The sequence below is a fragment of the Aotus nancymaae genome, unplaced genomic scaffold (assembly GCF_030222135.1).
Source record: "Aotus nancymaae isolate 86718 unplaced genomic scaffold, 86718_ANA_hifiasm-v0.15.2.pri h1tg000089l, whole genome shotgun sequence".
Taxonomy (NCBI): Eukaryota; Metazoa; Chordata; class Mammalia; order Primates; family Aotidae; genus Aotus; species Aotus nancymaae.
The window spans coordinates 12422565-12566743 of NW_026988504.1; positions in this window are offsets into that span (position 1 = coordinate 12422565).

The following is a 144179-nucleotide window of genomic DNA, read 5'->3' on the forward strand; positions in this document are numbered from 1 at the left end:
GAGCCCCTCTGATGGTAAGGCAGGGCAAGTGAGCCCCAGAATTGAGAATTTGCATGGAAGTGTTTCTGGCTTTGCCCTGGAAGGAATTGAGGGCAATTCAGTGGTATTAGACAGCAACTTTTTTTTTTTTTTGAGACGGAGTTTCGTTCTTGTTACCCAGGCTGGAGTGCAATGGCGCGATCTCGGCTCACCGCAACCTCCGCCTCCTGGGTTCAGGCAATTCTCCTGCCTCAGTCTCCTGAGTAGCTGGGATTACAGGCATGCGCCACCATGCCCAGCTAATTTTTTTGTATTTTTAGTAGAGACGGGGTTTCACCATGTTGACCGGGATGGTCTCGATCTCTTGACCTCGTGATTCACCCGCCTCAGCCTCCCAAAGTGCTGGGATTACAGGCGTGAACCACCACGCCCAGCCCTAGACAGCAACTTTTATCGAAGCAGCAGTGTACAGCAACAGCAGCGGTCCTGCTCCAGGCAGAGCGGGGCTATACCATAGCCAATGTACTCACGGAAGCAGCTCAAGGGCAGTTCTGCAGTCAAATTCATGCTCACTTTTAATTACATGCAAATTAAGGGGCAGGTTGTTCAGACTTTTCTAGAAAAAAGGTGGTATTTTTCAGGTCATTGCCATGGAAAGGGGTGGCAACCTCTGGGTGTTGCCATGACAATGGTAAACTGAGATGGCACTAGTGGATATGTCTCCTAGAGAGATGCTTTCACCTCTTCCTTGTTTCAGCTATTCTTCAATCTGGTCTGGAGTTGAGTCTCCGCCTCCTACCTCAACTGTGTGTTTTGTGCTAGTCTTGCTGATTGTGGATTACATCTTTCTGTATTTTCCTTCCTATCAAGTGTATCTGTTTCCGTGGGAAACTTTTCCCAAAAGGCAAATCCATTGAGGACAAAAAAAAAAAAAAAAAAATCTAAAAAAGCTCACCTATTTTCTTAATAATAAAAAGGAATGCATTTCAAATAGTGAGATTCAGATATCAAAAGTAGGCATTTCTCTTGCTTCCTATAACATAATTTTTTTGTACCTACCAGCCAAGGAATAGAGCAAGACCTTCAGTCTTGGAAAATATTTCCTCTTTCATTACAGTCCAGGGAAATTCAAAAGATTAGAAATCCATCGTGATTTCTCAAATATTCGCTATCACTTATTAAAGTACATGTTGCATACAGATATGAAAGGTCAACAAGAAGGATGGCTTTCCGGTCCTTAACTCTTTTAGAGTAGTTACCTTTTCATCTAGTTTCTGAAAGCAAGAAACCAGAGAGTAAAAACAGTGTGTGCTCCTGACAGCTGCAGTACTGAGATAACTGCAGTTCCACAGGAAGAGACACTCATAAGAACTGATACAGTGATTCAAATTAACTGAGATAATCTTGACACTGATCGTCCTGTTATCTTTCTAGAGTTATGGGTTGCTGAATTCCTTTTCTGTCTTATATTTTAAAATGTTAACTAATTTGTTTAATATTTCTTCCTTGCCAGAGCAAAATTAGAATTAAAGTTCTCTTTGACCTCTGGCACCTCTCTGTTATTCTTTTTGATAATATTTGTAGTTCTGTTGGTCTCCATTACAATAATACCCCCTTTTCTTGTGGTAAATGAAATAGAACAAATAATAATAATAGACTGACATCCATGTTGTCTCCAAGATAGGGAGAATTATGAATGAATTTATAAATGTTTTAAAAATTAGGCAACAATACTTAAGATTATTTTTCCAACAAAAGCATAGAGCTTATACCTTGATTTCCTAATATGAAGTAAGATTTTTTTTTTTAAGTTTCAACTGTCAAATAAAACTCTCAAATTTTCCTGGTGTGTTAGTTCAGAATAAAAGTGTACTTGTTTCATTGTCACAGGATTCTCTAACTATTCTCTCCATATTTATTTCACAAATATGATAAGCATTGACGTCAATACTCCTTCCTTACCTCCAACTCTATTCACTCCATGATGGTATCAAATCATTTCCTGAATGAGAGAAAAAATCATAAATATTTTACTGTGGTCGAATCATTGTGTCAAGTGCTTCCTGATTGTCTCTTTGCACTGTTTATTTTTTGCTTTCTAATGGGATGTGGTTTGGTAAGAGCATGTAGAATGAATGAGATTTTTGGATGTTGATATTACTCGTGCCATTTGGAATATTTCAAACATGAGTTTAATTTTACCTGGCCTAATTTTTTATTTTCTGCAGGTTGCAGTATATTACTTCTAATATATTGCAAATATTCATTTGTTTTATACTTATAAGTTTTATTTTCACTTTGTATACAACGTAATGTCTATTGAGGTAAAAATTAGTTGTTTTTATCCAATGGCCTGTACTAGCCGAAGAAGATGGCTAAAATACCATAGTCAAAAAGCCATGCACTTTTGACTATAATATTTTACTCTAAGAAATTTCAAGTTTACTTTTAGAAGAAACAAATCTTCCAATACCTTGATGGCTTCTGACAGAATTGCTCAGCATCATAATATTCTAGCTAATTCACCTGGTTTAGTCTTCCTTATTGCCACCACCATCTAAATTGGTCACTCAGCCACTCAGCACCATTCCTTCTCATCAGTGGTACAATAATAACAAAAATACCAGCAAAATAATACTAGCTTACTGCATGCCACAGTGAGTGGTTCATGCATACTAGACAGTCTGCTAGGTATTTTATCTGTATTATCTCAATTACATGCTCACAGGCATCCTAGGAAGCAGCTACAATTGTTATTGCCAATTTACAGATGAAGCAACTTAACTAATGTCTTGGCCAGTAAATTGTGAATCAGAATTTCAACCTGTGAACACTGACTCTAGAAATTGTACTTTGAACTGCTTGACTCTCATTCTTGTCTGTAACCAGCTTCCTAAATGCCTGAAGTGACTGGAGAAACAAGGATATTTTTACTTTAAAATCTAAGCATTCTCTTTATCTTAAAAAAAAAAAAGCAAGCATTCCTTTTATCTTAAAATTTTATACCTCTAGCTGGGCATGGTGGCTCACACTTGTGGTCTAAGCACTTTGGGAAGCCAAGGCGGGCGGACTACCAGGTCAGGAGTTTGAGATCAGCCTGACCAACATGGTGAAACCCTGTCTCTACTAAAAATACAAAATTTAGCTGGGTATGGTGGCACATGCTTGTAATCCCAGCTACTCAGAAGGCTGAGGCAGGAGAAGCACTTGAACCCAGGAGATGGAGGTTGCAGTGAGCCAAGATTGTGCCACTGCACTTCAGTCTGGGCAACAGAGCGAGATGCCATCTCAAAAAAAAAAATTCTATACCTCCATGATTAAAATATTACATCCAAAATACTAAAATTAAAGTAAGAAGCATCTCTACTATGAATAAGATGTGTTATTCACAAATAGTTGGTAACTTGGAAGCACAGAGTGACTGGCGTACAATCTGAAGATACATGCTATTGGACAGAGAAGATCTCATAAAAAGTACTATTTCTCACAAAAACAAGGATGGCAGCGACGAGACTCAGACTTGAGGAATGTAGCTAAAAGCTCCAAAGTTGTAGGGGAGTAGTGGAAAAAGGAAGGACAGACCGAAAGAGAATCCATCAATAGCAGCTCTTCAGGGTTTGATAGCTTGGGTCTGAGGATACACACCACCTGTTTTGCATGCTTGTCCAAGGCCTGGCTTTCTAATTTAAGCTTCCATTTTATTTTCCCCACTATTATCCACAACAGTGTTTGTCAGTTTAATGAAATACTGAAGGACTATATTCTTTAGAGTGATGGCACTGTGAGATTTGTATTATCATCATCAGGAATCACTTTTAGCCTAGGGGTTTTAGAAATATAACCAAAATAATCTACTACTTTGGGTTGGATTGGTATCCTCTTTTTAAAGGGTGCATTGCAATTCTCTACTTTAATGTAAGACTTTCCTTATTCATTTTATTCTTTCAATTTTGATTTTATTTTTTTTTTCCTTTCTCTGATACTTATTCTCTCGTCTTTAAGATTTTCTTTCCCTGAACGTCAGCTGACGTGCATTTCAGGAATCAGAGCTACCTGTCAGTTGAACTCTTCACTGATGACAACAATAATGACAAGAGCACCTGGAAGTCCTGTTCTCCAAGGTGAGTAATGCTATCCCTCATTGTGTTCCCAGCCTTTTATGTTCTCTCCTCTTATCAGGAAACAATGTTTCTCATTCAATTTTAAAAGTCAACAGATTAGAATGGAAGTCAGACAAAAGCAACCCTGTGCAACTGTCCGGTTCTTACTCAGCTTTTATGAGGCCTTTGTACCCTTTGGACAAGAGTGTATTTAGAGTTTGAATTTACAAATGTGCCTGTACTAATACGATTTCCATCTGATGTAAACAACTATCATTCCCTCAAACAGCACTTTTCTTTAAAATAAATAGTAGCATGATATATTTAAAGATTTTTTCCCTCCTTTGACTACTAGAACAAAAAACAAAGAGCTCCCTAGATAGTCAAAAAACAGTGGGACATCTGTTCTTGCCAGTTAAGGCATCTCTTTAATCACTTGGAAAGAAAAACACTGATGATAATTTTTAAGACACACTTTGTCAAAAGTGTTCAAATGAATAAAACCTTGGGAGTACCTAGTATTAAGGAAAATTGCATGAGAGTCTAAATCGGAATGAAGATTCAGAGAGAAGACATCATTTCTCCCATTATGTGTTAACCAAGTGTTTCCAAAAGGGCGTAGAGATGCCTATTTGATTAAAAGGTGTTTATTTTCATGGGTTTTAGAAAATATTTAAATAATCCACTGAATTTAGGGTGTCATTATACTGAGGTTGTATTATACAACTATGTAACGAAGAAACACATTTATATTACATTAACAGATGACAGTAGCATATAGCAAAGACATGATTGCATTTGGTTGACAGAAATTTAGGGACCATGTTCTATCCTAAGCATAAGATATACATTGCCACCTAATTTTAAGGGAAAACAAATCTGCTCTATTATAGGAGCACATATTAAGATACCGTCAAGTGAACATGTGTTAAAGCCTCAGTTGCATTGTCGTGCTTTTCATTGGTTCACAAATAGTAATTTGTACACAAAAAGTCATTCGTTTTATAAGAAAATTATTTTTTCTTTAAAAAATCAAAAACAGGAAATAAAAACATTTTATTAGAAACCACAGCAACAAAACATTTCCTTGATGGAATGCTATAATTCTGGTCTTGCCATCACATTGTAAAATCACTCTGCTTTTGTGGAAATGGTTTTTCCACAGTGCAAAGATCTGATCTGGTTAATTTCAAAGGATTAGGCTTGATTTTTGAACACCAATGTCTGTCTTTTTTCTGTCCACCAAAGCGTTGGAGTTCATTTTTTATTTGAACAAAATGAAAATGAAGGTGGAAGAAATGTGGAAAGAGATGAACTGTAAGTCATTCTTCACTTTTCTAAGAAATATATTCTTCCACAATGGTTGAGGGGCAAACAATTGGTAAAATTCCAGGATACCAAGTCACAAAGCAGAGGTACTGGGGATTTTAGATGTTGATATAATCCAGAGTGAAAAAAAAAAAAAAAAAAAAACAGTTGGCAGCAAAGAAAGAGGAAAGGAAAGAGAATCCTGTGACAAGTTACTGTTCCACATAATTCCAGTGGCCACCCTTTCCTCACCCACCCTCATGGGGAAAAATGCAGACCATTGGGCGCTCATCTAAGCTTCTTTGGGCTGAAAATCTTTGATGGAAATTTCATATACGAGTGTTATTTTATGAGATTATCTGTCTTTTATTTTTATTAAAGTGGCCAAACATTCTCCTAAATAGACCTGTCCCTGGAATCTTAGAGTTTGGATTCTCGTCCTGGAAGCAAAATGCATAGAGACTGATTAAAGTGGAAGAAACACAGACAGACAGACAGACACACACACACACACACACACAGACACACGTCCCTAAACAAACATTACTCAAACTTTGATTTTTTTTTAATTTTTCTGTCTTAACCAAGTAGTTCTACCTCATTCCTTTTCATTCAAATCCTGAAGAATTCTAAATATTTTATATTATAATTGGCACGAGAGGAGTCTATGTTGTGTATATTAGTTGACACTATACAGAATCCCAAGAAATAAAATGTATTTACATTTATTTCTAAAAGGTACTTACACTTCAAGGCTGGGCACAGTGGCTTACACCTGTAATCCCTTCACTTAGGGAGGTCAAGACAGGAGGATTGCTTGAGCCCAGGAGTCTAAGACCAGTTTGGGCAACATAGTGAGACCCCGCTCTACAAAAATATATTTAAAAAATAGCTTGGCACAATGGTGTATGCTTATGGTACTAGCTACCCAGGAAACTGAGGTAGAAGGATCACTTGAGCCCAGGAGGTCAAGGCTGCAATGAACCATGATCGCATCACTGCACTCCCACCTGGGCAACAGAGTGATATCCTGTCTCAAAAAAGAAAAAAAAAAAAAGTACACTTTCAGAATGACTTCCAAAATTGTATCAGGCTTCCTTTGTTTTAGACCTTTAAAAGACAGAATGATATTTATACATTTTAATTTGTGATCTGACTCCAAAGCATGGTAAAGACATCAGTAAGCCATGTCCTAGTTTCCATTAATATGTCTCTTTATTTCAACAATGATTGATTTTTCTAACTTTGAAATTCCTCAACACATTAATAAAATACACACTCTCTTGTCATGAGTCATGTTATCACTGTGATTCAGGAAGCTTATTACAAAACTAAGTAAAGACATATGACATACACAAGGAAATGATATGCTTGTTGAAACAATTGGGAGTTAGGAAAAATCATTTGTTTGTCATTGGTAAACAGTGGTCTCAAAACATAGATGATCAATCTTTGAAATACGTAATAATTCTGAGAACTCTGAAGATAGGAGAACAAATTTTCTTTCCATCCATCCTCTGGACAACCGTTTTTCGAGGCTCTTCAGAAAATAATATGTTGGATATTGAAAATGGATGTAGTTATATGGGAACCAATAAGGTTGGATTGCAAAATGACCCTAGACTTTTTTCACATTGGAAATTGAACTGTCCTGTAACTTCATAAAGAAGGATGTGTGAAATCCAGCTGCTGAAACATCATCTGATGGCAGGACTCCTCCTGCATTCCCCTGCTGTCTCTCTACCCAGTTCTTTAATGCACATGCCTCTCTGATCCTCTCATTTTTAAATCCCCTTCCACTTAAGGTATCTTTGCATCATGTCTCTATTACTTAATAGAGTTCATCTTGGAATATCTCAATCTTGAATCATATGTGTGTGTGAAAGAGAAAGAGAGAGACAGAGCGAGTGAGCGAGCGAGCAAGAGAGAGAGAGAGAGAGAGAATGACTCTTGCAATATAAACTTTCTAAGGTCCTTAATACGACACCAGTCTGGTTCAGGGCAATGAATAAAGAGGGCTCATACTAAATCCTGGAACAAAGCAGCAGAGTGTGGTTCTATGACCATGTGGCATGAAATTTCTGGCTTAGCACCCATCTTGAAAGGGTGGGAACATAATTGTTAGTATCTTTATAAATCAGGTATCTGAGTACTTGTGGAGTAATCCTTCCTCATGAAGTTTCTTGTGGAGCAGAGAGTGAGATATTCATTTGATTTTTATTCTATAAGCACATCAAATGATTATGCTAAAATCAAAAATCACTACCTGGGTTCTTTTTTTCTTCTTTTAAATTTTTAGTTTTGGGGTACATGTGCAGGATGTGCAGGTTTGTTACATAGGTAAATGTGTGCCATGGTGGTTTGCTGCACCTATCAACCCATCACCTAGGTTTTAAGTCCAGCATGCAGTAGCTATTTTTCCTAATGCTCTCCCTCCCCCCACCACACCCTTCAACAGGCCCCCATGTGAGTACCTGGGTTCTTCAGTGTTATAAGGGTTAGGTACATGACCTGCTAATTCCAACAATACTTTTCCATTTGTTTCCACTCTAATTTTTACTATTTTTTTTTTTTTTTTTTTTTTTTTTTTTTTTTTTTTTGCTGTCCTTTCAACCCCTATGCCCCACTGTCTAGGTTAGAAAACCTAAAATAACATACTGGAGGACATTATTAAAGAAGAATTAGACTACTGGGAAGTTTATATTCACATCGACTGTCAGGTTCTTTGGGAATTTAAACGCTGATAGACATCATTGGATGCTACTTCAGTTTCACGGATGCTCTGTAAGTTATTGCAATTTTTCACCAGTTACATAGAGCAGAGTCTGAGTGGATCACAGCATGGAAAGCCAAATAGTAAAAGTAATACCTTTTTCCAAGTAGTTTCATAAGACCATTTTTTTCCCACTAACTTCCCAGAAGCATCGATTTTTATCAATCTGGTCCTTCAATCTTTTCCTTTATCCCCACTTCCCCTGTCTGCAGCTTTTCCTTCCCAGTTTAGAATTCATCCCTGGGCTTACAGATCTCATGACAAATCAAGGCTTATAACTTTTTTTGCGTTCTTGAGGTGGAGTGCAGTGGCACGATCTGGGCTCATTGCAACTTCCACCTCCCAGGTTCAAGTGATTCTCCTGCCTCAGCCTCCCGAGTAGCTGGGACTACACGCGTGTGCCACCACACCCGCCTAATTTTTGTATTTTTAGTGGAGACACCAGTCAGGCTTGTCTCGAACTCCTGGCCTCAAATGATCTGCCTGCCTCGGCCTCCCACAGTGCTGGGATTACAGGTGTGAGCCATTGCGCCCAGCCCAAAGCTTATAACTTTTGCCGAATTCTTCAGTTTATCAACTGTATATCTACTTCAAGACTTTTTAATCCATAAATAATGAAGATATGTAATAAAAGAATAATGATCACCATCGTTATGTTAATATAAGACTAGCTATATGAGTTTTAGGAAACATATTTTGGCTCAACGGGTGGGACCACATGCTAATATATCCCTAATCACACTCTATTTTACAGGGAGTCTTTAATTCACAGTGCTTTCCCACTGTGTCCTGTTCATTTTAACGTGATTTCACTATTAGCTAGCTGCATGGCATGCATTATACATTATTCACCTGCTACACCACTTAAACCATTGCTTTTAATAAACATTAAAACTGGCAGAGGGCAGAATGCAAAATAGCATGTAGCCCAAATAGGCTGTGATAAATGTAAAAGCATTAAGGAAATATATAAAGCAGTGGCTTACAATGCAACTCTCTATACCACCTGTGTTCCGATCATATACTATTTAAATTGATAATTTGTTCAAAGGAACAACCCTGGGGGATTCAGATTTGTGAGATCCAGAAGGGAAAGTGTAGTTTAGACATCTGCATTTGGAAGCTTCCAAGTTTATTCTAATTACAATCATGTCAAGGAAACGCTGATCTCAAGTAAAGGACAATGTCGAGGCTGCATTAGAAAACACACTAGTAGCTTTTAGTGATCCATTGTTTAACATGAGAGGCCTGGATGCCTGGAGCGGTGTGCCACCCCAAAAAGTAGCACAAGCAAGAAAAGGTTAAATACTGACTAATTTTACCTAATTTGTACTTTCATAGTAGCCGAATTCATTATGTTATGTCAATTATTTTGGTTTACGTGGTTTCAAGGATGAAAGTGAACCTTAAGTTTAGCTACTTGAAATGGAAATACTATTCCATCTATCACACCGGTCTGGGCAAATTATTCATTTGATAAGACAAAGAACTCCCAAATGATCACATAAAATGGAGTATTCTGTAAAGCACATTTAGCATATTATGTCCCCGAATGTAATCCCAATAGAAAATGTAATCAGAGGACCATTTAATAATTAGAAGGCCAAACAACAGAAGCTTGTTTAATGGAACCAAAATAGGCACAAAACTGTTTGAATAAGACTCTGTCTCAAATGCACCATGCAAGGATGAACTCTGCACATGTATATTTCTAAGACTCAGTGTCTTCAGTGTTCTCGGGCTGAACATTTTTTTGTTGTTCTAACTGATGTATTTTTTATATAGATTGTAGTATTTTATTTTAAAATTTTTGTTTTTTTCCTTTTAAAAAAATGTCCCATTGTGTTTATGTGTAGATTGTAATATTTTATATTAGGCTAGTGGTACAGACCATAGAAACATTCCGACTTATAAATATCTCCACCCTGATTTATTTTGTATTTATCTGAAAGTATAAATCTTTTTGTCATGTTAATTTACCAATATTCCAAGGTGAATTTATCTTATGTACTTGTAAAGAGAACATTTAAGGATAAATCCCAGAGAAACTCCCCTCTTGGCTTGACATGGTCCCAAAACTACCAGGCAGGACTAGCTACATAACTTGCAGAGCCCGGAGAAAAATGCAAATGTAGGACCCCTAATCAAAAAGAAGAGAAAAAGTGCCTGGAGACACTAAAATGTAAAACTTTTTCTTAAAATACATAAGCTAACAAAATATAATAGGGATAATAGCAATATATGAGTATGTCATAACAATGTAAAATTGCAAATTACATAAAAGAGATTTTGAGGTCATAATTTTACATAATAAACTGAATAATAATACTTTGTAATGTGGCATCTTAATAAGAAAATGTTTTTGGTTCACTCTTCTGCAAATATTTTTGTTCCTCAAAATGTATATACTTTTAGCAGTTTCATTTTCAACTGGTAAGATTGAAAGCGCTATTATTTGCTCTTGGAAAATGCAAGTTTACAAATATTTTTTGAAAATTTTTAATTTTGAGAGAATCTCTCTGCTAGTATAACTATTGATGAAGCTGTTAGAAGTATTTTGTAGGCTGTGACAACTTTAGGATACATTTAAAATAAGTTATTTCAAAATATAAATTTTAGTGCATCTAGAGCTGATAAGTCCCATGGAACAGTCTTCTTCAAAAAAATTTAACTATTCATATAAATCATTTTTATGGGAATTTGAATTTAAATTGTGAATTTTATTGTGAATTTACACATAGCCTTGTTATATATTTCCTTTGATATCCTACAATTTGTTGAGTTTTACAGTAAGCTGAAAGTGGCTTCATGATTTGTGTATAATTCAAAATTCCTATTTATGCATTCTATCACTTTATCTTCATTAAAGGAAAATATTAATTTTAAGTTGTCCTTCTTGTTAGTAGTTGATCCATAGGAGCTTCAAACAAAAATAGTGCCCTTTTCGGTTGAATGCAGTAATCTTTCAATTTAATTTCTGTTATTGGCTGAATTGTATTCCTCCCAAATTTATATTTTGAAGTTGTAAACCCCAGTAATTTTTAACATGATTGTATTTGGAAACAGGGCCTTTAAAGCAGTAATTAAGGTAAAATGAGTTCATATGAGTCCTTAACTCAATACATTTTTTGTCTTTGTAAGAAGAGAACTGGACACAAGCACAGACAGAAGGAAGATCCCCTGAAGACACAGGGAGGAGAAAACGGCCATCTACAAGCTGAGGACAGGGGACATAGAAGAAACAACCCTAAGGACATCTCGCTCTCGGACCTCCAGTCTCCAGACTTGTGATGAAATACATTTTTGTTGTTTCAGGCACCGTTTGTGGTACTTTATTACAGCATCCCTAGCAAACTCATGAAATTTCTATTTCTAAACCTATGAATATTTGCTTTGAAATGTTGCAACAGTTTGCAAACCTAAAGATTTCATACCTTCTTTAAAGTAACAACCATATGTTGTGTATGTTCTTAGAATCTTGGATCTTAAAAATAATAGTGTAGTGTCAAAAGAATGTTTTACATGTTCATTTTCTCTGACACTAGAAAATGTAATTATTGTTAGCATACCATAAAATTTCACACACTGCTGATATTGATATTGAAATTGCACTGAATCTATAGAAGAAACTGGGTAGAATAAACATCATTAGAATATTGGTACTTCTTATCAGTGAGATTTTTCTCCCTTTACTTAAGTCTATTTTAATGTTTGCATATTAGTTTTACAAATTTCCCTATAAAGGGCTTTTGTAGGATCTATGCATAGGTATCTGTTGATTCTCTGAATTATATCTTCAGTTATTTTTTTTGTCTGTCTCAGGTGTATACAATTGCATTTGATTTCTCTCTCTGATTATATATCCAATAAAATTGCTTAAGTCTCTTTTCATAATTTTCCTAGGCTTTTTCTCCTACACTTTTATACAGCCAATTATAGCCTGTGTTAATATAGAAGATGTCATTCCTTTTCATTTTATGACATTTACATTGTTTCTTCTGTTTTCTTTTCTTTTCTATTTTATTCTTTTTGAGATGGAGTCCTGCTCTGTCAACCCAGGCTGGGGTGCAGTGGTGAGACCTCGACTCACTGCAAACTCCACCTCCTGGGTTCAAACTATTCTCCTGCCTCAGCCTCCCAAGTAGCTGGGATTACAGGTATGCACCACCACACTGGCTAACTTTTGTAATTTTAGTAGACATGGGGTTTTGCCATGTTGGCCAGACTGGTCTTGAACTCCTGACCTCAGGTGACCTACCCACCTCTGCCTCCCAAAGTGCTGGGATTATAGGCATAGGCCACTGCACCTGGCCATTTTTATTTTCTTAAGTACCTTAGTTAGAACCCCAACTGTAATGTCAAATAAAAATGATAATGATAAACATCTTTGTTTTAATACCTATTAAAAAGAAAATATTTTGAATGTTTCATTAGTAAGCTTTTTACTTAAGATACAGATTATATTCTGTAGCATGTTCAAGATTTTAATTTCTTTTCCTAGTTTGAAATCAGAATTTTTTCCATGATTTTTAAAAAATGCTTAATTAACATATAACTGTATATATTTATGGTATACGCAGTCATGTTTCCATACATACAAGGTGTAGTGATCATATCAGGGTAATTTTTAATAGTATAACCATCATCTCAAATATTTATCATTTCTTTGTGCTGAAAACATATAGTATCTTCTAGCTATTTAAAAATGTCTATTACTATCAACTATAGTCATCCTAGGATACAATAAAACACTAGAACTTGTGCCTTCATGACCTTTTGTTCTTATAGTAGAACTGAGAGGGACATGAGCTTTAAAGAGGTTCCAGGATTTGCCTGAGTTGAAAGCATAACTTCAAAAGGATATTTTCAAATGCAAGTCAGCCATTCATTCTTGTGATAAACTTCAATTGGTCTTCTTGTCTTACCTTTTTCACTTAATGTTGCATTACACTAGCTATTTGGTAAAACTTTATGAACTTATGTTTATATATACAATTCGCCTATCTACCATATAGATGTAATTTTCTCTTTTCATTTTGTATATTATATTCTTCAATGCAATAATACTTTATATTTTATGATTCAAAGTCTACCAATGTACTCCTTTTTAAAATCCATTTGGATATAATGCTTATAAAAGCCCTCTCAAGCCCAGAATTATAAATCTACTTTTTTTTTTCAAGTACTTTAGTGGTTTTTATTTCTTCTCACCATTTTTATCTATATCGGTCTGTAATTTAGTTTTTGGTAAAATATAATTAATGGATAACCTCTTTATTTCACCAAAGTGCAATCCATATGATTATTAATCTTTATATATAGTCATATACTACATAATGACATTTTGATGAACAACAGACTGCATATACTACAGTGGTCCCATAAGACTGTCATACCATATGTTTACTGTACCTTTTCTGTGTTTAGATACACAGATACTTACCATTGTGTTACAACTGCTTATGGTATTCAGTACAGTAACATGCTATACAGGTTTGTAGCCTGGGGGCAATTGGCTATACCACATAGTCTTGGTGTGCAGTAGACTATATCATCTAGGTTTGTGTAAGTACACTCTATGATCTTCACATGACACAACTGTCTACCAACATTTTTCAGAATGTACTCCTGTTATTAAGTAATGCATGACTGTGTACACCTGGGTATATTAGTTATCTGTTATTTCATATAGCAAGTGATGCAGAAGAAAGCAGGACAAAAGCCACAATGTCTTTCATGGCCTCACCAGAAGCAACATGGTCATTTCAACACTATCCTATTTTTCACACAGTCGACAGTATTCCAAGTTGGAGGAGAAGACACTAGAATATGAACAAATAGCAGGAGACAAGGAGCATGTGGCGAACATCTTGAAGGCTGGCTGCCATGTTGTATCTATTAATGACTATCCATTCTCTTCCATTAAACTGAATACCCATACCCATTGTGAGTCCAAACATACAGTATTTTATTACTTAATAATTTCTCTCAAATTATGTCTTTGTTGCATTTTTCATTTACTTAGTCTTTTAGATAAAGTTTAGAATCATTTTTTCAGTTGTAAAAACTTGGGAAAAATTTGTTACATATAAAATAATTTACATATAACATTCACATATTTTAAGTGGGTGAGGACATTTATTGGCACTGCTGTGACGTATATTAAAATATTAAGAACATCTTGAGAATATTATGGCTTCCAACCCACAATTTGAATATCTTTCCCTTAATTTTTCTATCTGATTTTTCAGTACATCTTATTTTCCTTAGTTAAATGAATTTTATTACATTTATTCCTAAGGTATTTTATATTTGCTTCCATTGTGAAGGAGACTTTTTTCCATTATTTTTGTAATCTTTAATATTGTTCTGCACAAAAACAAAATCTACTGCTTTTTCAATTGCTTTAGTGTTTGGAATGACTTCACATATAAGCCTTTTGAATTTTCACAATAACTCTATTAGCTACAAATCACTGCCACTTTATTTTTCAACCTCTGATTTAATATTAAGTTCCAGTAAATTGAATAGCACTTTAGGAACAAAATTAAATGTGTTTACCATCTGCATCTTCCTCTTTTCTGTAATTAAGAGGTGATGATTTCAATGGCAAACACTTATGTAGCACATATTTTCCACGAGGCACTTCTTTAACTACTTTATGTTAGTTAACACTGTATTCCTATCCATAACTTTATGAGGGACACACTCCCAATTTTACAATGAGAAAATGGAGGCACTGAGAAGTAGGGTAATTAATTAAAGTCACATACCTATTAAGTAGCTAAGACAAGATTCCAGTCTTAGTAATCTGGTTTCTTACTTGGTTCCCTTAAACATTTAGCTACATCACCTCTCAAGGAACCATCTCCACGGCATCTGAAATCTTAAGAAAGGCACCCAAAGGACATAGAACTGGGTAGATGTGATGTAAAGAAGGTAAGAACTTAACCCCTGCTCTGTTAGGGAGTTCATTCCTATCTTCAAGATGTCTTAGATCAGAAACTGAAACTGAAAGGAACCCTAGAGATCAACTAGCCCTACCAGGTAGATTACTGACTAGGTCTACCAGATATGGGAGAATAAGAAATCCACAGGGAAACCATTTTTCCTGAAGTCGGGCAGGTACGTAATGGAAGCAACTGGGCTACTGAAGACGACTGAGTAAAATAAGGTGGAATTATATAACCCATGCATCTCTACTAATGTGGAATTCAATGCTCTTCTCCTATTCAGGGTGATAAGTAATCAACAGAAATGATGGGACATGGAAACCTAATGGAAAACAATGGAAAGATTTGGATTTGTGTTCCTGGAGAGATTAAACCCTAATCCATGGGTCCTTAAACATGGGCAGCACAAACACTCTTAGGAGACTTTAAATTATAGCAGTCTCTATTTGTCCAGAAGTACCAGTTGTCTTCAAAATATGTGAATGTTCCTTTTATTTTAAGCAGCAGATACAAAACAAAAATAAAATACAGATTAACACAAAACCTTTAAGTTATTTTAAAAAAATCTGGGCTTATTTAAATTTTCAGACAGAGCTAAGCCTGATATTCTAGCTTTCAATAAGGTTAACGGTGTTGGTTGTAATTCTCATTTTTTTTTTAACCTTTTAATCACTATTTTGATCACTGTTGTTTTTTTGTTCATAGTGTTTGGTGAGGAAAGGGGGTTTTACCAGTCCTACTGGAAAGAACATGTTATTCTTTCACAAACACATGGAAATTCTCATTTTTCACTAACTTGCTTTTTCTTTCCATGGAAGACTCTTTGGAAACATAGCATCTCATTTGGAATGGCAACTAGTGGTGGAAATCCGCTTTTAGCCTTTAGCCCATCATTTCTGCATGGCCAATATTCACCTCTGGAAAGATGGCATGAACCAATTCCTCAAAAAGCAGTCCATGTTCCTTAAAATAGTTCTAGGTTACCAATCTCTTGTTACCATTTATTCTTCCAAGAAGGAAAGGGTTAATTATTTGACTATTTTCTCTTTGAGTCTTTCAATTATCCAGATGTACAAAATTGGCCCTTAATAAACAAAGAACTGCAGTGATTACTGGTCTTCCATAACCTATTTTCTCCCTTTACTCTAATTTGGATTATAAATTCAGTAATAAATAGGTAATCTCACTAGAAACAAGTGGAAAATGGTCAAATGAAGTACAGCTTTGAGTTCCTCGGTGCATAAATTAGATAAAGTGCATGAATTGATTGGAATATTCTGAACGTTGCCCCTTTAAAAAGTATATTAGGAGAAAACAGATTTGGATAAAATCCTATGCTTGAAATATTCTGCATTAACAATTTAGACAACTTCTTTGGTAAAGAGAATGGAAAGTTGGCATGGATGTACAAAATGTATACTGCAAACCATGGCAAAATATCCAGTCTATTTTACACATCGTCCACATAAGGACATGCAGTATTTTATAAAGAGAGTTTTATGAAATTCCCAACATTAAAGGCAATGTATATTTTTATAAGTGACAAGTAATACGTCATTCTTTCATATATTTTAAAAAAGAACATTAGAAACTGCATATTGTTGTGTTTTTTTTAACTCTGATCTGTATAGAACTGCAATAAATAGTTCATTTTTCAGGTCATAAGCCATTCCAAAATGAATAAAGTAAACCACAAAATTTAAAAATTCACTGGAAAATTTAAATTTTGTAGGCAATTGATCTTTCCCTTTGTAAAAAATCTCTTCGTTCACATTGTTTAAACTTTTTCAATCATTTGTAGATTGTGTGTGTATGTGTGTGCATGTATGTACATGTGCATGCTTTAATTGGCATCAGAATATTTTCAACAGATAAAGAGACTTGTATTTGTTTTGGAGAAATGTCTGTCAATCAACAAATATAATTAGACTAAATATTCTTTTTTTTTTTGTGACAGAGTGTTGCTCTGTCACCCAGGCTGGAGTGCAGTGGTGTGATCTTGGCTCACTGCAACCTCTGCCTCCCAAGTTCAAGTGATTCTTCTAGCTCAGCCTCCTGAGAAGCTGTGACTACAGGCATGTGCCACCACACCCAGCTACTTTTTAAATTTTTAGTAGAGACGGGGTTTCACCATATTGGCCAGGCTGGTTTCAAACTCCTGACCTCGTGATCGGCCCACCTCAGCCTTCCAAAGTGCTAGGATTACAGGCATGAGCCACTGCACCCAGCCTAGACTAAATATTCTCTTAGATCCATTAGTTATATGTGTATATGTATGCATTTAATCTGTTTGAATATCAATTTGTTGGTATGTCACATCCTTAGCAGAAATCACTTTGCTTTAATCATAGTCCACTTGTTGAGTCAGACACATTTAGTGTAATGTTCAGTTTATAATGTGATATGAAGAATGTGGTGAACAATCTCTTTTCATAGATCAATGGTAGGCTAGCACAACATTGTATATATATACACACACACACATGTACATAAATATACATATGTATATGTATCTATACATATGTATATACATCTGCCTAAGTTATAGGAAGTATTGTTATATAAACATTTATAATTTTTATTAAACATGTAAACATGGAGAATTTACAATGTTTTTCAGAATGTCCAGAGATTTGTTTGCATTTTACACTCATTAATATTCCTCACACACAGAAATGTAGCTATTATTCCTAGCCTACAAACCAGTAGTCTGTTATACAGGCTTGGTGAAATACAAAGTATAAAATGTAAAGGGATGAAAAATAAGACACAATGGAAATACCCTCATTTTTCTATGCTTTGGAAGATGTGAAACAAAGAAACAAACAAACAAAATAACAACACTGTAAGAGTCCCTACTTCTATAAACATTACTAACAAGGCAAATATGTTATCGTCGAGAGTGCCATCAAGTTTATACAGAATTGGAATGGACGTATAGATTGATTTTTTAATTGTATTATCTATAAACAGAAACTCTTTTAACTTCCCAACATAGTATCACTAAATTAGAAAAATCAAATAAATTAAATAGTAAATTTCATTTTCTATCTATATAATATTTCCTTTTATTTTCCAAGGTACTTTTATGTGACTCAGTTATTTTGTATCGGCTTTCTTAGATAACTAACATAGATATTATCAACATTCTGGATTCTAGATATTTTAAGTGGATTAAAGCATCTTTATAAAGTAAAGCAATGTAACTATGATTGCTGAACTTTCTATGATTTGTGACAAGGAGTGAGAAGGTATTCTCTCGTCTTTAGAGAAGAAAACTGAGGTTTTGACAGGAATAGGTTGCATGGTTGGGTGTGGGCAAGCTAGGACTAGAAATGTAGTCATCTAACCTCCAGTCTAATTTCCATTCTCCCAGAGTTTACCCAAATTGCATTCCTTATTCTCCAAAAGTGTGTAACTTATGTTAGCCAAAGATAAACTGGCTTCTTCGTAAGAATCCTTTAGGCCCTCAACGTGCATAAGAATCTAAGAGAGGGAATGAGCATGAAATGGGGTCTTAAAAACTGTTTTCTCTTCTTCTCATTGACTTCCTGTTAAAATCTTGTGGAATTGGTGTTTAGTTAAAATGATCTGAGTGAGAAAGCACTCTACCTTTAGAAGTAAAAATAGAAGAAAAGAAAAATTCCTTTAAAGTGTTTTGTTAAAGTTTTGGAAACGTAGTGCCCGACATGCTGAAAGCAAAGATTGAAGCCTCAGGGCATTGTTTCCACTCTTTCTGGAGCAGTTGTTTTCTGAGAAATCCTGAGAGTTCTTGGAGTTACTTCCAGACTCCTAGACCTGGCTCTGGAGTCCAGAGAAGCTCCTCTTTTATACAATTTATTCTTATTATTACCTTTTTTCAGCAGCTGTATTTGTTTCCTAGGGCTGCCATAGCAAATTATAACAAAGTGAGTGGCTTAAAATAACAGAAATGTATTCACTCATAGTCTTGGCGTGTAGAATCCGAAATCAAGGTGTTGGTGGGCCCACGCTCCCTCTGAAGGCTGTGGGGAAGAATTCTTCCCTGCCTCTTAACTTCTGGTCTATCCTGGCAATCTTTGGCTTTCTTTGGCTCCCAGTTGTACCTTTCCAATCTTTGTCACTTTTTTTTTTGCATGGTCTTTTCCCCTGTGTGTCCTCTACTCTTCTTATAAGAAGAGTCTTTATACTCTTTATATATTTATAAGAAGAGTAGAGGACACACAAAGAAAGCCATGCAAAACAAGTGACACCAGTCTTCTTATAAAGACACCAGGATTATATAAAATCAATGTGTACATATAATTTTAAAAATAAGTGTGGGGCCAGGCAAGGTGGCTCACGCCTGTGATCCCAACACTTTGGGCAGCCGAGGAGGATGGATTACGAGGTCAGGAGTTGAAGACCAGCCTGGCCAACATAGTGAAACCCCGTCTCTACTAAAACTTACCCAGTGTGAACTCATTTTAATTGGCAAAAGCTGTTTCCAAATAAGGGCACATTCTAAAGCTCCAAGAAGACGTGAATTTTAGGGGAACACTGTTCAACCCACTATAGCTTCCAAAAATGTATAATTAAAAGAAAAGTTGCAGCAACCAAAAATAAAGTTTAAAAATGATAGTTTTAGAAAGAGAAAGCAGAAGCAACTTCCTAAATTATCATGCAGCAAAACAATAACAAGGAGAATTCATTTAGCTACATAAATAAATGGAACGTTGCTGGATATAATTCTGTTCATGTTTTGCTTAAAAGAGAAATTAGGTTCATACTAAGATCTACATTGTCTTTGCCTAAAACTTTTCACTGATACCTTTGAATGGCAAGTAACCTGTTTTTGCAGTCATTTTCACATTGCTTAAAAACTGAAGATTTTCAATAGACGTTATTGCATCAGTTATCAAGTTATTGGCCATGTCAATAAAAATGATTTACAAATCCAAAATGCATACTAGAAGAGCATAATTTAAGCCTCTCTTTCTCTGTAGATAGATGATTGATTGGTTGGTTGATAGATAGACAGATAGATAATAGATAGATAGATAATGGAAGAGGTTGTTGTGATACAGTTGTTTCAGATACAGAAACGCCATCTGCGTAAGCATTACAGAAACCCCAGCACTGGGAGTTATTTGCATAGAAATATAAACCACAAATAAATTATTGGGGAATTTTATTGGATAGAAACTGTTATTTCCTATTATTTCTCGATTTAATTTCTCATAGAAAAACATAAGGGAGTATAAATACACTATGTTTCTTGTTCTTAATTGGTGGTTTTCAAACTTGAGCCTGCATCAGATTCATACAGAGAGTTTGCTCATGCCAAGATTGCTGGGCCCTACTCCCAAAGATTAAGATTCCGTAGATCTGGAGTGGAGCTCAACAATTATTTGTCCTTTAACAAGTTCTTCAGGTGACGCTGATATCACTAGATTGGGACTGCACTTTGAGAACCACTGGTTTAGATGAATCAGTTAAACATCAAATGAAATGGAATAAAATAGTCATGAAATACCAACTTAACTTTAACCCTTCTGAGGATTTCCTAAAATTGTCTTTTTTTCATCTAGATGATAAAAACTCTAAATTGCAAATGTCAGTACTCCGTATCAATGCAACTCAAGAGTTGGACAGAGACATTTGAAAAAGGTACAAGGAGGAAAAAAAAGGAAAGGAAGCTCATAGAATTTCCACATTTTTGGTGAGATCTTTTTGTTTCTTTAAAAGTTCCATATATAAATTTTTTTTCCAGACAGAGTCTTGCTCTGTTGCCCAGGCTGGAGTGCAGTTGCTCAATCTTGGCTCACTGCAACCTCTGCCTCCTGGGTTCAAGCAATTCTCCTGCCTCAGCCTCCCAAGTAGCTGGGATTACAGGCGCATGCCACCATGCCAGGCTAATTTTTTTTGTTTGTATTTTTAGTAGAGACAGGGTTTAATCATGTTGGCCAGGCTGGTCACAAACTCCTGATCTCAGGTGATCTACCTGCCTCAGCCCTTAAAGTGCTGGGATTACAATGTAATATTTTTTCATTGTATGAATTGTAAATTAACTCATTACTGAGTGAATCATTAGCAAGTGCATGAATACATGCAAATTACTAAGAAGGGGGCCTGGTAAATAATGAAAACTTTGTAAGTGTGAGTTCTCATTATTGAAATATTCATACCATATAGACTATTAAATAAGTCCTTCAATTTTTCCTCTGCTTCTGCCAATCCTGCTTTTTATATTTAAAGAGTGTTGGAAGTCTGGCATGTATGCCTCTAGATTTTATCACACACACACACACACACACACACACACACACTCTTTTGTTTTTCTATAGTTGGGTTTTTAAAAATATGTATATTATTTTTACACCTTATATTTCTCATGCAAATATCATGACACCCTTACTATGATAGTAAATTGTTCTTACTTTTATAGAAGTACTGTCATCATTATTTTTATGTAGTTATTATGCTAATTTTATTAGTATTATATAAAATCAATGTGTACATATAATTTTAAAAATAAGTGTGGGGCCAGGCGCGGTGACTCACGCCTGTAATCCCAACACTTTGGGAGGCAAGGAGGACAGATTACCGGGTCAGGAGTTGAAGATCAGACTGGCCAACATAGTGAAACCCCATCTCTACTAAAGATGCAAAAAAAAAAAAAAAATTAGCTGGGCATGGTGGCAGGCACCTGTATTCCCAGCTACTTGGGAGGCTGAGGCAGGAAAATTGCTTGAACCATGAGGCAAATGTTGCAGTGAGCCGAGATCAAGACACTGCTCTCCAGTCTAGGTGACACAGTGAGACTCTGTCTCAAAATAATAATAATAATAATTAAAAAAATAAGTGTGAAGGCTTATATAAAATGCAGTAAGTCTCTTTTTTCTTCCACTTCCTCCCCAACCATGGAAGCACCCTTTTATACAGAAGCAAGCTCAGTTTTACATTAGTTTTCTTTCCTTTTCTTTTCCATAAGAGTAATTAGCACACTGATAGTTTTCTTTTTTTAAAAAATGTCTTGGTGATATACCCTAATTTTCTGACTTTGTGGAATTTAATCAGCCAATATTGAACTAGTGTAATAATCTTTTTTTGGATGGCCATATAACTTTAGAAACGTAACCCCACTGGAGAAAAGCTGCCAATTCCAAACAAAATAAGTTCTCCGTCGCCATTTCAAATAGGACAAAATTCTTTTTGAAAGATACTTTCTCAGTGTAGAGAGGAAAAAAAAAAATCAACCTTATTCTTAACCACCCAAGCAGTTAAAAGTAAGCATAAACTTTGAATTATACATTAATGTTGTTTATAAACCTTCTAGATGGGCTTATGTGTGACGTTCGTGTGAATGAAGAAAAATAGAATCAAGCTTTAAAAAAAAGAAACAACACATGATATAGATTCTGTTTGGCTTCCAGAAAGTGAATAACAATTACACTGTGGCAGAACATAAGTGCTATAAATCTCAACTCTATTTCAAGTTTAGACTTTCAACCAAACATGGCAAAGTATAAACATAATTGCTCTTCAGGCCTTAAACCTTGTTGGTTGAAATGAAAAAGAGGAAAAAAACAAGCCTTTAATTTTGTTTTATAAACACGTGGAGAAAAATGGACACCTTTTATCTGAAATCATGACATTTTTACAGTATTTAAAGTGGGGCTTCTCAAATGCATGATTGAAGTTCATTCCAGCAAATTAAGGGTTTACACATGTTAAAATGTCTATGAGAATAGGATATTCTCTTAGACACTCAGATTTATCTTGTAATGTGCAGGTAAATTTAAGTAGCAGAGTTCCTTGAAATTTCTAGATCTTTCTTTTTCATCTCGACCTCAGTGGAATCCTTTCACAACCACTCCAACTTCTTTATCTGGACCTGCATGATAGAAAACCTTGATGTTTTGACAATGTCTCCTCTGGGTAGACACAGAAAAGAGAGATTTAGAAATAAAATAAGAACTGGATGCTACGTGGGAGAAGGGAGGGAGTCTTAGATCTAAAAAAAACAGCTCAATATTGTAGAGCACAATGATTTAAGACCAACATCTTAAACTTCTTTTGTTATACCTTTTTTTCCTGATAATATATGTGCTGGTCTATAGCTACAATCTTCATGGTAGTTTAGTTTCTTCCTATCCTTTCTTTCTGTAATTTAAGCTAATGGTTAAGAGTCTTATGATGTCAGAAAAATTTTCCAGGTCTTGGAAAGAGGTGGGCATGAGAGACTACTCGGGTGCCCTTTCAATGGAGATCTGGGCATTGTCTTGAGGCCCCTCCCTAGGGATTGTCTGATTATACAAAGGTGTGCATATGAGATTGATTTGCCTTTATTAGTTATTTGACTAACAGTTAAGTTGTGGGAAATTAGAAGCAATGCAACGTTTCCTGTTCACTCAATGCAAATGGACTTTGTCTGTTAGAGAACAGGCATTCCAGGAATCACATTCTCATTTGAACCAGCTTTACCCTCTTACTAGTTTCATCATTAATTAATGCGTTGAATGAAATACATGTATTTACTGTATATGTAATATTTTGCCTTTTTAACAACACACAGTTTAACAGTTGTCAGTCATTGGAGGCTCTATATTTCTTGAAGGTTAGAAATTATTTACAAAGCAGCTAGTTACAGGACACCTAAATCATAAAAGCTGAACTCATTCTCTGGACTCAGCATTTCTTGTCTTTCGGGCATATAATTGTCTAACACATATTTGGAAGCAATTCAAATCTTAATTTCAAGTTTCTTTAGAAAATGCAAAAAAAAAAAAAAAGGAGTCTAATACATTCTTAATGCACAGCTACACTTTTTTTTTGAGATGGAGTTTCACTCTTGTTGCTGAGGATGGAGTGCAATGGCACGTTCTTGACTCACTGTAACTTCTGCCTCCCAGGTTCAAGTGATTCTCCTGGTTCAGCCTCCCGAGTAGCTGGGATTACAGGGGTGCGCCACCACATTTGGCTAATTTTGTATTTTTAGTAGAGATGGGATTTCATCGTGTTGGTCAAGCTGGTATCAAACTCCTGACCTCAAGTGATTCACCCATCTGGGCCTCCCAAAGTGCTGGGATTACAGATGTGAGCCACCATGCCCAGCCATGCACAGCTAAACTTCTAAATATTATCTTTCTTCTATCTCTGCCACAAAGGTGAGATCTCTGCCTTTTTGCTCCTCCTTGCCTCCTTTCTGCTTTCAGGTCTGAGCAATTGTAGCAAAACAACTTAGAACTCAAGCACTAGCTCTAGTATCCCCACATTACAGGTCTGGCTCTCAAAATTAGTATTAGGTTGGTGCAAAAGTAACTGTGGTTTTTGCCATTAGCAATGGCAAAATAAAATGCCGAAGTAAAGGCAAAGTAATTACTAATGGCAAAAACCGCAATTACTTTTGCACCAATCTAATAGCTGTAAAGTCTTTAAGAAAACTGCTTAACTATTCCCTGGCCCAGTTCTCTTTCTCATTTATATAAACGGGATGATGATGATAAAAATAAAAGTCACAATAATTCTGTTGCCAAAAAAAATTAATCAGCTAATAAACCTAAGTTCACTCTGAGAAGTAGTTGCTGCATTGAACCTCGATGAATGAGAACTGTGGCTTAGGTCTCTTCTGCTGGTGAGAGCAGACTAGAATATATTTTCTGTAAAGGATCTTCTAATGTTGTATCTCTGAATATATGACACTAATCTTAAAGAGGTATCTTTCGAGTTTAGCAATACTTTGACCAGTCCTGGATCAAGACTGTAATTTCTTGAAGTTAAATTTCTTTAACCAAAATAAGCCAAAGAGCTACAGATTCTAAACTAATGCCCAAACCCTAATAGGTAACTTCCTTATGAAGCAGCACTCCTATATTTTAGTGCCTTGTCAGTGCAAAGCTCTTTAAAGTTAATAGTAAGAAAATTTTCAACACTTAAAAAAAATTACTGCCTCAAAAATAAAACCAAGATTTTCTCATTATCTTTGATTCCACATAAGTTCTGCAATGTGCTTTGGTTCTTTAATTTATATGTTTAAAATAAACATAGTTTCAGGCACGTTGTTCCTCTTGCTTCAAATATTCAACATTTAATCCTCTGCAAGAAATTTTCTATTTTTTTCTCTATGCTCTCAGAAACCTTCATACTTCATATTAGCATATTCTAGCATATAACAGTTTTTCTTCTTTGGATTCTCAGTAAGTTTTGTTGCTGATTCCCTAGGTGAGAACTTCACTTTCTGATCTGTACATAATAGGCATCCAATAAATATTTGTAGATTGAATACATAGAGGAGAAGGTGGATACACAAACTATGAAACTAACATGATTTCCTTTCTCTATGCAAATCTCATCCTCCCTTTGATGCATTTTTGGAATTTCAACTAATAAATGAAGACCTCCTTGTTTATCTCAGACCTCAGGAATATTTTTTTCCTAAAAATTGCTCCAGAATTAGAATCCATATTTATTTTTCTCCTTCTCCTTCTCTTCCTTCTTTGTATTATTATTATGATGCACTCCTGAATTAAATAAGTCTTCCTTCTACCCAACCCCTGTGAAAGTTTATAAGACTGTAAGATTTAGGTGTGTAAGGACAATGAGATATAACTTGGTACCACCTTCAACTACTCATGCAGTATTACATTCAGTGTAGACATTCAATAAGTTCAGGTTTAGTGAAGGTTGTCACTTTTCCCATCAGTTCAGCAGGGAGCAAAGAGCCTCTTTGAAAGTAAGAAGTCAGGACTCAGGACTCTCCAAGGAATATGTGATTTAATTAACTTTTTCAGAGTGATTAGTTGCTGATCAGCAGTATTACGATTTTGCGTTTCCAAATTATAAGCAACATTAACTATAAACAGCTAAATTCTTAGAAAAAAAATAGAGGAGGAAGAACAGGAAAAGAATGTAGAAATAAGGAAAGCAGGAACATAGAGGCGTTCAGCGCAAATGAAAACACAGACAGAAGGCTCAGAGTACATTTGAAACCAACATTGAGAAAGTGATGGCTGATAAGCAGATGTGCACAAAGCCTTACTCAATAAAAAGAGAAAGTTATGTTTTGACTGTAGGAACATTTGTTCTACAGGACTGCTGCACTTTTGAAAGTCTTGGATTATTATTTACAAATATGCTTACATAGTATAAAAACAGAATGACATATAAGAATAAAGGCTAAGAAGTAGTCTGGCTCCAGAGCCCAGGTCTAAGTTCTGATTCCTAAGCTCCCTTTTGTTCTTGGGTTTAGATTGTTTTTCTTTCAGCCAACGGATGAAAAAGAGTAACAGACAGGAAAGGTTCCAATTTTCCCCACAAAATGTGGGATATCCCACTACCATTAACTACAGTATACTTTCTATATTTCTTTTTCAAGAGAAGTGTTGCATTAAGAAATGTACAGGCTCATCAAACAAAGACAGAATTCTGGCTACCATTTGGACCTCACAAGATATTTTTGGAAAGAAATCCTGGAACTGTGAGTGGAAAAAGGACAATCTAAGAGCAAGACCCGTCAATGAAAAGCAAATCCACAAGCACGTTTGATTCTGAAATCCCATCTCGGATCTATAAAGTTTGAAAAAAAAAGTTGTTTTTGTTTGTTTGTTTGTTTTTCTTGTAGTATGTCAATCACTTGTTAGACATCAGAAAACAATTATCCTTGTTATTTTCAAAATTTCTGAAATTATAAAGAGAAAACTGAGTAAAACAACAACAGGCCTGTTATCTGGCAGAGGATAAAACATGACTTCAAAAAATAGTAAGACCTCTAAAAAATGTGAAAATGAAAACAATGCCTAGACTAGGACTGAGACACAATCTTTCACAGATAAACAATTTCATAGGTTTGACTGCCCTAACATTCATCATTTTCTTAGGTTGGGCCTCAAATGTCATGGTAAATATAAAACTATGTCAGCCTTGCAGCAAAATGCAATTCTTTAGAATTAAGTTAAAAGTAAAGCTATTCAAATTTTGACACTTTATTTGGCATAAATGACAGCATGCAAGTCTTTTGAGTTTTACCTTTTATTTCACATGTTCTAGTTTACTTATCACTGAGCACCCATTGCTTCTATTATTACTTATTTGAAGAAAACTTTTAGACAAGTGTGTCATGAAACCATTACAGTACTTCTTATGCATCAGTGCCAATTTCAAAATCTTTAATTGCCTGCATTTGGATAGAAATACAGTTTCAGCATCATCACCATCATGATTATAACCACTGTGTTTAAAAAGGGTAAAGATACCAATGTAAAAAAGAACATTCATAAAATAACTGAGAAAGTAGAAGCCATTCCTTTAGATCCCACTTAAGATGTTTCTGCTTTTGAGATGCTGACTCTAAAGGTGTATTATCTGGTTGTGTTATTAATCTGTTTACCCTTCCACAGATAACTGAATGTACAGCAAGCCAAAGATCTAGTGACCTGTTCATCCACCCTTAAAATAGCTTCCTTATATTGCCTTTAGAATGAAAAGCAGTAAGAATAATGTAATGGGATGAGGATGTGCCATGGGGTCAGACAGACCTGGAAGCAAAGCCCAGCTCTTTTAACAATTATATGATCTCTCAACCTTAGTTTGTTCATCCATGAAACTGGGACATAAAGACTGACCCTGCTGCAAAGTTTCAAGGGTTTGAAATAATGTAGGTAGTGTTCAGTAGATAGTAAGCTAGCTTTAAGATAGCATTTCAATGTGCTTGATCACAACAATTGATTGATTAGGTAGGAACTTTTGTTCTACATTATTCTATTGTGCTTACGTCCTGTCTATGGGTTTCCAGACAAGATAATATATGAAATCATCAAACATCCCTTCCTTATAGATGAGTTTCCTCTGGAGATGTATGGGAATACTCCCCTGAACACTGGTACCTTCAATTGCTGGAAAACAAAGGTCAGACTCATTTTATCAAAATAATGAAAATAATGTAATCTAGAAAGAATTTCTGTTTTCCCCAATGCCTCACTCCCCAGAAAAGACAAAATCTACTGCCAAACTGTAGTATTGCTAATAAGCTATGGGAAAGAGAGGAAAACCCAACATCTTCCAGAAGACATTTTACAAAGAGTGGAATCACTTTAATTATTTTCCAAACAAAACAAAAGGTCTGCAATATTCCCAGGAAGGTTTTAGGTGAAAATATTTAACCCACTTATTGAATGGATAGTTTGGACCTTTGCATCATCTTAGTGAAAAATTAGGTGTACTCAAATTTCCAAGTAGAAAACGTGGCATAGGAATTCTATCTGAACTTGTGATGCATGTGAACAAACTTTTCCAAAGAGCTAAATATATCTAAAGAAATATAATTTACTGCATAACAGATATTACATATTTCTTGAAAATGAAAATATTTAAATTTGCTCAGCACCTATGAACACCTCCAGGATTATTGCAAAGACCTATCAGTTTCTTTGTTTCTCAGTTTAATAATATGAAGGTAATTAGCATCAAATGTCACTCTCATCAAACATAATTGATTTGCTTTCCAGTGCTTCAGATAAGAATGAACTGGTGTACCCACTTACCTCTTTAATTCATATTGACCTGAAATTTTCAGAGTCATGTGTATTGCTGTTTCAGAGCAATTAATTTATATCTAAGATAATTCCTAAGAGTTATTGAGAATTCTCAGAATTGATGTAGCCTATCAACCATACCCCACCATAAAACAAAAACAAATTGGAAAATATTAGAAGCAGCCTAATTGTACGAAGATGATCTGTAATCCTTTAAGTGAGTTGTGTTTCCCTCATAAACAAAAGAGGTTAATTACTATATTTCAGTGGGTAAATGAAAGCTTTCTATGAAAACTGTGTTGCTATATAAACAAAAACGGGTTTATCTAGTTATTTGGCTTAACATATATATTTTTATCTTTTGTTTTTTTCAGTGTTATTAAGGTATAATTGACAAATAAATTGTAGACTAAATATTCAGAGTGTACAGGTGATACTTTGGTGTATATGTATTTTTTAATGATAAACATATAAAGCTGATTAACATATACATCACCTTACAGTTAACTTTTCTTTGGGTGAGAATATTTAAAATATAATCTCCTAGCAAATTTCAATTATACAATAATTATTAACTATAGTCACTATGTTGTAAGTTAAGTTCCCAGAACTTACTCATCTTGTAAGTGCAAGTTGATACCCTTGATCCAACATGTCTCCTTTTCCCCCACCCTGCAGCCTCTGCCACCCCCCATTCTGCTCTCTGTCTTCTACGAGTCAAACTACTTTAGCTTCCACATGTAAGTGAGATCCTACAGTATTTGTCTTCCTGTACCTGGCTTATTTCACTTAATGTAAGGGCTTCCAGCTTCATTCATGTTGTCACAAATGTCAGAATTTGTCTTTTTTTACTGCATTTTCGGTTTTGGGGTACATGTGAAGAACATGCAAGATTGTTGCATAGGTACACACATGGCAGTGTGATTTGCTGCCTTCCTCCCCATCACCTATATCTGGCATTTCTCCCCATGCTCTCTCCCCCCAACTCCCCATCCCCCGCTGTCCCTCCCCTATTTCCCCCCAACAGACCCCAGTGTGTGATGCTCCCCTCCCTTGTCTTTTTTTTTTAATGCTGAATACTGGTATAGCCATTATGAAAAACAGTATAAAGATTTCTCAAAAAATTAAAAATTGGACTGCCATACAATCCAGCAATTGTGCTGCTTGGTGTGTGTCCTAAAGAAATAAGATCACTATCTTGAGGAGATATCTACACTTCCATGTTCATCGTAGCATTATCCACAATAGCCAAGATACGGAATAAACCTGAGTGTTCTTCAATAACTGAATGGATAAAGACAATGTGTGTGTGTCTGTGTGTGTGTGTGTGTGTGTGTGTGTGTGTTGGGGGGGTACGTATGTGCATGTATCGGAATATTACTCAACTTTAAAATATACTTTAAATGAAGTATAATTTGAAAACCTGAAGCAGACGTTCTATTTAACTATGTTTCAAATGTGGTCCAGAAAAAGAGAAACGGAAGGTCAACTGCATGATGGATAAATGAAAAACATGTATACAGTAAGGGGACAGAAGGAGAAGAGTAAGTTCACTGCAGAAAGGCATTTTTTTGGACCATGTCTTTAGAGTTTATGGATTTAGGAATGTGTCAAAGGGGAAACATTACCATTTGAAAGGTCCATTCTGTTCTCAGCCTGTAGGTGCTGTTTCCTCAGAGAACCTCATGTAGATTTATGTCCTCCTCATTAGGTCACATGACGCCATGTTCTATTATGACTAACACCCTTACTGTGTGTACAAAATTTGTGAGACAAAAGTCCACGCCCCTACTTTGATTCTAATTATCTCTGTTGCCTAGGACTTAGCATTAAGACTCTTTGGCTTAACTTCACTACTTTAAAATGGAAATAATGATGTATCCATAAAACCTAGGGACCATTCTGAGGAAAAATTGTAAGTATTCTCTAGTTCCAGAGTCCGGTGACAATCCCGTTACAGTTTCAATAGGATTCTTTTATTCATTTTGTTTTCCTACCTAAGATTTTGTTCTCATTTTCCCCATGGATATTACCTTTTCATAGTGACATAAACATATTTTCCCTTTCTTTTAAAATTGTTTTAGGTTTTGTTTAGTTTTTGAGACAGGATCTCACTCTGTCACCCACACTGGAGAGCAGGGTGTGATTATGGCTCACTACAGCCTCAACCTTCAGGCTCAGGTGGTCTTCGTGTCTCAGCCTCCTGAGTAGCTGAGACTACAGGCATGCACCACCATGCTGGCTAGTTCATTTTATTTTATTTTTTTTGTAGAGACGTGTTTTGCCATGTTGCCCAGGCTGGTCTTATACTCTTGGGCTCAAGCGATGCTCTTACCTTGGCCTCCCAAAGTGTTGGGATTACAGGTACAAGCCGCTGCACCCAGCCCATTTTCAGGTTTCTTGAGATTGACAAATAAAAGTTGTATATATTTATGGGGTACAATGTGATGTTTTGTAACATGTATATATTGTGAAATGATGAAACGAAATTAATGTATTCATCACTTCACATACTTATATTTTGCAATAAGAACATTGAAGATCTCTCTCAGCAATTTTCAAGTATACAATACAGTATTACTAACTCTAGTGACCATACTGTACATAGATCTCCAGATCTTATTCATCCTGCATAAAGGAAACTTTGGCCCCTTTGACTAACATCTCCCCATGTCCCTCCAGCTTTCTGCTGCCTCTGGCACTCACCACTCTACTATCTTTTCATGAATTAGACTTTTTAAGATTCCATATACAAATGAGATCATGTAGTATGTGTCTTCTGTGTTGGCCTATTTCTTGCTTAATATAGTGTCCTCTAGGCTTATCCATGTTGTTAACAATGTCAGGATTTTCTTCTTTGTAAAGGATAAATAGTATTTCATTTCATACATGCACACACGCATGCACGCATGCATGCACACACACGCAAACACACACACGCTGCATTTTCTTTATTCTTCCTTTTATGAACATTTAGGTTCACTCTGTGTTGTGGCTTTTGTGAATAATGATGCAATGAACATGGAAGTGCAGGTATCTCTTTCAGATAGTAATTTTATTTCCTTTGGATGTATACCCAAAAGTGGAATTGCTGGATCATATGGCAGTTCTATTTTTAATTTTCTTTCTAAATTCTGTACTACTTCTCCATTTCTGTGGGATACAAATTACAATAGTTCTCTTGGCTGCTGAGGACATTTTCTTGGATTCATTTATAGATTTGACAACTCCCACCCTCTTCCCCAGATTCTTCATATATATTGCACACCATGATAAAGCATTTTGAGCAATTGAATGGAAGGACTCCTAGATATTGCAGAAGGCAAAAAGGAAACTCATCTTGGATGGAAAAGAAAATGAATCATCAGAGACAAGATAAGTGCTACAATAAATATAATATTGTACCCCAGGGGATGACAGAGGCATTGCACCTAATGGCCACAGAGTATAATAAAGCCATTAAAATGAAATAAAATGATTCACTATTCCCAGTGCATCGACCCACCCACAAGTTGCTATAAACCTAGCAGCACTACCAGAACAGATGATATTTCCATGATGCATGGACCACCAATGAGGCTCAGAGACATGATTTATTTATAGTTTTCTCGCTTATCTTTTAAAAACAGTTAGCATAGGAATGTGGCTGTGAATATAGAAAGTAATTTCAAAATCCTAGGAAAACTACATTGAGGTGTGATTAACTACACATGTTTAAAGTCTGCAATTTGATCAATTTTATCATATGTAGATACTCATAAATCAATGATCACAATCAAGACAATGAACATATGTATTAGCCCTAAACTTTTCTTCAGGCCCCGTTATAAAACTTCTCACCATCCCTTTTTCCCCATACCCTGCAGGTATCCAGTAATCTCTCTTCTGTCCTTATTTTAGTCTGGATTTTCTGTAACTAGAATCATACAGTTTATACTCCTTTGTCTTCTTTCTCTTGCCACAATTGTTCTGAGATACAACCATGTTGTTGTATTTATTAATAGTTCACTGTTTTTCATTGTTGATATTCGTGTGTGTGTGTGTGTCTGTGTGTGTGTGTGTGTGTATTATCCATTTACCTGTTAATGAATGGGATCCTTATAAATTTAGGTATATATGGGATCCTTATAAATTTAGGTATATATGGGATCCTTATAAATTTAGGTATATATGGACACATGTTTTCCCTTGGGTGAATACCAAGGAATGCAATGACCAGGTTATATTGTATACTAATTTTTTAAATATTTAGATTTACCATCAAACGGCTCTCCTATGTAACTGCATCTGTTAACATTCCCACAGCAGTGATTGAAGGTTACAGTTATTCCATATCTTTGCCAACAATTTGTATGATCAGTCTTTCGAATTTTAGCATACGATATGAAATATTTTATTGGTAGTGCTTTTTATTTCAAATGTAAATGTAGCCCTAATTATTCTGTTCTTTTAAATCTAGGTCTTAGTAGATAGATTCATTCTTTGCTTCCCCCACCGACTGTACACAGCCCTGTTCCAAGTGGATTACTCTTGCCAGTCCACCCTCCCAGACAGATTTCTAAGGTTTAAAATCTGAATCATTGTTCGACCTCCCTTTTAAAAAATCTCCGCTCTCCCACTAATCACACCATAGCTCTTACAGTGTGACAGTGTGTGGGATGATGAATACACTATTTGCTATTATATCCTCTAAAAATCATAAATGCATCTGTACATAGATCTTATTATTACAACCAAAATTTGTGGATGAAAACTAGAAAACAATTTATCATTTGGCTGTATAACGTTTAATATCTCAAAATAAGAATAAGAAAAATAACATACTAGTGAAAACATGGAGATGATATATTAGAAGAATAGGTAGAGTATTTTAATTGTTCTAAAACAATTGCATATTTTTATGGAAATATGACTAAAATGTATTTAGTTTCATTTATTGAGTGTATATTGACATTCACACATTTGCTCATAATTACTTTCTAAAACTACCTATAAAAAGTTAGCCACAGTATCAGATTATTGCAAGAGTTGGATATTGCAATTAGTAGAACAGTGAAATTATTAAATGCAAGGAAGCATATATATCTTTTTCTTTTATATCAAGAGAATAACAGGAGGCCGAGGCGGGTGGATCACGAGGTCAAGAGATCGAGACCATCCTGGTCAACATGGTGAAATCCCGTCTCTACTAAAAATACAAAATATTAGCTGGGCATGGTGGTGCGTGCCTGTAATCCCAGCTACTCAGGAGGCTGAGGCAGGAGAATTGCCTGAACCCAGGAGGCAGAGGTTGCAGTGAGCCGAGATCGCGCCATTGCACTCCAGCCTGGGTAACGAGCGAAACTCCGTCTCAAAAAAAAAAAAAAAAAAAAAAAAAAAGAGAGAATAATGAAGGTTCAGTTTTATTGTTGCTATAGAATTTCCAATTTTTTTGGCTTTTCATAAGAGTCTGGTTGATATAGTCTGGCATCCAAAAGAAGAGTATAAATCTTCATTTCAAAACTCACAGCAACAAATGTTATTATCCTACATATTTCAAAAGCTTAGGAAAAACAAGACAAAGTTAAATTTCTCATGATAGAAAAGAACACATGTGCCCTTCCAAACCTATAAAACTGAGATAAAGAGGCTAAGAGAAAGCAAAGTCTTCTTAAATTTAGAATATAAAAAATATTCACATTCACAATGCCAGACCATATTTTGCTGTATTATGTAAATTATTTTCCTAAATCATATAAATTTTACCATAGTTATTCCTTTTTAATATTTGTGATAAAATTGTTTACCTAATCATAACTATGAAAGGAGGGTTCAGTAATATAAGATATTGTGATGTCCAAAGAGATGCTAATGTTAAGTTTGTATATTTTTGCTTATTGTTGGTGAGTCAATTTAACCAGTAAACAAATCTCATTTTTCTACCCTTGATATCCCAGTTTGTGGGCTTAAGTTTTCTACACTTTATGTTATTTTAAAGCGGAAAACCAATATATAAATCTTGTCCAGGATTTACATATTTGTCCAGGATATCTTAAAAAGTAAAAGATACATTTAAATTATTATTTTTTTCTCATCTTATAAAGGACTATAACAAAATACAAATAATAGGTTTTTTCTCAACTTAAAAATTAGTAGGATTTTTTTCACTCCTGCCTTCATTAAAATTAGCAAGTTTAGAAAGAACTGTCTTATCAAACATCTGAAATAACCATAAACTTTTATATTATTTGTCACATTAACATGAAAATATTTAAAAAGTAAACTGACTAAGCTCTACTGTCTATTTCTCCAGAATAACTCTTTCAGACACTAGAAATGCAAACAAATATCTTTAAAATTTGAGTTACCTATACCACCTGCTTTGTGTACATTCTTTCAATAAATTTATTTCAGAACTAAAATAGTAGGAGAATCTGTCTCCCTGGAAAACAAAATAAAGCACAATTTTGCATTTGCAAGACATTTTTGGGAAATGCATGAGAAGAAAAAAATAAACTATGATAAAAAATTGACAATAAATTTAAGGTCTACTGAAGCAAATCTGAACAGACATGAAAAAGTGATATTTCACTGGATAAAGATGTATTTTGGTAAGCTACACTGAAATACTTCCATTAAGATAATTATATACCATTTAAAGGAGTATCATTATTAATTAATGTGAAGAACATAAACTTTTGGAAACAGAAGACCTAGATCTATAAACCAACTTTTATATATCAGTTGTACAGTCTTAACAATTTATTCTAAAAATTATGATTATATTAGTGCACATAAAGGAAAAAATCACACCTCGAATTGGTTTGAATAAAAAGACTGAAAAAAGCGTATCACCAACAACTTAGAAGTAAGAAAACCCTAGGGGGCAGTTGGATTAATTTTCAACAATATCATGTCAGATTTTTTCCAGCTCATATGACACACTTTCATTCTCAGAGTGTCAGCTTGTCTTTAGGAAGGTTTCCAACAAAGACAAATGATGACTACAGCAGTTCAGGGAATCATGTCTAGAGTTAACCATGTCCAAAGGAAGAAAAATGAACATTGGTCAATAAAAAGATGAATAATATATTTTTAAGTCAAAAATACTCTCTGTGAGCACTGAATTCGAATTAACTATAGTCCCAAGATTAAAACAAATGAGACAATTGTAGTTACAAACAGAAAGCAGATACGGATGCAACAGCACAGAAATAATGAAATGAAAGCCAAGTTGGGAGGGGTTGGGGGAAAAATTGGGGTTGAGAACATTTAGAATTTTTGTTTGTTTGTTTTATTTGTTAGGTTAGTCTGATATCATTCAAAAGTGATCAATAAAGCAAAACATGTATATTTTAAGGTATAAAATAGAACACTAAAATAATTTTAAAAATTGAGTGCTGAGTAAATTTCTAAGTGGAAACAGTGTTTATTTCTTCTGTTATTGCTAACAGAAGAAATCAGTATATATTGTGTAAAGATATAGAAAATAAACTGTATCATGCATAAAGTATTATATATAATTATACCTAACCATAAAAACAAAAACACTTTCCAAATTATCAGAAAAAGACACAAACAAAACAATGTAACCAAAATTTTTTTAATAAAACATAATATGTAAAGTAGCAATAAAAACAGAAAGCAAAGCATAAATCTGAGGACTGTCATAGGATCAACTGTGTCTGCTTTATCAATAAATATATTTTATTAAAATAATGATATGAGAAAAATAGATTAAGTCTCAAGGTGAATACTATATGCAATAAGCAGAGGATTTTTTTTTTTTTTAATTGTACTTTGGGCTCTGGGGTACTTGTGCACATCCCGCATCCTGCAGGATTGTTGCATAGGTACATACATGCCATGGTGGTTTGCTGTCTCCATCCCCTCAGTCGCCTACATCAGGCATTTCTCCCAGTGTTATCCCTCTCCATCCTCCCCACCCCCTGCATTCCCTCCCCTCCCTTCCTCTCCACCCCCCAACCTACCACAGTGAGTATTGTTCCCTTCCCTGTGCCCAAGTATTCTCATTGTTCATTACCTGCCTATGAGTGAAAACATGCAGTGTTTGGTTTTCTGTTCTTGTGTCAGTTTGCTGAGAATGATGGTTTCTAGATTTATCCATGTCTCTACTAAGGACACGAACTCGTCTTTTTTTATGGCTGCATAGTATTTCATGGTGATGTGCCACATTTTTTTTGTCCAGTCTATCATCAATGGGCATTTGGGTTGGTTTCAGGTCTTTGCTATTGTAAACAGTGCCACAATGAACATACGTGTGCATGTGTCTTTATAATAGAATGATTTATAATCTTTTGGGTATATATCCAGTAATAGGATTGCTGGGTCAAATGGCATTTCTATTTCTGGATCCTTGAGGAATTGACACACTGTCTTCCACAATGGTTGAACTAATTTACACTCCCACCAACAGTGTAAAAGTGTTCCTTTTTCTCCACATCCAGCAGAGGATTTTTTAAAAGGATTTTGACTTAGAAGGTTGTGAATAAGAGTTTGTGTGGAGGCCTAAGGATAAAGATATGTCAAAATGAGCAGCAAATGCTTAAATTCTCATTTAGCTCCCCATCTTAATCCACCAATTATTCTTAGCAATAACTGCATGATTTTAACCTAAACCGAAACATCTTATTATTACTTTTAAGTAGTTCAGTATTTTCATATTATCAAATAATATGCAATCTCACATAATACTTTTTCCAAAAGAACAAATGAAAGGAAAATAATGCCTCTTCATTGCCCAAATAAACTGTACTCACTGAACATGATTTAGGAGGTGGTACATTATTCTTGTTTTATGGTAGAATATATAACAGTTGCTTCTGTTGGCTTATGAATATTTTGCTTTTCTAGGATTCCTAAAAAATACCTCTATTAAATGAATGATGATTGCTAGGAAATTCTAATAAGAAATAACATTATAAATGGTATTATGATTGTAGTGATATGGATCTAAAATTCCTATTGTCCATTGATCTGTCAAAATTCTTTATATTGGCATTTTGATGACAGCTGCAGTCTCACATCTGTTGGAAAATAAAACAAAAATAGGAAAAAAAAAAAAAAAAAAAAACCTCCCCAAACATATCCACTTTCTCCATATTGAGAAGACATTAAAAAAGAGCACACTGAGGAGCTAAAATTTTAACATCTCTAAAAGCTGACCAATGGTGGAAATTCAACTATGGGGAATGCCTTGTAGACTCAGATCCCATGCTATTAAAACTTCTTTTTCTGATAACGCTCATATTATGTCCCTTGGTCTTATGAACATAAATCAAGCTGGACATAAAGAATTACTTTAGGACACTCCTGTATATATGTAGTTCTAGCCCACTAGGGACATTTCTGCCACTCATTGTTGTCCAATGACAAAAATAAATGCAATTACTTTCTTGGCTGCAGCTCACTGTTTGTATTTTTTTTCTAATTGTCAGAGTAAAATGCTTTTCTAAAAATGAGTTCATGCTCCAAATGGCAATTAGTGCTAGACCATTTCTTGGAGAACACAGGAAATGACATGCAATGTATCTATGTTGGGAACTCAGAAAATAATTTTGTGAAATGACAACATTAAGGTCCCAATTATAGCAGAAGTCTAAATCTATTGGGAGGTTATCATATTTTTGAAATATTAGATGTAACATCATTATTCAATGAGTGATTTTTTAAAAAGACTAAGGTGGAAAAGAGAGTCAATGAAAAAATAAAGTAAAATTCTACATCTAAGAAGAAAAACAAGAAAATATGGAGAACAAAAAGTGATGATCATTATATCCTATTACATTTACTTAGTGACATTATGTATTTATAATTAAAAAAAACCTATTATTTCTTCCAAATTTCGAGTGGCAAAAACTAAGGTATGGAGAAGTTATGTTCTCCCAAATTTGTAGTGGCAAAAATTGAGGCATGGAGAAGTTATGTGTCATATAGGTTTTATTGAATAGAAAGAGCCTGAAACACAGATTCTGGTGTATGTAATTTATGGAGGAGTGCTCTCAGAACAGGGATGAATAAATTAAGGAAGGAAAAAAAGAGACAAGCAAAAATGTGGTGTTGCTCAGAGATGAATTTTAACTTGATCCTGAGTGGCCTTCTGGGGCATAAATTACACCCCTAAGATGGTCATACTTTGAGGCACAAGCATTAGTTTATTATTATTATATTATTATACTTTAGGTTCTGGGATACATGTGCAGATCATGCAGGATTGTTGCATAGGTACACACATGGCAATGCGTTTGCTGCCTCCATCCCCCCATCACCTACATCTGGCATTTCTCCCAATTCCCTCCCTGACCTCCCCAACCCCCCCGCTGTCCCTCCCTTGTGCCCCCAACAGACCCCAGTGTGTGATGCTCCCCTCCAGGTGTTCCTGTGTTCTCATTGTTCATCACCTGCCTATGAGTGAGAACATGTGGTGTTTGATTTTCTGTTCTTGTGTCAGTTTGCTGAGAATGATGTTTCCAGATTCATCCATGTTTCTACAAAGGACACAAACTCATCATTTTTTATGGCTGCATTGTATTCCATGGTGTGCACGTGCCACATTTTCCTTGTCCAGTCTATTGTCGATGGTATTTGGGTTGGTTCCAGGTCTTTGCTATTGTAAACAGTGCTGCTATGAACATACGTGTGCATGTGTCTTTATAATAGAATGATTTATAATCTTTTGGGTATATGCCCAGTAATGGGATTGCTGGGTCAAATGGAATTTCTATTTCTAGGTCCTTGAGAAAGTGCCACACTGTCTTCCACAATGGTTGAACTAATTTACACTCCACCAACACTGTAATAGTATTCCTATTTCTCCGCATCCTCTCCAGCATCTGTTGTCTCCAGATTTTTTAATGATCGCCATTGTAACTGGAGTGAGGTGGTATCTCAATGTGGTTTTGATTTGCATTTCTCTAATCATCAGTGATGATGAGCATTTTTTCATACGTTTCTTGGCCTCATATATGTCTTCTTTTGAAAAGTGTCTGTTCATATCCTATGCCCACTTTTAGATAGGTTTGGTTTTTTCTTGTAAATCTGTTTTAGTTCTTTGCAGATTCTGGATATTAGCCCTTTGTCAGATAGGTAGATTGCAAACATTTTTTCCCATTCTGTTGGTTGCCAGTTCACTCTAATAATTGTTTCTTTTGCTGTACAGAACCTCTGGAGTTTAATTAGGTCCCATTTGCCTATTTTGGTTTTTGTTGCCAATGCTTTTGGTGTATTAGTCATGAAGTCCTTGCCTATGACTATGTCCTGAATGGTTTTGCCTACATTTTCTTTTAGGGTTTTTATGGTGTTAGGTCTTATGTTTAAATCTTTAATCCATCTGGAGTTAATTTTAGTGTAAGGTGTCAGGAAGTTGTCCAGTTTCTGCTTTCTGCGCATGGCTAGCCAGTTTTCCCAACACCATTTATTAAACAGGGAATCCTTTCCCCATTGCTTGTTTTTGTCAGGTTTGTCAAATATCAGATGGTTGTACATGTGTGGCGTTGCATCCAGGGACTCTGTTCTGTTCCATTGGTCTATATCTCTGTTTTGGTACCAGTACCATGCTGTATTGATTACTGTAGCCTTGTAGTATAGTTAGAAATCAGGTAGTGTGATGCCTCCAGCTTTGTTCTTTTTGCTTAGGATTGTCTTGGCTATGCGGGCTCTCTTTTGGTTCCATGTGAAGTTTAAGGTGGTTTTTTTCCAGTTCTGTGAAAAAGGTCATTGGTAGCTTAATGGGGATAGCATTGACTCTATAACTTACTTTGGGCAGTATAGCCATTTTCATGATATTGATTTTTCCTAACCATGAGCATGGAATGTTTCTCCATCTGGTTGTGTCCTCTTATTTTTTTGAGCAGTGGTTTGTAGTTCTCCTTAAAGAAGTCCTTTACATCCTTTGTTACTTGTATTCCTAGGTATTTTATTCTCTTTGTAGCAATTGTGAATGGGAGTTTGCTCATGATTTGGCTCTCTGTTAGTCTGTTTTTGGTGTATAGGAATGTTTCTGATTTCTGCACATTGATTTTGTATCCTGAGACTGCTGAAGTTGCTTATCAGTTTAAGGAGATTTTGGGCTGAGATGATAGGGTCTTCTAAATATACAATCATGTCATTTGCAGATAGAGACAATTTGACTTCCTCTTTTCCTAATTGAATACCTTTATTTTTTTTCTTGGCTAATTGCTCTGGCTAGAACTTCCAATACTATATTATATTCCACCATCTCAGCCATCAGGTGAGATGACTGTCACTCAACTGAAAGCAGTTACCCAGAGAAGGGGCAGCTTTTGTGGCATTAGTGGTTAATGCTCACAGTAGCTGGGGACACTGGCTCAGAAAAGGAGATCCTGCTGGTGGCACAGATAAAATTCACTACAGGAGATGATGTTCTCAATGTCACCAGCTAGTTAGCAGTGGAGTTAATATATTAGTGAAGCATTCTGATTTCAGATCTTGAGCTCTTAGCTACCAACATAAATACAAAAAGTCCTTAATAGGACTTAATTTTCATCAGCATATAATTTAGTAATTTTAAGAAATGATTTTCTAATAGCCAGATGCTCATCACCAATGATACAGAAGAAATTTCCATGAAGCTAAATGTTTATGTGTATTTACATGAAAGCAGGAATAATTTCTATCAGAATTTATCTAATTATTATTTAGTGAGTATTTTATATGCATCTTTAATATATTATGCACTGTTCTGGATACTGGAGATTCCATGGTGAATCGACTGACAAGGTTTCTCCTTTTCTAGAATTTATATTCTATTGAGAAAACAATAATAAGTACAAAAAATACATATATGTAATATGATATAAATAAAATATTTTGAATCAAAACAAAACAGTATAAGGGGTAAGAGAAATGTTGTGGATTTTTAAATTTTACTAGTGAGAAAAATATACTAGGAAATGTTATCGTTGTTTACTTTCCAACAACTCTGGGCCCAATGGAAATATATTTCCTCCCTAGAGTAATGCCTAGGAAATTATTTTATCTCAATATACCAAGTGCTCAATTCCCCATCACCAGCACAATAAAGGTTATGGATTCTCGGAAACAGTCAAATGCAATGTTTCACTATGGAACGAATTTTTATTGGGAGATTTCCACCAACTGTTGACAGTATTTCATCAATGCATTCAGAGTATTTGAGAGAAATATGAAACTCTTCTTTCAATCAATTAAAAATAAAAATCAAATTTCAATTTCTGTTTAGGAAAAAATAAAATAGATTACCAAATCCAGTAATCTACCTTGGAACAAATGCTGTTTCAGTCAGGTTTCAGGCTATTTATGATGATCCAAGATGTCAGTGATGATATTATCAAATTGTCTTTGAAAACATATCATGACTAGCTATTTAATTTGATAGTGTCAGTAGCAATATTTTTTGTTTCAAATAGTTAATCTATAAAGTAGTGAGGTCAAAACTGAAGACAGTGTGCAAGGAACAAGAAGAGCAGGAAATGAGGCTATCATCTGGACCTAAATTTTTTTAACTACATTAAGCTAAATATTTATTATATTCTCCTTAGTTTGAGAATCACATGATGTTATGTAACAGAAAACCATAAGCTTTTAGCCCCTTAATTTACCTTTCCTGAGAGATCATCAAACAGAAGCCAGAATGAATAAACACATACACAAATGTACACACACATGCTTAAGAAAACAGGTTATAGCATAGGCACTTTAAAGGGCTAAAGCCCTGAGCTGTATCCTGCTCATTATGGTTAAAAACTAGACATGTTTGCAAACCATTCTCCTTGAAAACACTAAGCAAACAAAATATAATGCATGTTGGAGTCATTTCCTATCCAATTAATATTTGTTCCATATCTTGTTACCATGAAAGCTTTACAGCTAGTTCACAAGATGTACCCTTGAGACATCTTGGTTTTAAAAGATTTTTGTTAGTTCCTGTGAAACATAACCTACTTTTTATGACTCCACTGATGGGACTCTATGACTTAGCTAGTACACAAATGATTTGAATTTACCTAGTCAAGAAACATCAAAGGGCTTTATCTTCCTTTCTCCATTCATGTTTGATTGCAATAAAAAGTATACTCTAATAGATCCCTTTTCTAACACAAATAATGAAAGATTTTCTCCAACAAAGTAACCTTTTAGACATTGTATTTGCTATATATTTGCATCTGTTGGTTTAAACATCTTATGCTAAGGGATGATACTCCATAAAAAACTATATTTAGAAATAACTATATAGAAAGAAAATGTTTCTTTCCAAACACAATGTCAATAAGGAAGAGTTAATCATAATCTACTCTGCTTAAAAAAGCCAGAAATAATAGTTACAAGAACTAGAGTTAGGATAAGAGGATCATTATTTAATGAGACCATGTTGTAGTGCCCTAACCAGAATCCCAGATTCAGAACCCAAACACATTCCTGGTCTTCACTGTAGGTGTTGGATGTGATTACTGCAGAACAACTCTGTTCTTTCCCTCGATGGTCCTTAGCTGAAGAGAGCTGCCTCACTCAAGTTTATACCTTCTCCCTGGGGAAGCCCATTCCAGGGATTTATCTATACAGCAGGTCTGTTCTCTTTGCCTTGACTTGAGGCATCTTTTCTTTCTTTTTATAAATTTATTCATATTTTTTAAATGGACAGATAAGATTGCATGTAATTACTGTGTACAACATGATGTTTTCAAGAATATACATACAAAATCAGATAACCAAAACTAGCAAATTGACATGTGCGTTACCTCACATAATTTTTATATTATTTTGAGGGTAGAACACTTAACATCCACTCTCTTAGCATTTTTTAAGACATAATATCCTGTGATTATAGCTACTGATGGCAGTGGTGGGCCATCTGGAATAGCCATTGCCATCACACTGGCAACAGCATGGCAGGGAGGCATGGCCAGGCCTCCTGCTGCACTGAGCAGGCAGGAGCCTTGCCCTCCTTGGGTGCCACTGCAGCTGCCCTAGTGGGCTCCAGACTTGGGTGTCTCTGTGCTTTTGGGGACCCAGGAAGGCCCCCCCTTCCCCCCCATAGCTTGAAAGTGCCTGCTCCCACTGCCTGGCTTCTCCCTGCTATCCGTGCCCAGTCTGATCTCAGAGGCATGGCCAGAGCTGCACACTCCACAGAGCCCATGGAAGCCAGAGACAAATGGGAGCCCTGCTCTTCAGAGTTGGCCAGACAGAAGAGGTGGGTACCTCTCCAGGTGTGGTGCAGCTGCAGCCTACCCAAGCCCAGCTGTGGATCCAGACATCTCTGTGTTCTTGGGGGCCCAGGAAGGCCTCCCTTACCCCCACAACAGGTTCATAAGTGCCTGCTCCCACAGTCTGGTTTCTCCCCACTCCAGGTGTCCAGTTCAATCATGGAGCAAGGATGGGGTCAGGCCCAGATGCTGTCGCAGCCTGGCTGGGTGGGCGCATACTCAAGATAGTGCTGACACATCAGCCCCCTGCCGCCTTGGTCCCCTCTGGACTTTAGGTGACAAGCACAGGGAGTACCTGAGGGCAGCTTGGCACTGGCCCGCAGGTGCCCCTTGGTGCTAGCAGCCTGGGTGCCATGGACAGCAGCAGAAGGCAGACAGGCTGCTGGGCAGAAGTGGGTAGTTCCCAGTGAGGCCCAACCTTGAGGCAAGGGAGGGCCTGAAGGCTGGAAGCCAGGCTGCCAGTCCCATAGACTGGAGTGGGAACTTGTTTATTTTTCGGGCTTGGCCAAGGACCAACTGGCATGCGCTTCCTCCCCTCCGAGGCCCATAAAATACCCAGACTTATGCAGATCAACACAGATATCTAGATGATCAGTTGCAAAGATGTTAATCAGTATGCAAAAATTGTGCTTGCTACCATTCTCTACATCAAGCTTTCATTCAACTCCAAAAACTGTGGTAAATTTTCTGACCATAAGAGAAACTAGTGTTTTCAGTGCTCTGACCAGAATCCCTGCCTCAGGACTTAGACTTATTACTGGCACTCATTCTAGGTGCTGGGTGTGATACCCAGGTTGCCTTGGTTATAGTCAAGTGGCTGGAAGCCAGTTGCAGGTCCCAAATGTACTACAAGAGTGCTAGTATTAGAGAACAGCAGTAATTAGGGATAGGGGATTGTTCTCAGGGTCTGTCCACCACAGAGACTCTGGTTCACTATGTTGATTCTTTATTTTTGGATTTGAGCTCTACACCTACATTCTTAGAGCCTCTCAGATTTGCTCAAATATGAACCTCTAGCCTCTTGGTGAGGGTTGGGTGGAGTAGGAAAATAAAAGACCATTATCTGATTATGCAGGCTTTGGAATTTCAAAGTTTTCTGTCAAGTGCAACCACTTTCTATATATTTAGTATTGCACCTTAACTCACCCTGGGAATTACCTATTTTCTCTAAGAGGTTGAACTTTCATGAGCTTTTTAGAGTCTGTGGGCCTACTTCCTTATCAAATTGCCATCAGATATCTAATATTGTAAATTCTTATTCTCTGCTGAGTCAGTTCCTCTCCTGCATTTGTGATTTAATTGAAGTCTGTTGAAATTCCTGAATTGAAGTTTGAATCCACTTCAATTCTCTTTTGTCTCTGTGGGGTTATTCCTTCTTTTTATGTTGTTTAGTCATTATTTTAATGAAGCTAGTGGTGGAGGGAGACAACATGAAGGTGTATGGGACACGTGTCATATTTAACTGGCTGATTCCCTTTCAAATGTTTGATTTTGTCTTTCTTCGCGCTGCTCCAGTTTTCTCTGTACCCACATGACCGCTGGGAGAAGACCAGGACGATTTCTACATACCCCACAACACAGGAAGCATCTTTAAATATTTTTTGCCTTATCAATTAGAGAACTAAAATTCAAACAAACAACAATGACAAGGATAAATAAATAACTGCAGTTAGGTGTGGAAATATTTAGGGCAAGGAACAGTTTTGGTGAGAGCCAGTATCATTGTCAAGAGGAATGTGATGGGGAGCTTTAAAGCTTGCAACGTCTATTTCCTTCTGAGGAAGCCCATTTCTGAGTCAAAGAGATAGCCTTGCTCCTTGGCCTCCTAGGTCACTCATACATATGAGGCCATAGTTTGTCATACTTCACAAAATTAAACTATGCAAACTTTGTGAATATAATACATGATATAGTAATAATTTCAAACTGTTACAAGTTGACCGCTATCGTTTTCTAAGTATGAGAGGATCAACGGAACTACATTCCTTTTAACTGTGTATCAGCATCTCTGCTCATAATCACAAATGACCAAATGTATAATATGCTAATAATCATGATCTGCTCTTTTAAAAAAGACAATATAATATCAGTAAGGAAATGCAAATCAAGCAAGAGCGAAAATGTTTATGCAGACTTCGTTCTGATAAATACGACCAACTTAAAGTACTGGAAACTCTGTATCAGACGTCCTGAGTACCCTCTGTTTTGGTCAGTTTGGGCTATAAGAATATACCATAGATTTACAAACGACAGAAATTTATTTCTCACAATTCTGGAGGCTGAAAAGTACAACAATATCAAGGTGCTGGAAGACTTAGTGTCTGGTGAAGGGCATCTGTAACCTCAAGTGGCAGAAAGGGACAAACACGTTCCCTCGTTTCTCTCTCTTTTTTTTTTTTTTTTTTTTTTTTTTTTTGAGACGGAGTTTCACTCTTGTTACCCAGGCTGGAGTACAATGGCGCGATCTCGGCTCACTGCAACCTCCGCCTCCTGGGTTCAGGCAATTCTCCTGCCTCAGCCTCCTGAGTAGCTGGGATTACAGGCACGCGCCACTATGCCCAGCTAATTTTTTGTATTTTTTTAGTAGAGACGGGGTTTCATCATGTTGACCAGGATAGTCTCGATCTCTTGACCTCGTGATCCACCCGCCTCAGCCTCCCAAAGTGCTGGGATTACAGGCGTGAGCCACCGCGCCCGGCCCCGTTTCTCTTTTATAAGGGCACCAATCCCATTTATTAGGACACACCTTCGTGATCAAATCACTTCTCAAAGATCACACTCCTGATACCATCACTTTGAGGATTAGAATTGCAACATATGCATTTTGCTGGGACATGAATATTCAGACCACAGCATCTTCCTCACTCTAAATCAACTGGCATGTACTGGGTTTGAACTTACATAAGTAAGATCCTATGGAAGTGAATGCTTCATGGTACAGAAGCAAGCCAGGTGTCCCAAAACAAATTCAAGTTTCCATTTCTTGGGCTAGAGACAATGCTTACAGATTTAACATGGCAGTTTTTTACAGGTCCCAGTAGTAAGGATTTTTAAATATATCAAGCTCCAGTCTCATTCATTGTCTTAAAAGTTATGGTAATGTATGTAACATATGAGGGTGTGCGTGTGTGTGTGTGTGTGAGTATTTGGAGAAAGTTTATTTTTCAATTATTATTTGCTGACTGTGCATCTAACAATTATCTGCATGTTTCATATAAAAACAAAGGAAGAAATTCAACAACATAATTTGGCCAAGTTGGTGTTACTCTGATTAATTCCTCTGGTTCCAATATTTACATTCTTATCTCAAATAGTTCAAGGCTCATAAAGAGATGGAGCTAAAGAAAAAATCCCACTATTTTGTTTTTGTAATTAACATAAAGTCTTACAGGGGCCATAGATTATTCTCATGGTACCCTCGTGAGTAAATGGTCTCAGACTGATTCAGCTGAACTGTGACAGAAGCTCAGATTGAAACAAGAAAATATGACCTCAGGTTGGCATCTGTGTTAACTTGACAATATTCTGTTTTCTGTTTGCTATAAGCTACATCTCAAAACTTCAAAATGCACTTTAAAAATTTCCATGTTCTTATTCAGCAATTTAGAAACCCTCAGATGATTATTTTTCTGTTGACTATCAATTTCATACAGTGAATACTAATCTTAGTTTTAGAAAAAAAATGCAAATCCTAGCGTTTCTTTAATCTGGTATGTCTTTTAAGTAAGATGTTGAAAATTAAAAAGAATAAAAGGTGACTGCACCCAGTAATTATTTGGAAAAGAGAATGACCTCAAAAACTTGAAGTGAAATGCACAAAAGGAAATACATATTTTTTTTCCTTTGGGTGATGACAGGATTTAAAATGCAAAATGCTACACTTGCCTGGAAAAACTACCTATTTTAAAAAAATTAGATTTTAAATGATCTCCTGGGTACTACTATATTACTCAGGACTGTTGACACAGAGAAATGAGGCATTCCAGTTACTGAAATGTTGAGAAATGACCCAAACAGTGCCAAGTGCATATCCCTTACTGTGAACCATTCCTCCATTCCCTGAACTCTGGCCGGATTATGAGCAATAGTCATTACTATGCCAAATATGGAGAGTTGAGCTGCCGGGCCAGAAGTGTCCCTTGATGGTTTCCCGCGTAGTCATTCAAGAGAGTGAACATACAGTTGTTTACTGTGATAAGATGATACTTTATTCACTCTTGTAAAAGCTATCTAAAAGAATCTTTAGACTTTCCAGCACCATTTGAATAGTGATATGTATTATTTAATCTGTGCCAAACTCAAAGTTACAACGCTTTACTCTTGGCAATGACTACAAACAATTTCCATTTACTATGAAAGCTAAAAGAACACACAAAGTTTCAGTCTTCTTCTCTGGGATGTTTTCAGTGGGTAAATACAACGTGTTATTTCTGAATAAATACATCCTTCTGTTATTTTACTAAATCCTTTATTATATTAGAATCACAAATAGTCTATCAGAATACTTAAAATTAATATATTAGTGCATAAAACTTTCCTCATAGAAAGGATATTAAAATATGTATTTTGACTGAATGTAAATAATCATTTAGTATGGCAGAGGAAAATAAAAATATGACAGTAAAATATAACCTGTAGTTCCTACATTCAGAATTAATTAGAAGCAATGTCATCGTTTCTGTGCATTTATTTTCAAATGTGTGTGCATGTGCATGCACACGTTCTTTGTATATATGCTTCTGTGTGTTTACATCATCACACTTTTAAAAATCATGCTGTGTAAATTAATATTTAAGTTTATACTTACAAACAAAATTTTTAAGGTACCCAAAATCTTGGATGCAGATAAATTTTGCAAAATGCTTTAGTCAGAAACCATTTACTTTTAATCAAAAATAATGGTAAAACAATGCAATAAGCATTGGCCAAGCAATGTTATAGAGTGATGTATATGTGATGACTTAAAAAGTCTTTATATATTAAGGCCATTTTATTCAGATGAGAATATTTGATTTAATATATAGAAGTTCTGATCTTCATTTATCTGCTTCTATAAGATAAATCAAATAAATTGAAGACATCACATATTTTTCTTACTGGGCCTCAACAGATTCAAAACATTTCTTTATTATTATACATTTACATACACCAAATTGCACCCATTTTAACTATCAGTTCAATAGGTTTTGACATATATGTACAATTGTGCAGTCACCTCCCTTACCAAGATATAGAGTATCTCTATCATTCCAAATAGCTCCCTTATGCCTCTTTGCAGTGACTTTCCATCCACAACTAGCCCAAGGCACTATTGGGCTGCTTTCTGTCATTATATATTAGTTTTACAAAGGACTTCTGAAATGCAGTTTATTTTATAAATAGTCCCAGATGGGCCCCTAATCAAGAAAGAATTTCAGTAAAGCCAAGAGGTCACTATGAGAATAAAATTTTAAAAGTAAAGAAAAACATAAAATTTCTTACTGTTCTTCCCTGCATCAGATATTAGCCATTATAGAAAAATACCATTTTATGAATAATAGACAAGAATATAAGGATACTATTAACTTTTGCCTTTATCTTATTTGTAGCCTCCTTTACTACTTGATGAAACGATGCATTATTTTCATAGTCTACAGATAGCATATAATCTTTATTTCTTTTCAGTAAGGTGAATTTTGAAAATTAATTTAGTAATTTCAATTATTACATTAGACAATGGTAGGAAGACATGTTTTGCCTCTGGTTTGTCTAAGTCCAAGTATTTCACCTTTAGTAAATACATTTCTCAGCCACAAATGTCACACACACACACACACACACACACACACACACACTCTAAAACAGAATGCAACACTTTCTTAAAAGCAGTATAAAGAAAAGTTTGTTTACTTTAGGAGTATGATTTCTAAATCATGGATCCATTTATATTTTTGACAAGATAATTCTTTATTGGGAGTTGAGAGGCTGAGGAAGGCAGGAAGTTTACTGGCATGCCTGGTCTCTACTCATCAGATGTCTATAATAAGCCCCCTCCAGCCAGGCTAATCAAAAACGTCTCTGGATACTGCCAGTTGTCCTCTGTTAGCAAAATCACCCCTTTGGAGAACTGCTTTATAAGATGTTGGGATGTGTACTTTTCCTTTTAAAAAAATTTTATTAGAATAGCAATAAGCTAGCAAATAATCTATAGAATAAACATGCAGCTTATATAAGTATTGCATTAATATTCTCATACATTAACATTCTTTGCATACTAAGATACTAACGGCATGCTCATAAATACAGTGGCAGCACGTACTGTGGGAATGATAGATAAAGCTGGAATTATGCAACTTATTTATTTGCTTTTTAATAAGAAATGTGATGGAAAGATTTATTGCCTCTCTCAAAATTAATTAGGAAAATCTTCCAGAAGGCAGAATAATAATATTTTCTTGTGAAACAATAATATACAATAAAATGACCATAGGTTGTATTAAAGTTTAATTTGTATGTGAAACAAGTAGTTTACCTGAAACATTCAAATCATCAAAACACTGTGGCTGTTTCCTCTATGTAGGACCAGACAGAGCAGATTCCCCCTGACTTGGTTCATTATATACAAAGGTAACAGGTTTAGTTGTGGCAGTGAAAAGCACTTGGAGAAATGAACAAGAGCAAGCAAATGAAATTTTGCAATGGAGGAAGCCCTCTTTTAGAACACAAAAGTCAGTATCAGCAGCTTATATTTAGCAAATTGTTCAGAACAGTGCTTGTGACTTCATATCAGTGCAAATTAGAGATAACCTTTCACTATAATAAAGAAACAATTAGATCATCACACTCCTCAAGTACACACATGAAATTAAGATTAATATTCATATTTTAAATTCCTTTACTTCATCTCTATTTTACCCTTGACTTAGAATCTAAATTATTTTACCATGAGAGGAAATACTTCAGGACAATTTATACTCCTGTGCTTGGTAACTAAAGTCTTCTGAAATCCCACATTGGAAATTGACTTACCAAGTAAATAGGGTGCTGAGAAAAGTATTTTATCCTTTTACTCAGATGACCACGTTTGCCCTCAGCAACTTGCAAATAAGAATTTACTCATTTTATAACTTATGTGGCTGTCATAAATGTATTAATTATTCACTCCTTCATGAAAAACTAAGACTATTGATTTTATTCTTAAAAGCATAAATAGCCTTATATAGAATGGATTTATATAAAATATCATGGCTTGAATGTTCCAAAGACTGCAAGCTTGTTTTTGCATTATTTCCATTTATAAATTGTCAGGGTTAAGAGATTTTTTTGTTCTTAAGATATGGAACTTTTACAGTATTATTTCTTAATACCATTGTTTATGTTAACAGATCGATGCTAGGGACCTCCAAGTTGTAGTAAGGAACAGAATGCCCCCTAGATAAGCATCTAAAGGTTTAATAAGTTCAGGTAGGAATAAATTCTCTATTTCCAAGTGATCATTTCTTCTTCATAATTTCCATAAATATTTCTTCAAAGCAGATTCTGCTGCAGCCTTAAAAACTATACTTTTTAATGTGCATGTGTAAGATCATGAGTGTATATGTGTGTCTGGGGAAAGAGCAGGGGTAGGGAGCTAGAGGAAACTTTGTATCAGATTTATGAATGTGCAAATTGAATACATTATAGATAGATAGAATAGATAAATACAGACATGTAGACAATTTTTAAAACTGCCCTTGTAATATAAAGGATATTCTCTGACATTTTGGTGTGCATTTGATATATTTTAGCATTTCAATATTGAGGGACATATCGATGACTGTGATGACAAAAGAATACTTCTAATACCAAGAATATAATTAAAATAGCTGGAAAGGCTTAGCAGCTGAAAGGAGAATACCAATCTAATATTATGCAAACTGTCCATTAAAGAGTGATAGACAATTCATTACTAAATAATTCCAATTATTTTTCTTTTCAGCATGATACATTTTTTACCTTCATTTTTTATTTGAGGAATGATCATGAATTATTTTTTTAAAAAAAGAAGGAAGGATCAAATTAGGAAATAGAAGAAACAACAGACATCTTACAGATTTAACATACATCTGTCAGAGGCATTTGAATCAGAGAAACTCCAACTTGAATATGAACCGGGTAAAATAAGACCTACTGGGCAGGATTCTCAGGAGGGTAGGCATTCTGTCTCACAGGATGAGATAGAAGGCTGGCAGCAGATACATGTCACAAAGACCTTGCTGATAAAGCAGGTAGCAGTAAAGAAGCTGGCCAATACCCACCAATTCCAAAATGGTGATGAAAATGACCTCTGATTGTCTTCACCGCTCATTATACGCTAAGATTAATGCATTAGCATGCTAAAAGATGCTCCGAACAGTGAGATGACAGTTTAGAGACGCCATGATGACATCAGGAAGTTACTCTACATGGTCTAAAAAGGGGAGCAACTCTCAGTTCAGGGGAATTGCTTACCCCTTTCCTGGAGCACTCATTAATAATCCACCCCTTGTTTAGCATATAATCAAGAAATAACTATAAAAATAGTTAACCAGCAGCCCTTGGGGCTGCTCTGCCTATAGAGTAGCCATTCTTCAGTCTTTTACTTTCCTAATAAACTCACTTTTACTTTATGGATTTGCCTCGAATTCTTTCTTACACAAGATCTAAGAACGCTATCTGGGGTCTTTATGGGGATCTTTTTCCAGTAACATATTCATTAAGCTTAAAAGATTTTTAAGACCAATTGAAAGTAGGCTTGATCTAGAAGAAAAACATGTTTTTAAGTCTAACTAATGATGACAAGGGACAAAAATGTTATTATTGCAATATTTGTACTTTCAAGATGCAATTTTTTCATTTTTAGTTGACACATAATTGTACATATTTATGGGATACAGAGTGATATTTTGAATATTTATGCAAAGCATAATAATCAAATCAGTGTAGTTCACATATCTACCACTTCAAACATTTACCATTTCTTTGTGGTGGGAACATTCAATGTTTTTTTTAACTATTTGAAAGTATACAATAAACTATTGTTAGCTATAGTCACCCTATAATGCTATGGGATATTAGAACTTATTCTTTTTTATGTAGCTGTAACTTTGTATCTGTTAATCAACCTCTCTTTATCCTTCCCTCCATCTCACCCTTCTCAGTTTCTAATAACTGCAGTGTTACACTCTTTATTCAATGAAATTAAGTTTTTTAAAACTCCAAGTGAGAATATGCAGTATTTATCTTTCTGTGCCTGATTTATTTTGCTTGACCTAATGGCCTTCAGACTAATCCATGTCATAGCAAATAACAGGATTTCATTATTTTTTATGGCTGAACAGTATTTAGTTGTGTATATATACCACATTTCTTACTCCATTCTTCTGTTGATGGACACTCAGTTTGATTTTATCACTTGACTATCGTGAATAGTGCTGGCATAAACATGAAGGCACACATGTCTCTTTGATATATTTTTCTTTGGATAAATATCCAAAAGTAGTATCACTGAATCATCTGGTAGTTCTATTTTTTAGTTTATTGAGTAACTTTCATACTGTTTTCCATGTGACTGTACTAATTTACATTCCCATCAACAGTGTATAAGAGTTTCTTTTCTCTGCATCCTCACCAGCATTTGTTATTTTTTGCCTGTCTGATAATAGTCATTCCAACTAGGGTGAGATAATACCCCATGCTGGTTTAGATTTGCATTTCTCTGATTTAAGTGATGCTGAGTGTTTTTCATACACTTTTTGGCCATTTGTCTGTCTTCTTTTAAGAAGTGTCTATTCAGATCCTCAGATCATATTTTTTTTGCTGTTGAGTTGTTTGAATTTCTCGTATAGTCTGAATCTTTCCTGGTCAGATGAATAATTTGCAAATATTTTTTCTTATTTTACAGATTGCCTCTTTCCTCTGTTACTTGTTTTCTTAGCTATGAAAAATCTTTTTCATTTGATATAGTCCCACCTGTTTATTTTTACTTCTGTTGCCTGTGCTTTTGAAGTTTTATCCATAAAATCTTTGTTAGATCAATGTCCTGATGTATTTCTCCTGTTTTCTTCTAGTAGTTTTACAGTTACCAGATTTACATTTAAATCTTTAATCCACTTTGAGTTTACTTTTGTATATGGGGATACATAGGGGTCTTCCTTCATTCTGCATATGGATATCCAGGTGTCCTAGCACCATTTGCTAAGGAGACTATCAGTTCCTCAATGTGTTTTGGCATCTTTGTTGAAAATCAGTTGACTGACTGTTAATATGCACATTTATTTATGGGTTATTTATTCTGTTCCATTGGTTTATGTGCCTTTTTTGAATACCAATATCATGCTGTTTTTATTACTATAATACACTACTATAGTATATTTGAGTCAGTTAGTGTGAAGCTTCCTGCTTTATTCTTTTTGCTCATGAGTTATTTGGCTATTTGGTATCTTTTGTGGTTTTATACATATTGGAATTGTTTCTTCTATTGCTGTGAAAATTTTTGATTTTGATAAGGATTGCATTAAATTTATAGAATGCTTTGGGTAGTATGGTCATTTTAATAATATTAATTCTTCCAATCTATTAATTATTGAATCCTTCCTCATTTCTTTGTAGACTTCTGGTTTTTCAGAAGCATGTTTACTAATTTCCATATACTTACATATTTTCTGAAGTTTTTTTTTGTTATTGACTTCCAGTTTGATTCCATTGTGGTCTGAGAAAATATGTGATATTGTTTTGATTTTCTAAAAATTTATTGGGACTGGTTTTGAGGCTTTACATATTGTCTATCCTAGAGAATGCTCCATGTGCTGATGAGAAGAATCTGTCTTCTGCAGCTGTTAGAATGTTTTGTAAATGTCTGTTAGGTGCATTTGGTCTATAATATAGTTTAAGCCCAATATTTCTTTGTTGATTTTCTTTCTAGAGAATGTGTCTGATGCTCTGGGATGGTAAAGTTTCCAGCTTTTTGGAAACTTTTTGTTCAAGTTTCTTATATCCCTACACTGACATTTGTACATGTGATGTAAGTTATTTCTTCCAGTTTCATGAGGTAGGTTTTTTAGGGATAGTTTTTTTCCTGTATATGTGTTTCATGGTGTTTGTTAGGTAAAATGTTTTTGCTTTGGTTCTGGGTAGGCAGAGTAATGTGGTCTCCATAGAATTTCTTCGGTTGTAACCAATGTCAATAATGTTTGATAATACCTCAGTGGCCTAAGCTTTGTTTTTTTTGTGAGGGTTGTGGCTCAGCTTTGCTGGGGATGGGAATGCCAAGTAGGCTGATCCTCAGGCTCCTGGGTGGCACGTGTAAGTGCTGGTAGTGGCAGTGCAGGCCCAGGGAAGGTTGGTCCTAGGCTCCTGGGTGTCATATGAAGATGTAGGGCAGTCCAACTGCTGGAGGGGCAGGCTCACTGGCAGTGCTGGCAGCAGGCCCCAGGTAGGATGTTTCTGAAGCCACTGTTTGGTTCATGCACATGCTGGGGTGCAATGGAATGTCCAGGTATCCGATTTCCTGTGTCCCTGGGTGGTGTGCATGTGCACTGGCAGTGTGGCAATAGGCCCTGAGAAGCTGTTTCTTGAACCTCTGTGCAGTGTGTGTGGGTATACCATGTTCCTGCCACTGAAGAGGGGGGGTTTCAGGCAATGATGGTGGAGAACTTCAAGTATGCTAATCTTTAGGCCACTGGGTGACATATATGAATACTGGTAGTGACAGTGATGGGCCCAGATGAGCTAGTCCTTGGACCCTTCAACCACACACACAGTTGTGCAGTAGCTCTGCCACTAGAGGCATGGGGCCCTGGTGGCTGGCAGTGGTGAGCTCTGGGCAGGCAGCTCTCAGGCTCTGGGGAGCTAGGCATTGGCTCCCTCTATACTTGGGGCAGCCTCCCTGATGTGCCAGACCACCTATTTCCCTAGGTGTAGGGTGCTGTGCACACTCAAATATTGTTATAGATATAACTCTAGGTCCAGGTGGTGTTACAAGGCCACAGCCCTCTGTGTAGATGTGATGGAATGCTGGTAGAGCCCCAAAAATATGGAGATGCAGGAGTTACTGGGCCTATGGTAGGATGCACTCTGGTGGTGGGCTATAGCAGCCTGAGTCCTGGGTATAGGAGGGCCTAGCATGAATTTCTTCCCTGAAGATATGCAGTTGCATGAACTTCAAGCAGCTCCCTGTACTGGGCCCAAGACCATGAGCATTATGGGACTCACCCATAGCTAGGATTGCTTGCTTCTGTGGTAGGAACTAGAATTCTGTGAATCTCCTGCTTATCTTTGCCCTGTGATGGGGAGTCCCTCAACTGTGCTGCCATTTTGAATTTTTGTGTCTCAGGAAGTCTTGTCACTTCCTTGCTAAATTCCAGTGTTCTCCCCTAGACACTCAATTGAAACTGTGGTTTTCTATTTCTTCTTTTGGTCTATTGCAGAGAAGGAGATACATACAGGATACCTCTAGTCAGTCATCTAGATCTTAGAAATCATTTTGTTTTATTTTACCAAATTAGATAAACCAGAAGTGAACTAGAAATTGTAATATGTTAAAAACAGCAGCCATAATGGGGTCACCCTTCAATAAATTTTTATGTAATCTACTACCTATAAATGAGAATCATTAACACTGCCGTAGTAATTCAGGTATGGGAAGACATAGCTCTTGGTTTGAAATTTTAAAAAAAATGTCATGGAAGTAATTGGACCTTAAAGAATCATAGGGATTTCAAAGTATCAAGAAAAGATATTATGAAAGTCTTAGAAAGTGGCAGGTAACAAGGAAATAACAGATTTTTAAAAACATACCAGGGCCTTTCAGAGGGTAGAGAGTAGGAGGGAAAGGATCAGGAAAAAATAACTAATGGGTAATAGGCTTAATACCTGGGTGATGAAATACTCTGTACAGCAAACCCCCATGACACAAGTGTACCTATGTAACAAAACTGCACTTGTACCCCTGAACTTAAAATAAAAGTTAAACTATAAAGCAAATAAATTCACAGAAACAAAAAAAAAACACCCTCTGTTCTACTTGCGAAGATATTAACTAGACTTTAGTTTTTGGCTTCTTTCCTAACCTGTTCATGATAAGAGGAAATCTTGTTAAAATTAAATCTTTCTAAGCATAGGCCTTGCAGATGTGGAAAAAATGTAACAGAAAGATATTTTCAATTCCTTCTTGGCTAAATATACATACTTGTAGCCAATATAAAAAACAAAAGGGAGAGAGAAAAAAATGTTTTCTTATGCCTTAGAGTAAAAAGAATTATCTCAATGTTCTCTCTTCCAACAAGTGGTGACCTGGCAGTATAGAAAGGTGTCTCCTACTAGAACACATTCTGCAAGACTTTTGTACTTACCTAAAATGAAAAAGGAACCAACCATAGATGGTTTAGTGACTAATGTTTATATGAATCCAGATTTTATGATGTCACATGAATTACTGCTCAGATGACAGATCCCAACCTATGTAAATACATATTACCCCAGTCCTCCGAAACAGAAATTTATCTCAAATTAACAGACTTACTTTGCTATCTTTGAAGATCCATCATCTTTGAATTAGATGTTACCATGAATAACTAGGGAACTGAATTCAAAATAATGTCATTTCTGAAGTATAAAAAAGAAATAACAGAGGCCTATGTTCCTTTCCACTACACCATGTCATCTACAAACAGTGGAAAATAGCCTATAGACTTGAATTTAAAATAACATTTAAAAAAAATATGCAAGTAGCTAGTCAAGAGAGAATAATATCAGACAGGACAGGAGCTTAAAAGGAAACAGAAAAATTAATATTTTGGAAAATTTAACACCTGGAAAATAGAACTTACAAAATAAAAGACACAAGAAATGAAAGCCTAACCAACAATATGGTGACTCCAATTGGAAAGATCATACGTTGCCTTTCCACAAATTTTAACAGCAGAAAATTTCAGGGAATATACGTTGGAAGGAAAAGGATTCAGAACCCTTCACAGCAATTAGACATAGATCAGATTAATATTAAAGTAACATTCCCCCAAACAATCTGTGGTTTGAATTACCAATTAAATTGTAACTTTTCAAGATATCCTACCCAAATATAGTATTTTAAATTATAACTTTGAGATGGATTAATATGATTTAAGAGTTATTCAATAATACCTATGTGAAATTTACTGTTAAAACTATTACACTGTTCAGCACTTCTGTTTCTCAAAATTGCCACCATGTCTAACATTTTTATTTTCATTTATAAAACTGACTTCATTAAGTTAAAGCAATTAATTATGTTCTATAATTACCCATGTTAACCAAGAATTTCAGGTTATTATCATCCAAATGAAGTGCAACTAGTTTAAGGTTAAAATAAAAAATAAGAGTATCTTTGGGAATCCAGAACTAGAATGATACAAAATGGAAAGAAGAAACAGAAACATTAAGGAGCTGAGGGAGACATTTTTTATTTTTCTGGACTTGTTCATTTTCACTTTTTTACAGATAGGCTTTTTTTTTTTTTTTTTTTTTTTTTAGCTGATATTAAATTGAGACAAGACGCTGTGCCATCTCAGAATTGGGACACAGCAACCTCAGAAACCTTTCCTCGCCTCTCTTCCTGATAGCAGCCCAGGCTGAAGATAACCTCGTAACCCTAATTTCAAGCTTCACAAGGAGATCTCCACTAGCTCCTCTTTTGTCAAGTGCTGACTTTCATCCAATCAACGATGTTCTGCTTTGGATGGGGAGACATTTTCCAATGGGTAACATGAACAGAAAAAAAAAAAAAAAAAAAAAAAAAAAAAGGCTATTTGTAGCTAAGCAAAAATCACCAATAGTGTCCTTCAGCATTGTAAGCTGAAAAAAACAAAAAAGACTCATCCATTTACAGAATTGGTCAAGACCCCACAGTTGGCAGCAGAGTTAATTTTAGTCTAATATTCTTATTATTATAGCTTCAAATTCAAGACACGAAAGAAATATGTAAAATCATACCTAACCTAAGATAAATTGTTGCTCCTGCTTTCTTTTGTCCAATAGGTTGATAACTTAATACTGTGCAAATTTACTGATTACATCAGAAAGATTTAGCTCTTTTTCCCTCCCTTTCCCACTCCTGTGTGTGTGTATATGTGTATACATTATATGGTTGAAGAGAAAGAATGTGTCTGTACTGAAAGATTAATCATTGAAATAATATTTATCATGGCATCATCAGCAGGTGATCTGTTAGGTGTTCTTATCACCAAAATATACTTCAATTTCCTTTGGACTTTAACGTAAATGTGGACTTTCTATCCTCAAAATGGTATTTCAAACATATATTTGGATATCTTACTACTTATTAAAAAAGATGAAAAGACAAATTCTTTGACAGCACAAGTTAAACTTATAAGTCCTGAAAGACATGATCCTGAAGCTCCCTACTGGGAAAAGTCTCTTCATAGGGATTTTACAGTATTTAGTAAATCCTCTTTGCCTTTTAACATGATGTATGAGTCTATATTTCTCAGCAATCCTGCTTCTAAGTATATTGTGGATTTAAGAATGTAAATATAGAAATGGAGAATAAATACAGTTTTTTAAGATATCCAGATCTTGAAAGGTAATTTTGAAGGATTGTTCTGCCAATTAGTAAGTATCTCTGAAATGACACAGCAGACAGGAGATAATTCATTTGAAATGTCATCTATCTACCCTTTTCCCTGAAGTCACAAGATGTTTAAATAACTTTATGAAGGAAGGAGGAAACAGCTGTGCTAAAATCGCCAATTGTATGTCTTTCACTGTTGTGTGTGAAGCTGCCAAAATGAAAGTATTAATGAAATTGAGATTATGTGAGGTTAGAATATGCAAACAAGCTCATTCTGTGGGTGAGGGCACTAATGTGCTGTTTTTCTTTCTCTCTGTTTCCACTGAGTACTGGGGGCTAATGTGATAAGAACTTTATTTTTTAGCTTAACTCCTAAATCTGGAGTCATGATTGGGCTAAACAAATAGAATAATCCAGTATAGAGTCTGCCCAGTAGCTTCTTTTACCCATGGCTATTCTACTCATTGAACATACACCAAAAGCATTTAAAACACTTTCAATGTATTTAGGTGGGTGAGGTACAATTTAGTACAGGGACAGGAGAATATTTTCTAAATAAAATAATAGCTCTCAAGACACCCTAGGGTTTTAATATCAGAATCAGAAAACTAGATACATACACACACACACACACACACACACACACACACACACAGAGAGAGAGAGAGAGAGAGAGAGAGAGAATGAATCAATGGAGAGGTTTACAATCATCACTACAAAATGAGAGTATATGAAAAGTGAGGTCCCAATCTCAGTAGAAACAACTTTAGCTTCCTGGAATCTTAAATCACATCTCCAAAACAATATTCAACACCCAGTAAAACAAATATATTAGCCAATCTTCAGTATGAATAAGCAAACAAAAATAAGAGCATTTAATTTAGAAACCAAGGAAGACATCAGCAAATTTTAGACTAATTTCCAGTGGTTACAGGATTATAGACTTTTAGTACCAATAAAAAGCTTAGAATTTAAACCATCAAATTATTGAAGATAGGGGAACCATAATTCAAAGAATTCGATTTATTTAAACAAGATCATACAGCTAGTGAATGACAGAGCAAAATTTATATCTTATTTCTATTCTATTTCCAGTGTTGTTTCTACAAAACCAGGTTGATATTTGGTGTCTACAACTCTCTTCTACAGAAAAGGCAATCCTTTAAGGAGAAAATAAATCATGTATCATTTACTACTGAGATTTAACAGACATGGAGGAAAGGTGATTTTGTTATCAAACTTATAATGTTTTTGGGTATATAAATAAAACAAAATATGTGTTGGTAGGACCCAGAAAAATTAGTATCATAAATCTGCAGCTAGATTATTATTTAAATGTTTAACGTTATTTTATTTGCTTTACTTTCTAGTTATAATCAGTGCTTAGAATTTAAATACTAATCTAGTAACTAGGTGTGATTCAGTGAGTTAATTCAAAGAAGAAATAGAATAGTGTAATGATGTCAATGCTTATAACTGACCAAAAGAAAAATGAAAAAATTTAACCTGCTAGAATAAGTTGATTTGGAATTCATCCCACAAAAACTAACATGCATTTATCCTCTTCATTCCTTCTTCCTTTTAACACTTAGAAAATGTTGCAAAAAAATTCATATACAATAGTTATCTAAAGAAAGACATTGGGAATACTGCCTAAGAAAATGACCAAAAGTGCATTTGCAAACATAAATCAACATAAGGCTTGTGAAAACACAAAAGAAGGACTGCATTCTTGGGCATCAAACCAGAGGGGTGTTGGTTGCTTCGGAAACTATTTCTCCATTGTGTCTTTTAAATTACCAATAACCCCAGCCATACACTTTTCAAATACCAATAACTAAATGCACATGTTAATGTAATCTTGAAACACCAGAAATGAAATCAGGCAGTTTCATATACAATATACCTTATCTGTGTGGAGCAAAAACAGAAAGGGTAAAATAAATAAAACTATCAACCATTAAGTACATACTATATCTCAGACATTCAGCCCTCAAAACATCAACTACAATATCCATTTTACAGAGGAAGCTCAGAGAGCTTGAGGGTTTTTCCCCCCTAGAGTTCATATAGCAGAAAGTTAATGTCAAGATTCAAACCTAGGTTCACTTGAGTCCAAAGTACAAGGTCTTTTCAGTATATTTCTGTGTGTGTGTGAAATGATAGATACATTTCTGGTCTCTCTCTTTTATCACAGGTTTGGAATGACATGATGATATTTTGAAAAGGAGTTATTTTATTCACTCTAGATAAATTTACAGTTTATCTAGATAAACTGGTAAGATTTCCTTTCCAGAATGATGGAATTTGGAAGTTGACAAATCATTTCCTCAAACAAATCTGAATCATAAAGCTGAGCAAAACTGTCAATCATTTCAGACTGCTAAAAATCTGGAAATCAAGCAAAGTTGTATATTAATGTAAGAATCATTCATGCACGAGTACTAGGGTAAGATTGGCATGAGCCTGTGGTGTTCTTGCCCAGGACTGCTCCCATTTCCCTACTGTCTCTGTCCATGATATTCCAACTGGAAGGGACAGGTTGTGAAAACCTGTGCTGCCAGTACGAGTACACAGGATTTACAGCACTATTATTAAAGGTGTGTGACAGTTTATTTATATGTCAAGTTGACTGGGTCTTGGTGTGCCCAGATAGTTGGTTAAACATTATCTCTGGGTGTGTCTTGAGGACATTTTCAGAAGAGATTAGCATTTAAATCATTAGACTGAGTAAAGCAGAGCCCTCTTTAATGTGAGTGGGCTGAACATCATTCAATCTGGTGAGGGTTTGAATAGAACAAAAGGTGGAGAAAGAGAGAATTCTCTCTTTTCTGCCTGTCTGCTTAAGCTAAGACTTTAGTCTTAACCCTCAGATTGAGACTGACACCATTGGTGCTCCTTGTTCTCAGGCCTTTGGGTATGAACTGGAACTACACAGGTCCTGGAACTCCTCAGCCTCTGCAGTCTGGTAAAACAATCTTTATAACAAAGCTTTCTCTCTCTCTCTCTCTCTCTCTCTCTCTCTCTTTCTCTCTCTCCATATATACAGATGAATACATAGCTAGATAGATATATGGAGATATATACAGTAAGTTCTCACTTAATGTTGACAGGTTCTTGGAAACTGCTACTTTAAGTGAAACAACATAACAAAACCAGTTTTTCTCTCATTTATATAAGTAAACAACATTGAAAAAAATTGAAGTTCTTTGAAAACCTGCTATATGTATTCAAGGACCACTATATATATATATATGTTTTGGCTAACAACAAACTGCCTATACTATGATGGTCTCATAAGATTATAATGGAGCTGAATAATTCCTATTGCATAGTGACTGTAGCTATCATAACATCATTCATGTTTTTGGTGACGTTGGTATAAACAAACCCCCTGTGCTGACAGTCCTAAATAGTACAGGGCATGCAACTATATACATTACATAATACTTGATAATGATAATAAATAACTATGTTAGTGGTTTATGTATTTACTATATTAAACTTTTAATCATTATTTTAGCATATACTCCCTCTACTTATTAAAAGCAAGTTAACTGTAAAACAGCCTCAGGCAGATCCTTTAGGAGGTGTTCCAGAAGAAGGCATTGTTATTATAGGAGATGACAGCTCCATGCACGTTATGGTTCCTAAAGACCTTCCAGTGGCACAAGAAGTGACAGTGAAGGACAGTGATATTGATGATTCTGACACTGTGTAGACTTCGGCTAATATGTGTATTAGTACCTTGGTTTTAAACAAAATCTTTTAGAATTAAAAAAATAAAAAATGTTCAAAGTACGGAAAATCTTGTAGAATAATATACAGAAAGAAAATAGTTTTGTACAACTGTACAATGTGTTTGTGTTTTAAGCTAAGTATTATTACAAAAGAGTCAAAAGCTTTATAAATTAAAAAGTTGATAAAGTAAAAATAAGCGGTAGTAGTGATATGGCTTGGCTCTGTGTCCCCACCCAAATCTCATCTTGTAGCTTCCATAATTCCCACGTGGTGTGGGAGGGACCTGGTGAGAGATGACTGAATCATGGGGGCAGGTCTTTCCCATGCTGTTCTCATGATAGTGAATGAGTCTCACGAGATCTCATGGTTTTAAAAATGGGAATTTCTCTTCACAAGCTCCCCTTTTGCCTGCCACCATCCATGTAAGATGTGACTTGCTCTTCCTTGTTTTCTGCCATGATTGTGAGGCCTCCCCAGCCATGTGGAACTGTAATTCCAATTAAACCTCTTTCTTTTGTAAATTGCCCAGTCTCAGGTATGTTTTTATCAGCAACATAAAAACAGACAAGTAGGCTAATTTATTACTGAGGAAGAAAGATACCCTGAATTTAGTGTTGCCTAAGTGTACAATGTTTGCAATGTCTACAGTAGTGTATAGTAATATCATAGGCTTTCACATTCACTCACTACTCACTCACTGACTAATTTTGCAATCTCTACTCATGGTAAGCGCCCTATACAGGTGTACCATCTTTTATACCATATCTTTACTTTACCTTTTTAATGTTTTGATATGTTTACATACATAAACACTTACCATGGTGTTACAATTGCCTGCAGTATTCAGTACAGTGACGTGTAAAAAATCAATGCTAATTTAAAACAAATATTCTTATATGTATATATATTTGAAAAAAAATTCTACAAAGCTATCAGAAACTAACATTAAGAAACATTTAAATCCCAGCTATGTCCAACCCTATTTTGAAAACTTCCTTCCAGAAGGGAATGACTAGGCACTCAGAGTGTACTTTACAACTATCAAAAAGATGTACAAAACCTGCTCAAATAAAAATTACTTTAACGGAAATTGCATCAGGTACGAATAGGTGGAATATCACTTTGCCCCTAAATGGAGTTATAAACCTCATGCTTGTGTAAATTTAGTAAAATTAGTGTATACATTTAAGGAACAGTATAAATTGGTAAAGCCCTTTAAAAAGCAATTTAGAAATACATATATGTAGCCATGAAAGATGCATATTTGGGGGGGCAATAATTTCATTCTCACTCTCTTCCAAATGATTCAGATTTGAAAAATTCTAGAGTGTAAATTAAAATTCTCCCAAACTCCATGCTCCCGGTTATCACAGCTGTCATGCTATTTGTTGTTACTTCTATTACCTCTCCTAAAAGATTTGACTTAGTAAGGAAACACATATCTTAACTGGTTCACTTGTAAGAACTATCATTCTAATTTGCTATTAGAACGATAGTGGTACTTTTAACTTGGCCATAAAGACAGAATTTGTATAAGCACAGCTACAATATAGAAAATAGGGCACTTCTGCTCAATGACCCTCAGAAATCTTTATTTATTAAGGTTTATTGTTTATTTATAATTTTTTTTTCAAAAGAAAAATATCACAGAACAATACTTTGGAAAGAATAAAGTTAAAAATTTTCAAGGCTGAGCTGAAAATTTTGCCTTCTCAATGAATCCCCTCCACTATCCCCTCTCCCTCCCACTCCCCTCCTCTCTCCTCTCCCCTTACTCCCTCCCCTTCCCTTCCCTTCTTTTATTTTTTGTATGAAGGGCTGGGAGTGTGAGGCAAGTCATTTAACCTGAACTTTAATTTCTTCCCCTATAAAAGGAGGTAACAAAATCCAACCTGAACAAACTTGTTGTGAGGGTCAATAAGCTAATAGTTCTGAACTCACTGTGTTTATTCTTAAGAAAATGAATATTCAAACAGTTTCTAAGTAAGCAAACTGGAGGTTTTGCAGTTATACTGTGCTTATAAAAGGTGTGGAGAACTGGTGAGGTATTCAGTGCCCTTAGAAGATTATGCCTTATCATCAAAGCTAAGAAATAGTGCAGAATTCCAAACACAATTATTTCAATCTTTTAATTTATTCTTCCAGGAAAGGCATAGTGTTGCATCTGTCATTAAAAATGTGGAGTCATAGAGCAGGCTCAGGCAAAGCTCACAGGACATCTTGTTCTTTCTAAAAAGGCTTCAATTAAATGTTGGCGATATAAAGACAATAGCTCAGTTCCCTTAGACGTAGCAATTCTCATAGCTATGGAATTGGATCTACTGTTCTTTAGTACATAATACCATACTTACAAAGTTATAATGTTTAGAGTTCTAAGGATTGATTTCATATTAAACTTTTTCCATACGTGTGTATTAAAACAAACACTTCTAATTTTCTGACATTCCCAAGGAGTAATGGAAAAAGATAACAAAATTAAATAAATTCAATTAAATTCAATGTAGGAAGGTCCTGGGACATAACCCTATCCAATATAATATTGGGAGATAAAGAGAAAGGGTACTGGTAATCAAATAGACCTGATTTCAATATGGACTCTATGAGACTGACCAACCATTCTGGTTGGTGCTATGGGCTGAACATTTATGTCCCGAACATTTATGTCCCTCCAACATTATCATATATTAAAACTTAACCCCCAAGATAGTAAGGTGCTGGTGTTAAGAGGTGCTACCTTTGGAAGATGATGTGGTTTGGCTGTGTCCCCACCCAAATCTCATCTTGAATTCCCATGTGTTGTGGGAGGGACCCAGTGGGTGGTAATTGCATGGGGGCAGGACTTTCCTGTGCTGTTCTCATGATAGTGAATAAGTCTCATGAGATCCGACGGTTTTATAGAGGGGAGTTTCACTGCACCATCTCTCTTCCCTTGTCTGCTGCCATGTGAGATGTGCTTTTCACCTGCCATGATGATTGTGAGGCCTCCTCAGCCATGTGGAGCTGTAATATCATTAAACCCCTTTCTTCAGTAAATTGCCCAGTCTTGGGTACGTCTCAAAGCGTGAAAATGGACTAATATAGAAGGTGATAAGGTCATCAGGGCTCCATCCTCTTGGATTGGATTACTGCCCTTCTTTTAGAAAGGCCTGAGGGAGCTTGGTTTCCCTTTGTGCTAAGTGAGGACTCAGAAAAGAAAGAGCCGTCTCGGAGACCTGGGGCCTTACTAGACACCAGATCTGCTGGTATCGTGACCCTGGACTTCCCAGCTTCCAGAATTGTAGTACATTCTGTTATTTATAAATTACTCAGTCAAAGGTATTTTAACATAATCTAAATGGACTAAGATCCCAAAGACTAAGTTTTCCTGGAAAAAAAATTTCAGTGCTAAAACCTGGAAAACTCTAAGCAAATTAGGATGAGTTGGTCACCAAAACTGCACCACTTTCTTGGGCTTATCTCTTAAACTTTTTGAAAGAAAACTGTTCTTTCATTTGTTAAATGGCAATTAAGTATATTTTTGTTTCCTTGGGCGATTTTGAAGATGATATCAAACTAATAACCACTGCCATTTATTAAGTACTGTGTATCACGTTCTGTACTAAGTTATTTATGTCCTTAATTTTATTTAATCCTTAAAGCTTAATAAAATGGTCAAGGGCTCCATTCTCTCTACTTGCGTTTGAATTCTGGCTCTACCACTCACTAGCTATATAATCTGGGCGTAGCCTTTAGCCTCCAAAACATTTTCCTCAGCTGTAAAATTATAAATCTCAACTGTAAAACTGTAACAGTTTCAACTTCAGTGTTGTTTATTGGACGGAGAAAACAGACATGATCCCTATCCTATGAAGCTTATATTTTCATGGAGAGACTAAACCCAAAACCTAAAATGTAGAGAGGTAATTCTGGAATGTGATAAGCACCTTGAAAAAATATGTTTTGTAACAGAAAACCACTTCTAAAGATGCAGTGGAGGGAGGGGCTACTTTAGATAGAGTGTCGTGTAAAGGGAGCCTGTCTGAATAAATGATATTTGTGTTAAGCTTGAAACATGAGAAATGGACTGGTTATAGGAAGAGCAAGTTGATCATTCCTGGCAGAAGAAATGACAAGTGCAAAAAGTCTGAGGCGAGAACACTTTTACTGTAGCACAGGAATGTAAAGGAAGTTGGTAAGGTTTGAGTGTTGACCAAAGAAAGGAATGCCATGCCATCTTGGGAATATGGTTTGGCAACCAATAGAAGCACTGATGTTTGATGACACAAATCATAGGCAACTGAGGATCGGGCCCTCTTTTTATTTATCCCAGACAGTGAAATTCTCAAACAAGCTAGGTAGCCAAGTGTCAGCAACATCTAATATAAAATGACCCAGAAACTATCTACAGAAATAGATGCAACTTATAAAACTTACACATGCAGCGTTACCCAAACATTTAGGGAGGAGAGTGGTGGGATGTGTGGTGTGGGTGAAGGAGCTGTAAGAACCCACTCTCCTCTTTCACTTAAGCATGCCTAACTCTTTTTACCAGGATAAAATAATAAAAGCACTGGTTACTTCTGACAAAACAAATAGAAATTGATGCTTTGTTTTGCTTTCTTAGAAATTGTTCTGATTTTAGGACTGAACACAGTTGGTCTCACCTGTAATCCCAGCACTTTGGGAGGCCAAGGCAGGCAGATCACTTGAGGTCAGGAGTTCGAGATCAGGCTGGCCAACATGGTGAAACTTGGTCTCTACTAAAAACACAAAATTAGCCAGGCATGGTGGTGCATGGCTAGTTTTGTAATCCCAACTACTCAGGAGGCTGAGGCAGGAGAAATGCTTGAACCCAGGAGGCAGAGGTTGCAGTGAGCCAAGATTGCACCACTGTACTCCAGCCTAGGAGATAAGAGCAAAACTGTCCCCCCCCAAAAAAGGTTCTGATTTTATAAACTATGAACTTTAATGCCTCAAGCTTCACTTTTTCTAAAGAAGATGTCATTCTGTTATTCTTTTCTCTGCTGAAAGAATTAGATTTCCAATGAAAAGTGAATATAAGCCTTTTATTATGGAGATACGTGCTCTTGGGGCTAATAAGAAATAATTATCTCTCCCCTCATAAATTTACATCAACCAAATATTACAGCAACTGCCATTCCACCACAAGCAATCGTCTGAGGCTAACATTGGAGTCTTCACAAAAATGCACATAGTACTAAGTTGACACCTAAAATCTATTTTCAGTTCTGGTCAGAAAATAGATTTTAGGTGTCAATCTAGTACTATGTTGAAAGTGAGCTGGTTCCTGATGACAATATTATGTTTGAAGAAGTTGAAAGAAGAATGAGAAACGTCTTATAGAGATCATTTAGATAGAGTGCCTAAAACAAGTTTCAGAAAATGAAGGTAAAGAGTGAGTCAGATTGTTCTTAAAATGAGGGCAGCAGATGGGAGATTAAAGGAGATCCAGGGCAAATGGTTAGTGTTTAATTATTCATGCAAAATCTTATTATATCAGTCAAAGCTGTTCTAAGGTTCCTGACAAATTTGAAGTCTCTGATACTGTGATTCTGTGAATTACATACTCACGTTTCCAAAATCCTCCTTGGGTTTTAACCTTCAGATGTTCCTGTCCCTTACCAAAAAAGTACTAATAGCAGTGATTAATATGACCTGGCCATTTCCAGAACTATATATGCATGCACCTACACACACACGTGCACAAACACACACACACGTTTGTATGTGTATTTGTTATCTGTCATTCTAACAGATGCTTTGAGTCTTCTATGTTCTTTTGAAGTTTTTATCCAAATGTTAAACACCAATTGTTTAGTTACCGGTAGATATGATAAATCACTGTATAGATTCATTTTTAAAATTTTTCTGTGACAAATAACTGACTCCTTTCTGCAATTTATTTACTTGTTCAGTTATTCAGATTAGTATGGGCTCATGTATATTTATTCTGTCCTATGGCTTATAGTCCAATACTATTAGTTATTTTGTTGCTCAGATTGTTGTTCCATATGTGGCCATTAGGATTCCCTTCAAGTTGGCTCCTACGTTCTTTGGATATAACTCACCCTTTTCTAAACACTCCCTTACTATGGCATAGCAAGTTGTTCCAGGTTCATCTTGTATTTTCCTGGCCCAATCCCTGAAATTGACCACTACCGCAATGAGTCCTGGTTTCTTTGACAGAAGAATGGTGTTTAGGGACCAAAATATGGATGCTAGTTGTGCTCATTGTTCCTGGAGTTTCATTGCTCTGCCCTCTCAGCAGAGCTAGGAAATGTATCTATATATGCCAACACACACATGCACACACACACATATCTGTATTTGTGTGTACATATGTGTATCTATGCACATATATTTGTTTGTGCAGGTGTGTTATGTGTATATGTGTGTATATTTGTTATTTGACTATGATGTACACTTAAAGTTGTTACAGAATTGCAAACCCACATTTCTGTGAGAAATGCAGAGTATTTGTGCATAGATCTTTTTATCTCTTGACTTACAGAATCCAGTCAAAATAGCGTTTCCAAAGTTATTTATGTTAGTTATTGTCTTCTCCATTCTCCCAGTGAGGACTGTATTTGCAATATAGTCAGACTAATTTGGTACTGTTTTATCACATTTTTAGGTTCTTGCCTTATATTCCGGTTGATTTTAATAATTGCATAAATGGGAGATATGTGACATATTACTATGATTCTAAGAGCTAGAGCTCTACAAAAGAATACAAAGTTGTGCCACTACCACCTCCTCTCTACTAGCTAATTCACCTGGTCATTTTTTTTTTTCCATTTGTGTAAATTTTCCTGGATATTTTTGCATGGTTTTTATCTAAATAAACTATTTTCAGCTTATCTAACTCCATACATAAATTGCTAAATTTATAGGACTTATAAATTAGGAAGTTCTGAAATACTTGTAATGTTGAATTTTCCCAAAAAGGGGGAATGCTTTTGCATTTGTTTAAGTCTGCTCTTACCTCCTTCAACAGTGTTTACAATATTTTCTCATATGGGTTTTGCACATTTTTTGTTGTATTTATTCTATGTAATCTTCATTGATTCAACTTTATTTTTAAATCTTAAGTATTTTCATATTGTTACACAGGGTACATTATAATTATTTCAATAGTTTTACAATATATTATTAGATCTTTGTGGTTCTAATGTAAGGAATTTTGCTTCTTCTGATGATTCCAACTACATGTAATGTTGTATTAAGCCACTGTCTTTCATCTTTTCTTCTCTTAGGAGAACTTCCAGAAATGGGTTATTTTTTGAAATGCAATTTAAAGGGCTATATCAATTTATAGTGTTAACAACATTCAATAACTTTTCCAGCTTTTTCACATCTTTAGCATTGATCAAGGATCAATTTTAAATCTTGTTGACAGGGAGAAAATATCATTTATTTTTAGTTTTGAATAATTTTGATGTCTAACATTGCTTATCATATTTATGACTTTTGCATCTTCTAGCTTGAATGGTATTAATTTGGTCTAGTTTTAAATTTTGATGGCACTTAATGTAATTTTAAAAGGATAAACAATTTGTTAAACTTACCTAATAACTTTGTGCTAATAAAAAAAATCAGATATTCTCCCAGAAATATAAAAACAGGACCCTCATTTAAAAGGTATTCTTTAATGTCTGTTATATATAAATATATTCATATTTTAAATATGTGACTTTAGTTTCAAAGTAAAATGTAGCCTTGGTTTCACTCTTGACCCTTATCAACTGCAAATGTTTGGCCTTGTTTTTGAGTTACCACTTTTAAACTCCTACTAAATTTTCTTCTGCATATAAATTACCTGGAAAACTTGTTCACAAGATTTATTTCACTTCATTCTGAATCTGGTTTCCCTATTCAGTTAACTGTTAATATATTAGAGATGAACCATTTTCAGTTTTCTATTAGCTTGTATAAAATCTAAACAAGTGCTGAAGTTAAAACAAACACCCTGAATGCATGCTCCCTATTATACATGTGATGAATGCAATCAATGTAAGTTTTGGAACATCCTAGTTCTTCTTCAGTGCTAGGTAAGTCAGCTAATTGTTTGCCACTCCGTCTGTCCCTTATTTCAGTTGTCTCCAAACCTATAAAAACAAGTTGTATATCTTTAAAACAGAGTTAATGCAGCTTTATCCTTATCTCTGAACTAAACTTTGCCTAGGATCAGCCTTTATGCACAATCATATCAGAAGGAACAATCTGTTTTGGAAGATTATGGTATTTCTGAATTGAATAATGTGTCTTTTTCATCCCAAAGGACCGAAAATGTCATCAGTTCAAACTGACATTTTTCAATCAATGACACTGTTAAGTCAAGAGTTTTCTGTTGTACATCAAGGTGGAAATACCATCTTTCTACACACCAGGATGAAGGAGAGATTGACAGTTGTGTGGATTTATTGGAGTGTATGTGTAGTGTGTGTGTGTGAGAGAGAGAGAGAGTGCTCACAGGAAAACATTCTTCAATTCACACAGAAGGAACAATAGTTGGAAGTGTTCTTACACACAATAACTTGTGTGGTCGCCAACCAGTGTCCTTCGAGAACACTTTCCCATGCTTCTTACCAATAAAGGCTAAGAAGTTTAAGCTGCGCACAAAACAAATGAATACAAGTATTCAAGCATCTCTCTGCAAATTTATTGCTGGATTCCTTTTATTATTACTAATGTGTCATGAGACGATCTGTACCATTAATGTGGCACTGCACATTTGGGTAAGTCTTTATAGTTTACTAATGGTTTCACATAACTGACTTCATTTCATCTTGATAAAACTATTGAGACACTCTATAAACTTGGTTATATGTTTCAGGAAAAATTATGTATTCATTCACTCATTTAATCATATATATCCATTGAAGCATTAGTCCATTTAATCATTAAATATTCATTTATTAATCTCTTTCTTCACTCATTTATCATTTATACCACACCATGTCTACAACTGATGTAAGATAAATGGAAATATGGATTATTTAGACCAGTGCCTCTTAAGCTTTAATGAGCACATGAGAATCTTGTGGAGATTTGTCATTTCTAGTAGGCTACCTGATGCTGTACATGCTGCTGGTCCATGGGTCACCCTTTGAGTAGTAAGACCTACATGGTCTTCTCTCTTCTTTAGGGGTCCTTGGGAAAGGAGATATAACACATAGTGGACATTATGTAACTAAAAGCAGCTTCCCAAGCTCCCATTTGTGTCTGAGAGAGTGTGGTTTGGGAAGTGTTTAATACTCTTAGGCATGGTTTGTAATGTTTCTGTATAATAAGAATTTGATATCCAATTTTGTTTTCACGAAAAAAGTAGATTTGCCAGCTAAAGTTGCTATATCCATCCAACTTACTTTCAAAATATAAATAAACACTGAAAATAAACACTGATCCAATAGAGAGACCACAGTGTTCCAAAAACCCACAGTCCTATAATGTTAATCTGCTGCACTTGTTTCAGCAATAAATCAGTAAGTATTAAGAAGTATCTGTGGTCAGTGAGAATTATCCTGATGCCAGAAACTGCGCTCTCCAAAGCATGTGGGCCACACAGCCTGAATGTCTCAGAGCCATTCCTTATCATCCAGCTGAAGAGTTGGCTCCAGTCACTTAAAAAGGGAAACTGATTCTGAAATCAGCTCTATGTACCTTGTCATGCGTTTTGAATAAATACGTATGTTATAGAGGGTGGTTTCAGTGAATTGAAAACGATCTGTTATTTTGCTTTTTCTTTTCTTATTTTTGTTTTTTTTTTTTTCATATAGCTTCAGTTTAAAGAAAAATTCTGTCAATTATTACACGTATATGCCTGGAGAGTCACACCCTAACTGAGTATAAGAATCAAGCTCAGCAGTTAGGAAACTACAAAGTGTGGTCCAAATCTGGCCAAGCACCTGTGTTTGCAAAAAAAAAAAAAAAAAGAAAGAATAAAAAGTTTTATTGTAACATAGGCACATACATTCATTTACATATTGTCTATGACTTCTTTTATACTACATGCCACAGAGAGCATGTGGTCCACAAAGCAAAAATATTTACCACCTGGCCTTTACAGGAAAAGTTTGCTATTCCCAGTCAAGATAATGGTAAAAATTTAGATTAAATATCCTTCCTTGTAAAATTCCATATCATTAGAGCTGTTGCTGCATGGTTGATTGATATACTGTAAACACTGCGTACATTTGCACACACACACACGCACATACTCACACTAGGGGAAGATATATATATATTTCTAGTAAATAAGAACACTTTTGATCCTTTTTTTCATTGTATACATAATAAATGTACTTCTAAGGAATCATCTTAAGCGAAAAGGGTGGGATACTGAGGGCTTTTAAAAAGTCCTTTGACACTGAAAGTGAGTTATCATGATATAATGTTCCCAGAGATTATGCATATGCATGAAGCAATTAAACACACCAATGAAAATACAACTGCCACAGATGTCTTGCACAAATCCTGGGATAACATTTAAGTTTGATCACTGCAGCACAGGAAACAAGGCAGAATTCTCCGTGCCCTCTTACTAGTTCTCTTTCCTTTTACCCACCTTCCCAACACCTAAAAAGTGATTCTGACTCATGTTTTTAAGGTGTCTGGAAACAAATACAGGAAGAGTAATAACAACAAACAACGGGAGGACAAGAAACATAATTGAGGTGCATTTAACCTAATGGGAACATGAATGAGGATTGTGTCCTTTCTGTTATAATGCGATTGTTTGCGTCCTTCAGAGTATCCTGAAAACATAACCAGGGAAAACCCATGCCAAAGAAGGCAGAGAATCCCATGGGGTCAGAAAAAATCACATTGCTTTGTAGAGGTTGAGGAATACATGATCAAGGAATGAGAGTTTTGTAGGTCTCTAGTCACTGTCAAGATCTGGCTGATTATGCACCAGTACTACATGAATCTTCTGCTATGATGTTATTATCCATGTGGCTATATCATGTCTCAGACTAGAGTTGAGCTATGATGTAATCACCAGTAAAAGTCAGTTTGTTTACTAAACTGATAGCTTCTCTGCTGCACAGTTATCTAAGCTTCCTTTTTTGTTACCTTCCTAATATCAATACACATTATCTTGTTGTTGTCTAAATCTGACATTAACTCTGTGTGTGAAACTTCAGAACATTTTCAGATTGCCTTCCAACCTGATTGAATCCAAAAGTATTCAAGTACCAAGACTGGTCTGATGTGGTGTTCCAAAAAGATGACAAAATATGAATGCTAAAAGAATTTGTTTTCTAGTCTACTGAGAACATTTTGCCCAGCTTCTATTATCTTCATAGGAGAATACTATCAAGATACTGAGTAAGCAAGGTCCACATCAGTCACTTTCATCTCAAACCATGGCCAAATGAAAGAAAAGACTCCTTCTACCTGGGGCTCAACTTAGCTCCATTTCAAAGTGGTTGCAAAAAATACAACAAAAACGTCGATTTACTAATGGAGTGGAATCAATATACCTGACGTCTACTCAGTGTCTATTTGATTGTGTGTGATTATGGTATGCCCACAAACTTCTTCGTTTCCAACCTGCTGGCTCAAGCCATGAGACGGTCTGGTCCTCTGGTTTCCTTGAAGCCCCTGAACCTCTTTTGGCACAGTAGCAACATTGTCATCTCAAGCCTGCTTGCCACCTTCTCTAAGTAGCTGAATTCTGCTTATTGTGCTTCCAAATGCAGGTTTTCTCCTATAACTTACTTGATTATCAGGGACAAAGTAATAACTAGGCAATACCATTCAGGACATAGGCATGGGCAAACACTTCATGACTAAAACACTAAAAGCAATGGCAACAACAGCCAAAATTGACAAATGGGATCTAATTAAACTAAAGAGCGTCTGCACAGCAGAAGAAACTAGCATCATAGTGAACAGGCAACCTACAGAATGAGAGAAACTTTTGCAATCTATCCATTGGACAAAGGGCTGATATCCAGAATCTACAAGGAACTTAAACAGATTTACAAGAAAAAAAAAAAACAACCATCAAAAAGTGGGCGAAGGATACGAACAGATACTTCTCAAAAGAAGACATTTATACAGCCAACAACCATATGAAAAAAAACTCATCACTGGTGATTAGAGAAATGCAAATCAAAACCACAATAAGATACCATCTTATGCCAGCTAGAATGGCAATCATTAAGAAGTCAGGAAACAATAGATGCTGGAGAGGATCTGGAGAAATAGGAATGCTTTTACAGTGTTGAGGGGACTGTAAATTAGTTCAACCATTATGGAAGACAGTGTGGTGATTCCTCAAGGATGTAGAACTAGAAATGCCATTTAACCCAGCAATCCCATTACTGGGTATATACCCAAAGGATTATGAATTATTCTACTATAAACACACATGCACACATATGTTTATTGCAGCACTATTCACAATAGCAAAGACTTGCCCATCATTGATAGACTGGTTAAAGAAAATGTGGCATATTATACACCAAAGAATACTAAGCAGCCATAAAAAAGGATGAATTATGTCCTTCGCAGGGACATGGATGAAGCTTAAAACCATCATTCTCAGCAAACTAACACAGGAACAGAAAACTAAACACTGCATGTTCTCACTCATAAGTGGAAGTTGAACAATGAGAACACATGGACACAGGGAGGGGAACATCACATACTCAGGCCTGTTGGTGGGTAGGGGACTAGGGGAGGAATAGCATTAGGAGAAATATCTAATGTAGATGAGGGGTTGATGGGTGCAGCAAACACCATGGCATGTGTATACCTATGTAACAAACCTGCATGTTCTGCACATGTATCCCAGAACTTAAAGTATAATAATAATAGTAAAGTAATCTTTCTCCTCTAGGATTCTGCTGCTGTATTTCACACCCTAAATTTACCTCCTCAGTTATCAAGATTGGCTCAACCCAAGCCTAATTCTGCCATTGTTCTAAGACCTCTATATTGATTTCCCTGTCATCTGCATAAAGGGCATTCCTACCAGATTATCAGCTGTCTTACCTCCTACTTGACCAATGAAGCTGTGCCATTATTCTGACAACTTGTTCTTTGCTCCAAGTTTCCTAATTTATTAATCAGGCTTTCTCACTGATAGGCGTTGAAAATAAAATTTTCCTGAAGGATCTTATTCAAAAGAATATCAACCAGTAAAGATTCTTGGTTACAATCCACAGAACCTGATTATGGTCAATTTAAGAAGAAACTAAACGGACTACAGGGATACAGGTAGTTCATAGCTTAGAGAACCAGGTGCCAAAACTGACAGATAATCAGTGTAGGCAAGAAACATGAGTATTGCCCAAGGTGGAAGAAGCGTGGGCACAGTCACCCCCTGAAAACATTCTCATTAGGTGACTTTTGATGGTACCACACTTCTGGTACTGCCATCATTAAATGCTCAAGCCCACCACATCTAAATTCCTGGTGCTGCTGCCTTTGCCACACACCTCACAATTCTCACTGACACTAATACCATTGCCACCATGAATAATGTTTATCCCCATAAAATCAAAGTGCTCTGCCAAGATTCAAAGTCCAGGGTGAGTACAGCTGGTTGGCTTGTGCTCTAGTTGTCAAGGGTGAGAGAGGTGGTGTTTCTAAAAAGGGAACTGGGGATCTGGTTTTTACCCAGATTCAGAGAATGGGGAATTTCTTAGAATAAGGAGAACGATTTTCAGATGGGGTAAATCTACTCATTCCCTCCCTGACCAATACCACAATTGGACTTGTGGTAGATAGAATAATGGCCCTCAAAGATGCCTGCATCCTAATCCCCGAAACCTGTGAGTATACTACATGTTGTAACATATGTAGGATACATACTACATGGCAAAGGGAAATTAAGGTTGCAGATGGATTGAAGATGGCAAGTCAGCTCATCTTAAAATAGATTATCCTGGATTCTCTGGGCAAGCCTAATGTAATCACAAGGGTCTTTAAAAGTGCAAGAGAGTTAAAAGGGAAAGTCTATCCTCACATGATTGCCACATGAGGAGGCTTGTGAAGGTGGAGGAAGGGGTCTGTGAATCAAGCCATGCAGACTGCTTCTAGAAGTTGGAAAGGCAAGGAAGCAGTGTCCTACAGCTTCCAGAAGGAACTATCACCCTGTCAACACCCCATGTTTCGCCTAGTAAGACCCATGTCAGACTCTGACTACAGAGCCATGAGGTAATCAATTTTGTGTTGTTTTAAGTCACTAACTTTGTGGTGATTTGTGACAGCAGCAACAGAAATCTAATGAAGGAGTCTTAGTGTTATTTTGGGCTAATTAAATTTTCTATCCCAGGTGCCTTTTTTTCCCTAAACAGCATTAATTTACATTTAATTAACAGGCAAAAACTTAGGATATCTTGTTGCTGTGGATTTTTTTCCCCTTATAATTGTGAGAAGGGATTCCAGTTTTAATACCTACTCTAAAATTATATTTATTAAGATAATATTTAACCAACGTATGGAAAGAGCTTAGCACAGTCAAAAAGCAAAGAACAATTTCAGATGACAGTGATGCTAAATAGGCAGCCAAAGATTATTTCAAATACTCAGTACTTTAGGGCAGTCTAGTTCTTAACATTTTTTAAAAATGTTTAATTGACTAAAAATAACTGTATACATCTATGGGGTACAATGTGATATTTTGGTATATGTATACATTATCGAAAGATTAAATGAATCTAATTAACATATCCATCACCTCACCTACTTAGAATTTTTAATGAGCTTTAAAATCTATACTTTCACTAATTTTGAAATATACATTGCATTATTATTAACTATGGTTACCGTGCTGTGCAATAGATCCCTAAATTTTATTCCTCTTAACTAGAACTTTATACTCTTTAAACCCTTTCAATGAAAGAGAGCTGTGTTTGACCTCATAAACTTTTAAAACTTCTCAATTCCTTTGCAAGTTACTGATTTTTAAAGGGTAGGAGGCAGGTAATGATTTCTTACAGAGACCAAATAGTGAAGACAGTACCTTTTTCCCCCTCATTGCCTACCATAAGTGGTGAATTGTGCAGTGTGGGATTTGGTGAATTAGAGACAGATATGTCATTTTTAGGAAGCTATCATCCTAGGTTGGATTCACTATTACGGTTTCTTGATCAGTGATCGACAAAATTTTTCTGTAAAAGACCAGATAATAAGTATCTTTGGCCTTGCATGCCAGAAGGTGTCAGTTCCATTGTAGCAAGGATGCAGCAATATTCAGTACAGGAACAAAGGGGTCTGAGGTACAGTCTAGATGTCACAGTGTCTAACAGTTCCCATGGCATTCTAACTTGTACCCACGGTTAATAAACCTTGCCTTAAGAAATGGCTCCTGGCCAGGAGCCATGGCTCATGCCTGAAATCCCAGCACTCTAGGAAACCGAGGTAGGTGGATCACCTGAGTTCAGGAGTTCGAAACCAGCCTAGCCAACATAATGAAACTCCGTCTCTACTAAAAATACAAAAATTAGCCGGGCATGGTAGCAGGCACCTGTAATCCCAGCTACTCAGGAGGCTGAGGCAGGAGAATCACTTGAACCTGGGAGGTGGAGGTTGCAGCGAGCCGAGATCGTGCCACTGCATTCCAGCCAGATCGGGCAACAGAGCAAGACTTCAGATCAAAAAATAATGGTTCCTAAACCAGATGAACAAACATCAGAATAATCTGGAGACACAGAAGTACAGTAAGAAAATATGCAGAGTCATACAGGATCTTCCCATATCCAATGACTAAGAATTTCTGATGGTGAGGTCAGGCAATATGTAGAATTTTGAAATGCTCTATAAATTGGATGTTTAGAAGCCACTATCTTAAAAAAAAAAATGGAGTATGTGCCACTAATTTCTTTCTTTGCCGTTTACATGTATCTTTTGCATTAAATAATAATTTACTTCAAGAACTGGTAGATTATAACAAAGACAGTTTGGAGGAGTTGGTTTAAGAATTTAACAATCTTGAATTCTGTTATCTGGATTTTGAAGGAATATCAGGCATGTGGCTGGGCAAACTGATTAATTTTCCTGAAGCAAAGGAGAAAGGTCGACCTATCTTCATTTTGATGTAGCATTCAGGACGTCTATAAGATAGTATTGAAGGACTGAAAATGGGCACAGAAGGGGAGGAAGAAAGGCTCTTTGGAATAGATGGTGAACTCTACCTTGAGAAGACTGAGGAAAACATTATTCTGATATGAATTATTTTAAAACATGTTGGTCTTTGTGTTATCTTTAACAAATTTTTTTGTGTGTATGTACGTCATATATTTTTAAAATTTAGTCATAGGATTTTTTTAAAAAAAGACCACACGAGATAAGCACTCATTTTTGCTTCTGTAAAAACCAGAGGTGGGGTCTTATTTATTTTTGAATACTAAACACTTAGTAGAAGTACCTAGAATATAGTATGCACAATAAAGGATTATTTAGTGAATGAATTAAGGAAGGACAAAATTCCACATGGAGGACAAGATGCATTTTTAGAATGCCAAAATTCTGGAAGAGTTTAGGAGCTGAGTCATGGATATTTCTTTGTCCAAAAGGGCAGGTTTCCAAACAAGTTCCACACATATGTTGCACTGTCCTTGGAGGAACATAAGTCTAACATCAGACTATATAGACACAGCTAAATAGTATGCATGGTCCCTCCGGCTAACTGACATTCCTGGAAATCTCATGCCAATCTTCTCCATCTCTCCCTCTTCATATCTTTAAGATAAAAACATACTCAAGATTTAGTGTGAAGAATTTTGTAGAACACTTGATTGAATAATAGAGTTCTTAGTTACTTTCATTTGATTTTCATAAATGGGTAGTTAGAGCTCCCTTCCTTTCAAACTAGAACAGTAGCTCACTCCCATTTGGGTCTTGAATCATAGGGAAGAAGTTGACCCATTTTCAGAATTTCAGTGCCTTTGTTATTTATGGCTGCCTATAAACCCATTTTTCTTCACCACCTTGGACAGCAATCACAAGGCTCAGGTGCCAAGCTGAGAAATATAATGTATTTTTCCAGGAGCAGCTGGCTTCTTGGCAGCACTTCTGGGAATGATACGGTCCCCTTTGAAGTTGCCTACTTCTCTGACTTGTGTTTTTAAGATGCGTGATGAGCTGTTTGGGCTGCTGTGATGTTGTATATGCTATTTTCCTTTGACTCACCTCAAAATAATGAGGAACTTATATCCATTTAATCCGCATGGAAGAAAAGCTACTGAGTACAACTGAAAAAAAAAAAAAAAAGGCCATATATGGAATTTCCACAAATTTATATCTTAATGCTGGAAGGGACATAGGGGCCACTTAGCCCAACATCCTACCCAGTGCAAGAATTTCCTCCATAATGACCCTGAGCCGGAATCAATCAACATATGCTTAAAAGTTTCTGGAGACAGGGCAATTACTACTTCTTAAATCAAACGATGTTATCGCTAAATTCCTCTAATTGTTTAAAAGTCCTTCCTAATACTGAAATGAAAGCTGCCTCCCCACAGTGTTTTGCACCGGTCCCAACCCTGCCTTTAGAGCAGCACAGAATAAATCTGACCTCTCTTCAATCTAAAAGCTTCCCAAATATATTCTTTATTTTCCAATGTCACCATCTCCAGTTGTTTCAACTACTCCTATTGCCTAGCCAGAAAAGCCTGCCAGTGTACATTTTAAATCTGTCATCTACTTTCAGAATAGTTCATTGAGGTTTACTACTGCTTGTCATTGGAACATTATAATTCTATCAATCTAGACTCTTAGCACTTGAACTTTTCTGTTAGCAGTCTCACCACATTGCTGGCTTCAGTTGTTCAGGAACTATGCTAACCCCCTGTATGTCTTCCACTCTCTAGTAGTCTCTCAACACCCTCAAGACAGGTACCATTATAATTCTCAACTATATCTGAGAAAAGTGAAGGTCAGAGGGATTCAGAAATCTGCTCAAGGCCACACAGCTCCTTCTTTCTGACTATAAAACCCTTAATAAACTATATTGTTTCTCTTAAAATAAATGACAACTAAAGCTGAGTTTTTTTTTTTTAAGTTGCTGTTAGACCAGGATTTCTTCTTCCTTTTTATTGTTTGTCATGTAGTTCTTTATTGGCAATCATATAATAGGTAACTTTATCATGATAATTCACTTCCACATACAACTAATGAATTTAATTCCCACAGCAAATCTATAGGATTTAGTTTTGTTTAACTGTATTTTCTATGTTGAAACTTGAAGCTCAGAGCTTCCCAGAGTCACACTGCCAGTAATGGGATCATCACTGAGCCTGTTTCTATTGACCATTTTGTCTTTTGATTATTAATTACTGTTTGCTGCTTCTTTGCACATACATAGTACTTCTAATTGACTGTTGGATATTGTAGGTGGGGCATTATGGATGTTCTGTATTATATCATCTTCCTATAATTATTGTTGAGTTTTGTTCTGGCAGCCAGTTAGATTGCTAGTGAGTCAACTTGACCTGTCATGTCTTGGTTTCAGACCAACAGGCTGGGTGCAGTGGCTCATGCCTATAACCCCAGCACTCTGGGAGGCTGAGGTGGGTAGATCACCTGAGATCAGGAGTTCAAGATCAGCCTGGCCAACACCGTGAAACCCCATCTCTACTAAAAATACAAAAATTAGCCTGGCATGGTGGCAGGCACCTATAATCCCAACTAGTCAGGAAGCTGAGGTGGGAGATTTGCTTGAACCCAGGAGGTGTAGAGTGCAGTGAGCCAAGACTGCACCACTGCACTCCAGCTTGGACAACAGACCAAGACTGCATCCATCTCAAAAAGAAAAGAAAAAAAAAAAAGATGAGCAATTTTGGCTTTAAATTTACTTATAGAAAACTGTTCTTTCTCATAAACATGGCTTTCCTAGGACCTCAAGTATATTCCCAGGGAGTTCACCACGTGTCTCTGCTATGACTATGGTTGAACTCTGTATCATCCCAGGTGGTGCAACCATGAAATCTCTGCCCAGTTTTCTGGCATGCAGCAAATATATTCTCTGCTAGCCATTGCTGAGTGTTGCCCTGAACATGCATATGTTTTGAGTTGATCGTATATGATGTTAGCTATAGGATTTTTGTAGATATTCTTTATTGAGTTGAGAAAGTTACTCTCTATACTAGTTTACCTAGAAATTTTATTATGACTTGGTGTTAGATTTCATAAAATGCATTTTATGCAGCTATTGATATTACCATGTGATTCTTTTCTTCTTTAGCTTGTTGATGTGATGGGGTACATTAGTTGATTTTAAATTGTTGAACCAGCTTTGCATATCTGAAATACATCCCACTTGGTCTTGATTTATCCTTATTTCTATATATTGTGAAATTTGATTTGCCAATATTTTATTGAAGATTTATGCATCTATTTTTCAAAAGCTCACTTTTTAAAACTTTCATTTTAGGTTCAGAGTACATGTGCAGGTTTGTAATGTGATGAAAACTCATGTCATGAGGGTTTTATTATACAGATTATTTTGTCACTGAGGTACTAAGCCTAGTATTCAATAGTTATTTTTTTCTGATCCTCTCCCTCCTCCCATCAAACCATCCTCAAGTAGGCTCCAGTGTCTGTTGTTCCCCTCTCTGTGTCCATGTGTTCTCATTATTTTGCTCCCACTTATAAGTAAAAACATGCAGTATTTGATCTTCTGTCCCTGCATTAATTTGCTAAACATAATGGCCTCCAGATCCATCCATGTTCCCAAAAGGACATGATCTCATTCTGCATAGTATTCCATGGTGTACATATGTACCACATTTTCTGTACCCAATTTGTCATTGATGGACATGTAGGTTGATTCCATATCATTGCTATTGTGACTATTGCTGCAACAATATTGTGAATATTGTATGCAACATACACATGCATGAGTCTTTATAGTAGAATGATTTATATTCCTTTGGGTGTATACCCAGTAATGAAACTGTTGGATCAAATGATAGTTCTGTTCTTAACTCTTTGAGGAATCACCATGCTGCCAAAAGCTCACTTTCTATACTCATCTAGAAATCAGTACATCCAATCTTGGAGCATAATTGTGGAGGGTTTCAGAATGACAGAAGTATGATAAGCAGTGTGTGTCATCTATTTATATTTATTTGAGTGGAATTATTGAGGGCTATTGGGGAGAGAAAAAAAATGAATTCATGAACAAGAGCCATGCCCTATTTGAAGAATTTAGGGAGATAAACCCAGATAGTGTTTGGGTATCAGACAGTCAAAATTTCAAAATATTATAAATACAATACATAAAAGAATTCAATACAAAGGTACAAGGATAATATATTGATGTAATCCAGCCAATTAAGTGATTATTCACATAATTAAAGAATGATAAAAACCTGGTAATGAGTATTACATTTAGACTTAAAAATTTTTAAACAGACAGAATTATTATCATAGAAGAGAATGTAAACATACAAAACTTGGAAACATAAAATCAAAGGACCCAGCCTCTTGGAGTTGTTTCTATTTGTAAGAAACAACAATTCTATTTCTATTTTGAAAAACAACTCTTGTACTAAGGAAATCGTTATCTGAAGTTATCAAATCCTTCAGCTTTATTTTATTCTTTTCTTCTATTAAATTCCAGAAAACTAAATTTAATGCTCACAGTTAAAAATAGCAAGGACATTTTGTTGGACACTATCTTCCTTCTTCCTCACTGGCTACCCATGATCCTGTTCACTTTCTTTAAGACGGCACTTGCTCCTGAGGGTGCTGGGCTCTCCTTCTGCTCTAAGGAATTTCTTGTCTGATATAAGGTGGTCTTATTATCCTTGTCAAGTGCCAAGAAGACTTGATTCAGGAAATGTCTGCTGGGGAAAAGTTTTTATCCCATTCAAAATAAACAAAAGGTGGGAAATTCAATTTTCTGTTTGTAGTACTTAGAGCCCTATACTATCTCAGCTGTGACACATTCAAACTCCATGACACTGAGTAAATTATGGTTTTAACATCTCTGTACTTTGATTCTTCATGTATAAACTTGTAATCATAATACAAAAAACCTATCTCATGGGGTTGTGATAAATATCAAACATGTAAAACCCTTAAAAAGGTGCCTGGCAGATAACAAACCCAATGTGTTTAATATTATTACTACTACCATTATTATGAGCATTCTAGGAAACTACTTGAATTAAAACTGATCAGCTGTTACTATGTCTTCCCCTCAGGCATTTAAAATTTATCTATCTCTGTACCTCCCATTTTATTTACTAATATTTGCTGAAAGTGCTGAAAATAAAATTCAGGTTTAATGGCTCCGCCTTTTCTCTGTCATATATGAGGCTGACACCAGCTTCTAGTCAATGCTTTTAAAATATTTTTATTCTCCTTTGGAACCTTTTGGACCTTATTGGACTTTTCTCTTACTCTATTCCACCTCGACCCTCTCAAATTTATCTTTTTAAAAATGTATGAGATCAGTCTGTGCTTGGATTATCTTCTAAAAAGTTTTTCAGAATTTATATAGTAGCTATGATGACTAATCCTTCTGTCCCCAATTCATTCTCATTGGAATTATTTGTGACTTTAAAATCAGAATTATATCTTTTTTTTTTATGAATCTCTCTGCCATGGGATCATACCTATTTTTTCCTCTATGAACATTTTGAAATCTGCTTTCCCAAAGCCAAGGTCACATCCAAATCTGCCCAGCAAAAGTAATTATAATGATTATAGGAAAAGCAGATGTTTGAGAAAATAGAAACTGTTTTAGAGCTGTCAGTTTGTCTACTAGGAGGGTAAGTGAGGGACATGCCTATTGCAGGTGGAGGTTGAAGATGAGTGAGCATTGATTCACTGACTTGTCTGGCTTTTAAAAAATAATATTGAATGGGTGAGATGCTCTAGCCATTCTCTGTATCTCCTTTAGCAACCAAGGTTCGGGGGGTGGGGAGCATTGCAATATGAATGGCCGACAGTCTCTCTAGTCACAAATATTCCACAAAGAATATTCCCCATTTATGGAATCCTTACTATATGCCAGGCACTGTGATGAGAACTTGACATCAATAACTCATTTGAACCATTTTACAAGTGACACAGAGAATCAGAAAAATATTTTCAGGGGCACACAGCTGGTAAGTTAGGAGCTATCAGATTTGAACTCCTGACTGTAAATCTAACATGTGTGCTCTTTGCATGTGTTATGTGTTTTACAAAATACTCATTTTAGGTGCACTTTCAAAATAAAGTCTTTTCTGGGATTGGCAGAAGTGCCAATGGTTTTGCATATCTCAGGTTCTTGACAATTTAGTTTACATTGCTGACACCAAGTTTGAATTTTCCAGCATTGCCTGATATAATGGTGAGCTCTCTGTATACAGTGTTTCCTAAACACTAAATTCATACACACAAAAAGGGGTCTCTCCAATCTACCACTAGCTACAAAATAGAAAAAATACAGAACATTTCTATTCATATTGATTTTGGAATCACAATTTTTTCTAAACATCTTAAGAGGAAACTGATTTTTGTGGGAACGTATTATTTAATTTATTTCCCTTAACTTCAAAGGTGACCATCAAACTATCACAGAGAAGTCATCAGCACATTTTTATCTCCTAAGGCATACACAGCAAGTACAAAGGACAGGACAAAACACCAAGTAAGAGAACACTATACAAACACATAAAACACCTTTGAAAAATTATAATAATTACATTAAATGCTAATGCACTTTAATTGTTGGGTATATGTGAGTGTATCCTCAAGTACAAGTATATACAATCTTTTAAAATTAGTGTAAGTAAAGGAACAAAAAAAACTAATGTTAACATGCTTCTACAAATAAACACCTGTATTCATCTCCCACCTTGAATATTCATGGCCAGAAAAGCAAATCTCACCAGAGCTACCGTTATTTGTTTAGGCTTTGTGCCTGTTGTGAAGAGGAAGTAACACAGGTGTTTTTTCCAGGATCATGGGAACAGATTGACATTTTTATATGAAAAATGAAGCCTTGTTTTCCTTGTTTCTAGGCTGATTATATTTATTAAACTGTAATTTTACAAGCCACATTATTGTTGTGTATCAAACTATACTCTGGCTGGAGTGTGTGTGTGTGTGTGTGTGTGTGTGTGTGTATAACAGGGAGAAAGGAACAGATGGGCAGAGAAAAATAATAATACCTAACTAATTTTACAACAGTGATACTGCTGTTTGGGCAGAGGAAACAGTCTTTCAATACCAATTGTCCTGAAATCTGGTTTTAACTGAATGGTATTCACTCTGACAGATAACAAATATATTCATGCATTTTTAATCTAGTTTCCTCTGACTGCTATAGTAACTCACAAATAACTGATCAGTTCATACCTCTGACTTGGGATGGTCATAGAATTTATCATATAAAGTGGGACGCTTTTGAGCATATATACAAGGGTGCTATTTTTAACTAGATTGATACAATAAGCTTAAACTGCAACAAGTCCAGGAAATCTAGCAGGCTGGCTCCCTCTACTCATATTAAAGGTTTTGTTACAGTTTTTATTTCTGCAACATAAAGTAAAAGAAGCATTTGATATTCTTTCTTATGGTTGCCCACATACATATGTTGTGTGTACAGGGTGTGAGTATATTTTGATATGTTTATACTGGAACTGATGCTATATGTCCAGAGCATATACAAAGAGATTAACAAACACATAAAAATACAATGCATAGGTAAGTTTTTCCTAAGCCTTAATTTAGCTAGTGGGCTGGAAAATGTCAACATGCAAGGGGTTAAAGAACAGTTGATACCCGAGACGATCCAAGATGGCAAAATAGGAACAGCTCTGGAGTGCAGTTCCCAGTGAAAACGCAGAGGGTGAGTGATCACTGCATTTCCAAACAAATTTTTACTGCCCACAGACCAGGAGATTCCTGGGCGGAAAAGTGCCATGAGTCTCCAGCACAGCTGTTTCAACTGGCGCAGTGGGTCTCCACACAAAAACTCACACAAATCTGGGTGCCATTTCAACTGGTGCCTGGAACACCTTGGAGACAGAGTCGCCCGTTCAACTGAAGAAAAGGGGGCTGAAACAGGGAGCCAGGTGATCTGGCTCAGCCAGTCCCACCCCCACAAAGACCAGCAATCTTAAACACTCTGGACTGAAAGTTTCACAGGAAGCACAGCTGGACCTGGGATGGTCCAGCTCTGTGGGGGGAAGGGTGTCTGCCATTACCAAGGGAGTCCACCATTCCAGAGGCAGTCCCCCATTACTGAGGCAGTCTGCCATTACTGAGGCAGACCGCCATTACCAAGGCAGTTCTAACTATACCTCTATAAACAAAACTGCAAGAAAGTTCACACAGCAGCTGGGCAGAGCCCACGGCAGCTCAGCAATGCCTCTGCTGGCAGACTGTGACTGTGCTACCTCCTCGCTGGGCAGGGCATCTCTAAAAAAAAGGCAGAAGCATGTCAGGAACTTATAAATAAAGCCCCACCTTCATGGGACAGAGCACCTGGGAAAAAAAGAGGTTATGAGTTCTGCTGCAGCAGACAAACATACCTGCCCAGCAGCTCTGAACAGAACAACGGAGCTCACAGCTCAGCACCTGAGCTCCTGTAAGGGACAGACTGTCTCCTCAAGCAGCTCCCCAACCCCCATATACCCAAAGAGAAACCTAATAAAGAGGAGCTAAGGCCAACATCTGGCAGGTAACCTTCTGGGACAAAGATAGAAGAAACTGGCAGCAACCCTTACTGTTCTGCAGCCCCCGTGGGTGATCCCGAGGCAAGCAGGGTCTGGAGTGGACCTCCAGCAGTCCTACAGCAGAGGGGCTTGTTAGAAGGAAAACCAAAAAACAGAAATAACTTCATCAGCAGCAAAAAGGACATCCACTCAGAGACCCCATCTGAAAGTCACCAACTACAAAGACCACAGGTAGATAAATCCACAAAGATGGGAAGAAACTAGCACAAAAGGGTGAAAACACCCAAAACCAGAACAACTCTCCTCCTCCAAGGGATCACAACTCCTCACCAGCAAGGGAACAAGGCTGGATGGAGAATGAGTCTGATGAATTGACAGAAACAGGCTTCAGAAGGTGGGTAATAACGAACTTATCTGAGATAAAAGAACATGTTCTAACCTAATGCAAAGAAACTAAGAACCTTGAAAAATGATTTGACAAAATGCTAACGAGAATAAACAGCTTAGAGAGGAATATAAATGAATTGATGGAGCTGAAAAACAGCACGAGAACTTCGGGAAGCATACGCAATTTTCGAGCCAAATCGACTAAACAGAAGAAAGGATATCAGAGATTGAAGACCAACTCAATGAAATAAAACGAGAAGGCAAGAATAGAGAAAAAAGAGTAAAAAGAAATGAACAAAGCCTCCAAGAAATATGGGATTATGTGAAAAGACCTAATCTACATTTGATATGTGTACCTGAAAGTGACAGAGAGAATGAATCCAAGCTGGAAAACACTCTTCAGGATATGATCCATGAGAACTTCCCCAACCTAGCAAGGCAGGCCAACATTCAAGTCCAGGAAACACAGAAACACCACAGAGATATTCCTCAAGAAGTGCAACCCCAAGGCACATAATCGTCAGATACACCAGGGTTGAAATGAAGGAAAAAATGCTAAGGACAGCCAGAGAGAAAGGTCAGGTTACCCACAAAGGGAAGCCCATCAGTCTCACAGCAGAGCTCTCAGCAGAAACCCTACAAGCCAGAAGAGAGTAGGGGCTGATCTTCAACATCCTTAAAGAAAAGAACTTTCAACCTAGAATTTCCTATCCAGCCAAACTAAGCTTCATAAGCAAAGGAGAAAGAAAATCCTTTATGGACAAGCAATTGCTGAGAGATTTTGTCACCACCAGGCCTGCCTTACAAGAGATCCTGAAAGAAGCACTAAACAAGGAAAGGAACAACTAGTACCAGCCATTCCTAAAACGTACCAAATGGTAAAGAGCATCAACACAATGAAGAAAGTGCGTCAACTAATGGGCAAAACAACCAGCTAGCATTACAATGGCAGTATCAAATTCACATAAAACAATATTAACCTTAAGTGTAAATGGGCTAAATACTCCAATCAAAAGACATAGACTGGCAAATTGGATAAAAAGTCAAGACCCATTGGTGTGCTGTATCCAGGAAACCGATCTCACATGCAAGGATATACATAGGCTCAAAATAAAGGGATGGAGGAAGATTTACAAAGCAAATAGAGAGCAAAAAAAAAAAAAAAAAAAAAAAAAAAGGCAGGATTTGCAATCCTAGTCTCTGATAAAATAGACTTTAAAGCAACAAAGATCAAAAGAGACAAAGAAGGACATTACATAATGGTAAAAGGATCAATGCAACAAGAAGAGCTAACGATCCTAAATATATACGCACCCAATACAGGAGCATCCAAATACATAAAGCAAGTTCTTAATGACTTACAAAGAGACTTAGACTCCCACACAATAATAGTGGGAGACTTTAACACTCCACTGTCAATATTAGACAGATCAACGAGACAGAAAATTAACAAGGATAACCAGGACTTGAACTCAGATCTGGACCAAGCAAATCTAATAGACATTTACAGAACTCTCCACCCCAAATCCACAGAATATACATTCTTCTCAACACCACATCACACCTACTCTAAAATTGACCACATAATTGGAAGTAAATCACTCCTCAGCAAATGCAAAAGAATGAAAATCATAACAAACAGTCTCTCAGACCACAGGGCAATCAAATTAGAACTCAGGATTAGGAAACTAACTCAGAACTGCACAACTTCATGGAAATGGAACAACTGGCTCTTGAATGTTGACTGGATAAACAATGAAATGAAGGCAGAAATAAACATGTTCTTCGAAACCAATGAGAATGAAAACACAATGTACTAGAATCTCTGGGACACATTTAAAGCAATGTCTAGAGGAAAATTTAATAATTTATAATTATTTATAAATGCCCACATGAGAAGCAAGGAAAGATCTAAAATCGGCACCCTATCATCAAAATTGAAAGAGCTAGAGGAGCAAGATCAAAAAAACTCAAAAGCTAGCAGAAGACAAGAAATAACTAAGATCAGAGCAGAACTAAAGGAGATAGAGACACAAAAAAACCCTTCAAAAAATTTATAAGCCCAGGAGGTGGTTTTTTGAAAATACCAACAAAACAGACAGACCACTAGCCAGATTAATAAAAAAGAAAAGAGAGAAGGATCAAATAGATGCAATAAAAAATGCTAAATGGGATATCATCACCGATTCCACAGAAATACAAACTACCATCACAGATTACCACAAACATCTCTATGGACATAAACCAGTAAACCTGGAAAAAATTGATAAATTCCTGGACACTTGCATCCTCCCAATCCTAAACAAGGAAGAAGTTGAAACCCTGAATAACAAGGGCTGAAGTTGAGGCAGCAATTAATAGTCTACCAACCAAAAAAAAAGCCCAGATCCAGATGGGTTCACAGCTGAATTCTACCAGACATACAAAGAAGAGCTGGTACCACTCCTTTTGAAACTACTCCAAACAATCCAAAAAGAAGGAATCCTTCCCAAATCATTTTATGAGACCAACATCATCCTGGTACCAAAACTAGGCAGAGACCCAACGAGAAAAGAAAACTTCAGGCCAATATCCATGATGAACATATATGCAAAAATCTTCAATAAAATACTGGTAAACCCATTGCAACAGCACATCAAAAAGCTTATCCATCATGATCAAGTAGGATTTATCCCAGGGATGCAAGGCTGGTTCAACATACACAAGTCTATAAATGTAATTCACCACATAAACAGAACCAAAGACAAAAACCACATAAATATCTCAATGGATGCAGAGAAAGCCTTTGACAAAATTCAAATGCCCTTTATGCTAAAACCTCTCAATAAGCTAGGTATTGATGGAATGTATTCAAAATAATAAAAGCTATTTACGACAAATCCACAGCCAATATCATACTGAAATGGGCAAAAACTGGAAGCATTCCCTTTGAAATCTGGCACTACACAAGGATGCCCTCTCTCACCACTGCTATGCGATATAGTATTGGAAGTTCTAACCAGAGAAATCAAGCAAGAAAAAGAAATAAAGGGTATTCAGTTAGGAAAGGAGGAAGTCAAATTGTCTCTATTTGCAGATAACATGACTGTGTATTTATGAGACCCCATCGTCTCAGCCCAAAATCTCCTGAAACTGATAAGCAACTTCAGCAAAGTCTCAGGATACAAAATCAATGTGCAAAAATCACAAGCATTCCTATACACAAAAAACAGACTTAAAGAGAGCCAAATCAAGAACAAACTGCCATTCACAATTGCTACAAAGAGAATAAAATACCTAGGAATACAACTAACAAAGGATGTAAAGGACCTCTTCAAGGAGAACTACAAACCACTGCTCAAGGAAATAAGAGAGGTCACAAACAGATGGAAAAACATTGATGCTCATGGTTAGGAAGAATCAATATTGTGAAAATGGCCATACTGCCCAAAGTAATTTATAGATTCAATGCTATCCCCATCAAGCTACCTAACGACCCTCTTCAAAGAACTGGAAAAACCCACGTTAAACTTCATATGGAACCAAAAGAGAGCCAGCATAGCCATGTCAATTCTAAGCAAAAAGAACAAAGCTGGAGGCATCATACTACCTGATTCAAACTATACTACAAGGCTACAGTAATCAAAACAGCATGGTACTGGTACCAAAACAGAGATATAGACCAATGGAACAGAACAGAGGCATTAGAGGCAACAAAACACATCTATAACCATCTGATCTTTGACAAACCTCACAAAAACAAGCAATGGGGAAAGGATTCCCTGTTTAATAAATGGTGTTGGGAAAACTGGCTAGCCATGTGCAGAAAGCAGAAACTGGACCCCTTCCTGACACCTTACACAAAAATTAACTTCAGATGGATTAAAGACTTAAACATAAGACCTAACAACATAAAAATCCTAGAAGAAAACCTAGGCAAAACCATTTAGGACATAGGCATAGGCAAGGACTCCATGACTAAAACACCAAAAACATTGACAACAAAAACCAAAATAGACAAATCAGATCTAATTAAACTCCAGAGGTTCTGTACAGGAAAAGAAACAATCATTAGAGTGAACTGGCAACCAACAGAATGGGAAAAAATTTTTGCAATCTACCTATCTGACAAGGGCTAATATCCAGAATCTACAAAGAACTAAAACAGATTCACAAGAAAAAAACAAACAAACCCATCCAAAAGTGGGCGAAGGATATAACAGACACTTTCCAAAAGAAGACATTGATGAGGCCAACAAACATACGAAAAAATGCTCATCATCACTGGTCATTAGAGAAATACACATCAAAACTACATTGAGATACCACCTCACTCCAGTTACAATGGCGATCATTAAAAAATCTGGAGACAACAGATGCTGGAGAGGATGTGGAGAAATAGGAACACTTTTACACTGTTGGTGGGAGTGCAAATTAGTTCAACCACTGTAGAAGACAATGTGGCAATTCCTCAAGGACCTAGAAATAGAAATTCCATTTGATCCAGCAATCCCATTACTAGGTATGTATTCAAATGATTATAAATCATTCTGTTATAAAGACACATTCACAAGTATGTTCATTGCAGCACTGTTTACAATAGCAAAGACTTAGAACCAACCCAAATGTCCATCAATGATAGACTGCACAGGGAAAATGTGGCACATATACACCATGGAATACTATGCAGCCATTAAAAACAATGAGTTCGTGTCCTTTGTAGGGACATGGATGAACCTGGAAACCATCATTCTCAGCAAACTGACACAAGAACAGAAAATCAAACACTGCATGTTCTCACTCATAAGCGAGTGTTGAACAATGAGAACACATGGACACATGGAGGGGAGCATCACACACTAAGGTCTGTTGGGGGCGTCTAGGGGAGGGACAGTGTGGGGTAGGGATAACATCGGGGGAAAAAAACAGCTGATGCCTCATGGAAACTTTGTAAAAGATTCTATTTATAAACAATTCTATTTGGATAGCACATTTTCTATAACGGTATTGGCTTGTTTTATTTTTATACCTTAGAAAGTTTCCATTAAAGAGTATGGGCTCTGGGTTTTCTTTCTTATACTTATTTCTGCTTATTTTATTCTGAACACATCAGGCTTTTCTACTTTGTTTAATTGCTCTAAAATGAAATGTATTTTCATATGATTTCTACAAGATAATAAACTCACGATGAATAATAACTACGAAAATACTGAATCTACATACTTTTGTTTTTGCTTTAACTAAGGTGTATCACATCTGCCACATGTAAAATCTTAGAAATGTGGTATTATATATGCACAAACAATGGCTTCTAATCAAGCTTCAAGTAATAAGACCTATTGTTTGATAGATAATTAGGGTGGCTATAGTTTCCTGTCATCTATTATATATTTCAAAATAGCTAGAAGAGAATAGTTCAAATGTTTCTAGCATAAAGAAAAGCCAAATTAAGGTTATGAATAAGGTTATCAATAAAATTAGTTATTCCACTCATTTTATCTCTACAAATCATATCAATGTAATAAATTATCACATGACTTCAAAAATATGTACATCTATTATGTATTACAAAAATAACTTAAATAAATTATACTTCTCAGACTTTGTGAAGAAGTCTCTACCATAAAAGCGATCAATAGGAAATGTAAACTGTTGGTTACAGAAAGAATGCTAGTATCTCAGAAACTGCTAGGGCCCTAATTTTTAAAATAGATTCAAAAAATAATGTGATTGCTTAGAAATGTATCTCATCAGCACCACTGCAAAGGACCTTTTGAAGTTTGACAACCTGTGACTGGAAGAATATCACTATACAACAATCCAATTGCTGAATGAGTCTGAGGTTGTAACTGTATATAAGGAAGCTGCATTCTGTTGTTTTGAGGAACTGCAGGGTAGAATCACACAGCTTTTGCTCAGTGAGACCATCTTAAATTTTTTCCTTAATTCAAACAACCAGAAGAGCCTAATTTTAAGTTTGGATCTATGGACTTATTTTCCATTATAACTTATAATAAAGTTTCTTTATAATCTTGGCCCCAATTTCTCTCGTCTTCTTATTTTTTTCACTTCTCTTTATGCACCACATATTATGGGTTAAAAAAAAACTTACCCTAATTCACAAGCAGATACTCTTTTATCTGTACACTCTTGCTCAAGCATTCTTTCTGCTGGAAAATATGTATGTCTTTATCTCCCACTTTTATGTCAGGATGTCTGGAATTAGTTAGGTGTCCCTCCCTCACAAAGTGATTTGTGATCACAGCACTTGTGTTTTCTCTAGCTTCATCCTGAACATAGATGAGTTGCTAAGACAGCGAGAGGAAATGAAAAGGAGTGGAGATAGTTATGGAAAAAGCATAGATAATTCTGTTGAAAGCAATAAAGAACAAAATCAACTTTCTAAAACTGCAAATCAGTCCACGGAAGGGCAATTTCAATAAATTCCACTTGAAGCTAGAGAAAATGGCAATTAGGAAAGTATGGTACACATGGAGAAATGAAAAGACAGATTCCATGTACAAAAGATTCTCCTTTCGATATGAAAGGGTGCAAAGACTGGAGCGGTAACAAATGTAAGATATAAAAGTTTCCTCAATGGAAAAATCTGAAATAATACTAAGAACTCTCTATGTTGAAAGAGAAAATAATCTTGCTTCTCTCTCTCTCTCTTTCTCTCTCTCTCACACACACACGCATGCACACGCATATATACATATGTACAGAGTATACACCAAATTAAAGAAAGAGATCTATAACCTGTTAATAGACCTTGAGGATTTTTTTAAAAAATCTTTTTACCTATCTAGACTGGAGAGCGTTTTATCCTTCTCTACTAATTTTATTAATATTGAAAATTCATAGTGAAAAGTTCAAAGTCTACTTCAAATCCTTTAGGAAATCCATCAGTCACCATTTACTATAAAAATAAGTCACCCAAAGTCAGATTTTTCCATTTTTGATACTCTTGGTCAAAACCGCTAAAATCCAAATAAATATGAGGACTTTGTTTTTTGTTACTGTGCGGTTGCATGTTTGGAAAGCAAGTCCTCTGATCTAAATCCAGGCCCATTTCTTGAGGATTTGCAGTTGTTAAAACCTTTTCTATTGCTCCTTTGACACAGCCTAATTTTTATTTTTAACAAGAATTCTTTGAGTATAGATTCTGCATAAGGTTACTTTTCTTGCCACCAATGTTCTTTATTTTGTATGACTATGGAGTTTTTCTTTGAGAGGACTTGTATTGACACATTGTTCTTTTTGTTTTAAGATTTCCTTTTGCTGAGATCCCAAGGGCTTAATTTAGAGTTCGTAGAAATTGAATGAAAATGATTTGCCACATATATAAAAGAAAATGCATGAAAAATAAATGCTACTTCCTCTTGTAAATATTGTTGCTGCCTTCATATACTCTCAGAATTCACCTTAATTTGTCAAAGACTGTTTACTATAAATACCTGTCAATTGTTGCCTGGGGGTTTATTTCTGGGCCAGGATATGCAATCTGCCTGTACACAGGTAATGAGTTCCCAGAAGTAACCCTTAACCTGCAGTGTACAGGGAGTTGGTTATTATACCCCAGATTCCCTGCCCTAACTTGGAATAACTTTAAGGTATATCTTGTATGGTTTATAAGCATTCCCCAGAAGGAATGATCTCCATGCATTCACATTGGTAACAGGCTTGATGACACACCATTTACTGGCCTTCAGTTTTCTTCCCTTCCCTGTGTCTACTCTCTCATCAGTGTTTCCTGGGAATACCTATCAAATAAAAGTACTTGCACTATAATTGTTGCCTCAGGGTTAGATTCTTGAGAAACCCAAATTGAGGCAGCTCACATTAGAAATGGTCCTGGGAAGTAGCCCTTCAGGATGAATTTCTGGAACTGGACAAGGCACTAGAGCATAGAGATGCGAATGGCACAGAGCTGTACTGTGGTTTCTTTGGGAAACTCCAATAAGAGTGACTAAGAAAATTCATTGGCACACTGGTAAACTATCTCTGGGGGGTAGAAAAGATCCTATCTGTAATGTTTGCCAATATCCATGTTGTACATACTCCTGCTATGGCCAGTTTCAAGCTATCAATGTGATGCCACTGAAAGTGAAGTTAGGAAGAGTTGCACATATCAACTTCCATGGACCAACAGGGCTAATGAAAAGCAAAGCTCATTTCCGGAGCAAAGTCACACCATCCTCGGCAGAGAAGTATTCACTGTCTACGAAGCAGTCAAAAACTTGAACTGACCCTTGTTAGAAACTGAGCACCTAATCATGACATAGGACTATAGTAAAAAAAAGAGTGCCATCATGTGCTGGTCATAAGATTGCTCAAGCATTAGGCTAATCCAGAAGGCACAAAATAAATTATATCAATAAGTTTCCCAGATCTCCACGTCACCTAAAAATTTTGCACTAGAACCTCTCCTTCAACCTCTATGGCCTTGTTGATGGAAGATGAAAACTCAGGTCTGAACTGATATGTTGGCAAAAGTCAGAAATGCACTGAGGATATCCCATCTTGTGGTATCTGTGAAAGATAGTGGCAAAGTGAAGTTCTACAAAGAAATATATCTTTGAGATGCACACTTGGTGATGAATTTGGCATGGAGGAAAAAGTCGACTCAGATAAGGACATAAACTGTCTTCTGGGCATTGATGAATGGTTTAGCTGGTTGAGCAGGCACCTGGAAGGCACAATGTTGGAAGATTAGGTACAAAAATATCTATATAAAGGCATGTGGCTTTAAACTTGTCAGATCGGACACAGAGTGTGTGAATCTTTGAGCATCAAGCCACAAAGAGTTCACTGCAACCAGGAGTTACAGTGATTCATACAGGGAGGGCACTAAACCTCTGACCTTGACCACCCCAATACTTGTAACCAATCACTCGAGTGAAGCAATAAAGATGGAGGCTATACATAAGCTTCAAAACATGGTTTTCTTTTCTTCAAGGTTGATATTTTTATAGCCACACAAATCATCTGACTTGTCAGCAGCTAAGATGTGGTATTATCCCTTCAGAAGATCTACCAGTCACTAGGATTGATTCATATTCTAAGGGTAGATTTGCCTTTTGTGCTTATAATTAATTCCTAAGCCAGCACCATTACCTGGGGAATCACAGAGTTTCTGACTTATTATATCCTTCATTCATCCTTTCTGAATACAGTCTCACTTTATGGCCAAGGAGATGTGATAGTGTGTATACAATCATGTCACCCATTTGCTATCTACATACTATGTGGCCTAGAAGTTGCCAGTCAGATGGAAATCACCACAGTGTGACTGTCTTGGACCCAAAATATTTAACTCCATTAGAAAAAATATATAGGCTCACAGACTCATGTATGTGTATATATTTTATTATTTTGTTGGTATAAATATGAATATAGTCAAGACTAATGATTATATATTCATTATTATTACATTAATTTGTTTCTTCTGATTTTAAAAGATATTAAAATTAAAGCATTTCTTGGACCCCTAAATATTGTGGGCCCTAGAAACTGTGCTTATTATGCCTTATAGATAACCTGACCTGTGGGTAAGACTATTGGAATGGCTCTGAAAAGTATAGCTAAGGTGCAACTTCAGGGAAGACATTCTGCAGGGCTGCAATTTTTACAGTTAAGAAACAGTTTACTTTTTTAACAAATGGCCAGTATTAGGGGTTGCGTCCTTGAAGACTGGAACACATGAATCTGGGAACCAAGGGTGCAAGTGGGAGTAATCTCTTCTGCCAATGATACACACTTATAGGTTACTTGTGATTTTGGAGGGAGAAGTGTGTTACAGCAGAGAATTTTAAAGCATTCAAGGGTTAGAATGGCCTTTAAGGGAACGGAAGAAATAGGTGAACAAGACACATAGTTACTCAGTGATGCTCTGTCCATCTGAGATTAGATAAGCTTTCAACACAGCACACGTTTGCTTCCTTGAGTGAAGTTTCCTTGAAAAGCACTCAAAAGCTCTGGGGTGAGAGCAGAAAATTCAAATGTCAGAAGGATTTATTGATGAGATTTTGAAAGTCAATAAAACAGGTTATTAGCCTGAACTAATTTGACATGATATATCAGCAGTATTGGCTACACTGGAGAAGAAGTAAAATTAGGAAGAGAGTTGATAAAAGAAAGAACTTAATGAGGTAAAGGGATCGAGTTACGTGGATGCCTAGAAGGAAAGTGGAAGAATAACTAAAGAAAAAGTATACATTGGAATACCGGAGATGAAGAATTCCTAAGGGGGTAGTTCTATATTTTAACAATATTCAAAGTATGGTGATGAGAGTGGCTAATAGACTTTGCCTGCATAACACCTTAGCTATTCAGGTGTTTGAATTCCCTATCTATAATAGCTGGAGATAAGGTTCATTTGTAAATATGTAATTAAAGGAAGTGTGTGCCTAAGGTATTAAATGATTAGTTATATGAAGTGCCCTAGGATGTTAATAAACATTTGGAAAGTTTATTAAAATTTGGACACTCTACCAATATCAAGATGGTTTAATTCATCATTTAAGAAGTCATATATTGATCAAGAAACAACTGATCCCTCAGTCAAAGAGCTGTGAGTCAATCCTGAGACTGCAATGGAACAACAAGGAAATTTGAGATACACAAAAGTCCACAAATGAACCAAAGTTCAATTTCTCAATGAGTAGCATGAGAAAGAAAAAATAACTGCCTTGCAGGATTGTTACACAGATCAATAATATAAAGGCTTCTGGGAGAGCTCATAGAAGACATCTAACAGTTTAATTTATGCATTCATTCAACAAATGTCTTCTCATACTTGTTATGCCAAGCAATATAACAGGTATTTGTGATACGCAGATGACTAAAAGGACTCTACTCTTAAGTAGCTTGAAGTCTATCTAGGGGTTGAAGTGGACAGTTTTCATATTAATTCTTCATGACCCAGCATGGAGCACCTCTTTCTCAGGGAAGTCTTATCAACTGAATAGGTTGAGTCCCTGGGTGCATGCTTCCATAGCAACCTGCACTGCTGCTTTTATCTCATTTTAAAAGAATTTCTTGCTCATGTGAATGTTTCTCATAACCCTTGTTATCTCTATGGGATATGCACTCTGAAGATGGGCTACAGTGGTGATCATAGGCAAGTTACTTAAACTCTCTGGGACTCAGTTGCCTGATTTCTACAATGGTGATAGCAAGAGTATCTACCACCTCATAGAGTTGTTGCTCAGGTCAGTTAATTCATAGATATGCATTGTTTATAAGGAAAGAAATAATATATTGATCAAGTAACAATTGTTGATCCATCTTAGAAAATGCTTTACTAAGTCAAGTTATATGGACAAAGCATTGTATTCAGAGCCAGAAGATTCATATTTTAGATCTTATTGTTCCAACTAGATTGTAGGTATCAGAAAATCAAGTTTTCTTGCTTGATAAAATACTGCAGCTTTAGTCTAACCTGACACTCTGAAAAAATGCCTTTACATTCTGATAGCTAACTCAAATAGCTCAGAGTAGAAATAGTTTAAAGAAAAGGATCATTATTTCATGTATCTTTATAATGCCCTCTGTCCTGAACACTATCTGGCCCATGATGGGTGTTCATAAATGTTTGTTAAATCGAACAGAATATTATCAAATCGAGCTTTCCAGAAGGTCATGGGCTTAGATCCAGGTGGAGACAGTACAATGTAAACCTCATGGGAAACTGTCAAAGCACAGCTCTCATGCTATGGTATAAGAATTCTTTGGCAAATGACTTTCTCCATGACCTCATGGCTTATTTGTAGAAAGGAAAAAACCAGGTGTCCTGACTACTGTTCCACTGACTCCAAAAGAAGTATATCGAATACATTTTTCAGACAATAAGTTGGAACATAATAACAGCCAAAAACAAGTTATAGGATAATAACTTGATTCTGTGATAGCAAATATTAATGTAATATATACAGACAAGTCCAACTGACAAATTTTTACCTTCTCTCTAATAATAAATCAAAATGGCTAACAGGAGAAAAGCAATCATGATTTTATGTCACGTGTATCAAAAAGGTTGATAATTATACAACCTTTTCTACCTAAAAGAATATTGAGTAATGACATTTTTAACAGTTGCATTGCAGATAGGTACCATATTTCATTTGATCAGTCCTCTATATCCACAAACACTTAGGTTACTTTTAATTTTTTAAATGTAAACATCCTTAATATATAAACAGCTTTAAAAAATTAATAGTAAGAACAAAAATATTAATGCTGAAGAGTGACTGTCATAAATAATTCCATGCATATATTTGAGCATTGGTTCTATTATGTCTTTAGGCAATATTCTAGAGATATGAAAATAAGTTAAGAAATATTGAGTTTGGTATTTTTGTTATTTTTATTTTGATAGTTTTGGGGGAACAGGTGGTTTTGGTTACATGGATAAGTTCTTTAGTGGTGATTTCTGAAATACTGGTGCACCCATCACCTGAGCAGTATACACGGTACCAATATGTAGTCTTTTATACCCCACGCCCTCCCACCATTCCCCCTGACTCCCCAGAGTTCATTATATCATTTTTGTGCTTTTGCAACCTCATAGCTTAGCTCCCATTTATAAGTGAGAACATATGATATTTGGTTTTCCATTCCTGAGTTACACTTCACTCTGAATAGTAGCCTTCAACTCCATCCAAGTTGCTGCAAAGCCATTATTTCATTCTGTTATTTTGGCTGAGTAAATATTCCATGGAGCATATACACCACATTTAGGTTGGTTCCATATTTTTGCAGTTGGGAACTGTGTTGCTAACTTGTCTCGAGAAATTTCTCCTAGAAGAGACTGTATTCCATTCTCCTACTAACACTTTTATTATTTACCTTTTTATTGTGTCAATCTAATAGACTAATTAATCATCTTTAGTTGGTTTAACTTGTTTTTATAGTCACCATCAAGGGTGACTATCTTTTCACTAGGTTCTTGCTTAGGTCTCAGCTTAAATATCAGCTCCTCAGAGATGCCTTCAGAGGAGTCTAGGTTCTTGCTTAGGTCTCAGCTTAAATATCAGCTCCTCTGAGATGCCTTCTCTGAGTATTTATCTAAAAACATTCAATACCTCCCTGGTATCATAGTGTCATTTTCCTTTTCATTTTTAAAAATTACGTGTTCATGTTTATTTCTCTCAAGCAATTTCTATTTATAAGTATTCTAATAAGATTTAATCACCACATCATATTATCTTTAATAATGATAGGCTCACATTGTTGACAGCTATATGTTTTTCCTGTCACCATTTCATTTAATCCACATAGCAACTCTGTGGGATGGGTACTGTTGTTATTTACATTTTACAGATGAGGAAACTGAAAGGTTAGCTGAATGGCCAAAAATATCACCGCACTAGAATACAGTGATGATTCCTGTGGCCTAGAAAAGTTAAGTTGCCTAAAAGGACACACAGGTAGTAAATTGAAGAGCTACAACTTAAACTCTAGTCTGAGTTCTTCAACTGAAATTTAGCCCACTCACTGACTAATCATTCTAATTTATCTGCAGATACCTCCTTTCTAGATGTCTTCATTAAGATTCAGAATCAGGTTCCTAAAGCCACTTCCAAAAGTTCCTTTTCACTTCAAACTACAAGGCTATCCTCAATTAGGAACTAATAATGGACTAGCAATAAAGGTAAGAATACTTTACTTAGCTCATTATTCTCAGAGGGAAAGAATGGTAAAAGGGACTCAGTTTATTCTATGAAGCATTCTCTATTGAAAATTATTTGCATGTTACATTCAACAACATAAGGGAATTTTCAAATGTGAATATTCAACCAATCATACATACGGCTTTCTCCTATTTTTTTTTTTTTTTTTGATTTCTCTTTCACTGACTGCTTCAATTCATTCTAAGCAAGCCTGGGAAAAGGTTTTTTTTTAAAATTTCTATTAATCATAGTGTTCGCCCTAGGGGTTAAGATAGAGTATTTTGAAATGATAACCAGGGGGAAGGCCACAGGAGAGAGAATGGCTTGGGTTTCCAAACACAAAAAACATAAATAAAATCAAACATTATCACACTATCAAACCCTCGTAAATCCTTTCACAAATCATGCTACCACATTTCCTTTACTCTTTCATTTTTTCCTGTTTCCTCTTTAAAACATTGCCTATAGCTTAACTCCTTTACTGACTTTGATTTTTTTCATACAAAAAAAAATTCCATGTATATGGTTTTCCAGCGTTTATGAGTTTGACAAGTTTATTCCCTTGTCACCTTTTTTTCCATGATGGCACTGTAAGAACCCTTTACCTTTAAATCTTACCATCATTCCTCGGTAGTAGCTTTCTTTTACTACCTCAGGCTCACATGGAAAATCAGGTGGAAAAAGAAAACTGTCTAGGGTTTCATTGAGCATATAACTTTTAAAAACCTTATTTGGATATTCACTTAAAAGAATGGGTTAATGGGATGATCTAAAAGTTTGCAAATCCCACTTAGGCTATTTAATATTTAGTGTTAAAAATCTTCATCTCAGGGGTTCTAAAAGTACATAATTCAAGGAAAAGAGAATCTTATCTTTGCCTTCCCATATATTGACACTGTCAATCCTTTAGGGTCACAAAGAAAGAACAGTATCCTCCAAACCACCCCTTCATTATTCTACCACCTCATTTCTCATTAAGGTCACTTTTAAAACTATCAGAAAATAGCTAAATGTTCCACTGAAAAGATTATGTAACTATATACTTCACAACATGGGCTTTCCAGGTGAGTGGATTAAGAAGCTTTACATAGTAAATCTCATAAACAGACCAGCAAAATCATCTAAAACAAAATTAGATGATATTTCCTCCAGCCCTGTTAGTGGAATTGCTCTAGTTTTAATATAGCACAATGTGTTCCAAATTCTAAAACGTAATTCAAAATAAATAAAATATTATCAATAAGTAATTTTTCTTGAATCAGTTCTCTGGATCCAGACGTGTCATTTGGTCTAATTTATACTTTAACATACCCACGACAGGATGAAGAGTGTTTCCAGTGAGCACGTTTGTATTTAGACTTTACAAAAAAATGCAGCCATCTAGGAGTTTAAATGAATTCCCTGAAATGGACAGAGTCCAAACTGTGACGATTACAGAAGTAAAGCTCAAATAATCATCTTATAACCTTTATAGCTAGTTTGGCTCAATTCTACCGAGAACTGTGAGACACAGTTCTGGTGATAAGTAGATTAGATGATAAGCATCTATTTGCCTGTCTTCTCTGACTTAAAAAAATACTGAGGAAAGACCATTTCTATGAATTTAATAATAATTCTGTTGCTTTTAGTTTCCTCCCTTGGCTTGTAACTCCAGAGAAAAATGCTTCATTATCCTTAACCCTTCCAAATTCCTGTGGATGCTTCACAATCACTGGCTTCTATTTAATTTCTTTTGGATCTTTCAAAGTGTTAAGTATTTGGCTTCTCAATATATGAATATCTAATTACCCTAAGCACTGCTGAACTTCTAAAGTATCTATTTTTCTTTCTTTGATTTGCAGTTTTCTATACTGACTTCTTCAGTTCAGCATCAAATGTCCCTGAATCCTCTTAAAAGCAAATCTACAATTGGAACTCAATTTCTTCCTTTTCTGGTTTTGTATTGCCTACACTGTAGGCCTTTTTGAAAGATAATTCTTTAAGCCTTGTCACATGTTAAGCAATAGTCAAGTGCACAAAGAAGCAACTGAATTTGAGAAAAATTAACTAAAATAGCATGCAGTACAACATAGTGATTAAGAAAACGACATTGGTGGCTGGGTGTGGTGGCTCCCACCTGTAATCCCAGCACTTTGGGAGGCCGAGCCGGGTGGATCATCTGAGGTCAGGAGTTCTAGACCAGCCTGGCCAACATGGTGAAGACCCGTGTCTACTAAAAATACAAAAATACAAAAATTTGCCTGGCGTGGTGGTGGGAGCCTGTAATTCTAGCCACTTGGGAGGCTGAGGTGAGAGAATCGCTTGAACCCAGGAGGCAGAGGTTACAGTGAGTTGAAATTGCGCCACTGCACTCCAGCTTGGGCAACAAAGCGAGACTCTGTCTCAAAAAAAAAAAAAAAAAATCACTTTAACGTTCACATTGCCTGGCTTCAGGTGTGGCTTTGTTACTTTCTAGTTATGTGATCTTGAGCACATTATTTCTCTAGACTTTTGCTTCCTCATATCTAAAACAAAGATAGTTATAGTAACTATCTGAGAGATTAATGATGAGACAAAGAAAATCCATGTGGATAAACCAGCAAATTTTCTGGCACATAATACACCTTTATAGTTATTAATAATGGCAATATAGAACCAGAAATTTCCACTTGACCCAGCAATCCCATTACTGGGTATATGCCCAAAGGATTATAAATCATTCTACTATAAAGGCACATGCACATGTATGTTTATTGCAGCACTACTCATTAATAACAAAGACTTGGAAGCAACCCAATGATAAACTGGATAAAGAAAATGTGAAACATACACACCATGAAATACTATGCAGCCATAAAAAAGATGAGTTCATGTCCTTTGCAGGGAGATGGATAAAGCTGGAAACCATCATTCTCAGCAAATAACACGGGAACAGAAAATCAAACACTGCATGTTCTCACTCATAAGTAGGAGGCGAACAGTGATAACACATGGACACAGGGTAGGGAACATCACATCTTGGGGCCTGTCAGGGGGTGGGGGGCTAAAGAAGGGATAGCACTAGGAAAAATACCTAATGTAGATGAGGGGTTGATGGGTGCAGCAAACCACGATGACATGTGTATACCTATGTAACAAACCTGCATGTTCTGCACATGTATCCCAGAATTTAAAGTAAAATAATAATAATGATAATAATAATAAACTAACCTTTCCCCACTAGGTTTCTGCTGCCATATTTCCCATCCTAAATTTACCTCCTCAGTTATCAAGATTGGCTCAACCCAAGCCTAATTCTACCATTGTTCTAAGACCTCTACATTGATTTCCCTGTCATCTGCATAAAGGGCATTCCTACCAGATTATCAGCTGTCTTACCTCCTACTTGACCAATGAAGCTGTGCCATTATTCTGACAACTTGTTCTTTGCTCCAAGTTTCCTAATTTATGAATCAGCCTTTCTTACAGATAACAAGTTGTTGAAAATAAAATTTTCCTCAAGTATCTTACTCAAAAGAGTATCAATCAGTAAAGATTCTTGGTTACAATTCACAGAACCTGATTATAGTCAATTTAAAAACAAAAGAAATAGACTACAGGGATACGGGTAGTTCACAGCTTAGAGAACCAGGTGCCAAAAATGTTTGATAATCAGTGTAGGCAAGAAACATGAGTATTGCCCAAGGTGGAAGAAGCGTGGGCACAGTCACCCCCTGAGAACATTCTCATTAGGTGACTTGATGGTACCACACTTCTGGTACTGCCGTCATTAAATGCTCAAGCCCACCACATCTAAATTCCTGGTGTGGCTGCCTTTTTCAAACACCTCACAATTCTCAGGGCCACTGTTACCATTGCCACCATGAATAATGTTTATCCCCATAAAATTAAAGTGCTCCACCAAGATTCAATGGATGAAGCTGGAAACCATCATCCTCAGCAAACTAACACAGGAACAGAAAACCAAACACTGCACGTTCTCACTCATAAGTGGGAGATGAACAATGAGAACATATGGACACAGGGATAAGGACATCACACACAGGGGCCTGATTGGGGTGAGGGGCAAGGGGAGGGAGAGCATTAGGAAAAATACCTAATTCATGTGGAGCTTAAAACCTAGATAATGGGTTGTTAGGTGCAGCAAACCACACTGGCACATGTATACCTATGTAACAAACCTGCATGTTCTGCACATATCCCAGAACTTAAAGCAAAATTTGAAAAAAAAGAGATTTATGAAAATATTAGGAAACGATAAGTTTCTCTTTACCTGCATCATCCACTTAGAATCTGTTAAGTATTTCTATGTATCAATCACTTGTAAAGTATAAAGAAAATATATAGACTTGGCCCATGTATTTGCCATAACAGAAGTTTATTTCCAACTGAAGAAGACAAAGTAATACTTAATTCAAGATCACTTTTTTGTGTGTATCACGTGCACTCTAAGCCACTAAAAGCCAGAACAGGGAATACATAGAATGTATTTGAATATTAACTTGATTTACTAACAAGACATTCATGGCCTTACCTTTACAAAAATCCGGGAATTTCAATAATTGCAACTGGATAAAGAACAAGTGGACATTTAGAATGTGCTGTGTTTGCTAATTTTTGGTGATATTATTGAACCACATTAAATAGTCTATACAGTAACCAAATCCAATCAAGATTGGTATTCTTGTTATTTTAACGATAGCCAAAATAACCACTGCCAAGTTAATACTCAAGGGTCAGAAAGGACATGTCACTATTTGTTCCACTTGGGGTAGAACAAAAAGGAGAATACCCTGTTCTGAGGCCTACAGTGCTTTATTAGGGACACAATTATGAATATGGAATGATAAATATTACTGACAGCTGTATGGTTATTTTAATTTATAGCCATGTAATCACTAATAGTGCTATTCATGCTTTCCAATGCTCGCATAGCATATGCTCTTGTTAATGCCAAAAGAAAAAAATTCTCCATAACAATATATAGATAGGCTATAGCCTAAAAGAACATTAAAGGGAAATTAAACTAAAATGGCTTTCCATTAAATCAGATTTTTTGTACTAAGAATATTTTTGGTTGTGGAAAACTGAAATTGGCTCTATTAAAATAATACTGGTGTCCCCTAAACAACAGAAAAATAATTTTGGTTCTTTTGAATCATCTTGGAATCTCTGTTTCATGTAGAGATATTTACATGCGTAAATATTTTTCAAAAAGTAAAGATGGTAGCAGTTTGAGTGCTGATGGTATCAGGTGGGCACTGCTTTCTCAATACTTTAAAAAGGTGCATGCTTTTACGACACTTTACCTCTGTCCACATCTTTTTTGGTGTAATGGGACCTTTTCTATGCCATTATTTATCAAATGGTTTATTCTCCAAGTTTACTCAGATATTTAGTCCCCAAATTATGACTCCCACCTATTAGCTACCAATTTTTCAAAGGCATTGGAAGTGTTTTACTATTAAATTGTCTCTATTTTTCAAGTAATAATATGGAAACAATATAATCATTGTCATCTTTAAGATAGCAAAAAATAGATCCTTTTTCTTTGTTACATAGGAAACTTACAACGACCCCAGTGTTCATTCCCAAGTAACACCAATGCCATATGTTAATTGAGGAGGGCTTTGAGTGGAAATTACGAAGTCACAGCCTTGTTGCTTCCTGTTTGTAGATACATGGAGTGGAATCTAATTAGACTCCAGAGGAAATGTTGCCTGGGGAATTTATTTGTAATACATGAAGGTGCTTAGACAATTCAAGGCTGTGCTGAAAGAGGTTGGCACTGTCGTGTTATGTGATATGCTTATTTTTATTTCTTTCCAAAGCTTACTAAATAAATGAAGCTCCAACAAAGAATATGGACAGCAGGATGATTTCAGTTACATGTCTCAGGTATAAACAAGATGAATTTTTCTAGCGTAAAGCACCTGCTTCACTGTGCTTAATAAACAAAACCACAAAGTGCTATTAAAGTGCATTCACTTTAATTGTGATTGAGTGAACATGATCTGCTGTGGTATTTGCCTTTGTATAAAATTTTCTCCTTGTAATGATACTTAATCATTTTGGCATATAACATTTCAGGGGACATTAAATTACCATGGTGGAAGATTGACAATGGCCCCTGAGTCACCTGAACAAGAACTGGAAAACATTTTTCAAGCACCTTTTCATTCTGCTAATTAAATAGAATTATAATAATCTTCTGCTATAATATATAAAATGCAGGAAAGGTGAGTTAAATTTCTCCTGTAATTATATGAACTTCAAAGACCAATACCTCCCTGGTAATAAGTGGTTTTGTAACTCCAAGATACATGAGCCATAGTACAGAAAAGAAATGAATAATGGTTTAATCCACATGGCATTATTAATTTTAGAATAAAAGAGTGGGATGCTATTTCAAATGGCCATCATAATTCCATTGTACAGATGAGATCTGAAATCCTCTAACAACACTTGTCTGCTCACCACATATATAGAATACTGTTTATTTCATACAAGACTAATGATATTAGGTATCAGCAGTAAAGCACTTATATATATAAAAAATCTACTTAGAACACATCATTTAAAGCTCAATATTTGTTTGCTTCTCTAGAGACATATAGAGTATTAAACTTTATAACTAATTTGTCTGATATATTTTAAGGTTTTGAAGCCTTAATAGAAAAGTTACAATTAATCCCATTTAGTTGGATCTTGCTAATTATGAAATCATAAAAATTTAGAACAGCTAGGTTAAAACTTACTTTTGTGATATATAGAGAGGGAAAATTTTTCAATGGAAGTTAGGATAAAAATGCAGGGAAATGTTTGAACTCTTTAACAACGACTTCTTAATTTTTAAAGTGTGTGTGAATAACATTTTTTAACATCCATGCCAGCAGCAAATGCACTGTTAAAATCATTCTATCTAAAAGTGGGTTTGGCAAATTACTGCATATATTTAATATTATATAGTGAGAAATTACTTCATAATTTGAAAATGACAGAAATATACAAATACAGAGTTTCAAACATATGCAAGTCAGCACTTTCAAGCATGATTTTTATTTGAAATCTTATGTTAAATTAATTAGTAGAAGCATATTTTTATTTTGTGGTTCAGTCTAATTTATCTACATCCAGGAGAATGAAAAAAGATTAGGAGAATGAGCTCCAGAAAAAAATGAGATTGTCTGAGTTTGAATCCTGACTCTGACACTAGCTAGCAATTTAACATTAAGCATGTTAGTCTCTCTGGAACTCACCTTTCTAATTCACAAAATAAAGATAATAATACCTAATTCATAGTGTTCCCATGAGGATTACATGAATTGATATATGGACAGCCTTAGAAGAAGGCCTGAAATATAATAAGATGTATATTGGCTACTGTTATTAACCATTGGTAATAAGCATTAAGGAAATAAAGAAAACAAAGTGAGAAAGAGGCAAAGAAGATGAAAAGGAGGGACAGAAGGAAAAAGAAAACAACCTTTCTTTGAGTCATGATGGTAAGAAAGGCCTAGAGGAAGACCCACACATACTGGTGCCAGGATCAATATATTTTGTTGGAATCAGTCTCAATTTTCCATTTTATTTTGCTCTTACGGAATAAGTCCAAGTTTCCATAAGGTGTGTTGAACTTCTGAGGATAGCAAATTAAAAGAGTCTGCTGGGTTCTGCTTTTGAATGGAGTGTGTTTATTAAATCAGAGCAATGGTGCATGACACATACTAATAGTGCTGTCAGATATAAAGAGATTATGGCTTTGATCAACCACCAGAAGATATATCTAATTTTCAGTGGTGTGTGTATGCATGTGTGTGTGCTGCTGCATCTATGTTCTCCATCTCAGATCCTCTCTCGGGAAATAAAGGCTACATCAGAGAGACATGTAGCAGGGCTACGGAGTAGGACTCTGGCCAAGGGTAGAACAAAATGTATTGGAATGCACACGGATTGAACTTGCTACCTTACATTCATTGTTATGTTCTTCTATCCAATTGAGTTAGACAGCCATGAGGCAATAAAATGGTAATCTAAGCTGCTTTAACTTAATTTGTATTTAGGTTGGTGCAAAAGTAATTGTGTTTTTTGCAATTAAAAGTACGCAAAAAACACAATTACTTTCATGTTCTTCCAATAAACCACATCAGTAAAGACAATTTCATAGTAGTTCATCTCAAAATATGAAGCACGTTTTTCATATACATTTGACTTATTAATCATCTTGTCACCAGAATTTAGATCACATGACATGTATGTGGTAACTAAAATGTTATTAAAATTACAAAATGTATTGCCTAATGTGGGGTGCTTTGTGTTCATACAGTTCTTAATAAATGGAAATGAAGAAGCAGACATCCAGACATTGAATAGAAAAGGCCTGAACACAAGCATAATTTACCTCTTCTGTTTCATTTTGCAGACACATTTTCCTGTCCAGAGGCAGAAATGTAAATTATAAAGCCTCCAGACAAAAACTTGTGTAGGGTTTCCTATAGTCTTAGTTTTTATATAAACAATGTCCAGGAGCATCGAATCTTCTTTAGGCTTCTTTACCAACAACTTCAATGAGAAACTACTTGTAAGAGCCAATAAAGAAACATTGAATAACAAATAGGGCTGGCCTTTCTTTCTCTGACTTCTTTATTTTAATGTTTTTCTCTTCCTTCTATCATTTTTTGCATATATATTTAATTCTCTACCTCCCATACGGATAAATAAAACTCAACATATTTTATAGATTATAACTCCTGGGTAACTAAAATATATATTTTTTACCTAATATATATTTGTATTATTATTATCCTTCACCCAAGTATAGGGAACACATAGATTCATTACCCCAGTGGGACAGCATTAGATTTGCTGGTGAACTTTTCCTAAACATTCTGTGGCATTCAGGTATGTGAGTAAGAAAAAAAACTGGGGTACCTGGCAATATAATTGGTGAATGCTCATAATTAGCCTGTCATTTAGTATTTTATTTTGAGAAAACAAACAAGCAAGTGAAAATCTCTCTTGTCCTTACCTATTCTAATTTGTTTTTATTTTTCTGCTTTTCTGCCAGTATATAATCATCAAGGACTTAATATTTTGGAAATGGTTCAAATCTCATTTACCCAAATATAGGTTAAAAAACGGTCCAACATTTGTCCATTCAAGATTGGCTTATGTATGTCCATAAGGTATGCTTTTAATCTAGGCTTATTTAAGTTTCTGGTGATACAAATAGCACTGCAAAGGAAAATGGGCAAATGCAACGTGTCATTCTGGGAGCAGAAATTAGAAAACTTTAATAAGGATTCTTTATCTAGTGTCGGCAAACCTCCATATCTGAGAGAATTTGAAGGACAAAAACATTGTCACTTGTCCAAGAAGAGAAGTCAGACTACTGTTTTATTCAAACACTTACATAATGTAACTGCATAAAATCTGTTGCCTGAATAAACTCCTCAGCTAGGTATTAGACTGTTATGCACAAAAAATTCTATAAACTTTACATAATCAAAAGAGAGCTATGTAGATATTACTTAGGCCTTAATTATATTTGTCAGCAAGTTCATTTCCTCCAATTTTTTATTTTTTAGAAATTAAGAAGGTACAAAACTTGATTTTTTAAAACATTATTTTGATGATCAAGAAGAAAGAGTTTGGGATAGATAAAATAGATCAGAGTAATTCTTTATATATATATATATAATTGTGTTTTAAGTTTTGGGGTACATGTGAAGAACATGCAAGATTGTTGCATAGGTACATACATGGCAATGTGGTTTGCTGCCTTCCTCTCCATCACCTATATCTGACATTTCTCCCCATGTTTTACCTCCCCAACTCCCCACCCCCTGCTGTCCCTCCCCAGTGCTCCCCCACAGACCCCAGTGTGTGATGTTCTCCTCCCTTTGTCCATGTGTTCTCATTGTTCAACACCCACCTATGAGTGAGAACATGTGGTGTTTGATTTTCTGTTCTTGTGTCAGTTTGCTGAGAATGATGGTTTCCAGGTTCATCCATGTCCCTAAAAAGGACACGAACTCATCATTTTTTATGGCTGCATAGTATTCCATGGTGTGTATGTGCCACATTTTCCCTGTCCAATCATTCCTGGATACTCTTTGGGAAAAATACTTGACATAGTTGACAAAGAATGTTAATGACGCCCCCACTTCAAATGTCACTGGCAGATTTATTTTGCTGTGCCCTGTTCTTTAAGAGTATTAGTTGCTTACTGATTCAAATTGCCTCTGTGTTGCTGTTATTAAGCACTATAAAGAATGACTCATAATAGCTCCTTATCTAATGCTGTCCTACTGGGGTAATGAAGAGTTTAGTTCCAACTAATGGCTCATGTTAAATAATTGTTTTCTTGGATATTGGGGTTACATTTTGCATAAAAGGGTAGCAATCTACTTTAAAAGGCATTAGGTCAACTCATTCTGTTTTACTTGGAGCCTGAGTCACCACGCACCCCGTTGACTCATCCTCCACCAAGGGTTCAGCTTTAAGAAATGGCCAGTGGCCAAAAGGACATATTTCTGCAAAAGGGATGGTGTATCTGTGGTTTGCAAATTCCTAGGGCAGATCATATGATTCTTGGTTTCATATTTATTTTAAAGTGCTGTGATTCTTTCCCTCTGATTCAACTTTTTAAAGGATTGGGTCTACTTTTGTGTCTTTACCTCTGGGCCCTGGGTAAACAGAAATCTGTTTCACAAAAGTTATCCAAAAAGTACAATGAATAAATAAATAGTGCTTCCTGAACAAGCCACAGCTTAGAGGTCTATTAGGCAATAATGCAACCACTGGGCACATTTGACACAAGCAGATAGATGGGCATGCAAACCAGCAAGCTCAAAATAAAACCAGCTAATGAAAACAAATTCCTAAGTGTAAAGGGGCATTTTAGCTTCTTATTTTTCAGGTTAGTTTTCTAGAAAAATATGTTAAATGCAGTTGGAACCAGGAAAGCAATTTTTCTTTCAAATAAGGTGCAATTCAAGCAACATTATGAAACCTTATCTGCATTTTGGCAGCACCTACAGAACTTGATATAATATTAATACCTGAGTCCCAGCTTCAGAGAGTCTGATATATTTGGTCTAACATGCAATGTGGGCATTAGGGGGTTCTAAAATTTCCCCAGGTGATTCCAACAAGCAGTCAAGGAAGAGAACTACTGAAATAGTGAAGGGAAGAGAATATAACATTGCAGGCAGAGAAAAAATAGACTGGAACTCATGGATTTAAGAAAAACATTTGTAATAAGAAAAGCAAAGCAACCTGGAACCAAGCCACATGTCAGGTGAACAAGGGGACTAATCAACTGTGTTATATTCATAATCATGCCCTGTAGTTTAGTGGTAAAAAAACGAATGGTCTCCACCTATACAAATCTATATCAATGCATCTTACAAACATAAGGTTGACTGGGGAAAAAACCTTCAGGAGAAAACATTTTAAATGTTGTCTTTTATGCCGTGTTCAAAATGTGCAAAATATTTGTTTTAGGAACACATTCATTTATTTTCAAGCTATAAAGAAAAGCAAGGGACTCATAAATACAAAATTTAGAGTAGTAGTTACCTTTTGGAGAAGGCTAATTGGGGGCTTCAACACTCTTGGTAATATTTTAAGTTGGGTGGTAAATATCATTTTTAAAGGGAAAATTTATAAAACTTGCTGTAATTCCTTTATAACCTCTCATTTATTTTACCTTAAGAGCCTGTGACTCACCAAAAGCCTCAGTTAACCTAACGGAATGAAGATATGTTAGTACAGTTTGAAGGTGTGACTGTAAACAGGGAAAGAAAATCAAAATGTTCTATAAGGTGAGAAAATATGAACTAAAATGTAGCTCTCAGGAATTCTCAAGGAGTGCTCGCCTCTTAAATTATTGGGGCAGAGGGTACAGAGACATAAAGTGCAAGAAGGAGAAGGGACAGAGAAAAGGAGAGAGCAAGAAGTGAGGAAGATTGATTTTGCTTCATTTAAGTTGGAAATGAGGGAAAATCATTTTCAAGCTGAAAATACATTTCAGCTCTTGAGTGATTTAACATAGTAGCCTTTAGACTTTGTAGTTAAGCGTTAGAAAGCCTGGGTGCAGATTTAACCTCTCCATGCCCTAGGTTTTCTTGCATGTTAAATGGCAATAATAATAGTCAAAAATGCAAAACACTTGGACTAACACAGACAAACGCCCAATAAATGTTGGCTATTATTTTGTTTGTGCCATTCAGATGCCATTTGGCTCCATACCCTCTCATTCTTGTATCTTTGATTTCTCCAAGGCCTACCTGGATGCAAAACTGAGAACCTATTAGTTCTGCTGAGACCTCTTCTTTGAATATATTGTATGAGCATAGAGAGAAGGGTTTGCCATTGTATACCTCAAAGCAACAGCGTTATTAGCTATATTGCCCATTGAGCTTCCTTAATAATTCCACTATGGTGGGCACTACCCAAATTTTTTGACTCCTATCTTTTCTAGATAGATCCTTTATTATACAGGATAACTTATTCCCTTACAATTTCTACCCCCAAAATATGCAGAGGAAATGCAATCAATGCAATTCCATAAAGTAGCTAGTTACTCAGTGTGATCCTTGGACTAGCAGCATCAGCATCACCTAGGAGCTTTTATGAAATAAAGACTCAGGTCTCCCACAGCCATACTGAATCAGAATGTGCATTTTAAGAAATCCCCAAGTGTTTTCTATGTACTGAAAAATTTGAAAAGCATGATTCTTCACCAGAAAATACGATAGCCACACAGAAAAACGAAGCACCATTACTCTCCTTTGGAGATTTCTCAGCTACATTTTTCTTTTTAACTTTAACATACTGTTGCAGTCTTAGTCACAACTCTGGTTAACTTATCAAAAGACTCTTTCTGTGCAAATATAGCTATAATATTCTTCCCAAGAGGAATTCTGAAAAATAAATTTCTATCTGATATTTATCATTATTTGATAAATGAGAATTCTAAAAAGTAAATTTCTATCTGATACTTATTTGATAAACCGCTATAGATCCCTAAGTACTGAATAGAAGATTATGACTCATTCATTTTTCTTCCTCTCTCTGGCTCCTTGTTTCATTGACCCAGTGTTATCATCCAAGCCAGACACGAAAGGCAAACCTTAAAATGAGAAGCAAGTAGCCCAGAGGAGTAAGTTTATTTTGTTCCCACTGATTAAAGCTATGTGGCCTGTAATCCCAGCACTTTGGGAGGCCGAGGCGGGTGGATCACGAGGTCAAGAGATCGAGACCATCCTGGTCAACATGGTGAAACCCCGTCTCTACTAATACAAAAAATTAGCTGGGCACGGTGGCGCGTGCCTGTAATCCCAGCTACTCAGGAGGCTGAGGCAGGAGAATTGCCTGAACCCAGGAGGCGGAGATTGCGGTGAGCCGAGATCGCGCCATTGCGCTCCAGCCTGGGTATCAAGAGCGAAACTCCGTCTCAAAAAAAAAAAAAAAAAAAAAAAAAAAAAAAAAAAAAAAAAAAAAAGCTATGTGGCAGCTTTGCTTGCTGATGCTAATTGAGATGACTTGAAGTTTGACCTGTTTAAAGTATAAATATATTATTGGCAGCGAATGAAAGCAGAAAGTTCATTTCAAATCTCCTTAGGGTACATAATCCTGTTCAGAGTAATCAACTTTTCTTTCTTAAGAAGAAATATTGACTGAGAAGATTCTTTCTAAATAAGTCAACATATATCACCATCTGGTACCTGTATGGAGTTTTACCTTTGATTAAACTTACCCTTTGGCTGTCTGTCATCTGCCTATTTCACCTTCTTGCCCTATATTTTTAGCAATAATAAGATAATCTGTGCCTCACCAAGAATCCAATAAAGAGTTTATCACTGAGCTATCATATATACTAAATGAAAAATGGAAAATTAAGTTGCTAGAAGATAACCATAAGAAAAGTTTGCTTCTGTAAAAATCAGATAGCTACATTTATTCTATTTTATCTAAGGTGTTTTGTTTTGTTTTCCTTTGCTTTGATTGCTTTTTGTTTTCCCTTGATTCTGAAAATTATGGAGTAGGGTTTTTAGGTGTTCTGAAATTCTTTAACCTACATTCTTGCTCCTTTGATGGCTATTTTACCATATGATCATTACCTTCACTGCATCAAAGCTTACATGTTGTTTTATGTATTGGAGCTTGAAACCAGGTTATTTTTATGCAACACCCTTTCTTGAAGAGATCATGCAGTATTCAGCTCTATGTTTGAATAAACTGTTAGTTGTTTCTTTTTAAAATGTATTTATTCCAGATACACAGAAGTCCACTGAATATCTATGTACACAGCATTATATGTTGACTACAAAAGCAAAGCTTTGTGCCTCTCTCATCCAGCACATTCATCTGTGGCTGATGCTGCTCATTGAGACTGAGAGGGCACAGGTGGCCTGAGCGTTCTCACCTTGCAGTAGAGCTATTTTAGTCCCTGGATCTTATTTTTTTCCACTGAGCTCCAGGATGACATGCTGGTGGGAGGTGTACAAGGAAGGGAATGAGGAGGGTATGTTGGCAGTTTGCAAAGTCCTTGGTATCCCAGGACTCACATCTAAATAAAGTGGGCTTTCAGCTCAAGCCCTATTTAAAAAGGAAAAAAAAATTCTTCTACAGATGAAACAAATGCCAGATGGAAACTACTCTGCTGACTCTCCAAACAGGCCTGCAGCTGTTACTTCTTCCACAACTTTTTCCAGTGAAATTTTTAGGTTTCACCTGTTGACAGACATGACAGAATTTTTCTTCCCTCCCCCACTCCATCCCCATCCTCTCCTCAACTTCCCCTGGAAAGGAGAGCAGCCTGAACTCCTAGGAAGCATAGCTCAGAGTGGCAGCCTTGAACATGCTCTTGTTCTATCTGTTGCAGATGTAAATGGGGACATTTTCTTTGGGGCTGGAAGACTGTGGGTACTTCCAACTCTTGGTCCATTGGGCACACTGCTCAGGGGCCTGAGGCAGGCAGCAGAATAGTAGACCCCCTTTTCCTACTGGCTGTTTCTCTATGTTACTCTTTAAAATCTATTTTTCAGAACTTAGCTGAGGCTTTCCCTGGAGCTGAGTAAGAACCACCATTTAGGTATAACAGAAATAGATATGGACCCCACAGTTAGAACAAAATGGGAAATCTGGGGTTATAAATCAGATCCTGGCTGTAAAGGGCAGGTTTTTTTTTTTTTTTTTTTTTAACTACAATTGACTTTAAGGGAGAAAAAAGAAGAGAAAAGGATTCTAAGCAAGAAAAAAAGAATTATTTCTCCTGGTTTAGACAGATGGCTACAGCCACACTGGCTTATATCACTGAGTGTGGTTGCTTTTTTTCTAAGATAATTAGTTCTATTGACACAGAATTTTATATTCAAAAATGATCTCCTAATAGATCTTCAAGCATCTGCTATCAAAGAAAAATGAGAGAGCATTGAAAGATAAAGAATTGATAGATAACACATTGAAAACTAGCAATATAATAAAGTTAATTAAAACTCAAACAAATACTGGGTGCAAGTTATGTAACATTTCACTTACTGTTAATGGAGCCTACAATTCTTTAATGATTTTCATGATAAGTCCCACTTAGATTTCTGTGGTTAACTCATGCTTTTTTGAATTGAAATAGCATTTCTAAAACTTTTTAACGCCTCTCAAATTTGTCAGCACCGCCTCCCAGTTCCTCAACCTTGGGTGGATAATCTTATCTCCTACCTCATGGACAAAGCAGAACCCATAACATAGAAAACCTCTCATCACCCCTCCATCCACCATATGAATTCACATACATGTATAACTTTCCTATGCCATCCCCAGCCCCTTCTCTCCTGACAAGTGGAAGGGCTGGCTTCACATATACTGGTCTCCTGTTCACTCCTCACCTTTCTAGCAACCTTACCTTACTAGGTTTCCCGTTTCTCAGATGTATGACCAATATATCTGGGCCAACTGACTCATTCCCATCTACTTTTATGCATTATCACTTTTCTATTAAACAACAAACAAAACTTCAACTAAACATCACTTTTCCACTACCCACCCCAGTGCTTAACATGACCACTCTTTACATCTAAGAGCTCCTTAAGGGAGAAAGGGTAAGTTTAGGAGAAGGAATCTAGATGCTAAGTTCAGCACCTGAATTAGTCTGTTCTCACACTGCTATGAAGAAATACTTGAGACTGGGTAATTTATAAAAGAAAGAGGTTTAATTGACTCACAGTTCCTCATGGCTGGGTAGGCCACAGGAAACTTACAATCATGGCAGAAGTGGAAGCAAAATGCTCTTCTTCACATGGTACCAGGAGAGAGAAAAATGAGAAGGGAGAAGCATCTTATAAAACCATCAGATCTTATAAGAGCTTACTATTATGAGAATAGCATGGAGGAAACCGCCCCCATGATTCAATTACCTCCCTCCATGAAACTTGGAAATTATGGGGACTACAATTCAAGACGAGATTTGGGTGGGGACACAGCCAAACCCCGTTATTGTGCCCCGGACCCTCCAAAATCTCGTGTCTTCACATTTGAAAACACAACCATGCCTTCTCAACAGTCCCCCAAAGTCTCAACTCATTCCAGCATTAACTCAAAAGTCCAAGTCCAAAGTCTCATCTGTTCTCATCTGAGACAAGGCAAGCCCTTCTGCCTATAAGCCTGTAAAATCCAAAGCAAGTTAGTTACCTCCTAGATACAATGGAGTTACAGGCATTTGGTAAATAAACCCATTCCAAATGGGAGAAAATGGCCAAAACGAAGGGACTATAGGCCCCATGCAAGTTTGAAGTCCAGCCAAAGCTTCAAAATGATCTCCTTTGACTCCATGTCTCACATCCATGTCACACTGACACAAAGAGGTGGGCTCCCTCAACCCTGGGCAGCTCGGCCACTGTTGCTTTGCAGGGTACAGCTCCCCCACCCCTGGCTGCTTTCACAGGCTGGCACTGAGTGTCTGCAGCTTTTTCTGGGGCAAGGTGCAAGCTCTCAGTGGATCTACCATTCTAGGGTCTGGAGGACAGTGGTCCTCTTCTCACAGCTCTACTAGGCAGTGGCTCAGTAGGGAGTCTGTGTGGAGGCTCCAACCCCACATTTCCCTTCTGCACTGCCCTAGAAGAGGTTCTCTGTGAGGGCTCCGCCCCACACCTCTACCCAGACATTCAGGCATTTCCATACATGCTCTAAAATATAGGTGAAGGTTCCCAAACCTCGATTCTTTACTTCTGTGTACCTGAAGGCTCAACACTACATGGAAGCTGCCAAGGTTTTGGGCTTGCACCCCCTGAAGCCATGGCCTGAGCTGTACCTTGGCCCCTTTTAGTCACAGCTGAAGCTGGAGTGGCTGGGACACAGGGGAGCAATTCCCTAAATTCCACACAGCAAGGGGGACATGGGCCTGGCCCATGAAACCTCCAGGCCTGTGAGGAGAGGAAAACGCCAGGAAGGTCTCTGACATGCCCTGAAGACATTTTGCCCATTGTCTAGGTAATTAACATTGGCTCCTTGTTACTTATGCAAATTTCTGCAACAGACTTGGATTTCTCCTCAGAAAATGGGTTTTTCTTTTCTATTGCATCCTTAGGTTTCTAAACTTTTATGCTCTGCTTCCCTTTTAAACATAAGTTTTAATTCCAAATCATATCTTTGTGACTACATAAAACTGAATGCTTTTAACACCACCAAAGTCACATCTTGAATGGTTTGCTGCTTAGAAATTTCTTTGGTCAGATACCCTAACTGATCTCTCTCAAGTTCAAAGTTCCACAGATCTCTAAGGCAGGGGCAAAATGCTGCCAGTCTCTTTGCTAAAACACAGCAAGAGTCACCTTTAGTCAGTTCCCAACGAGTTCCTCATCTCCATCTGAGACCACCTCAGCCTGGACTTCATTGTCCATATCACCATCAGCATTTTGGTCAACATCATTCAACAAGTCTCTAGGAAGTTCCAAACTTTCCCACATCTTCCTATCATGTTCTGATGCCTCCAGATTCTTCCAACCTCTGCCTTTTACCCAGTTCCAAAGTTGCTTCCACATTTTTGGGTATCTTTACAGCAGCACCTCTCTACCCAGTACCAGGTTACCATATTAGTCCATTCTCTTGCTGCTGTGAAGAAATACTTGAGACTGGGTAATTTATAAAGGAAAGAGGTTTAATTGACTCACAGTTTTGCATGGCTGGGGATGCCTCAGAAAACTTACGATCATGGTGGAAGAAGAAGTCATACATCCTTCTTCACATGGCAGCAGGAGAGAGAAGAATGGGAACTAAGTGAAAGGGAAAACCCCTTATAAAACCATCAGATCTTGTGAGAACTTACTCACTATCATGAGAATAGCATGTAAGAAACCACCACATGATTCAATTGCCTCCCACCAGGTCCCTCCAATGACACATGGGGATTATAGGAACTACAATTTAAGATGAGATTTGGGTGGGAACACAGCCAAATAATATCAGCACCAAATAGAGAAGAAGAACATAAACCACCACCACAGAGAAAACACGTGTCAGGAAGAAATGCTTTTAAAGCTTAGAATATTCAAAAAGTGAAGACAGTGAGTGTTTTATAATGCACATACCAGAAATACTGGTCTTCAACAGACTCTAGGCATGAAAGCTGCAGATACAGCCCCAGCTGCCTGCCTTCAGAGATTCATGGGAGTTATTTTCTCTAGCCAAGCTGAATGTGGAGATGAGAGAAAACCTTTGCTTTGAGGTATGTTTTTTGAGTTTGAGTATACATAGAAAAACATGAAACATCAGATCTTGTGGCACAGGTATAAAACTGCCTGCTCATGGGGAAAAATGTTGCATCCCTAGAAAGACAGCACTCAGTGTAACACCATGGCACCAGAAAGATGGCTTAGAGGAAAAGATAAAAAAGGCAACTTCAGTGATATGGTTTAGCTATGTTCCAACCCAGGTCTCATCTCAAATTGTCACTCCTATAATTCCCTCACGCTGTGGGAGGGACCCAGTGGGACACAATTGAATCATGGGGACTGTTTCCTCTGTCTGATTCTTGTGGTGGAGAATAAGTCTCATGAGATCTGATGGTTTTATAAGGGGAAATCCCTTTCACTTGGCTCTCACTCTTCTCTTGTCTGCCACCATGTGAGATGTGCCTTTCAGCTTCTGTGGATTGCGAGGCCTCCGCAGCCACATGGAACTGTAAGTCCATTAAACGTCTTTCTTTTGTAAATTGCCCAGTTTTGGATATGTCTTTATCAGCAGTGCAAAAATGGGCTAATATATTCAGTTAAAACCTGTTGTCTGTAGCAGCTAAAATTGCCAATCATCCTTGTAAATTTGGGTATCTTAACCAATATATACTTTAAATTTCATATTAATATAATGGGGTTGATAATGATACTACCTTCCTTATAAGATCATACCAGGCATCTTAGTAACACTGCCTTCCTTATTAAGCACATACAAGGCACCTTAGTGTCTTCCACCTACTAAACTATTACATTCTGGCTATATTATTTTATATAATTGCTCCTTTAATCAAGGAAAAAGTATGCACAGACCAATTTTATCACCCCTTTCCCACACACAAACTGTATGTGATGTCATAATTAACAGAAGCACAGGAGAGTTCTTCCAGTGGGGTTTAATTCCAACTCATGAAAATTACACAATTGACAGAGTCCTGCTGTAACTTGGTGCATCCCAAAGAAACTGAAATGAATGTTGTTTTTTTTTTTTCTGTGTAACTCATACTTGGTCTCCGTTATGGTGTTTGACCATAGGAGTCTAGGTGAAATACTACCATTTTGGAATATCATTGCACTTTCTGTTCTAGGGCTTAGAGATTAGCTTGTTTTCTAAATTTTATAAGGTTGCAGTCAAGGCTGTGTAATTTATCTCCTATTAAGTCAGAGGGCATTGAGTCAGTGTTTGAAACACTAAAAGAGCTATACCCATTCATTGTGAAGAGATGCTATGCTGCAATGTCTAAATAAACTTCCTTATCAAAGTAAGTTATATTCGCGTTGAAGTAAAACCTTCTGGCTATGACTGGGCATAATAAGATAATTTTTAGTTTAACTTCATTTAGTAGGATATTGAACAGTAAGTTATGAACTTTATAGCATATTTGGGCTTTTATATGTACTTATGAACTTTAAAATGAATGGGAGTTTATATTGAAATTCTGGAAACCTTTATGCGGATGCATTATATTGTACATCTCTATTGTGCCATTGAATTTTATTTCATAGCCACCCTGAGCTTCAGACAATATGCTTGGAAAAAGTTTAGGATGAGAAACAAAGGAAGAAATGATTTGTATTGATTTTAAAAAGTAGTCTTAGAAATTAATAAAGAAAAGACAAAAAACCCAAGAGAAAAATGGGTAAGACTCTGGAAAATGTACTTCACTAAAGAAGATATTAAAAAATGAATACACATAGGAAGATGAGTTTAACTTTATTAGTCATGAGGGATATGTAAGTTAAATTCCTAATTGAGATACCATTACATACCCACCAGCATGTCTAAACTTTAAAACTTACTCTCAATGCCAACTATTGACCAGCATGTAGATCAACTGATGGATGTACATACCCTACTTTTGGGCCAGTAAATTGGTATAACCCCATTGAAAAACTTCATGGCAGCACCTACTAAAACTAGACATAAGGACCCTATCAGACCTGGTAATTTCATCTCTAGGTATATAACAATATAATTCAAGCATATGTTCACTGAAAGATGTCTACAAGGATATTCATAGCATTACTATTTCTAATATCCCCACACTAGAAAAAGCAAACAGTTTTTATTTTTTAGCTGTGACCACGGCTGAATCTTCAGAGTATCAGACAAAATGGTTTTAACTTTAAAACCCTCAGAGACTTCATTTAATCAATCTACAAAGTCTTATAAAGGGAGAACAAGAGATGAGTTTCCTGCCTTGTATAATCACATCATCAATAAAGTAGTCTTGCTGAAATCATCAAACCAGAATCTTACCAAGCCTATGCACCAACCCAACCACCAATATTTAGGAGAGACAAAGGGACATGTTAAATTTCACCATGGAAATACATACCATCATCAAAATCAGGGCTATGGAGAACTATGCAGATCAGAGATCTGGTTTCTTCAGCAAATAAATTTTAAGTAAAAAAGAAAGAGAAAGTTCATCTTACCAATTCCCTAGGCTAAAAAGTTGTTTTTCTTTTTCTATGTCAGTGCTATGTTATATAGTAAAAACACTGCTAAAAATCTGTCACCGTGCTTGTCTCTGGGGATGTAGAGATAAATTTTTCAAGATCCTTTTCCTCAAAGAGAATGTGAAAATGTAATCACTGAGAGTAATATCGTGTTTTAGGTTCTACAAAGCACGCTGTTCAGGTCACAAGAGGGGATCCAGTTATCTAGGAATATAGACAACACACAGGCTGTCTCCATAGTAACCTGGTTATAATTCAGAGGAAATTGAGAAACATATACAAGTATGCAATCCCAGTTCCCAGGTATGTCAATGACATGTACCCTAACCAATCTCTAATGATCCCATAGACAAGACCATATAGATAGAACTGATATATCTCTCAAATTCTATCACACTTAATAACTTGCCTATCTACAAACTCAATTGAAGTTAATTATAATTTCCAACTGCAGGCAGTAGATGTGTGTCTAGAATTCTCCAATTTTTTGTTTTGCATAACTTCTAACTTTTAATTTTCTGTGGGTTTAAAAATGTAAGACTTTAGTGAAAGGACTCTGTTAACTCTCTTTGTCTATTTTAAATGTCTATTCTAGACAAATTATATTTCTGTTTGTCAGCAATTTTGTTAAAGTGATATTTAGGCTACTTTATCTTTTTTACTATATTTTAAATGAGAATATTCTTACTACTACATTCTTAAGTCACTTAAGACTTTGAAGTTTCCTTAAGATGTATCCTTAATTAATGCCATGTCAGAATTGACAATGAATGGAATCAGAGTTTTAAAATTGAATTCAGAAGAGATTGTTTTCCTTTCCATTGTTCTGAAAAATGTTATACCTAGTAACTAAACTCCCCAGATGGTCATAGTGAAGAAAGTTAGCCAATGAGCTGTACTCAAGGAGGCTTGGTAATTTGTCAAGGGTGAAACAGGAAATCTGCAAAAGTCCTATGGGCTGCCTTTATTCTTTCACTCAGTAAATACCTGAAAGACAAGTATGGTCCACATTTATATCCCTGGGACTAAGTACTAGCAATATAATTATGAAAAGCAAACTCGCAAACACACACAGGCACATATACAGACTTTGCTCTCTAAAAACATGGCATCAAATGAAGGTTGCAGAGTGGTAAGTGGACAACTATGTTGCCACATATTCTGAACTCATGGAAACAATCCCTGGAAACACTCCAAGATAGCACCTTTGCAGAAAGTCTGTAAAGCATACAACACACAGACACTATGTAGCTACAGAAAAATAGAAAATGGTCCTTGGCCTCCAGAAACTTATACATTTGGGAGATAAAAGAATGTCAGGAAGCAGCAAATAACATTTCAGAACAGTAAAGCCAGTGCTAAGACCTTTTGAATGTAATCAGAACTCATAGAAGGGAGACCAGGTCTCTTACAAAGATTTAGGAAAAGAAGTAGGATTTGAGATTGAGTGAGTGGGCAACAGATGAGGACAATAAGCCCAATGGCTATGTATAGAATTATGAGGTTCCAATTCCTGGCAATTGGGACAACTGATTTGTTTTTACTTATCACTGTTTTGATTTCATACTATTAAAACCATAAATAGCATTACCGACTTGAGTAACATGAGGTATGTTCTAGGTATCAGTTAATGGACATCATATTTGCAAGGATAGGAACTCTCTTACTAATTCTCCAAACTGCAGAGATGGCATGCCATGTGTACGTAATAGCCTTAATGTGTTTAGGAAAATATTATTGGATTAAAAAACAGACATTTTTAATTTAATAGAGCTACATAGAAAGAGTCACAAATGACTCACCCAATTGCCTCTTCATGGCTCAATGTTCATTTAACACCAATATAAAAATGGTAAAACATCATACATAGAATTCAACCTAAGTGCTTTACAAATGAGCATTAGAATAGGTTTTAAAGATAATTCAGGAACATCAACTGAAAGACTACATAAGCATTTTTCGAGAAAATCAAAGTAGGACAAGGGAAAGGAATTATGACTGAAATGCAAGCAATTAAATACTGCAGTACTCATTTGGGCATATGGACTTAAATATGCTGCAGGTCCCTCTCCATCTGGATTTTAATAAGCTTTGATTTATTGCCAATAAAATACCAAGAAGGCCTCTTCCGGCATTCATGGGCATCTGCCCACATGGTTTAAACAGGCAGCTGATGGGTTACAGTTGCTATTGAGGGCAAGATAAAGAAGGGGGCCAACATTTCAAAGTGGACAAAGGTTTCACAAACTTCACCTAGCTAGAGCTTTTAACTGGACTCTAGCCTCAACTAAAATTATTTGCTCAGGTATCATTTAAAATAATTCTACATGACTGAATCCTTCCTCACATTTTAAGTGAACATGTTCACATGTTTAATTTGTCATCTTAAGTTTAAGTAGTAGTATAGAATATAGTTTTAGTAAATTGGTATTTTAATTAAGTCTATCTCAACTCTTTTAATTTAATATATAGAATATAAATTCCAAAGTGATTTGATATGCATCATTATTAAAGCAGTACATGAAGTAGCCTTTCTATATCTGGACATATAACTTTTTGATGCTTATATTCATATTTTTATTCCACTTCCCCAAGACAATTTTATTCTAAAATTCAATAGTTTGTTCTTTTTGCTTTATTTTCACTGTTTTAGAGAATATGTACGCTAGAATTGCATGGTGATTTCAATTTGTATTCCACTCGCTATTAGGTTTTATTATTTTTTAGAAATTTGGTGAATAATCAAAAGTTTAATTACTACGTTATTTTTATATATTTAATAAAAGTCACTATTATTGCACATAAGTGATAATTTTTATATTGAAATCATTGACATCTCACCAAAACCTTTCCATGCATTTAAATATGTATGTATGTATTATTAACACCAATAGATATTTACAATTCAACCCTTCAGACCCTACTTTATTTTTCATTTCTGATATTTAAGAATGACCTCATGGTGAATACCAAGATGCAATAAAGGTGCTGGTTTCAAGCATCATTTACTGACAAAAAGAAAATTAAAATGGCAATTGGTGGGCTTATGAAAAAGGTATGAAGTTTCAAAAGTCCACATATCAAATGTCATGTTTTGTCATAATGCCCTCTGAAATAAAGGCAAGGTAGATTTGTTAACATATACAGCATTTAAACCTAATTTATCTCTTTGTGAATTAAACAATGATTCCAATTCAGCAGCCTTGGGTTTTGATTGTAGCTTTGTCACTGGTTAACTCATTTAGGCATCAAGTTTATCCATTCATAATATAAAGTACTGGAGGTGCTGACACTGCCAATCAGCAGATAGCATCAGCTCTACTCACATATTGTGGAGCCTTAAAGGTCATACAGACTAAGTTTAGCCTGCTCGAAGGCTTCCTTCCTGCCTACCCTTTTAAGGAACACTCAACATTTTTATAAGTCAACTCTGGAATATTTTATGTATCAATACGCTATATGTTTCATCACGTTTAACAAATTTAGTATTTGTAAGAACTCCATTTATTTTCCGAAGAAATGTTTTTCTGGATTAGTGTGTTGTGTCTCTGGAACCCACACCATATAAACCTACTAAAATAGTTCTAAAAGAGACTGGTTGGAACAGAAACTACCATATGGTGAATGGTGGGGTAGGAAAAAAAAAAAAAAAACAGAACTAAAAACTAGCAACAGCTTAAAGAAAAGGTAAAGCAGAAGAGACATAAAGGCATCTTCACATATTCTGATAGGTTAATATATGCAAAGTAGATCAGACTTATTTTTATTGCTAGGGTACATGGCTCTGAAAACAACAAAATCCATGGCCATGGGTTAGATTTAGAGGGTTATGTGATGTAAATAAGATATTTTCGAGAAATATTTTCCAATCATGTTTCCTTTCCTTGAAGACCTTCAAGGAAATGATGAAGGGAGGTCGTCATCACATCTATGGGATTGGTGAAAGAATCCTGCCTTTTGGAAGGTGAACTATTTGTAGCAAGGACTAGATATCCTGTTTGTCCAATTGTTCCAAGTTAAATGACCAAGGCACCATATACTCATCGAAAGTCCTCAAAGAGATCAAGGGGCTGATTCTCCTCTGAACCATGAGCCCTACTACAGGGATAACATATTTGTCTGGTTTACCATTATTGTATTAGGTATACATTGTTAAAATGGGTAGAAGAATGAATAAATTGTCTCCAATGGCTATTCACTTCTGAAGCTCTATTAATCCATAAATTATATTTAAAAACATCCACTGCTATTTTATCAGACCTAGAAGAATGGAAAACATAATTTCACCCATAAACTTACAGAAAAATGCATTTCAAATAATTCAAATCAGAAGTGTAGAGTTAGAATATATTAAGTTTATCTGCAAACATATATTCTTAATCTGGCACCTACAAAATGATGCCCTGGGTGAACAGTTATGAGTTGAAGTGTGTCCCCAATCAAATTCACAGGTTGAAGTCCTAAAACCCAGTACCTAAGAATGTGGCTTTATTTGGAGATAGGGTCTTTGCAAAGATAATCAGGTTAAAATGTAGTCATTAGGGTGGGCACGAATTGGATATGACCTGTGTCTCTGTAAAAAGAGAAAATTGGAGCACAGAGGGAAACAATGAGAAGAGACATAGAAGATGGCCAACCAGCCAAGGAGAGAAGGAATCAATACTGCCAGTGTCTTGATTTCAGACTCTAGCCTCCAGAGTTGTGAGATAGGAAATCCCTGCTGGTGAAATCACCCAGTTTAGAGTACTTTGTCATGGTAGCTTTTGCAAAGGAATACAGACTGTCATATCAAACTCTATGATTGACCATTAAATATTTTTTTTTAGAAATAAATGTTTGCATGTATTCACATTCTGAAAAATCCTTCGAAATTCATCATTGTGGATGGAATCCATGGTAAGTTCAAGAAGAATAAAATGTGGTTATAGAATTTATTTCTTAATGTGGACTGAAAAACTCATAAAAGGGTGTGGTAGGCATTGAGGCAAAGGCATTTAATTTTAATTTCTGTAGTGCAAGTGGGGCCTAAAGTGTTCTATGCAAGGTTTAGTATATACAGAGTAATATGTTAGAAGGAAAACTGAGTCTGCCTGAAAGTCGGTACTCTGGACCTAATTCTCTACTGGCTTATCTACATGTACTGCAATATATCCACTCTCACTGTAGCAGAGCAATTCAATTACCACTATAAGTCAAGACTCTGGATGACAGCATCCCATCTATTTTAAAATCTTGCAGAGATAAGGTAAAATAACCACAGACATTTTTGGACAAAAAAAGGCATAAATGACACAAAGACAGGTATTTATACAATATAAGCAATTTGAGATCATAGAAATAAAAATTGCAGTTATTGAAATAAAAGACTCCATAGATGGTATACTCTCAAAAAGACATTTTCAAAGGGAAAATCAGAGAACTGAACAATAGAATAGATACAGTCACCCAAAATTCAAGACAGTTATAAAGAAAGCTTTTTTTTTTTTTTTTTTTTTTTTTTTCTGAGACCGAGTTTCGCTCTTGTTACCCAGGCTGGAGTGCAATGTTACGATCTCGGCTCACCGCAACCTCCGCCTCCTGGGTTCAGGCAATTCTCCTGCCTCAGCCTCCTGAGTAGCTAGGATTACAGGCACGCGCCACTATGCCCAGCTAATTTTTCGTATTTTTAGTAGAGATGAGGTTTCACCATGTTGACCAGGATGGTCTCAATCTCTTGACCTCGTGATCCACCCGCCTCAGCCTCCCAAAGTGCTGGGATTACAGGCTTGAGCCACCGCACCCGGCCAGCTTTTTTAAAAAATATATTAAAGACACAAAGGAGAGAACTGGAGCCAATAGATGGATTTATACGTACATACATGCATAATACATAGACAATAAGATTTCATGAAGAGAAAATAGAAGAAATGACGGGAGAAGCAAAGCTCAAAGATATTTGCTAACAATTTTTAATGAAATTGATACTACAAAATAGGCCATTGTAAGGACTATAACAGTATCTAAAGGCATTATGCATTAAGAAATTCATTATTTTTTTAAAAAGCCGGGTGAGCCAAACAAAATAGGAATGCTAGCCAAATTTGGCTAGATCACTACCAGTTTTTAAAGCCTTCAGTAAATACCACTTCTAAAGAATAAATATAGATGATGAAACCATACAAACCCCATAAAAGTTCACCATAATTAATAAAGTAATAGTTCTTAAATTTGAACTTGAGTTACCCTAAATGCTAGAGTCTTTTCAAAATCAGTTGTTGATCGCCTTTATTTTCACAGCACCAGCAGGAACATTCTGAAACGCTGTGAATCTGTTTCGGCCACGGCCCAGGGCGGTATTTGCAGTAATGCACTAACTTATTGCAATCACCCAGGAGTCTAAGAAGTTGATTTGTTGTTAAGGAAACCTCACTAAAAAGTTATTTTACTCTCCCTTTTTTCCTCTACCCCCACCTCCATTACACAAAGGAAGAGGAACTTAGCTACTGGTCATGAACTCTGTGTAATAAAACAACTCTGAACTTTTGTTCCAACTGTCTTCATTCATGAGCATAATTTATGTGTTGTGCCACCGTCACCAGGAAGGTTTAGAGATTTACAGATTGCAATTTACATCATATCAGTTCTATTTTCCTTGAATTTTTTCTCTTCAAAAGGAGTAAAGCTAGAGAAATAGTAGAGTTTTAATAAAAAATCTGGGTCAACCCCAAATCCCTAAATGAACTTCTAAACCAAAAGTATGTATTTAAACTACTCATATGTGAGATTCCAGATTAAGTCAATTCCTTACCATAGCTAATATTGCATATATGTATTAGTTCGTTTTCACACTGCCGATAAAGGCATACCCAATACTGGGAAGAAAAAGAGGCTTAATTGGACTTACATTTCCACATGGCTGGAGAGGCCTCACAATCAGGGCGGGAGGTGAAAGGCGATGTTGTTTGTTTGTTTGAGGCTGAGTCTCAATCTTGTTTCCCAGGCTGATGCAGTGGCGCGACCTCAGCTCGCTGCAACACCTGCCTCCCAGGTTCAGCAGTTCTCCTGCCTCAACCGCCTGAGTAGCTGGGACTACAGGCAGCACCACCACTCCTGGCTAATTTTTTGTATTTTTAGTACAGACGGGGTTCCACCACACTGGCTAGGCTGGTCATAAACTCCTGACCTCAGGTGACCCACCTGCCTCGGCCTCCCAAAGCGCTGGGATTCCAGACGTGAGCCACTATGCCCGCCGGGAAAAGGCACCTCTAACATCGCAGCAGCAAAAGAAAATGAGGAAGAAGCAAAAGCGGAAAGCCTTGATAAACCCATCAGATCTCGTGAGACTTACTCACTCTCACTAGAATAGCATGGAATAGACCGGCTCCCATGACCCACTGGGTCCCTCCCACAACATGTAGGAATTCTATACAAATCAAGTTGAGATTTGGGTGAGGACATAGCCAAACCATATCAATATATGATTGTGACTAAGTGATATATTTTGTCACTTTTTTCTTTATATTTTAAAAGTAATCAGCCCAGACCAGGTGCAGTGGCTCACATCTGGAATCCCAGAACTTTGGGAGACCCAGGTGGGTGGATCAGTTGAGGCCAGGAGTTCAAGACCAACCTGACCAACATGGTGAAACCCTTTCTCTACTAAAAATACAAAAATTAGCTGGATATGATGGCATGCACCTGTCATCCCACCTACTCAGCAGTCTGAGGCAAGAGAATCACTTGAACCTGGGACGTAAAGGTTGATGTAAGCTGAAATCATGCCACTGCACTACACCTGGGCGACATAATGAGACTCTGTCTCAAAAAAAAGTAATTAGCCCATCTGTAGTTCTATAGGAAAGAAGGACTGTAGTTTCACTTTTTTACTTCAAGTTTAGGAAATTACCACATTTTTTTAAAAAATTTAGAAACTTTTATTGAACCAAAACATTTGCAATTATAATCTATGGTTTGAAAGATTAAAACATACATAAACGAGCTTATTTTTAAATAATTTATAAATTTTCTCTCTGAGAGACGTGATGCCCATGCCAACTTAAAAAAAAAGAAGAAAAAAAAAGAAACTCATTTGGCTTCGAGTAAACTAATTCAAACACTGTGAGACACAGAATTTTAGTTGTAACTCTAAACATATGAATTTTGAGTAAGTACTAAATTTGGAGAATGCAATTTTAGTAACAACAGCAATAAAAAAAGCTTTGCCATGGCCAAATCTTCCCACAGTGCAAAATGAATTCATTTTCCTTCTCAAATAGGCTAGCCCATAACTTTGTAACTAGGAGAGAAACTTCAGATTCTGGGCAATTAACACTGAAGATTACAGTTTATATGACATACACTACTACATCTATATATCTCTTTAAGAGGACTACTAGTTGAACTGAATCAGAGTTCAGCTTAAGATGGAAACTTGTTGCATAGTTATCATTTTTCTAATATTTCAAGAATTACCTGACAGGATTGATGTCTAGAGGGTTAAATATATTTGTTAAATAAATCTGCATTTACATTCTAATAAAACAAATGTGAACACCTTCAAGCCCACTAGATGCATAGTAGAAATATAAGATAACATGAATGAATATAGGCATGTATATTTGAATGCATATCTTTTCATCTTTTTAAAAATTTATTTTCTTGCTTAGGGTTAAGCAGAACCAACCTTTGGTATGAGCAAGTGGGGCCCAAGTTTGAGCACTGAGCTTCAGATGGTTTTGCAGGGCACCAGTGCACACATAGAATTCATTTGCAAATACATAGGTGCCTGACTCAGAAGACAGGTCCAGCAGACACAGCCCTTTCTCTGGTCCTAAACATCTGCGCTCATGACTAACATCTGTCAGGCCCCACAAAAACACATCTCTGCATCTTCTGCACTCTGCTCTTTAACTTAAAGTCCACTAAGTCAAAATGCAGTGCTCTTTGGATTTAGGCCAAAATCAATGTAAAGCACAGAGGCTGTCTCGGAGAAGGGAGTAACTGAAGGGCAAAAATGCTTCCAAAAGAAGGCAAAGTAATTACCTTATCAAATCTGCCTTTTGAGATAGTTGGAGAGCAATAAAGTAGCCTTTTTTTAGTGGTGCTGAGATTCCAGTTTTTCACTTCTCATGCTCCAAATCATGGCTCTGCAGGTATTCACAACAGCTGCATAATTCTAAAAGTTACTCATACTTTGAATTTCTGTTAATAAATATCTAGATCTAATAAAACACTGATGAATCTTGATGCTGACTCTTTACATGTCAAATAAATAGACATTGAATGCTAAATTCTTAATACTTTTATAACACAAAGTTAACAAAACTTAAATTTTCAAAAGGTAAATTAAAATTTCATTTGTTTAAATGATTGATTTTAAATTGTGATATTTAGTAATTATAAATTGTATTTTACCTTTTAATTTTACATACGCTTTTGAATATTTTAGAAGAAAATTAACTTTCAAAAACATTTAAGACAATTTCATTTATAGTATATTTTGGATTGTGTTAATATGAATATAGTTCTTAATTATTAAAATAATTGTTAAGTAATGAAAATATTTTAATTAAAAGACAAAAGATTTTTATATTGTAAAATATAAAATACAAACTTTCACTGCATTTATATTTATAAGACTTTAAATCATATCTATCAATATATCAACTAGGTGGAATATTGATTATATAAACATAACTTTTTACTAGAATGAAAGCAATAAAAATAAATACTATTAAAATATGTAATTATTTTTGAATTATATATATAGATCTTTATTACATTACTCACTCAAAGGTTGCTAGCTTATGAACAGAACAGCAGGCATCCACAGTAATAAGTAAATTCACTTATCTGGTATTTTGGCAACTTTCACTCATATAAAAGCTCAATCTTTGAACACATCTTTCAATTTTGTAATTATGAAGATATATTTGTCAAGAATAGAGGATAGAACAGATTTTATTTAACAGTTTGTTAGCTTGATATGTAACTTTTAAATATTGACATATGGTATGTGGGCCTCCTTTCTGCTCTTGCTCCAGGCCCTGTAAATGTTAGAAACAAGCCTGGCATTAAAGATCTAGAGAGTATATCTAAAGACTAGTACTTAAAAATGTATAAGCCAGCTTCATAACTACATCATGTGGTCAAGCAATGACTGGACATGCCTATCCTTCCACAGAATTATGACATATGAGTATATTATTATTTATAATACTAATAGAACATATTCGTATATTATTTATGCTAATTTAGTTTTGCTAAATTAGAAAACATCTTACAGCATATTCCAGAATATACCAGTCATATAGAGCAGGTGCCACAGCTTAAGGAAAAATACCAAATCTCCAAAATTCTTTCTATTTGGGATACTCTGTTTGTGTCTCCAGATCTACTTTCTACTGTTTGTCTGACTTGTTGATGGGCACTTAGGTTGATTCTATATCTTGGCTTTTTTTTATTATTATTATTATTTTAGACAGAATCTCACTCTTTCGCCCAGGCTGGAGTGCAATGGAGTGGTCTCGACTCACTGCAATCTCCACCTCCCAGGTTCAAGTGATTCTCCTACCTCAGCCTACTGAGTAGCCGGGATTACAGGCACCTGCCACCATGCCTGGCTAATTTGTTGTGTCTTTAGTAAAGACAGGGTTTTACCATGCTAGCCAGGATGGTCTCAATCTCCTGACCTCATGATCCACCTACCTCACCGTCCCAAAGTGCTGGGATTACAGGCATGAGCCACAGAGCCCTTCCTTCATCTCTTGGCTCTTGTGAATAATACTGCAATGACCATGAGAGTGCAGATACTTCTTACGCTTATCGATTTCTTTTCCTCTGGATATGCACCTAGTCATGGGACTGCTGGATCACGTGATTGTTCTGTTTTTTATTTTTAAACTCCTCCATTTTTAATTTTCTCTAATTCCCCAATTTGCATATATTAACTCTCTCCCACCAGCACTGTGATGAATATATTTTCTAGTAACATAGGTATGTCCTTGACCATTATCTTTTAGTTTTTGAGCTGTGATTCACTGTCCAAGTCATAGAATTTAAATGTCCTACAGATGATTTAAGAACGAAAGCATAGAATGTCTCTTCATAGTATATGCAGCTTAAACACTCTTTAAGCCAGTTGTCTTTGGAGAGTACTCTAGCCCTGAGAACAGTGTTTGTCCGTTACAGGCACTTAAATAGTTATTGAATCAATAGTTAAGACAAGACAGGACCTCTCGCAACAAAGGGGAAATGTTGCTCCCTTTTCTAAGTTGGTTCCCTTCATGTAATGAATTGTCTCTGTGTCACATTTCATCCTTTATATGGACATGGGTGATTATGGTATTGGGAAGGGACAGGAAACCGGTGGAAGGGAGATGAAAGTAATTGAAGGGGACATTTTAAATGCAGAACATCAAAATGTTTGTGAAAAGCTTATGTTTCAGAGATTAGGATTTGAATACTGGCTGACTCTTAAACCATGGTGGTTTTAAATAGTGTACAAGTTATATATTTCCTGGTCTTCATATTACTTCGTTGTAAATTATTAATATAAGGCTAGTTCATTTAGAAGAAAATTAATCTGGTATGTTCCTCTCATTCCTCTATTGATTTTTCCCATAACCTTTTCATTGTTCATGCTTAATATCATTGAATATGTTAAATGAGATAATTATGTAATTTACATTTTCCTGTACAACACTCCTGGGCAAATCACATTTTCAAATGAAGTCATGCATGGTACCTTACGTATATATTAAGAATATATTTTATGTATTTATTTATTGAGACAGAGTCTCTCATTGTCACCCCAGCTGGGGTGCAGAGGTACAATCTTGGCTCACTACAGCCTCCGCCTTCCTAGTTCAAGGGATTCTCCTGCCTCAACATCCTGAGTAGCTGAGATTACAGACACACGCCACCATGCCTGGCTAATTTTTGTATTTTTGTCAGTGTTGAGGTTTCACCACACTGGCCACGCTGGTCTCAAACTCCTGGCCTCAAGTCATCTACCTGCCTTGGCTTCCCTAAGTGCTGGGATTATGGGCACGAGCCACCACACCTGACCAAAAATATATTTTTATTAGCAGTTTTATCATCATCCATTTTTCTAAAATTTTATATTTTTATATTACTGGTATATACAAAGTTAAAATATAAAGGATTTCCTTAGCAAGTCTTCTTTTTATGTTGCCTGAGCCATTATTTTCTGATTTTATATTTGTGAATTATTCTTCCTATAACTTTTACCTTTTTATTCTTGTTTTCTTTCTAGTCTCTTTAGAGAAATGTTTCCTGATTTATTTTCATTTTGTGATAATAATAATAGTTGATGTTACTTAATGTTGTAAATTCTAACTTTGGCTGTAGCCCACAGTGTTCAAATTGCTGCTAATTACTAAATATACTGTAATTGCAACTTCAATGTTCTCAATTATCGAAGATTTATTTACAAATGTTTTCTAACTTCTAGAAGCTGGAGGAGAAGTTGGACTTGTTTCCTTTTAATGTCTAAGTGCATCACGTTTTAATCGGAGAGCACTGATTACATGTTGACTTTAATATATTGACTGCTTTTAGACCTTTAATATGTTCCACTGATCAAATTCTGTGGACACAGTAAAAGCTTATATATTGGGCTTTTTAGAATATATTATTCAAATTCATTCTTCCTTTCCCTGAAGATTAGGTACATGTTCATAGGTAGGTGTATATATAGATAAATAAATGTGTGTGTCTCCTCTGTTGGTTTATATATTTCATGCACTCCATCTGTTGAGCACTTAAATGAAAATTCACCATTGAAGCCTTCTCTGAATCTTCACTGATAAAACAGGAGCCTCGCTAACATCTCTATTTCCCTTATTTCCCTTATGCTGCTTTATTTTTCTCCTTAGCATTTATCTCAAATGCTAACATTCTGTGTTCTCCTACTAGAATGAATACGGGTGCTTGATTCCCCAGCAGCTAGTACAGTTTAGCAGGTGTTCAAATACATTTGTTACTTTGCTTTGTTTTATTGTGTGTTTATTTTGTTTATTGTTTATTGCTAAATGAGAGAATGCAAGCCAACTCATTATTCAACCCATAAATTTAGCTATTAAAGGAAATTCAGTTAATAATTACATAAAATCCTTTTATCACAGGAACTATTAATCAAAATCTTCTATTATGAACCCTGCTGATGTGGTTAAGTTGGTTCAGTTAGTAAAAGGTTTGTTTATGCTTTTTTAAAATTCAACTTATATTTAGGTATAAATCTATTTGGCCTAATTTTTATTTCCTTGATTGCTTCAACAGTCTCTATCTTTGCAATGACTTCAACATTTTAAATTGTCAGATCCATCAAAATTTAAAACTTCTTTTTACCCTGACTCCTTTCTTGTGTACAGTAATATCTCAATCATTCAGTATGGAAGACAGCTTTACTCTTTTACCTGCCAATAATGGTTTCTTCCTTCTTCTGATATATCACCATTCCCCAATTCTCAGCTCATGCAATCAGGCGGGACTAGGCTATGACATCCCTTCCTGCCGGAGTTCCCTTAGAAAACCACTTTTCCAGACCTGGCCAATCAGCCTATGATGTGTCATTACCTATGAGGATTAAGCAGTTACTCTACCTTCCACAAGCAGATTAATAGGAGTTACACTTGGAGAGTGAAGCGTTAGGTTATGCAGTAGCTAATGGAATTGAACATCATGTGGACAATTATACCTTTAGGGCTGACTATGATTAAAAAAAAAAAAAAATCAGCTCCAGGACTTCACTGTGAGGGTAATAGAACTGCAAGGAGAATGAAAACACAGACTTATCAAGTAGCCTCTGATAAGGTTGGGTTCATGTAAGGAAAAGAGTGGGGCTCTGAAATCTTATTTGGCTCTAGGAGTGGGAGAATCATGAATTCCCAGATCCTCGGGAACTCCCCCAGGCAGTTAAAACAGCCCCTTCTCCTTTTGTAGAAGACAGTGGCCTCCCCTTGCCTGGAGACAATGCAAAGACCACATGATCAAGGAGAACATAAGTGGTAGTGGAAAGATGTCAGATTGAGACATTGGCAGAATGTAAGACTGGACAAGAGATAACCTATTAAAGCATTCTCCTGACACTTTCAGTTTAAAATCCTGGCAAATATAGCCAGAGGGGCTGGGCACAGTGGCTCACACCCGTAATCCCAGCACTTTGGGAGGCCAAGGTAGGTGGTTTAACTGAGGTCAGGAGTTTGAGACCAGCCTGACCAACATGGCAAAGCCCCCTCGCTACTAAAAATACAAAATTAGCGGAGCATGGTGGCACATGCCTGTAATCCCAGCTACTCGGGAGGCTGAGGCAGGAGAATCACTTGAACCCAGGAGGCGAAGGTTACAGTGAGCGAGATCATGCCATTGCACTCCAGCCTGGGCAACAAGAGTGGAGGAGTATTTTCTGACTGCCAGAATGTCTTCTTGAAGCTTGGGCATTAGAAGGATCAAAGGTAAAGGAGATGGAGATGCCACCATGACTTTGGCAGAACAAGGGGTCAAAAAGCTCCTTAAATATGGGTATGTTAAAGTATATTTATTACGTGAGAGAAGAGAGTCCACCACATGTCTATGTTTCCAGGGAGAGCTCAAACGACATTCTCTTTACTGAGTCATTAGAGAATGCACGAAGAAGGGATCCCTGGTATCTTTACAGTGATTTGCTAGGATGGATGGCTTCTTTCCAGAATTGGAAGGAAGTCATACTAGAAATCTGACCTCTTTGTGGTTGCACTTCTAACTGAGGCCAGGTGGATGTAATCAGTACAATGGTAATGAGGACAAAAAGTGGCAATCAGATTACCCTGAGCCACAGGTATCTACAGTGATGACTAGCAGTGTTCCAGGATGAGATAGATGAGCAGCCAATGATAAATTACATCACCAGAAAAAAGTCAGAAACTGATAAATAGATGATCACTATAATGTTTCCAGATCAAATGAGTTCACCAACATCGCGCCCATTGATTGGTCCCCTTAATGAAGAAAAATTTGAGACTTCTTGAAGCATGTTGGTTGCAAGGCTTGAATTAACCTTAGTAATGGAAGACTCAGAACTCCATCACAAGGCCAGGTGTGGTGGCTGATGCTTGTAATTACAGCACTTTGGGAGGCCAAGCTGGGAGATCGCTTGAGCTCAGGAGTTTAAGACCAGCCTGGGCAACATAGTAAGACCTCATCTCTATTATATATATATATATATATATATAATATATATATATATATATATTTAATAGAAATGGATGAACCTGACAATCTTGTGTGTGTGTGTGTGTGTGTATATATATATATATATATATATATCTTGGCCTGGTAGCACCCGCCTGTAGTCCCAACTAGTTGGGAAGCTGAGGTGGAAGGATTGCTTGAGCCTGGGAAGTTGAGGCTGCAGTGAACTGTGATCATGCCATGGCATTCCAGCCTGAAAGACAGACTGAGACCCTGTGTGAAATGGAAGAAATGAAATGTAATGAAATGAAATGAAATGAACACTCAGCACAGCCCATGCTAATGTGAAAGCTTATGGAGGCAGAAAAAATTAGGTCCTCGGTCCATCAGTGGATCAGTGGGTCACATGACTCAGCAGAGTCATCCAGTAGTTGCTTCCTCTGTCCTCAAGTGTATGTTTACGATGGATATATTTCGGTGCTGGTAGAATCCATAACCCATAAAGTAAGAATCATTATGGTAGGAAATATCAAATGGGAGTAACTGAAACTGCTTTTTCTCCTCAGCTGAGATAGTAAATTGGAAGAAGTATTAGCACTACCCTCAAGGACTTAAATGAGACAGAGTTGCTGGTCCTGTTATATTCCAATTCAATTCAGCAATATAACTCTTGTAGAAACCAAATGGCTTATATAGGAGTAAAATGGACTGTCACTAATTTACCAAGTGAAACATTCAATTATATTTATTTATGGGTTATCGTCACTAAAAATGCATGCATGATCATGAAGATACCATAAGCTTTGAATAATGTGTTGAGACTGGAAACTCAAAAGGATGGTAACTGAGAATAGCACTAAGGATCTAATTTTTAGTCACACTCTCATATATGTGAGAACGTGACCAAAAGGGGGAAATTGTTACACAAAATGACGGGAAGCCATTGTTTTGGTCTGAGCTCATGCGCTAGGCCCCAACAGACCAGACCAAATCAAAATGGAGTCCTTCATGCTAAATGTGACATCATCAAATGGAAACTTTAAGGGAGAAGATAGATCCCATAACAAACCATTTTTTTTCTCCTGAAACCAGGAAATTCCAGCACAATAAGGAAGTCCTATCTGCTGTAACCCTTACGAAAAAAGTAACCTGAAGTACTCTGATGTTAACCAATTGAGATTTGTTCATTGTTTTGTTTCCTTGTTTCCACCTCACAAAATGCACTGTTCTGCTATTTTCCAGTGAGATGTGAGAGCAAGTATAAGTCAATTTATGATGGTGACACATTGACATCAATGCCTAAAGCTTTGGTCAGCTTCTTAATTTTGACCACAATTTTGGGAATTGGACCAAATGGGAGAATTGTTAAGTTTAGACTAATGCTGCCTCCCTATATATTTTAAGTTTGGCTTTAAAGTTTCTCCATGCACAGTGAACTGTAACCTAATGGGATGTGGAAATAGACGGTATCCCACTCTTAGAACCAGTAGCCAAGTTCCAACCAGTCACAGCAGCTGAGTTTCAGTCAATCACAGGTGGCTGACTGTTCAAACCATTTTCAAATAAGGCAGACTCGAGCTGTAACCAATCCAGCTGTTTCTGTGCCTCACCTCCTTTTTCTGTCCACAAGTGTTACCAGACCATGTGGCAGCCCTAGAGTCTCTTTGTACCTATTCTGGTGGTGATTTGTATTTTTTCTCAGTTAAATTCTATTGCATTTAATTTGTCTATAGTTTTTCTTGTAGCACAATAAACACTTGGCATCCGGCTTCCAATTTGGTAAATGTGTTTTTCTCAATTCCCGTGGTAATTCTGTTCTCTGTAATACTATCCTCAACAAGCTTCACCATCTTGACATTTTATAGAACATCACACTAGCCAATTGTATTGATAATGGCACACCAATCAAATCTAATTAGCAAGAAGTGGTACATGGCCTTGGTAAAAATGTGCCATTTGATGGATAGTAAACCCACAGATACTCAGGGAACTGCTTTATCAGTCCAATTTTCTGAATCAATCCAGAACATTATTTCTCTCTCTTTTACATACATAACAAATTGTTGCACCTTGTGGCCTCCTAAATGGAAAAGATGTTTATGGGGACTGTGTATGTGTACACACACATATGCACATATACAGACATAAAATGAATAACAGGCATTCAAGTTATAACAGTAATTGTTTTCATATGACAGAATTATTACCTTTATTTGGTAAATGCATTGTATATTTTGTTTCAGACGTAACAGATTTCAGTAGGAGACTTTAAGAGAAGAGAAAAAAATGTTAAAATGTAGGTTTCTCTATTTTTTCTCATAATTAAAAATAAAACTGCTTTATTTTCCTGTTTAAAGTTTAATATTTGAATCATAGTATTAATTATTCCCTCCACTTTTCCCATCCATAGTCTTGCACTTAAACACACAAGTTATTCCTTATTTGTAACTTTTTGTGTTATTATGATCTTGTTGTTATTTTGTTTTGAAAAACGAATAATCCCATGCATGATACATCATTCCTGCTTATCTAGGCAAATTTAATTGGGGCTGAATACAGTCTTTCATTGGACAGATGTAAATCTTTATTTTAAGGTTATTTTTTTAAACCACTCGATGAGTCTGTTAGAAACCTTTAATTGTATTTGTAAGTATTATATAAATAATCAAAGTAGTCCTTTAATACAGCTGATACTGTGTTTGTTAAAACTATACTCAAACTGTTGAGAATTTTGGTCAGAGGTCTTCCTATACACACAAATTAGTTCCAGAACTCTTGTTAATGAGGTGCAAACTTTTTATGTATGTACAGCATTGTTGTTCTGATCTTTATCCTGTTTAAGTCACACTTAGAAAACTCAGCCCCTAATTTCCTCCCTTCAAAAGGGATTGTTGTTGTTGTTTCAATTTTTAGCTAATTTCCTTTATTTATACTGCCTTTGTCATGTGTTGATAATGTTGACCAACTTCAGATATTTACAGATTTGAAACAGCTGCAAACATATAATTAGATCTTATCAACTTTGGCCATATGTTTGTGAACAAAACTCTCTTCCCTCTGCCACCAAAGAGCTAAAAACACTTGGGAATTTGGCAAGCTTACAGACTTCAGTATTCTAACTCTTCCTTCTAGGATCCTAGATCTTAATGAGCTTCCTAAAACTAATCTATGTAAAATACTCTCAAAAACTTCAAGGAAGTCCATGATCTATCTTTTTAGAATGATGTTATCCAATTTAGATAAAGGTTGCACTTACCCTATCTGGTGATATCCTTAACAATAAATGTTTTACCTATTACTACTGAAATAATGACAATGATGATCACCTACTCTGCCAAATTCTTCAGCACATTTTTTTACCTCCTAGAAAAAGAGCATTTATAATAAAACTTCTTACACATATCCACAACTTGCTTTACAAAGCAAAGATCCCATTTCTGCAAACTGAAATGGATGTACCTGACGATCTTCTATGCCACTTCTGTTTTGCCTTGTTAGGCCCTTGAAATTTAGCTTTATTTTCATCAGTTATAACAGCGTCAGGCATTTTTATTTTAATGTTCTGAATGCATACATCATGTTTCAATAGCACAGACTCTGTTATTTTCAGGTGCTTGATAAATTCCATTTCACTAGGGGAACTGCCATCTTCCTACCTACACCTCCTACTAGTAGATAACAACTCTGATTTTAATCAGCTTACTCTGCTGGTTAAAAGTTTGTACTAACAGGTATGAGTCATTACCTTGTTGAGATTTTATCCCTTTTTTCCTGTTTAACAATCACTTCTCAGCAAAACTGAATTTGTGATAAGCTGCATTTGGAAGAAGGGTAGAGATGTTTTATCCTTGGTTGCTTTAACACAGTATAAAATCAAATAAAAATAAAATGAAAGGCAAATGAAACTGCAGAGGTAATGGAAATCAAGGGAAAAGATTACATAAAGAAGTACAGAAAAGCAATTTCAGAAACAAAGAATTCAATCAAAATTCAAATTAATTAAAACATTTCTAGGTCAAAAATCTGCAGTCAAATAAACCAGAATAAATGTACTGGGCTAAGCTGAATTGCTGTTTTCATTAAAAAATGGCATGTGACTGTGACCTGCATAATGAACCTTGCAGGAAGATGACAACTGTGAAAATTAATGAAATATTTGTTGCAAGAAACTAGGAAAGAGGAATAAAGGAAAAGCATGAGGAAATATCTCAGCAAAGCTTGTCAGCAGGCTACAGAAATAAAGTTTACATTAAAATTTTTGCCTGACTTGGGGTAGATCACAGAGCCATGGCTATTAAAGAGTTTTGATAAATGTTCATGTTTAAATGCAATCCTCATAGTCTTAGTAGTTAGTAGAGATGTCAAGGAAATAAACAGATTTCAGAGCTCATTTCAGTTTTAAGCATGAATAGATTCATACTGTCTTCCTTTCTTCCTCAGGCTGTGGGTGGAATGGAGGATGGGGAGTAGAGGAGAGACGCTAGATGGAGGCACATTTGAACAAAGCTGAATTTAGCTTAGATTTAAATTCACTTGTGTGGGTGCGCTTCTTCCGAGAAGACAGAATCCAAATGATCTTCTGGGGAAAATGTTAACCATAATGAAAGCCAGGCAAGTTCTAGAACCACTAGAGATAAGTACCTGAACCTCTCATTTCAAGTCAAGTAGCCCATTGCTTAAGTAAACTGGTCGATCTAGCAGTACTCATTGTAGGCACTTTTCCTCCTTCACACTAAGTCACCTGCTTCAAGACTTAACTCATAGACTTCTTTAGAGAAACAATTACTTGAAGATTGACATGCTTTTCTCTGACGTGTTTTAACACAAATAATATAATGACACTTCTTGATGCTTCCTAAGTGTTCTTAGTACTTGTAACAGAAAGCTTTCTTTGCAAATTCAGAATAGAAGCAAATTAAAAGGCAAATAGGAAACAAAAAAGTCTGCAACAAAGGTGAGTCAGAAACTGTTTTTATACTAAGAGCTTTTACACCTTAAATTGCCTATTGGTAAACAGTGAATAATATGTGTGTGATAGGGTTTGCTGTTGCTCAGGAATACCCAGTTTCCCTCTATCTCTCCATGAGGTTTTGCACTGGGGTGAACCACATGACTAGTTCTGACAAATGGATTGCAAGAGGAGGAGAAGTGTGTTTCCTCCAGGCTGAGGCAGTGAAAAATCAGCATAAGACCCTATCTTCCCCTAACATAGGAGCCCTGGAAGCCATGAGTTCCAAGTGACAGAGCTGCAAGTAGTTGGAGACAGACGGTTCTGTACTCCTACCTGAAGGAAGTGAGACAGCAGCTAGATCTCACATGGGTTTATGTAAATGAAAAATAAGTGCTAATGAGTTAAGACACTGATATTTAGTGGTTAGTACTTATCACAGCATGATACAATTCCTCATTATTTATTCAAAACACAAACATAAAATTATAGAATTCACAAATTCAGAAATATAATTAGTAAACAATTATCCAACATAACCTTTTAAAATTAGATGTGCAAATTTTCAAAAGATGTTTTAAGTTACTGTTTAACACTTTTTTGAAAAACCATAATACCCCTATATGACTAGGTGTGGTGACATAGACACTTTCATGCATTTGCTGATGAAATCATAAGTAAGTGAAATATTATTGCCATTTTTCATTAAAAGGGTTCACAGCTTTGAGTCAACACATGCATTTTTTGTAATCAAGACAAAAAAAAATCAAAAGCTACAGAGAAAGCTTTATACAAGAATATGTTTATTTCAGCATTCCCATCATTGTAGGGAATAAAAGGAAACCATTTTAAATGAGAGATAATAGGGGATTTAAATAAACCATAATAAAACAATATGATTAATATCAATTAGCCATTGAAATAACGTTTTTGAAAGCTATAGGTAATACAATTTAGAAAAAAATGTATTGTTCCCCATTTTTTTCTAAGTAACAGTGACTAAAGGGTTGTGTTGTGGGAAAGTATATTTACAATGAATCTAATTAAATTGCTCTGAACAGGAAAGGAGAAAGAGCTGGAGATAGAAATAATTGCCAGAGAGAG